The sequence below is a fragment of the Sebastes umbrosus genome, chromosome 7 (assembly GCF_015220745.1).
Source record: "Sebastes umbrosus isolate fSebUmb1 chromosome 7, fSebUmb1.pri, whole genome shotgun sequence".
Classification (NCBI taxonomy): Eukaryota; Metazoa; Chordata; class Actinopteri; order Perciformes; family Sebastidae; genus Sebastes; species Sebastes umbrosus.
This window is the reverse complement of record NC_051275.1, coordinates 19,676,497-19,820,675: the sequence shown is the minus strand read 5'-3', so window position 1 is coordinate 19,820,675 and position 144,179 is coordinate 19,676,497. Positions and strand designations below refer to the sequence as shown.

At 40.4% G+C, this 144,179-nt stretch overlaps 5 protein-coding genes and 1 long non-coding RNA gene across 7 annotated transcripts in view; 3 read left to right on the top strand and 3 right to left on the bottom strand.

Moving 5' to 3' along the window:
- Window positions 1–23,218, top strand: part of LOC119491380 — a 349,936-nt gene extending 326,718 nt beyond the window's left edge. Inside the window, exon 3 of the long non-coding RNA XR_005207598.1 lies at window positions 22,930–23,218. This is a non-coding gene — a long non-coding RNA (uncharacterized LOC119491380). The remainder of the gene's footprint in view (window positions 1–22,929) is intronic.
- Window positions 23,219–46,867: 23,649 nt separating this feature from the next.
- On the top strand, window positions 46,868–52,705 carry aipl1 (aryl hydrocarbon receptor interacting protein-like 1). Its single transcript, XM_037774597.1, has 6 exons — window positions 46,868–47,095; window positions 48,606–48,785; window positions 50,650–50,838; window positions 50,948–51,124; window positions 51,204–51,345; window positions 52,187–52,705. Exons 1-6 carry the CDS (start codon window positions 46,991–46,993, stop codon window positions 52,384–52,386), a joined length of 993 nt encoding a protein of 330 aa, XP_037630525.1. The 5' UTR covers window positions 46,868–46,990; the 3' UTR covers window positions 52,387–52,705.
- A 4,176-nt stretch (window positions 52,706–56,881) lies between these two features.
- Window positions 56,882–78,306, top strand: trarg1a (trafficking regulator of GLUT4 (SLC2A4) 1a). The gene is made up of 3 exons (XM_037774217.1): window positions 56,882–57,819; window positions 75,472–75,598; window positions 76,175–78,306. The coding sequence occupies exons 1-3, from the start codon at window positions 57,409–57,411 to the stop codon at window positions 76,189–76,191; spliced, it is 555 nt and encodes a 184-aa protein (XP_037630145.1). The 5' UTR covers window positions 56,882–57,408; the 3' UTR covers window positions 76,192–78,306.
- Window positions 78,307–81,467: 3,161 nt separating this feature from the next.
- gosr1 (golgi SNAP receptor complex member 1) lies at window positions 81,468–109,406 on the bottom strand. The gene is made up of 9 exons (XM_037776027.1): window positions 109,258–109,406; window positions 107,718–107,826; window positions 105,834–105,921; window positions 104,635–104,742; window positions 104,302–104,393; window positions 98,841–98,915; window positions 87,853–87,882; window positions 83,506–83,588; window positions 81,468–82,206 (listed from the first exon to the last, which is right to left on the bottom strand). Exons 1-9 carry the CDS (start codon window positions 109,289–109,291, stop codon window positions 82,082–82,084), a joined length of 744 nt encoding a protein of 247 aa, XP_037631955.1. The 5' UTR covers window positions 109,292–109,406; the 3' UTR covers window positions 81,468–82,081.
- Window positions 109,407–111,362: 1,956 nt separating this feature from the next.
- cpda (carboxypeptidase D, a) lies at window positions 111,363–135,538 on the bottom strand. 2 transcript variants are annotated; one of them, XM_037775086.1, is made up of 21 exons: window positions 134,759–135,538; window positions 132,886–133,133; window positions 126,549–126,691; window positions 126,159–126,328; window positions 124,836–125,290; window positions 123,870–124,061; window positions 123,097–123,264; window positions 122,124–122,233; window positions 121,821–121,923; window positions 120,786–120,928; window positions 120,534–120,703; window positions 120,124–120,426; window positions 119,776–119,971; window positions 118,985–119,120; window positions 118,652–118,798; window positions 117,745–117,843; window positions 117,595–117,659; window positions 116,921–117,052; window positions 116,440–116,625; window positions 114,519–114,621; window positions 111,363–113,921 (listed from the first exon to the last, which is right to left on the bottom strand). In XM_037775086.1, the coding sequence occupies exons 1-21, from the start codon at window positions 135,376–135,378 to the stop codon at window positions 113,695–113,697; spliced, it is 4,116 nt and encodes a 1,371-aa protein (XP_037631014.1). In that variant the 5' UTR covers window positions 135,379–135,538; the 3' UTR covers window positions 111,363–113,694. The 2 variants fall into 2 exon arrangements, with proteins under 2 accessions (XP_037631014.1, XP_037631015.1); XM_037775087.1 differs by having other exon boundaries at window positions 134,755–134,896.
- A 2,721-nt stretch (window positions 135,539–138,259) lies between these two features.
- cryba1a (crystallin, beta A1a) lies at window positions 138,260–141,820 on the bottom strand. Its single transcript, XM_037774214.1, has 6 exons — window positions 141,730–141,820; window positions 141,245–141,311; window positions 140,962–141,080; window positions 140,677–140,818; window positions 140,285–140,427; window positions 138,260–138,822 (listed from the first exon to the last, which is right to left on the bottom strand). The coding sequence occupies exons 2-6, from the start codon at window positions 141,281–141,283 to the stop codon at window positions 138,675–138,677; spliced, it is 591 nt and encodes a 196-aa protein (XP_037630142.1). The 5' UTR covers window positions 141,284–141,311; window positions 141,730–141,820; the 3' UTR covers window positions 138,260–138,674.
- Window positions 141,821–144,179: the final 2,359 nt, after the last annotated feature.

Sequence of the window (144,179 nt, the reverse complement as noted above, 5' to 3'; positions counted from 1 at the left end):
CAGACACACCAACCCGACATCAAAGAACTAGCGGTGATGAAGGCTGCCTGTTGAGTCGCCTCATGTCGCCTTTGTCTTGGCCGACAAGTTGCACTTGAACACCCCAAAGACTGCAGTCGACAGCCAGTTAGCAAGTATGTCCTTGGTGTGTCAGGGCTTTAAAAAGCTTTTTCCCCATAGACCACGATTGTAAAAGAGACATCTGTGAAACTGTTGACAGGACAGCTCAAATTGCAAACAAGGTTGATTATGACTCTTTCCATTATGAATTTTTGATCCATGAAGGTTTTATATTTGTAAAACTTTCCTCTAGCCGAGAAAAGGGATTTAAACATCTTTGACGTCATCACAATGTAAAGTCTATGGGCCGAGCTGGAGCTCGCGGGCGGGGGCATCAGGAGAAACACTACTGTTCATATCAGTGGGCCACATACCCCAGAAGTAAACCCTTAAGCTAGAAAACTTTTTCGGCATATGTACCCAAGCCCCCAGGAAGAGCGCCGTGCTTTGAAGCATATTTTACATAGTGGCTAAACAGCGGTACTACAACTTCCGTGTCCGTCACATGATGCTTTTAGACTTACATCGGAAAAGAGACGTTTGTAAGTCAACTGATATTTTTTTTGAGGTAAATTAACTTCCCAGTACGAACTCTTGAATAGCCCTCATTTAAACCATTAGGTCCTAAAAGTTGTAAAATGCACAAATAGTTGAATCCAGAGTTATTTTCCTTCCTTCGTTCATGTGAATGAGACCCAGGCCGAGGGCTGGGAGGCAGAGTCTCTGGACGCTATGGGTCCAATGGATGCAGAAGATCGCCGGATGATCCGGGTAATTTTATACTCGGAAGCAGGGTCTGAACTAAACGTTTTTCACTTACTGCCACTTACTGTTTTTTTGTCTGCCACTCAGAAATTTTATCTGCCACTTTTGAAATCTATGCGCTAAATGAAGGAATAACATTTTAGATCTGATGTCATTCAATGTTCGATATATTTTACATAAAAACATTATATACTGTACATGGTAAATTACAGTGTGAAAATTACACCGTGGAGGGAGGGTACTGTACAAAGTACTGAACTGTACTTTGTTGTTGTCATCTATAGTGGTTATTTGCATAAAAACACACAATTCAAATGATTATGATTATTTAAATATTTGCTTTGATTAAAAAAAAGTCATGGCATGCTGCTTAGAGTTAGCGTTCGGAAGTTAAACAGGTCATAATTCTCTCTCTAATATCTATTTTATATTGCTGTGAAAACATCTCCTACAAAAAAAAGATTACAGGGAACACATCATGAAAATGTTGTAATTTACAGTAGCCCACTATTCCTTTTTCCTGAGCAGACTTTGAACGCCTCATAATAATAACTCAATGGCACCTCCGTTAATATTAGTAACTCCGCTATTTATCCATTCAGGACTGTGCTGCCCACCTGCTTCTAACAGGTAACGTTACTAACTCTCCTCCTGTTGATTTAAACACAGGTTTGTTGTTCACAGTGTCGCATTATCTGGCAAAAATAGGGTGCGCCCCTCAGGTTTAGCAGCGCCACATTGTTGAGCGTTTTTTTTTCTCTCCGCCGCATCTCCGGTCCAAAACAAACTGAAACATGATACAGCGTGCGTACGCGTCACTGTGCATGCGTATCTGTCGGAAAGCATCAACAAGAGGAATCGATAGTCACAGAGACATGAGATGCCAAGAAAGCAGACAACTACGGTTCTCTACTCCCATCAATAGCGTTTTCCCTGACTGCTAAAGTGGCAGGTGTCCTGATGATGTCAATTTCTGATTAGGCTAATTTCAGACCCTGCTCGGAAGTCTAGCTTTTTTTGCTTCTTGCGCCACTGAGCAACTTTCAGAGGAATGAACGGGGCCCCGCCTTGAATGCTGTATCCAGTTCTCTTTATACACCCAAGGGGGGAACATACAGCTAGTCTGGTTCTGTCCAAAGGAAAAAAAAAACTGATTCCAGTCTTTAAGCTAAGCTTTGCGTCTTCTGGCTCCAACTTCATATTGAGCAGACAGATTGCAGTGGCATTGCTATTTTCATCTAACCCTCAGCAAGAAAGAGAACAAGCATATATCTGTTCTTTTACATGGAGCTGTGAACTATGTCTTTAAGAGGCCCTTTCTCCTCTTGCAGTGGTAGCTGGGATGCCGGAGATGGCTGCAGTTGCTGAATTACTGCTAGCTACAGTATATATATTATATATAGCCCCGTCTTGTCACAGAGGTGTGCTGACTGTTGCAGGCCTGACCAGAACAATACTCAGGAGTATACTTCTCCTGTGGCCTAATGGAAGTTTCCACTGCTGCTCACAGAGCTGCGTTCTTCTTCACAATACTGCTCAGTGTTAACAGTATAGAGAGGAAGAAGGAACAGCGAACATAATGTGGGTCATTCGATCTATGACAGAGCTGAAAGGAACAACTCATTATCAACTGCAAATCTGTGTTTCCGTGTGAGGATGACTCGGCTAGTCATACTGGAGGAAACAAATTATAGGAAGGGGAGGATTCTTATTGTAAGACATGAGTGATATCCTCAAGAGAGCGACCTAAAATACAAATCAGGTCAAAACTAAATTAACTAAATTCATGACATAGAATCCATTCATAGTAATCATTCCTGCATAACTGAAGTTAGCTGAAGACTCATACAATTCCCAGGTGGATCATTTTAAAACAAACATATTCTAATGACCAACACTTAGTTTAAGCGTCTTTGAGATTACTATAAAGCGTTATATAAATCCAATATATTATTATTATTATTAGTTTGACATTGTCCCTGGAGTAAAAAAAAAGATCTGGACTCTGGACTCTGTTCAGCATTTACAGACAACCCTGCAGAACAACCTGGGCCACATACTTTAGTGATCTGCACAAGAGGGAGGGAGTGAACACTTGGCCTGATTTTGAAAGTGCATTTTTCAGCTTCCTTCGGAGGGCTGCGAGCCGGCACGCTGGCCCTTTAAATCGCTGCAAAGTGTCATCTCACACGCACCCAACTTTGCTGAGTCATTGGGTTCAGACTGCTTTTGTAACCTCCACCCAGCAGGGCTTCTCATTGGCTTCGGTCTCCACACAGCACTCCACGTGGTTGGCTGCCAGCACTACTAATCAGTTTCTCTACGCCAAAGGCCTTTCTTAAAGTGACAGAGGTGCTCCCCGTACTCCCCTGTGACTGATGTCTAACTGACAGCCTGAGAGGACCAGACCCAAGGAGCCCATAGATGTTTAATTGTGGGGATGTTGGAAAGAGAAGAGCAGTGTGGGAGACAACTGTGACGAGGAAAAACGGGATGGGTGGTGGAGCGGTGGACACTTCGAGTGGTAAAATCAGAGACTGAGGGAGAGTCAGCACTCTGGAGTAAAGACAACAATAGGTGTATGTGAGACATCTAACAGGCTATGAAGGAGGTCATTGGATATCAGCAATTCAATGCTGTTTAACTGAAAACTGATATAGTAAAATAACACACTGCTAAAAGGTGTACTGGATAGTGCAACTCTGTGGATAATAATTAACAGAAAAGTATTGACACTTCAAGAACTAAATAGTGCCATAACCACATGAACACGGAGTATGTTATTTTAACATTGTCATTAAGGTGATCAGAATCCGATGACTCATTTTCAGTACATTTAAGTAGCTGTGAAAAGATACATTATGTGCTGCACAAACATTGACACATCTAGATGCAGATTTTTAAGCACACCAGCTTAATGAGGCAGGCTATGAGGATGGCAATGTGACTGAAATATCTCAACAACCATTGGGTGGATTCCTATGAAATTTGGTACACACACATCCATGGTCCCCAGAGGATGAAGCCTATGACTTTGACAATTCCTTGACTTTTAATTTAGCATCATCATCAGGTCAGAATTTTAGTTTTCGTGTTTTAAGGGGTCATATCATGATTGCTTACCAACCACTAAACTATTAAATAAGATAACCCAGTCAGTTTATGTTTGCTATCTAGATCAGAAAACTTGTGATTCAACAAGCCATTCAGATTTGGCTCCCCTTCCTATGTCACATGCAGGCACATTAGAATATGTCGCCCACAGCTTGAGAACTACCTGTGCGTTCCAATACCCATACTACCATACTATTTAGTATGCCAGAAAAAGATTTAGTATGTCCCAATACATGTCAAATGCAGTATGTATGCAGTAGGTTGCAGGCTTTTCTGGATTTTCTGACCCACAATCCTCTGTGCAGCAGATATATGAGCAAGAGGGTCAAAGTTCAGGGGCAATGTTACAACAAACTAGTATGTCCCAATTGCATGCATACTGCATGCAACAGTACGTACTTTGTAAGGGCAGCTGCAGTATGTACTAAAAGTAAAAAGTAAAAGTATGCGATTTGCAACATAGCCTTCATTTGCAAAGGTGTGCCATATTTTTCTCGCAAGCCAATCAGAGCAGACTGGGCTTTTTCTGGAGGAGCGATTAAAGAGACAGGTGCTAAAACGGAGCATTTTCAGGCAGACAGTACGGGAGAAAAATAAAGTGTTTTTTGAAAATTAAAACATGTAAACATGTTCTAGTAGAAACCCAAAATACAAGCATGAACCTGAAAATGAGCAATGTCCCCTTTAAGAACAAATAATCGCACAACTGATGACATCCCATCAGCCTCAGCTGGACTCAGCTGTATTTAGTCCTAATTAGAAAATGTTAGAATGCTAAAGCATTAGCTGAACTGAGATGGTGAATATATTAAACATTATACATGCAAACATCTGTATCTTAACATTGTCATTGTGCACATATTAGCATGCTGATGTTAGCACTTAGCTCTCCTTGGTGTTTTATGGCGGTTGGCAAACAACGTTTTATATGAGACATTTTAAAAAACACATATACTGTACATATACAGTATATATATATATTTATTTATTTATTTATTTATCTATCTGTTTATTTATCCATTTGTTTATTTATTTATTTATTTTTTTTAAATATTAATTTAAAAAATATATATTTATTTATTTTTTAAATTAATTAAATTAAAAAATATCTAAAGTTATATTCTCTCCATCACATTCATTCCCCTGAGTTATTGAAACAAAAACATATAACACTTTTCCCTAGAACCTCCACTACCTTTGTAAGAGATTATAGCGCAACTTTATTCTTTCAATACCAGTTCCCTTTTCTCATTATTTTGGAGAGTAAAGCATAACATTTTCTAAAGTTTCTTCCTGATTACAAAATCCACACCTTCCTGTATTATGTTTTCCTATTTTAAATATTGTAACGTAACCTAGATATTATTGTTTCCTCTCTCCGGGTTCTCCTCGTGCTTCTCGTCATATCTACTTTTCTTTGAATTCTGTATAACCACCTTCGTGTTCTCTCTTCTTCCCACTGCTTTTGCCACCTTTCTTTCCGCTTATGCTCACAGTAATCGTGGTTTTCATTTCCGTTTTCCAAAAGGGCACTGTGATGTCAATGTGATTACATTTTGTGGCTTCCTGTGCCCATTTGTCAGCTATTCAATTTCCTTTGATTCCTATATGTGCTGGTATCCAAGCAATGTGAGATCTACAACAGGGTCAGGAAGTATTTATGGATGTATTATTAGCATTTAGCATAACACACCGCTGTGACTAAGTACAGCCTCACAGAGCCACTAGCGTGGCTGTCTTGTTTCAATACAGAGGCCTATTGTAACATTGCTCACATGTTCAATAATTAAAATAAATACTTAAATAAATCAGCCAAATAGACCATATTTACCTGCTGCGTCTCTATTTACATCACTCGGAAAAAAGGATACTATCTAAAATGATGGAGCTGCAGTTTCTTGGACCATAATACCCTGATCCTGAATGGCCAGGTTGGTTTTGGTAATATCCTCTGCAGACTGTAAGTGTTGAACCCTCTGACTTATGGCTTCAGGCTCTCAATTTCATCTGCGAGAGTCGGTCTCGCTCACTCGAAGCAGAAAGTCCCCCACCTGTTGTACTGTGTGTGACTATATGCAATGTGTTCTCTCTGTTCAGCTTTGGAGAGCCATTACCTGGCTTGAATAGTTTCCAGATTGCTTCTTGCCTGGCAGAGGTGCCAATTGCTACTTGGAATCTGTTTAAGAGAGGGATTTATGCTCTCGGCGAGCAAAGTAAGAGACAGAAAAGAGGAGCATGCATTGAAGGGAGACATGGATGGAAAACGTGTGGCTCTAACCAACAGGTTGCACTTAAATCACCGCACTGTTCTCGAGTCTGTGCTGTGTGGTTACGACAGACACAGGAAGTGGCAGCATTATGTTTCCACTGATAAACTCAAACACGTCACACCGGAGGCAAAGCGTCAAGGCTCGCTTACTCTGTGATTTGTCTTTTCTAAAGAAAGAATGATGCTCTCTTCATTGTTGTTGATAACGCTGAATCACTCAGGTTATATTTGTAAAATATCAGTGGAGGTATGCTTCCTCAACGTGAGCAATAATAGTCATTTGATTTAGCTTACATGCATCAGAGGATCTAAAGAAGCCTCTCAAACCGGTTATCGCCACACTAAGCAAGACCAGCCACAAAATGTTTTGCAGATGTGACTCAAAGGATGCTGATTACAAATTCAGATTACTAAGCAAAGCAATCTAGTCTTCAATTAAGTTTTGACTCATGCTGCAGTTCAAATTATATATCAGCAAAAGTACATTTTGTGCACCGTCCTTCCGATTCTGCCACGGGCATTCTGTGAAAGGTGAGACACCACGGTTGAAGAGGAGAAAAATAAAACGTCTCGTCTAATTACAATAAGGTTTTAGATACTTGGAGCATAGCTTAGCTCAGTTCAAATACAACTTACCCAATGTGCAGGGTTTAATACTTTAATGAGGATTTCAATCTTTATATTACCACTTCTACTTCTACTATTACTAGCCAAACAAAATGTTTCACTAGAATAAAATACTACAAATGTCATTATTGTGTAGAGCTAAGCTAACCTCACAAATATTAATTAATTCAAATTATTAATTCATATTAAATACTGCATTTAAGGACATAAGAAAAGCACCAATGAATGAAGATGTCGTCTGACTCAGTGAAAGATGTAAAATACCCCAAAACTATTCCATCAATTTCAACATATTCACACCTCTAAAAAGGGCTCAGCCCTGATAAATGCATATCAACACTCATGACACAACCCTGTATGGTTGGCCTTAAAATAAACGTAATATAAAGTTAAATACATATGGAAACCACGTGACATCAGTACGGAATACATGTGACAACACCGGTCTGGAACACTGGTCTCCTGGTTGAAAGTTCTGTGTTTGTTGGACCCATCCACCTCCCCTCCTGCCCACCATAAGCAGTCTTTCTCACTTTTTATTCTATGTCACTAGCTCGGAGCGTAGCATATTCATGCAGATGCGTTTACACTGCAGTCAGTACAGACTACATGGCATGAAATGACATGCCTACAGTACAGAATGGCGTTCTTATTGAACACTTTTGCCTTGCATCACCCCTGAGATATGAACTGAATGGTGTACCCTGCCCTGATGGGTTTAAGTTATCAGATACAAAGAGAAAAGGGCGGTGGGGGACAGTCACATCCACCTCACGGTGTGGTTAAAATCATTCAAGAACACCGAGAGGAGGAAGGATTGGTTTCTTGAACGATGTGTGCCCGCGGCGCATTCCTGCCCAGCTTTGTGAATGCATCAACATAAATTGAGGCGAGGAATAAAAGCTGTGTCACTGTGCTGAGGCGGCATTGTGTTACTGCCTGTTTAAAACGTTACAACAAAAAGGGTTGACAGGTTGTTGCCTTTGATCTGCGTAACTTTCCTGCTCTGTGCCTCAGCCAAAAGATTGGCTGACATGGCGCCGTATAAACTGCATTGTTTCGATTCTGACGTGAAGTCATGCATTTACAGTTTGTACCTGGACATGTGCATCGCTCACACAACTAAACACACACACAATATCTGTGTTCATACTATATATGCACAGGTAACCATCTAATGATCCTCGCGCTCAAAATCCATGCGACAATGTGCGTGTGCAACATGCACAAACACATCCACTACATTAAAAAGTCATGAGAAAATTCACTCAAGATTTGGTTCTTCTCATGCATGCACTGCAGTGGCTTGAGAAGACTTCAGGTATCTTCAATTATGCAGCACCAGGCACTGCTTGTCCATATCAAAGACTCCATACTCTCTGCTGTTCATGTCTGCATGTCACATTCAGTCCCCAAACTCTGTTGCCACCGTATCCGGACAGTCACATGGCTAATCTTCTCAACAAAGATCTCATCATGTAAATCACATCATTTTCATTTCACCTTGAATCCTCTGGAGAGAGTTACTTCCACAGCCGGCACTCAAATGTTTCTTTTTTTTTCTCTGATTCAAAAGGGAAAATGTAGGACGCTCCATTCTCTGTTCCAAATGTGGAATTGTAGTGACTTCAACGAGCAAGCCTCCAATTGAGGTTTCCATTCGCGAGAAGTGCAATCACTTATTTGGTAGTGGAACCCGATTCTTACTCCACACCCAACCACAGGAATGCTGCGTTTGCCTTTAAAAAAAAAAAAAGATGAAAAACAGTTAAAAATGCTAAGAATTTTTTGTTGTTTGGGCTCCTCATGAAGACTTGTTAAGGGACCATGGATGGGAAATGTATATAATGTGTATATAAAGAGGTGGATGGAGGGTCGGGGGAGTGTTTGTCATGAGTTTGACACCACATTGCTGTGTCTCTCTTTGGTAGGCAATCATTAAAGATAAATATGCATCTGTACCTCAGCTTTAAATTGAATTTATTTTTGTGGAAAAGCACCATTTCAGTGCCTCTTTTACTCGAGCGGTTAGGGGCATTGTATTAGCACCGCAATAAATGTCAAGAGTAAAGACCAATAAGTCCAACTAGTAGTCGTGTTGCCTTTTCGTAATGAATAAAGTACCATACTGTATAATGACACCGGAAATCTAATGCCATTTTGTCCTCACATAATGGTAAGCGTTTGCATGCATTTGCTTCCAACTGGAAGCAAATGCATGCAAACGTATAAAGTAGCATAACTGCAAAGAGAATTTATAATGTGCCCCTAAAACCTCTGTAACTTATAGTAATAATATAACGGTCTATTCATAGAGCTCTTTTCAAACAGGAAGTGCTTTCCAGAGTTGTAACAATAAAAGACAATGACAGGACATAACAGCTACACTGTAAGCAGCTGTTATAATGCAGCATTACAAACAGCTGAATGAGGAAGAAGTTTGGTTTTAAGATGAGATTTAAAAACTGAGACGTTGTTAGCCAACTTGATGCTAAATGGGGAAGCTGTTTCATAGGTGAGGAGCCAGTTTAGCAAAGACTCGATCACCCTTAGTTTTTAATAGAGATCGACCGAAAGTGGAATTTTAAAGGTCGATAAAATAACGATAGTTTGGAGCAGGATAGCCGATTAATTGGCTGATATGTGCTTTACTTCTGCATCAGCCTTGTCGGCTACTTTTACGTTTTTAATAAATCAGTTTTTTGTCTCTCTGAATTTAATAATTTATAAAAGAATATCCTGAAGTGTGATCTGGCGGATTACATCATTGGAAAATGTTCTATTTATTTGCAATGGGCGATGCTCTGTTCTGTGGCTTGCAGTGGCAAGGTCAGGTCTGGCCAGGTTTACTTCTGTTGCACGTCTCATACATTGTTAAATGCCACTCTTGAAAACCATTTATGGTCGTGCATGTTCTACCTCTAGTTTTTAACCTGGGAACAGTTAAAAGACCCAAACAAGAAGACCTGAGGGGCCTCTTAAGCTGGGGATACACTGTATGATTTTGGAAATGTTGTTGTGTAACTCCTACTCCTACTGTACGAGTAGATTGTTGGCAATATAAAGCCAAAGCTCACAATTTGACAGTTTGAAAGCTCCAAGGTAGGTAAAGTTTGTTTGCTAGCAGAGGTCTGTACGAGTCACAATGCTAACAAGACAGAAACGTGCTTCCTTGATCATCTTTGCCATTCGGGCCAGAAACGGGCTAATATCTTGCAGTGTATGCCCAGTTTCAGGACAATTACGGGATAAGGGTTAAGTCTGGTTACATATTGCAGCATCAGACCATTTCCAGTTAAAAAAAATAGACAAACCAGGCCTTTGCCAGAATAAAATAGACTTGTGGGAGTTTTTTTGTTTTCTGAATTGCATGTCTAAAGATATGGACACATGTTGTACATATGGTAGATCCACATGAACAGTAGCACTAAATGAATGCAGAGCTGTGGATTGTTTTATGGCTGTTTTAGGTTGTTTTATAATTTTATTCTCAGGTATTGTCTTATTTATTGTAGTATTTATCAACGGTACTATTTATAGATTTTCAGGGCTGAGAGAGAGCCAGGGTAAAATGCATTTCATTGCATTTCACTGTACTTTTAAATGCATATGACAAATAAACTTGAAACTTGAAATTTGTGATTTTGGGCAATAGGAATAAAACTTACTAGGCTTTACTAGAATACAATTAACAACATTTGACATTGACAGCTTAAAAAAACGGTTATTACAAGTTGACATTATGAAGTGTTGACTAATAACCTCATTACATTATTATAGTTACTTCAACTATTCATAATTATTCCAATATATTCAATTTCATGTGTAGCCTCTGCTAGTGTAGAAAAAGTTCCCAACACTTCACACATACTTCCCAACACCTAATAGGTCAGAGGATGAAACGCCTCCCATGGGCGGCTGCACTCCCATTGGTCACTATTTCTAACGCCCGCCTTATTTCTCACAGAGCATCTCGCCTCATTGGTCGACGCACCTGGTCGTCACCGTGCGTACACGGTGGGCGTCAGCCGGTGTGCTTTTCCGGTGCGCTCCTGATTGGCCGGTCGTGTGCGCTGACGTCACGGCCCTGCCAGCTGATCGGAGTGAGAAGCCGGTTTTGAAGAGAGGAGTTGGACCGGAGAGAGAGAGACCGGTGGAGGGAGAACCCGAGGAGCAGCGAGCAGCACCGGCACAACCGGATACTCACACTACTGGACCGATTTCACATTATCTTTTTCCTTTTCTTTTAGAGATTTAACGTTAAACAGCGGAGACAGCAGACAGTGTTATCAGGGTGAAGTTATTCGCTTCTCGTCGAAAACCTCTGGAACTGTCAGAAAAAAAAAAATTGATTGAGAGTTAAGGTGTGGCTGAGGTTTTTTTTTCTGTGAGGCACTGAAATATGGCACAAAAACCAGACTGTTTCTACTCGAGTAGTCTTCTATATATCTACCAATGGCTTTATAGATACAGTCATTTTCATCTAGGAGAAGATATTACATAACAATGCCATCTTGATGATGTGCGCACCTATTTGGTTTATTATAGGGACTATTACGCAGTAGAGAAGTGAGTGTTTTTTTGCTGCTTGGCTTTTGGGTTTCATAAGTAAAAAAAAAAAGGACGTGGCAACTTTACAGTAGCCAGAATGAATGCCACAGGCGAACTGGGCGTGTGTGTGTGGGGGGGTTGAAACAGTCCGAGCAGAGAAGAGCCTAATAATCCTCCAAATCTCATCCAGACTCGCCACAAAATTGCGCATATTTGACACCAGTGACGTGCGCCACGGTGGAACCGAGTGGATCTACCTGAAACCAAAGTAAGTGCGACTGTCAAATACAACTTTTTTTTTTTTTTTTTAGCAGAGGTGACATTTAAAAAGGCCACAGGAGGAAAGCGTGCTATATAGTGTTATATCACAGGCTGATCGAGGCCTATATATATATATATAATCTTTATTCTCTGTGATACAGATCTGACTATAATGGGGTGTGTCTTTTTTTATCATGGCAAAACCTTCTGGGCGTTGAATGCATCTAAATGGAGCAGAAGGAGTTGTCTCTATATCACAGTATAGTCTTCCTGACTTGTCAAAGAATATATGGAGGAGTCCCTTCCTCCTACTCTTTGCAATGCATTTATACATCATAATTGAGTGCACACAGGCAGACTGACCCCTGTATAGTCTAATTAAGATAAGCTTTAAGTCGAGAGGAAAAAGCAGATAGAGTGAATTCCTTCAAGGCCCCACCCTTTGTAGCTGCAACATGGATGTGGAGAGTTTGCCCCCACCTCCTCCTCCTCCTCCTCCTCCTCTCTGTCTCTCCCTCCGCGTCATTCATTTCCCCTTTCAAGCTTCTCTCTTATGCTGTTTTCCCCCTCCCTTCAGTGTCTCCAGGTGTCTTCAGTAGATCTTCTTGTCTTTTAACTTTAGATCATCAGGATCTACTTCCAGGGATCTACAGAGAGGTGTTAATTGGTGGAGGTAAGGCGTGGTTGTGTAACCTGTGGAATGCTTACAGCTAAAAAAGGTAGGCCTATTTGTCTACTTTGCCAATTCTTGTGACATATTGTAGTTTTTTTTGTAAGCTTTTTGCCTGTTTGCTTGCTTTTTTTTGGTTATTATTGTGCTCATCAACCTGTTGCAAGTTTAACCAGTCTATGTGTACTCCGTCCCCCATTTTTTCTATGACTTCTAGTGACAGGGATTATGTAATCTTATAGGCAGGCAGTGTTCAGGGCCCTCGAACGTTTGCTTATGCAATCTCAGTTTAAAAGGAAGACAGTGGGTTAAAATACAACAACTTATCTAAGCTGCAGGTTCCAAAGCTCAAATTCTTGGGTGGAAAACTGCGTCGAGTCCGGTTATGATTCATAAGGAGGGCCGTCTTCGCATTCTGTGTAGCAACCGGTGGCTTTCTCCGCCTGCATCCCGTTTACGTCAGCCGAATGACTGGTCAGACCTTGTCGTCTCTGATCTTTGGCATCAAAGCTCCTGATGGATAACTTGACCTTGTGCGAATCCCATTTCTGTTAGCCAATGACTTGCCTTTTTTCCCCCCAGATTGTAGTTCTGAGGATCCCATTGCTGTTTATTTTCCAGCCCAGCACTGAGGAGTTTATTGTAAACTATCCTTTCCTCCTCCAATTCTACATGATGAGTCAAAGAAAAATGCACTTTTCATGCCACAGATGCACTGGAAATGCTCGCTAGTTCCACAGGGTTCACTCTGGCTTCCCCCCACTGCCTCCTCCCTTTCCTCAAGAGTGCCCGGCCCGCTGTAATTACCCCCTCTTTAGGTATGAATAGTGAATTATACATGATGCTGCAGGCCGGTAAGAGTCTGGGCCACTGGACACATCTGGATTATCAGGATGCCACCGATTGAACTGTTTTTTAAGAGCACTAACCTCGGTGGTAGTAATGTCGGATGTCCCACCCACACGCTCAATATGCAGGAAGTGCTGCGTTTGGACTGGTTTCACATATAGGAGGTGTGATAATGTATTTACAAGGCCTCACTGACTTTGGTTCCAATGATACGTTATGGGTGTATGCAAAAAAGGATTTGAAATTGCTGTTATTGTTGAGTGAGTTGCAGGAAATATGCACCAGGTTAGAAGTTCAAATCAATGTCAAGTAAAAAAGGAAGTGAATCTGCAGCCTCTGTAGCTGCATTCTTGCAACTTAAGGGTAATTATTGTTGGTTTGTGAAGAATTTAATGACTTTATAAAGTTAGTTGCTGCTCAGATATTATTCACCACTACAGACATCCTGCTGCTACGTACATACTGTACAGTATAGCTCTTTCCCACCCTCCCTCTCTCCTTCTTGTTGGAGTGTTTGCTTTGTCTGGGCTCTGATTGTTTAGCCACATTGAATTGACCTATGTATGTATGTATGTGTAAGGTATGTGTGTGTGTGTTAGTGGTAAGCTGGCACAGTCATTATCTCTGTATTGCTGGATGTGATTAATACAGCCGTCCAGCGGTGACGTCCATTGCGCCACTCCCCAGACAGACACACACAGAAAGGGCATGTAAGAGGGAGGAAAGACTGGTATCTGGTGTGTGTGTGTGTGTGTGTGTGTGTGTGCCCTATAATCTAGAGTCAAATGTCAATTCATCCTGAAAGTTTGAGTGCATGTAGATGCTTTGTGTGTGAGTATTTGCCATATTTTATGCAAACATGTGTGTGCATGTGTGGGTCGGCAAATTGGGAAAGGGTTTAGTCTGACAAACAGGCCTTTTACTTAACTCTCGAAAATACCCACAGAAAGATCTGGAACCGATTTACCAACCGCCAGAGTTGCCGACATTGATCAGAACCATACCATGTACAAAAATGTGTCATTTGATGAGTCACTCCTCCTCTGCTAACTTGAGCTTGTGAACGACCAATCCATCAAGTGACTCGGTGTAAGTGAGCAGGACTGAACATTGATTGATATCGATGGCCAATCAGAGAGGGGAGGATCTGCGGTGGAAATGCGGTAGCTGCAGTGAGGTTGCACATTATTATGGCCACACCCAGACAGCCTTGGAGAGCTAACTTTGACTAGCTTGGGCACATTTTTTTTTACACGCTTTAGGATGAATATAAATTGTCGACTATCTAAATGTCGCTTCTAATACAGTTGTAAGAGGTTAACGAGTACAGAAATTGTAAGCGGGTTAAAAGGGCGTGTGTCTGCGTCTGGTTAAGACAGACAAAGCTCCTTGGCAGATGTTGGCGTGCCATACGTAGGTGTGTATGGCAATCGTCTGATGGAGAGACAGATGTACTCTCTGTCTGTGCCTTGCGTGTGCACACATGCACAGGATGTGTGGGCGTGTGCAGCATGGGCGAAGTCTGAGATATAGTTGGTGATGCGGCGCTAACGGTATTCCAACTGTGTCCGCCAGACTATATTGCGACTGCCTCATATGGAGAGAGATTGCCACCACTCCTCAGCAAGGCTGTGTGTGGTTTACTAGACCAGCCCCGTACTCATATGTAAAACACGTGTGCCTGCCCACTGGAAAAAGTTCTTAACACACATACATAGAGCCAGAAGGTAGTAGCCTGAGGGAACAGATATATGGAGAAAGAAACTACAGCCTGTATGTGAGGAAAGAGAGCTAAATGAAATATCTTTGTAGACTCAGGTTGGACGTTTTAGTTCTGAGTTTTAGCTTTAACCTCAAGCAGGCACAGGCTGAGCTTAACTAAAGCTGTGCTAAGATTATTTTAGGCCCAGCTTTGGGCTGGTCTCTGCAGGGCCAGCGGTGAGGAGCGGTGGGCCTCTCGGCAGACCGGCTGGAATGTGGACCATATGTAGCAGGCATCCCAGGAATGTAACTCGGCCTTGCTGAACTGACCAACCTAAAGACACAGAGAGAGAGCTGAGCGGGATAAGGAGGAGAGAAAGGAACGAAATGAAGGGAGAGCAAGGATGATATTTAAGGATGAAAGAGGGGGAAAGGGAGATGGCGGAAAATGAAAGCTTGGAGAAGAGAGCTTAACGAAGCACATGAGAGATGAGTGCAGGAAAGATGGGAGGGTGGAGAAGTGATAGAAAAGGGGCAATGGACGGGCTAAAAGGAGAGAAAGTAGTAAAGACAGGTAGATATGCACATACCCTAAAAACTCATCAGGATACTGCAGACAGAAAGATTTGTGGTGAGTATAAGATGGCGTCTTCAGTGTGGCCTACGCTGGTGTTATCAGTAACTAACTACACTCGTGTAGCACCGTTTCTACTGTTTTCATACTTGCCATGATGTCTTTCCGTATACAGTATACTGATGAAAATTCATATGCAACAATTCACAGATTTTTTTTTGTTTAAGTTATTTAATTGAGCAAAAAAGTCAAATATTTTCTCAAATGACGAGATTTTCTGCTTTTCTCTGTTTTTATATAATTTTGAATTTAATGTCTTGAGTTTCGGACTATTAGTCGGACAAAACGAGACAATTAAAGAACTTGTGGTAGGTATTTCTTACTTTTTTCAGCATTTCATAGACTAAAAGATTTATAGAATTGAAAAATAATTGAAAGATTAATAAAAAAAAACAGCTGATGCAATCGTTAGTTTGTGACTACCTTATTTTTTATCTCAATAATTGAGGTGTGTGATGCCTCATCTACTCTGACTAAGAAACACAGGAAGATGAAAAAAAAATGGACAGTTTTGTTTAATTCTTTGACTTAACCTTTAATTTTAACCTCTTTGCATGCATCATTACTCTTTTTGACTTTACATGTAGAATTAGAGAACTAGGGAACTTAAAATGCAAGACAAATTTGTTTGCTAAAGCCTTAAAATGTTAGGATAGCTTAAAATAAAGACCATTTGCACTCAAGCTGCTTGATTTTACTGGAGTCAACGCATCAGTAATTACAGTCATGTGGTTACTCAATAATTAAAGCTGTTGGATACTAACGTCATGTCGTATCTAATGTATGTAATAGGGGATATGTAATAGGGCGTGGCCTCTGTGGATGAAATGTGGCCACAGTGTTCTTCCAGCTCACTAACTCGGGGTGAATGTCTCTGTCTCGTCTCTGTTAGCTTAGCACACTGTGCTCTCAGGCCATCTGGGTACAGCTGGGGCCAGAACGGCAGGAAACACACTCACTCACAGATACACACACTTGTACAAACATTTCTTTTTAGTCCAACATACCCCGGCTATGTCCCCTACACACACACACACACACCCTGCTCAGTAGAATGTGATGAGCCTGTGGTTGAAGGGCAGTTGACCTCCACCTGCCACGGTTTTTTCATTGACCAACCATCATCGGCTTATCATTTCATCTTGTGTCAGTCTTAATCCTCGTCAAGCTAATTGGAAATTTAGCTCATAAAAACCAGGAACCAATAAACCAAATTACGATCTCTACGTTGTGTGGGGACCTACCCACGTTTGCATGGTAACCCTTGGTAACCCTTTATGGGTGCTGATCTGCAGCTGGAGACGACAGGCTAGAGACAGTTGGGTTTGGACTGCGTGAAGTAAATGTTTGTCTCCACATAAACGTGAAAGGCGAAGGTCAAAGGGTAAATCAACTTAGTACGGTTGGCTGAGTAAATTAAAAGGTAAACTGTCCGGTGCAGAGCCATTAATCACGAAGACAGATTTGTATCTATAGATGTAGAAATTACTTTAAATTGTAGACTGTATATAAGAAGTGGACGTAGTCGCCGTGACGTCACCCACTGGTTTGTGGACTGCCGTTTTGAAGCCTCGAGTTTGGCATTTTGGCCGTCGTTATCTTGTTTTTTTTTTTGCAACCATAAGTGCCACGAGAGGGCGGAGCTAAGCACAGCGACCTGTCAATCACAAGGTAGCCACGCCCTAAGCATACCCTATCTGCTATTGCCAGTTTAAACCTTTAGGGGAAATAAACAAAGAGCAGAGATGCTATTTAACAAGGCATATACCGTATATTTAAATAGTGTGACTACTGTGACTATTGTTTCAGCCATCGTCTACTATCTAAATTGGTAATAAAACGCGTCAGGACTGAGGTGGCATTGCATTTGGCTAAAAATAGTTCTGGGTGGAAATCCTGGAAACCACGTGTAAAGACCGATAGGGAAGTGTAAGACCTAACTTTGCATTTAACGCTTGACCGTTTATAGTTCAGTGTGGCATTACTTCCTTCTGCTTATTGTTCTTATTCTGCTTATTCAGCTATTTGAATGTTTGTGATGCCAAGTGTAGTCGTGAAAAAATTTCCCCTGTTGCTAACGGCGTACAGCTAAAAGTTTCCAGGCGGGACTTGCGCCTGTGAAATGTGGTTCTGTATTACGTGCATCAATTGACATACCGTGTATTCTGCGTGCACCGAACCATGATCCCTGTAACATGACGGTTTGCATAAATACTCAAACCGTTACAGCTCTAACTGGAACACCAGTATGTTTCATGTTTTCATAAGATCAAAAGTGGGTAGGAAACAGCATTATTTCTGTCTCTAAATCTGACAATTCAACTTGACACTTTGGCAACTAGTCAACCAGTGGTTTGCGTTTTCAAATATAACCTCGCGTGAATAGAATGACATTGGTCAGTAAGGAGATGGCGTGATTCAGCCCTCCGTGTCTTTTCCTCCCTCTCTGGAGGGAGGATGGGTGGGGTGAAGGGATGACACTGAGGAGATTCTCGGGATTCGTACCACGCATGGGCAGCTGCCACTTCTTATTCATTTGCCCTACAGGCATTTCCTGTCTCTCAGCACCCTAACTAAACTGCTAGTTAGAGGGGGAGGGTGACAAAGGATATACATACAGAAAGAGAGAGAGGGAGGATGAATTGCCGGGACTACGGGGGCATTGAGCCAGAGCAAGGGATGGACACAAACAGATACATAGAGAGAAACAATGTACTCTTTGACACACTTCTTCCCAGTGGTAGGAAGGGAGATGACAGCCAGAGGAAGCACACAAATCTTTTCTTTATGTTGGGCCTCTTTACTCAGCGTTCACACCTCTACTTCCATCCCTCTGTTTCTGTATCTCACGGTCTCAGGAGCTTTCTCTCCCCCCTCCTGTCCACTTATATTTTCCAAAAGGATGATTTGATCCATGCGTGTGTGTGTTTAGAAAATTTGACACTTAGTGTCCTTCACAGGGAGCTTACATCACACACACACGCAGTTTTAGAGTCATGCTGCGTCATTGTCTCATCCGTGCGTGGTGGGAACACCAGGACCAGGTTGTCTGATTCTCACTTCATGACATCACTGAGGCAGATGCCACCCGCTTTCCTCTCTTCCTACTCACAATACTGTTCCCATGCATTCCTGGCTCCAGATGCTCAGTGTAAAATCCTGTTAGACGCTCTGCAAGACTTTACTGGAAGTCCCTCTTCCTCTTTCCCACCTGCTGACTTCCTGCTCGCTGACATCACCTCTTCCTCAAGCAAATACCGTCTTGCAGTTGAAGTGAATCGGTCCGTTAACAAGCTGTGCTCGCCGGATCAAAGGGGGGCTGCGAAATTTCACACTTGCGTGGATAATGACTGTGGCATAATTGCTGTCAGGTTGCCGTATTTGAATGTGTATTTTTAGAGCAAAAATGCCTTGTTGAGATACAATAGTGTGTGTGGCTGAGTCACTTGTGTGTGCCATGTTCCATGGGCCCCACCCTTACTGCTGTCTTCTGTCTGGATCCCTCTCCTTCACCCTCAACCCCCCAGCCTCTATCCCAAAATTAGAATAAAAGCTCTTATTATATCACTGTATGTTTCCTACCGGGTGAACAGCTGTACTAAACAAAACCTCCTATGAGGAACACATTACGGCTTCTACCAGTGGAAGTTGCTCTGCCACTTCCAACTGTTAACTGGTTTCAATTTGAATCATTAATTCACATCCAGATAAACAGCAGCCGTGGGCACAAATACAAGTTATACAATATAGATGCACAGGCCTCATGCACATGCATGTGCAGTAACAAACGCACACTCCCTTTTTTCCTATCAGCAGTGTCGAGTGGCATTTCATAATTCACATGGCACGACTGTGTGTGTGTGTGCTTTCGTGCTTCTATATAACAGGGCGTGGACACCCTCCTTCCCCCCCCACCCCCCACTCCCCATGCATGCATACATTTGCTCGCTCACTTACAGTTCCTCATGCATATGCATTATCCCTCACACGCACACACACACTCACTCACAATGATCAGTTCCAGTTACTTCCAGCTTGCCTCCCCTATCTCGGTCATTTTGAGAAGCAAGCAGTGTGAATGATGAACCCGCTCTGACAGAGTGCTAGTGTTAGCATGCCTCTCCACCAGAATTACACATCAGCAATGCTTGCTCGTGTGTTTGTGTGTATGTGTACGTCTCTTGAAATTCACGCCCTTTCTTCTACCCTAATCCCATTCCAGGCTGTAGGAGGAAAGCACCGGCAAATATATTGATCCGCTCTTGACTTGAAAGCAATTTGTCGTGGCCTTGGGTAAAGGGTTATGGGGGTTGGGTGTGCACATGTGATCTATTGCAGACCAGCTGAGATTGGAACGGCCCACTGCGCTTTCAGTGTAAACATGAGGAAGTGCACATACCGACGTGCACGGCGGGGATTTACGAAAATATCGATACACTTGAGTATCGCGATATTATGCGTTGTGATGCTGTATCAATTCCCAGAAACACTGTCGATTTTGAATTAATAGTTTACATGCAAAGATTTGTGGCAGACAGTGGTTCACTTGTTAAACCCCCAACCGGTAGCAGTGTTGTAATTAGGGATGCACCGATACCGGATCACATATCAGTCCAATACTGACTCAAATAGCTGGATTGGATATCGGTGACAATGGGCCCAATCCATTCAATTCAATTCTATGTTTATATACTATATACATTATATGCTGTAATTTCACTTCCCTTTTAAGTTTTGACCATTTTGTTGCTGCATTGAAAAGGTTTGCTCGTCTTTATACTATGACAGTTTTCCTAAAATTAGATTTTAAAATCGCAATATATGGCCTGTCTTAGTATCTCAATGTATTGAATCGTGACCCCTGTATCATGATACGTATCGCCAGATTCTTGCCAAAACACAGCCCTAATTTCAAAAGTATAGAATTTGAATAGTCATCTCTGTTCCAGATACAGTAGTTTGGACTAGTTGTTCACAGGAAAGAAGCATAATTTAAACATTTAATGTAGCCCTTAATAGAGTTTGTAAAACCCCAGAGGAGGATTTATAAAAAAATGGATCATTGATTATGTCTAAAAGGGTGAATGCAAATGACACAGCTGATTTAATATGTGCTGCACGGTTTCTCGTGTGATCAGAAGTGAAGAATAAATCAGATTATTTAACTGTAAATGAGCTAGTGGTCAGAACCGAGATGACCATTTTCCTTAGATATTCATTTAGAGGGTCCGCATCACTGATATTATAAATCATAGGCTCATTCTAAAGTGCCAGTGAACACATGTTTTGGATTATTTTTGTAGTCTACATTGACATTTATAGTGTTTGCTCGGCAATAAATGGTAACTTTTTCTTCCCAAGCAACACGTAAAGTGATTTAGAACAGTATTACTATGATCCCAACTCCTATGAACATTATGGGTGGGAGAACCGAAAGCCAGAGGACTGAATCCCCACAAACGTAACAAATACATTTTATGTATTATTATTTTCTCTATCATAATGGAGATCAGTTTGATATGGGACAAACTTGGATATGTGCGATTGTTATGCTGGTACTGAACTAATTACTCTGGGGTGTGCCGCTTGGTTGCTGTAATAAAGCCAACATTAGCTGTTCTGCCAAGCTTGTGGCTTTCAAGGGAAAATATTTTAAATTACTGCAATACCAAAAAGATGAGAGCAGGGTGGATATTGTCGATACCTTTTATGAGGACAGATAAGATGCTCGCCAGAATCTGTTGCAAAGCTGCTCTCATCCTCAAAGCACAGCAAGCACTTATGTAAGATTATCCTGCCCGTATAGAAAACAACTATGGTATGCTCCACTGTGGTGTTAGCCCTACATTCACATACAGCATGTCTGCTTTAATCTGTGTGTGGTGGTTTCTAGTATCCACATGTTAGCCTTTTGCAGTCTCAAGTTACAGGAGAAACATTTAGCTTACTTTACCACCATGACCCTGGATTTGTACAAATGTCATAATACGGACTGGACGCATTTTTTTGCAATCGATTTTGGATAAGAAATGGCATTCCTAGAATGATTCATGGGGCTTCCCATTCTTTCGTGTTTGCCAAGTCATTCCCTGCACGGCCCTCTGGGATATGTTGTTATTGGCAGACATTCGTAGATTTGATCCATTCTCCATCCTCTGTGTGTGTTTATTTTAAATCATACTTAGACATCAGTCAAATTTACTGAGAAGGATCATTACAGCTCAAACTGACAGCCGCCCTCCAAACAAGTTAGGTTGCACTGGAAACAAATGAGGGCGTTTCCCTTCCCCCAAGAGGGAGCGCTCTCTGTTTGTGAAGTCAAATCACTTTCTGTATGAGGGTATGTTGATACTTGGCTGTTTTGTAAAGTCTCACAGTGACTTTGCATTTTAGAACAGTTTGCTGTTATTTCAGTCAAAACCTCGCTACTGTTTTAACGTTTACCCTCATCCTAACCCCAACCACCTCATCACCACTAAACACACCTTTTGGCTTAGTTTTTATCCAATTGTGAGTGTGTGTTTCAGAGCTTTGTCTTTGCTTTAGATATTTAGTCCATCTGTCTCCTAAACAGTCACTATGCTGCCTCAGAGAAATCCTAAAACACCTGAAATACAAACATATATGGGATGTTTCTCTGTGCATATTTAACTAAGAACAATGACTCAATTTGGGGACAGTAGGTCTTGTTCTCCTCGACTTAACTTATCGCTTGCATGCTGCCAACTGGTCTTGAATCACTCATACACACGTACGCTGTGTACTCCTTGTATGTTTGCCTATTTGTGCGTACACACTCTGAGGAGCCATTTTCAGCCTGTTGCTTAGGCTGGCTGTAATTGTCCTGGGAATCATCAGCTCCGTGTAATAAATCACTCCTCTGGTACACAGTGTTCTCCACTGTGGGATGGTCTCTGTGTGCTTGTAGTGTGCATGCTTAACATATCGTGAGCAGAGAAAGAACATAGTTAAGGAATAATAGGGGTTGGAAATTACATAGAGGGAAAACAAAACTGCAGCTCTCTCTGTCACAACAGGCGCAAGAGGCTCAACTTCATTTTTTATGCTGTGTGAAAAACTAACAAATGCATGCAGTTGGTGTATAATGAGGATGTAAATGAATTCCATATACAGTAGTCCTTTTTATTTTTGCACCTTTTTGCTGCTCATTCCTGTGTTTCTTTCAATTTCCCCTTCAGCCTTGCATGTCAAGACAGTAAAGCAAACAGGTTTTTCTGACTGTCATTTTAAACACAGAAGCGTTTGATGTTCCAGACGAAGCTACGGAGGGGGCATGTGAAAATGATTGCCGATTGTATCAGGCTAACTTTTAGAGGTGTAAAAAATCGCTATATTGTGTTTTGTGATACTGTGTTGATTCTCGATTTTTAATCAAATTGTTCACATACAAACATTTGTGGCCGAGAGTGGCTCAGATTGCACCAAAAGTAGTGCTAAGATGTTGAGTGTTAAAGGGACTGTGATAAGTTTACTTTTTTTTTTAACTCAGATTTTATTAATTTGGCGATGTGTTCTTTATACTATGACACTTTTACTAAAATTAGATTTAAAAGAATCAAAATATATCGTCTTGTTTACAGTATCACAATATATTGAATCGTAACCCCTGTATCATGATACCTATCGTATCGCCAGGTTCTTGCCAATACCGTAGACTGTATATAAGAAGTGGACGTAGTCACTGTGACATCACCATAATTTACTAAATGAACATCATGCTGTATTGAAAAAGACTTGAAACTAGCGATTGAGAGCATAAACTCATGTTTACAATGTTTACTGAGGTAATAAATCAAGTGAGAAGTAGGCTCATTTTTCTCATAGACTTCTATACAATCTGACTTGTTTTTGTAACCAGAGGAGTCGCCCCCTGCTGGCTATTAGAAAGAATGCAAGTTTAAGGCACTTCAGCATTGACTTCACAGCCCTACTAACTATGTAATACAATTACGATATCATATACAAAGTAGAGATAAGTTGATAGCCTGGTCATGACAAAAGTTTTTGGGTTTTTTTCCATGCTACTGCATGAAGGAATAGGAAAATGTGTTCTGTGTGCATGTGTTTCTCAGTTGAAATTAGTGCCCTGTAGAGTGTCACATTTCTAGCTAAGGCTACAACTTCACTCAGTGTACATCAGATATTTCTGCTACCTTGGGTTAGCAAGCAATTCAGCTGTAAATATTGATTGCTTCTTTCATTGCACATCATGTTTTGGAGCTGAACAGACAAGTTGCCAGATTGTGATATTTGACCAGAGGGAGTCTCATCCTTTGTCACATTGGGGTTATTATGTGGTCACCAGTTTGTTTTATTGTAGCGGTGCTGATCTCTGACCTTGTTAGTGTTTGCTGTTTTCTTTTCATCATCCTTTTCTGTCTCATTCTGTCTTATTCCTTCCATCTCTCTGTAAAACTGTAATCTTCTTTAGTTTAAATACAGTCTGTCGAGTACCAGGAGAAACTTATCTCCTCACTGCTAACAAAGGCCGACGGATATCAGGTGCCTCTTTACAAATTTACTCAATGAGTACAAAAGGAGAAACCTTTGCCCTGGATCTCATCTCCAATATTACACACCCACAATGGATCCCTCTGGATTCAGTACAAGATCAAGGCCCGCAGCCCATTCAGAATTGTTATGGAAGAGGACCATTTGGTCACATAGAGAGTGTGTGTGTTTGTGTCTCTGCAGTCCAGAGCTTTCCACTGTTGCTCAGAGCAGCGTGGGGTTCGCTGAGTTTCCAGGGGTTGTTGGGTTCGCGGTGCTGCTGAGAGCTAGTTTGCCCAAAGTCCCGTCCTTGAACTGTGTAAGAATATGCTGCTAGGGAAAGGCTTTTCAGACTGAGTGACTGCAATAGTTGAAGTCAGGCCAGCTGAATGGAAGCCAGGCGAGACAAATCCCGGACTACTCGCAAGTATTACACAGTAGCCAACGGAAAGGGGATGTTAAAGTGGAACATCACATAAAGGGTATTCTTGTCACTTTTAATTTCTAACACTCGATTAGGCCATGGTTACACTTTCAAAACTATTTCATAGTAAAGAAGATGATGGGCCAAATTGGCCCTGCGTAGTTCCTCTTAAGGGCTTCAGCCTTCTACCAAAATTCCATAAACTGACATTCATCTGGATGGAAATTTGTGGGGTTTTTCTCAAGGTGAAATAACCAAATACTTGACATGTTGGTGAAGCAGTCACACACCCAAGGGAGTGGAAGTGTCTGAACTGCAAGGAAAAATTCCTTCATTGAGCCTGCTGTAAACCCAACTGCCCCGCAGGACAAGAGAGCTGTTTTCTATCAGGAGTTCCAGGCTGTAACCAGAGGCCAAGCTATCTAGCTAGCAAACGACTTCTGTATTCAATTATAGCAAAAGCAGAGGGAATGCTAAAACAGTAGGCTGGCATGTCTAGCTCCAGTACACACACACACGCAGCTTGTTTGTTTAAGCGTGCGCGCACATTTAAACACGCCGTAAACCGCAGTATTCACAAACAAGGACAAAAGAATGTTATAAAGTTTTCCTCTCTGGTATCTTTCTCCTCTCTGCCTCCTCACCTCTCTCCCACAACAAGCTCCCTTTAAAGACGAAGGAGTATGTGTGTGTGTTTGTGTGCCAAGCGGTAACCGCCACGGCCAAGAGCTGGAGCCAATGTGGAAGCGCCTTAAGATGGAGAAACAAGTAATGGTTGCTAGATGCTGGCTCCAAAAAAATCTCCCGACTGCATAGAATTCAATTGAAAAGGTCCCAAATTTCTCCGGAAATACAAAAGTCATTTATTTCTTTGTTATGCCCTCAACAACTTATGGTGTTTCATTAAGGAGATGTTAGGCCTTTAACAGGAGTATGTTTAGGGGTGTGTTTGATTAATTGAAAAGTGTTTAGCCTTCGTTATAATCACAGATAGCAGCAAGCAGTCAAAGCTTCAAAATGTCACTTTGGTTGACTTCACTGATGTTATGCCCATATTTTTCTCCAGGTTACGGTGTGTATCTGTGCATGTTGGCTGACCTACAGCAGTTCTTCACTGGCAAGCTTTATGTCCTCATGTACCAGCTAAAGCTGCCAGCTGAAGAACTGTTGTGGTCGGCCCTTTCCTGCATCGAAGACCCACCCAGCACCGGGAGTGACATGAGGATAATGACCCAATCAAATCCAGCCTCTTAACAGTCATGTGAACTCATAACCGTGAAAACCCTGTTACTTATGCGGCACGTTCATGTGTTGAGATTCATACCATGACACCTGCCGTATCATGTAACAAAAAGCATTGCATCATGGGACAGTAGGCTGTCATTTTGGGTTCGTTTTCATGATAGCTGTGCAGTTTAGTGTTTGTTTTTAATGATATGTTATTATAATGTTGTTGTACAGTGTTGGCACAATTGTAAGTTTCACCTGGCTTGCATCATTCCCTAAAAAACACATTTTAGTCGAGCATCAGCACATTTAAGTCTTTCTTTTCTCATTTCAGGATCGGAATATGACTCCTCGTTAAAGGGAAAAACAAACATCTGAAAAGGATTTTTAGCTATTCAGATTTTTTTCCCAGTGAAATGTCTCCTGGAGATAATCCTTTCAGTGTCGAAACACAAACCTCACAAAGTTTAGAAGATGTCCACTAATGCCAGGAGCTCAATAGATCAGTAATCACAGTCGAAGTTAATAAAGTTGAAGGCTTGAAAACATTAACAAAGTGGTTCCACTTCATGTCTGTATTGATATTGTTGATACTAATACGTTTTTTAGAAAAATCCTAATTGCTAGTGGTGACTCTGTGTTTGTGTGCTTAATGAATAATGAGGAATAACCCAACCTAATAACACTTTAATAACAATTAAACAGCTGAAGTCCTACTACTTACTCCTCTGTGTCACAAAAGACATATAACATTTCTCCTCTGTAGTGTCACGCAGCAGAGCACACATACAAACAGACAGACAGACATCTTGACCGTGACCCTCGGCAGTCGTAAACCAAACTTCAAGAGAGAGGGCGATGCCTAGAGCAGGATATGAGAGCGAACGTGTCCCTTTAAAAGCTGCCAGCCAGAGTCGAAACAGAGGGAAGGAATGTTCTGAGGCCTTAACAAAACCAGATGCCCCGGCTTACTCTCCCTTGCACACATGCTCTCCGCTGCCTTCCCTCACTCCTCCAGCTCTTACTTAACGCCGCAGATGGAAGCAAGAAGTGGGCAGACTCCCTCCCTCAGCCTCAGCCTGAAGTACATCGTCTTCTTTAACGTGGTCTGGCTCCTAGCTCACTGTCTGTGTCCCAATCTCCTTATCTTCTTGTCTGCTCCTTTTTACCTCTCTGTCTGGCAGACCTTTTCCTCAACCCCCACCCCCTCCCTCACTCCACACGGGAAACACCAACATGGGATTATTCCACTCTCTCTCCTGTACATCCTCTTCAAGGAGCACTGCCAGTACCTGCATTAATGCGCCATACTAGTGCCTATAAGGGTCACGCCGTGACGTTGTGTAGGTTAGTTTCAGGCCAGTGACTCACCGGCCTGATCCGCTCCCTGGAATCTGCCTGTGAGTGCATTAAGAGATTGCACCTGCAGTAAGAAGAATCCACCTGACTCTTCACGATGGCACCATTTTGCTTTCCGGTATATATTTTAATTCACGTGTGAGTGTTAGGGATGTGACGGTGAGGACATTTTCCCACCGATAATAAACTCGTGACAACACCGGTGTTACCGATTACACCGGACATTTTAAAAGAAAAGATGACGGTCAAGATATCTAGCGCGCTAACTTTGATCTATACCGTCGGGTGGCTGTGTGTCTGGCCTCTCCAGTCCAGCATACTTTTGTGGGATTGCAGGTTTCCACCCTGCACTGCTCCGCTGCGCACACCGGCTTTGACCGCTCCGTCCTCCACACGGCGATGGGTTCATTAACATTATGGTTCCCTTATAGCATTGGGTTTGAATCTGAAATATTGCCAAATATGCGCTTCTGCTTTTCGCTTTGCATCGTCTTGCCTGTCAACTCTCTCTCGTCCCGTGTGTGTGAAATATGACACCTGCTACTCTGAGCTGAGACTCCGTATAGAGCAGATGCATTCACTGTCAGTTTTGTAGTGTCCGTTGTTCGTCTTTGTGTTGATAATATGATGCTAATACGCTAAAATGAACTAAATGGGTTTTATTTCTGTAAAAAAAAAGCAAAACAACGGTGGGAGTGGTGGGTACGTAATGTAATCAGTGTATGCCCGACCACCATGTAATACCGGTAACACTGACTACCGCGACAAGCCTAGTGTTTGTGTGTGTGCATCCACCCCTCTCTTCCTCCTTATTTCCCACCCAGATGTGCTACACCTGTGCCACTAGACCCGGGTGGCCTGTACCTGTGCCTGCACCAGCTGCTGTGCCAGCTGTGCAGGGTGAGCAAGCAGAACAGCATCACAGAAAGAGACGAACAGACTGCTGCTGCGAATGGGGAGACGGAGGAGCATCATCAAAGGCGGGCCGAGTCAACCTTCGCACCATCAATCATAACATATTTATTATTGGCTCAGTTATTTTTCGACATAGTACTTATCATTAAGTCGAAAGCATTGTAAATTGGGATTAAGGCGAAGAAATGTCTTATAATTACGAAAATTGTGTGTTTTGTCTTTATCCATTTTCAGCTTTTGTGGCTTCTCACTTTTAATTAATAAAACAACTAATTGTGATCCATTAACACAACATTAGTGTCCTCAAGCTCTCTTCTTAAACTCTACATTAAAGTAAGAGAAGACATGATAAAAGAAATGTTAAGAATATTATCACAAAGTTTGGTTAAATTTATTTTGAATACTGTTCTCCTCTTGCGTTGGATAGGAGGTTCATATGTCGGGAGCTGGACTACAGCACATTAGTGTCACAGTCTCCGGGCTTATGGACTTAGCAAACACACTTCCTGTTGGAGACATACATTATGCAGCCAGAGGGAACATAAACAATAATCTTCTTAAGGTGTGAGCTTCTCTGTGAGAAGTACTAGCCAGCCTTTACTCGAGCAATTTACTGCAACTGCAAATGAAATAATGACAGGTACATTACCATAATGTGCTATTGATCATAATGATCCAAAATGATCATGATGCTTTTGTTGAAGTTTCATTTCTGTCTGAACCTGCACAGATACCGTACTAGCACACAGTGTTCTCAATTCATTTTTATAGCAGGTTATATACAGTGCAAGCACAGCACAGGTGAAACTAATAAAATAATAACAAGCCCTCCATGGAATGCAGCCATAATTAATGTTATTGATTCAGCTCTGTCGCAAGAAAAGACGTATGAATTGGTCCCTTCAAATGGGGTCGTGTTTACCGTGTTCATGAGAAGAGTCCATATGAACGCCCCCCTCTTGTGGTATTCACCACCTTGTAAGTGGAAAGTGTCTGAAAGCTCCGTACGTCATGTAGTCTGTACTGATTGCAGTGTAAATGCATCCGCGTAAATATGCTGCGCTCAGAGCTAGTGACAGAGAATAAAAAGTGAGAAAGACCGCTTATGGTGGGTGGGAGGGGAGGAATATGGGTCCAACAAACACAGGACTTTCAACCAGGAGACCAGTGTTTTGTTTTGCAAGTTACGTGAGTGATGTTTGTCACGTTTTGTAGTTTTCCGCACTGATGTTACGTATTTTACTTAGTTGATGTACTTATTTTGAGTCCAACCATTACATTTTTCCTAAACCTTCATACACACGTGTAATATTCACGCCTCGGTAAGGCAAAACATGACACCGACACGCTATCCTCTGGTGGACAAGAAGGTCTGTTACACGCTTTGGCGTGATACCGTGTTGCAATTACACCTGTGCTTTTCATGACATGTTAAAATGTCTGCTGCGCAAAAGGTCGGCTGTCTTTAAACTGAAGATTGCTGTTGGATAGTAAATCATTTTTACTACTAGCAAACTTTTCACTAACACGGTCATTTAGTCAACATCAGGCAGACATCTGTCAGCTCAGCAGGCTATAATCTGTTTTAGCTGTTGAGGTTCTGCTTGAGCTCAGTGAGAGATACGACAGCCTGGAAGAGGCTGAGGAAAAAAATAGATCCGTACATTTTTCACATCTGTAAAGACAAAAGTAAATCATTTTAAAAATAAGGAGCCAAATTAAAGACCACCAATCTTTTTTTCCAATAGATTGTGGTTCATTTTAAATGTTTATGACAGCATTATACAGTAGCATAAGCAGCTTCATATAGTATATTCATCTTCATATTTCAGTCTTACCGAATGTAGTTTGGTCTTTACTTCTGAAAACTAAAATTTGAATAAGCAGTACCATCAAATGCCAAAAGTCTGAGCTTTGCATGGACGCACCAGACTGACCGAGACAGTTTTTCCTCCAGGGATAGGGTTGCCGGTGCCCTTTGGAATATGTAATACCAGTCACATCTCTGCACAGCATGTATAGTCATCAGACCATTGACTTTGACCCCTTGCTGTTAGTAGATTAACTTCATCTGTTCAAGTTCATCTGACCCTCACAGAGAAGGTCACAGAGACATCCTGCAGTCATTTCCCGACGATAAATCTAACTCTGCTCTCTGTCTGCTGTAGAGATATTCTCCCTCAGGACATCTATATAAGATCAGATCTATGTTCCTTATCACTTCTCGTCTCGTAGTGCTGCTTTCAATTTAATGGCTAATGGAAGTGATAGAAAGTCAGTAAACAAAGCGCTAATGGACAAGATGCACATATCCTAGATGTTTAGATAAGTCACAAGGGTGTGTGTGTGTGTGTGCAGGAATGAATAGATAGCATATGAGTAGACATTAATGATCTCTGGTGTAGTGTCTGCTGTACAGCCAGTGTTCACGTCATAAGTCAAAGCAGGAAGAAGCTCCAAGGCCAGGTCTGAAGAGGTTTACAACCTCTCCTAAATTCTTCCCTGTGGGTGAAATCATGTGAAAGCTGCTTAGGCAGATTATCCCTGCCTCGACGGCAGCTGGCACTGGGATCTTTGGGAGTGCACCTGACTCGATACTGCTGGTGACGCAACAAACAGCCTTCTTCACTGCGTGCTCCCACAATCCTCCATGACCTTTAGCCCCCAGAGGGAAAAGTGACTCTTGAGGCACAAAGCAAGCAGGAACTAAATCAGGAGATCACACACACAGACACACATCACACTCATCAACTCATAAGTGATCTGATTACAAAAGAAATGAAGCATGATAATCAGTTAATTTGATTGTTCAGGAATGTGTTTTAAACTATTTAGATTTAGGGCCAGGCGATAATTGAATATGATACTTTATTGTCTTTTAATGGAATCATATATCGAGATATCGTGATACACAATTACATCATCTAAATTGATCATATCAAGCACATACTAACTCTAATTTCTCGGAAAATCTGGTGTGAAATATTTTGAGGGAATATCATTTGAAGATTGCAGTTTTGATTTTACATCACACTCTACATAACCACTCAGTTCAATGCGAGGCAGTGTATATATCGAAATGTTTTTTTTTCTTTATAATTTCACTTGAAACTATTTTGTTAACTTTTCACTAAAGTTCTTAATTAAATGAGAAAAATACTAAGTACTTTTTATTTGTCAAGTATTTCATTCACACTGGAGTATACAAATATGCTTTATCATGTGGTTATTTCATATAGACTATATATTTATTGAATTAGCAGAAAACATGCTATATCGTGATATACTGTATATCATTATCAAGATATAAAATGGTTTCCTGGACTACTTTCCATCATTGTCCCTCGTGTTTAGTCCAATAATGTTTATGAAGATGGAGACAGGCAGTCAATGTCTGATAATAAGATATATTAGAAAATAAGAACAATGACCTTGAAAAATAAATCATATGAACACACTATCTATAAAAGTAGGGTTGTACCAAATGTCATTTTTTTACATTCAAAGTTTCTATTGAGGTTTTCGAATCAAGCTTCGAATGTCTGCCGTCACATTTTATGATCACCCTAAAAACAAATGGATTTTTTTTGTTATTGTGGTTATATAAATGTAATTTATGGTGCTGTTAGATTGCTTCTAGACCCCCCGTTAATACAGGTGCGTCCTTCCTTTGTGTGCGGCAGGCTGGATAATATTTTGTTTGATAAAAACACGTTGTGAATTTTGGAACTGATTACATCTATCTTTTTTCAATAAACTTTGAGTTGACTTTACAACGTTCTGGATTTATTGGAAATATATGGATCACATGAGTCGGACACAATCCTACACAGTCACCAATACAATCTAATTCTACAAATAGTATAATACTAATAATATTAGTGTAGCCTTATTTGAAACAGAAAAAAACGGGTTTAAACACAATGAATTGAAAAAAAAAAGAAGCTGTGCAGCATTTAAATATTGATTTACAATTCAATTGTCAACATTATGAATGAAGCTTTGAACTATTCAGCACAGCCCTACATAAAATCTTTTTAAAAAGTATCAACAACACCCAAAGAAGAAATTATATCATAAAAGACAACAGTTGTGACAAGACTTTAAAATGAAAATTAATCAATTCTATAAAGGGAATACGATCTTGTAGTCACTGTCCAGCTTCCAGGTATAAGAATATTATCTACGATAAGCCAACAGTACCGTATTTTGTCCATAATGTAGTCTGTTATAAGATATGAAAAGTCTCGATTCATCTGTGGCAGCTGCTTTAGGCCATTTAAAATCTGTCCATGTGTGCTCAAAATGTGTCAGGCGCTGGCAATTTACACGTGAATTAGGTCCAGGCATAAGTAGAAGAACGGTCTCCTTCCAAGTATATTTTAATGAGGTCCCAGGTGCACTTTCACCTCATGAAAACACAATGCTCCAATAAAATCCATATCCCATCACAGTCAGCCACTGAGACAAGTTTTATTAAAAAATGAATGCTTCACATGGGAGCCTCTGCCAGGTAGAACCAGAGACGAAAATATCAGTGGCACAACAATAGTTTGCTAAAGTGAAAGAAATACTTTTCAACGGATGCCGAGGTAGACTATGGTGCTTGGAGCTTTTAGAATACTCGTCATTCTTGAAAAACTACAATTTCAAGGGCCATTACACAACCCGCAAAGCTAAATATACCAAACGCGCTGTCTAGACGACAGCTGTGGTCTTTGATATGAAAACTAGACTAAAGAATATTTGTAAAAACAGAGAAATGCAAAGATGAATCACTGTCTCATTCCTGGCAGGCACGATAAGTACGCAATAGAAGGAGATATATAACTTGCTTACATTTATGGAGTCCAGCTTCATGTTGATAATTTTTTTTCTTTCACTGCATTCATTTTTATTTTTGTTTAAGACCTTTCAAACTGTCCTTACGCCACACCCTGTTTTTAGCACAAACTTAGTCTGATATCATTTTGTCAATTTAAGTATAAAGCTGTCAAGAAGCCAAAATACAAGAAAAGTGACACATTTGCCTATAAAATTTACAAATCCATAGAGGTAATCACTCAAACTATTATTATGGAATAATGGAAAACAAAATTATATGAGATGTTATGTGAAAGTGACACATGAGCACTTGTCTCCGCTTGTCTCCATGTGATATATGACAGAATCCAGAGGAGAAAAAAGTGCAGATACTTTTGAAATAACCACATTGATTTAATATGAGTATTCACTTGATGAATGATATAGCAAAATGTGTAAAATGTACAAAAATGTCAGCGACTCGCTCATGAGAATTGAAGAGTAATTGTAGAAATGTGAGCAGCTGAAATGTGGTGAGGTCTGGTTTTTCTCATGCTGTCTTTCTTCGGGGTTGTACAGCCTAATTTTTATATGTCGGGAATCTATCAGCGCGGTCTTCTATTTTGTCTCATTCAGCTGATTTATGGGGGGCTACCCCGCTTTGATAAATGTACAATGAATAAAGCAATATATTGAAACGGTCAATAACTGTCTGAGCTTTTTGTCATATTTAACCGTGTAATGGACATGACCATCCATCATATGAGGACCTGGAGCACATTACTGGCACCCATCACTGCAAAGATTGCTCAGCCTTCATATAAACTTAAGGCAAAGTTAGATTTTTTCATGACTGATTTGAATGTGGAAACACAGGTGAAAATCCAATCAGAGACGAGTTGAGCAGAGGTTGGATTGGCACCAAATATTTGATACTTAACCCAATATAAGAGTACTCTAATGCTATATCAAATATCACAATGTTATTAATTATGCCACAAAAAAAGGTTTAAAATCTGATTTGAAACCAATGTTCAGTCAGGGATTGAGAGATTACACAAAGTAGTCTACACCCACGTACTACGCTGCTTAAGCCAGAACGCATCCCGTCTCAAAGGGGCCCTATCCGTGATGTGTTCTACACGTTGCAGCCGATACTTGGCCGGCACCGAGCTCCTAAAATAGACGCCAGTTCTAGATAGGTGGGCCGTGAGGCGAAGAGAAAGTGGGAAAGGCGGTGAGAGTGGGACGCAGGATAGTGTAACAAAAGGAAAGAGGACCGGTATTGTGTGTCTACAATCTGCTGCCTGCACTCCTATGTGTGTATGTGTGTGTGTGTGTGTGTGTGTGTGTGTGTGTGCGTGCGTGCGTGTGTGCGTGTGTGTGTGTGTGTGTGTGTGTGTGTGTGGTGACGTCAGTAAAAGGTGATCTTGTCCGTCTGGTGCTCTTCAGTGAAGGCCCGTTATGTAATTCTTTGGAAAGTCTGACCAGTTAGTGGCCAGACAATCTTGTTAAATATCTGTGACGGACACACACACACAGACTGAAACATGTAGATACAGTATCACACAAGTTTACAACATAGCGTTATGAGTTCCCCTTGAGATTCCAGGTAATAAAGCACAGAGGCCCATACATGTCTATGTACCAGAGTGGGCTGCAGAGAGTGGAGGGAGGCTTACCCAGCAGAGTTATAAATAACTGGACGGCCTGCACCTTAAGACGGTTTTGTCTGGGTGGAGGGCGCTCAGAGTTCAATGTAACCTGACAACTTAATCCCTTGTAAGAGAGAGAGGCAAGAGGGAGACTGGTGAGCGCAGTGCCGTCTAGGATTTCCAAGCTACTGTTGCTTATTAGCACTTAGAGGGGAACAGCAAACATTAGCTCTTTTTTGGATACAGTTCAGCTTGTAATACACGCGTGCATACATTGTTCTGCTGCTATACTTTTACACTCACCACAACCCTTCACACATTCAGCACAACAGAAGTCAATGTGGACTAAACTGTGGATCACTTCTCATAGCTTTGACACGAAATGATCTACTCAACCACTAAAACTGTCACAAAGACAACTGGATCGCTTTCTGTTTCCGTTTTTTCCGGCAAAAAAGTTAATAGACATACTGTATTTTCCAAAATGTCAAATTAATCCTTTGATAAATAAAAGTTATCAGTGCTAAATAACTGCATAAAAGATTGCTGGAATAATATAAATATTCAAAAAAGAATCCAAAATGTTTTTCCTCAAGTGTGTGTATTTGTTTGACATGACTGAACAAGCTCCAGGCCAGTGTTGCTGTGTGGCAAAAGCAGACTCGGGCTTCTATCTTGGATCTGAGTATCATAGACATCATAGATCGATGGTGTTGCAACTTCTTATAAAACCTACTGTCAGACAGTTTAACATTAAGACATCATTCATAAAGCTGAAAACGCATATTTCTGACTTACAAATCTACGGGATAGTAAAGATATTAAAATCTTGTATGTCTTCCTTCTTACTGTCAGTGGTGAATGTAGGCCGCCTCCACGCTTCCTCTAATTTTACTGAAGTGAAAATGTGGAAGCTGAACCCATCCTTTGGTGTCATCCTTTGGATGCATGCCCATTGCCAGAGGCAGCGTTCGGGTGTTTTAAGTGGGAAGGTTCAGCAACCGAGAACAGCTGTAACCAGTATTTTATTTTCTATCATTTTCTTACAAGAAACTTGAAAGAAAGATGGAGAGATGGAAAGAAGGAAGCAAAGATGGAAAAAAGTAAGGAAAGATGGAAAGAAGAAGGGGGAAAAAGGCTTCCTTCCTTCTTACTTTTCTTTTCTTACTTTCATTCCTTACTTCATTCCTTCATTCCTTCCATCTTCCCTTCCTTTCCTAAGCAAGGAAAGAAGGAAAATCAAGGCTACGTTCCAAATTGCATACTTTTTCTTTTTACTTTTACTTTTAGTACGTACTGCAGCTGCTCTTACAAAGTACATATACTGTTGCATGCTGCATGCATACAATTGGGACATACTTCTTCATCATAACATTGCGCCTTGATCTTTGACCCTCTTGCTCATATATCCACTGCGCAGAGGGATTGTGGGTCAGAAGAGCCAGAAAAGCATGCAGGCTTGCATACTGCAAAATGCGAACGAATGTAGTCGGACATCCTGGTATTTTTGGCATAATGCATTTGACATACTAGCCTATGTACTTGGACATACTAAATATATTTCTGGCATACTAAATAGTATGGGTATTGGAATGCACGGCACATGAAGTGCATGTAAGTGTATAGATCAGACCGGTACATGTGGGTAATTCGTAAAACGTCAAGGCCGCGCCACTTTCTGGGGAACAGAAAACCGAAGATCGGATAGAAGTCGATGCAATTTGACGTGTGTTTGGGTTGTAATTTTGACAAGTTTGACAATGACCCAACACAGTGGCCGGATATTGCTTATCCAGACATGTATACATATTTGATTGAATCATGTTAGGCTAAGTGTTGTCTGTAAAATAGCCAGCCTGTTAATAGCCAACTGTTTGATCTATGGGCTGAGATTCAGATGGAGACGACAGTCTGATGCGACTATAACGTTAATGTATGACAGTATTACTGCAGCAGCCTCCGACTCAGCCATGCTAGTCACTGTAACCAGCATCATTTAGCCATTTACCACACTGACAGTGAATATTCGCGCATCTTATGTGCCTAAAATCTCAGTATGAAAGCCTCGGTTAATCCGCTACACAACAGCTTTTCGGCATTTTCCTGTTCACCGCGATTCTTTCCCCCAAAAGGGGCACGGCCTTGGCGCTCGATGACACACTGCCGGTCTGGTCTATGTGTGTCTGCTCACCACATGCTGCACCCGTGCGAGTGCAGGCCGACCTTTGATTCTAGCTGCATGCAACAACCTCACTAGCGTGGAAAAAATTTTGTGTGTGCATCTGGGAGTGTCCCTCTCTGTGTGCATCTCACGCATACTTGAGGAAATTGTCAATAGTTGGTCTTGAAGACCAGGACCAGTTTAGCCCCGTCCTACCGTCTGAGAGCACATGGTCCACATTAAAGCCATCTCACACAAGGACACGCTCACCATCAGGTTCTCCAGTCAATCGTCTGGCTATTTCAGTGGTCGTCCTTAGGTTAGGGCATGACGCTGCATTTGAAATAGGGCTTCTGAGTGGATAATCTCTCCCGGGAGTGTTAGCAGAGACTTCCAAGTTCACTGGGTTTGTGTTCAGTCATGCAGACTGTAACAGTGGGCTGTGATACTGTAAGGCTGGGATCAATGCATTATTCACATAACTCGGTTTAGCTCCAGAGCTCCAAAGCAACCTAGTCTCCTTTTAAAAAGGTATATAGTGCACCTCAGGGGGGTAAGTTAAAATAAAACTAAACTGTGCAGGAGTCAATCTACAGGTTGCACATTTCAGAAAGTACAAGATAATGATTTCTCCACACGTCTCTGTAAGTACAACAACGGCTTAGAGATTAAAATTAGCCCCAAAAGACCACTTTTAAATATTGTTTTTTTCTACTATGATTTACTTGGTTTTAGGGAGTAGTTCAGTAGTAGCTCAGAGTTGAGCCAAGTTGCTGGTGTGCTACAGGGAGGGAAACTGGGTTTAACGGATATAAAAATGTATATAATTTGATATTTATCCATTAAAGAAAACATTATACAACTTCCCGAGGGTTATAAGTAAGTAAAAATATTTTAATGCGCCTCCAACTGGGCCTTTTATAAATTTAACATCACACTTTTCTATTGCAGAGTTCCAGCATCTCTTTGTAGCTTTATCCATCTGCTTCTTAACAGACAACTTCTCTTAAGGACTGTAGGCCAGGTTAAGTGAGACAGGATGGCCGCTGAACAGCACGCCTTTAATCTGTCGGTTGGACCAGGTCAAGGGATTACACCAGCCTGTTGGGGGAAATACTCAGGTCGATCCTGTCACTCTCTGTTGGCTGCACTTCAATCAAATTCAATATCCGACTTCCCCCTCTCATATCCCCACTGGCCCGGCAGAGAAGGTCAATACGGCGCCGTCACATAGCCTGATCACAGCGCAGAACACAATGAGTAATGACGGTAGCACAGGCAGGATTTTGTAAAAGGGTGACTTTGTGGCATTTAGTACTGGAAAAACCAGGAAAGAACAGACAATATTGTAAGAGACAATGAAATCAAAGCAATTACATTAACGTCATCACACTTCTGCAGGAGGTTGAATAACAACTGCAACACACGTCATCTAAGTATTTTTAACTTCTTCATTTCAAATATGACGTACCTGTGACACGCCTGCTATTATTGGGTAGATTACATAAGGGTAAATTCATGAGAAATCATTGATGCTATATAGAATTAAAGTACAATACATGAGGTTGGGAGAGAGGTGGTACAAACAAAAGAAAAATGTTTTACTCTTTTTTTTTAACAAAACTAATGTATGGTGGGGGTTATATTAGTCATTAGTTGATCAAAAATGGGCATCAAAAGCAATGTTTTGTGCCTTATGTGAAAAAATAGAAAACTGATGTCATTCATCTGATATGTAGCTGGTTTATTTAGAAAAACAGTTAAAGAAATCAGGGTTTTGTTGACGTACTACTGCAACAACGCCATACGGTTACAATTCAGACTTTCCGGTGAATTATACTCAAATTCACTTCACACATGGGCATGTTTCTTAATGTTTTGACCTGTAGATTATCTTGTTGGGTTTTTTTTGCACTGGCACAAATTATCTCATGAAAATGCCCTACGTTTGTCTGTATACAGGCTTCTTTTCCTTTTGTTTGTTGCAGGTGGCAGAGACAGAGATCTTGTTGAAAGTAAATAGTAGAATTAGGTTTGCACAGATCTGTGCAGGGCTGTTAGGTCAATTGGCTCCATTAGCTCACAGCATGGGCACAGGAGGATTTGCCTTGTCTTTGTCAGTGTCTCATCAAAACTATACTGCAATTACCACCGACACCACCTGACACCACCTGGTGCCTTACGGGCACCAGGATATGAGACGTTCCAGCGACAGATATGCATCCTCTAAATTAAAATCTTGAATCATAAATCAACAGGTTACGGCGGCTCAACGATGCTTAAATAGGATTGTTTTAAGTATCATGGTGGAGTCTGAGAGTGTTTATCTAATAGGGCCCATTGACGAGCACTGCTGCAGATTACTATTGTAGTACTTTTGCTGCACTTCTACATAGATACTACTGATTTTACACCTTCATCCATTCATGAACACTGCAAATATTTTTATAATTTACTAATTTACTACTATGTTTATGGAGAAAACAAGATAAAGTGCCCTCTAGGGTGTACTTCCAGGGGAGAAAATATGATAAAGTTTATTCTACAAGTGCCCCTCCAGTGGAGAAAACATGATAAAGTGCCCTCTAGGGTGCCCCTCCAGTGGAGAAAACATGATAAAGTGCCCTCTAGGGTGCCCCTCCGGTGGAGAAAACATGATAAAGTGCCCTCTAGGCTGCCCTTGCAGTGGAGAAAACGAGATGCAGTGCACTAATGGGTGCCCTTAAATGGAGAAAAAGTAATAAAGTGCCCTCTAGGGTGGCCTTAAAGTGGAGAAAACATGATGCAGTGCCATATAGGCTGCCCTACATGCTAGAAAACTTTCTGCGCGCTGGTGTGCAACCACATGCACCTGGTGACCTTTTAAATTTTTTTCGCCCCTACCCCTCAGACAGCCCGAGTCCTCCACTGCCCAGTTCTATCACAGAAAATTCCCTTATAACCAACTGGTAACCCTGGGTAACCCAGCTCCTGTGATTGTGTGAGCTGTGAAGGTGACTGTTTCAATGACCATGTTGTGTGTGTGTATACTCACTTGAGTTATTCTATCTATACCCTTCTTGTTTGCACGTCACAGACCTAGTGCCACAGAGAACACCTTAGCATTAGTGTGTGCATGAGAATCAGGGAGCCGGTATGTACTGTATGAGTGTGTTTATGTGTCATGTGCATTTTGCCCTTTGTCCTGGCTGCTATGTGTTCTGGTATGTAGCTAAAGGTCGGGGCCAGGCGGAGAGCAGGGCGGCAGGGGCCCGGTCAGGGGGAGCTGTGGCTGGGAAGAACTGCAGAGCCAAAGGCCAGCAGCTCTGACGAGAGCGGGGATTAGGACGGAGCCGTGGATATCACAGCGAAACAATACAGATCCTTGTGCACAGGGCTAAAAAGATTACAGGCTATAGAATGCAAGAGGAAATAATCAGTTAGTGAGCTATGTATATTTCATTCCCCTCTACGGAGGCTGCATTTAGTAAAACGTGTGTGTAATTTAAGAGCGCCGACTGACGCACACCTCCTCGGAATCTGAGCTAATGTGTCATTCCAGGATCTCCTCGCCTGTCGTTACCTACTGCATGACTTCACAGGACTCTAGAGCAGGCTGTTCCTGAGAATGCTGCAAGTCAGGATAGCTACAGCACGCACACACACACACACATATAATGAGCTATCCAGTAGTCCCCCTATTGGCCAGAGGAGGTACTGCAGGGTCAAAAGTCCTCTGCCTCATTGGTTTTAGCAAACTTTGACTCTGACCTCTGACCTTTTCTGCTTAGGCGTCTGCTTTACACACGTCAGGGCTGTGTTTTGCTGCATGAATAGACTGGATTTACACAAGGAAGAGATAGTTAAGTATCACTACATGGCCTAGATTGTGTCCTTTTCCTGTTGGTTAAATACGGAAACACTAATAGTGTTAAAGGGTTAAATAGCTATTTTGTTAGGTCTGTTCCTGTGTTAATCTAGCCATAGAAGAAAATCATCATTGTCTTGTTGACTTGCAGCAGAACTTTGTAAGACATATTTGGGAGGCTGCCATTTGTTATCCAATATCTTTTCAGATCTGTGACCTTGTTCTGTAAGGCTTACAAGGAAATTTAAACATGGAAATATGTGCCAGTGGAACATCACAAGGGTTAGAAACAATATCATGAGCACCTGCATGATGTGGTGATGAATACTATGGATATATTGAAGGATCAGAAGACTCTCATAACTTTGCAGATACATTGTTTTGGGAGCTTAGGCGAGCGGGTGATTGTTCAAATTCCACAGACATCTGTAATCTATGAATGAAAGTTGTGTGCACAGCTTTCCTCCATTTTGGTCCCTTTGATAAATAAGGCACACACACAGTTTAAAAAATGTTGAATAGAAGATCCAAATATGAAATCCTGTGAGCCTGGGGGATTTGACTGGTTTGATTGAACTGCGGCCATCTCGTTTATCCTTTTCAAATCGTTGGAGGAAATATGAGGGATGGACTGGATATCTTCAACATTTCACTTTCTAATCCGAGTAGAAGAGTAAATAAAACATAACTTTTATTGCTCTCATTATTCAGAAGCCTCGACATTTACTCATATGACTGCAGAAGCAATGTTTCATCAAAAAGCTGGAATTTGGAATCGGAAGAAAAAGAAGAAGATGCAAAATTGCATAATAAATATCATTGACTTTTTTGGATCATTTGATAGTACACATCTGTGCACCACATACTTGCGTTGCAATGGTGCAATTTTTCAAATGTTTACCTGAGAGGTAAAAAAAAACGTTACAGAATTACGAATGGTATTCAGTGTTGTAGGCAATGACATACATCAGAAAAGGCAACCCGATATCACGCTAAAGAGTGTAATAGACCCGCCTGTCAAACAGAGGATAGTGTGTCAGTGTCACGTTTTGCCCCATCGAAGCGTAAATATTGCACACGTGTATGAAGCTGCAGTACCAGCAGAGGACAACAAAACCACTCACCTAGGTTTAGGCAACAAAACCACCTAGTTAGGACTAGGAAACACGTCATGGTTGGCCTTAAAATAAGTACGTAAACTAAGTAAAATACAGGGTTACCGCCAGTGTATTGCAAGCCTGGTGGCCCGACAGGCTTAAATTGACTTCCCGCCAGGCCTAAGCATCGGAGAATTATGTTTTTTTAAGATATTTTTTAAACTAAAATGTGTTATACAAGTAGCAAACTCCTTTGCGGAATAGCTCAGTGCGTAGGTTGTGTGGTTAACGTTAGTGAGTGTAAGTGTGCCGTACAGACACAGAGTGAGACAGAGTACTAACAACTAACAACTGTTCTGGCGGAAACCCTGCAATACGTACGGAAACAACGTAACATAGGTACGGAAAACACGTCACAAACGTCACACATAATGTAACTTGCAAAACACCGAACACCAGCCTCCTGGTCGAAAGTCCAGTTTGTTGGACCCATCCACCTCCCCACCTGCCCGCCATAAGCGGTCTTCCTTACATTTTATTCTATGTCACTAGCTCTGAGCGTGGCATATTTACGCAGATGCATTTACATTGCAGTCAGTACAGACTACATGGCATGAAAATAACAAGCCTAAAGCAAGAATGAGGTTCTTATTGCACACTTTTGCCCTGCGCATTATCGTGTCATTCACATGCCTTTTCGTGCGACTGGGCTGGACTGTATGCATCCAGGAATGGCGGTTGAGTGTTCCTGAAAGTCAATTTGTTCATCAGAAACCTAAACAACCGGCAAAAAACAGTAACAGAGTAGCACGGGGAAGTACCAACAACTAATAATTCAGATCTGTTCATGAGGACAATAGCAGCTGGTGTGAAACCATTCCTACGCCTGTTTGTTCCTCCCTGGTGGGAGAAGCTGAGACTTACTGAGGAGAGAATTAAGATGAGAATAGTTTTCAAGATTTGTATCAGTGATATTAGCATCTCACTACACATTTTACATAATTATGTCGACATATTGTTGTTCTAGGCTAAAACCCAGCTTCATATAACAAACTCAGTTTATGCTACACAATCTTTGACTCTAAACAACTACTTGAGGGTCATTGTAGATATAAAATAAAGTGTGTTCTGCAACTTCTCCCTCTACATTTACTACGGATTTTCTCCAGATTGTTTAGGGAGACATTTGACATTTCCAGAGTAGCCTCTGTGGTTTTCCAGATTAAAAACTGTGAGGAAAAGACCAGCACGGCGTGTAGTGTGTGTGTGTGTGTGTGTCGATTCAGGAAGGGTTTATATCAATATGTAACCGAAGGAGAAAATTTGGAATCATCTATTATACAGAGTCAGTCTCCTTAAAATTACATCTGTCTCTAAGTATTTCATCCATGGCCTTGCTGTTCCAAAATGACGTAAGCGAAAATTGTGGAACAGCCTTGCCAGGCGATCCCAAACCAGCGAGTGATCCAAAAAGTTCAAACTGATTCAATAACAGAAGAATAAAAGATTTTCAAGCAGCGAGACGAGTCATCATTAGTGCAGGGAGTGTTGGAAAGCATCTATATAGTTGGAAGTTTCGAATGTTTTCCTTCCAAAGTCAGAACAGATGAAATCTCTGGCGAAATGTCTCCACTGATGATGTTAGGAATTCTGTTATATGCATTACTGATGTGCTTCGTGATACATATTTCCAGCTGAGGGTACAGCCGCCGGGCAGCACAGTGTGAGTGCATGCCAGAGAGCACTCCCGTCTCAGTCTTTGTGCTCCTGGTGGGTGTGTGTGTGCAGGAACAGGGCGTGGCTGAGAGTGTGATAAAATATTTGTGCACTTTTCTTTAGCCCAGAAGGTAGGTGTGCAGAGTCCGTCAGTAGATTAACCATACCAGTTGAGCGTCTCCATGGAGGAGGGCAGGGAGGCTGTGATTCACTGTGTAACAACACACATACACAAACACAGAGGAGATGGATACGCAGTGACACGGTGCCTTGGTCTTAATCTGTGTATGTGTGTGTCAGCGGTGTTGGAAGTATTCAGATCCTTTACTTAAAGGGATAGTCCGGGTGTTTTGAAGTGGGGTTTGTAAGAGATACTTAGTCATAGTCAGTGTATTACCTACTACAGTAGATGACGGTCGGCACTTATTGATAATTGAACATGTATGCAGCATTTTGATGGTGTAGCTGGTCAAGCTGGTGCTAATTCTAACTATGTTACACACTGTAAATGTAAATGTAAATGTTGGCGTGGTTAAACTTACTGTGTATACAATTTCAATCTGCAAAATGCCTCGTAACTACATCTGCCAAATAAATGTACTGGCGTATGTCTGCCAACGTTGCATAGTAACCCCCACACTGCTCTTATTGCATGTTCCTCTTCCTTTACAGATCTGCTATGTCAGCGCTACATGTCAATCTGACGGGGAGAGAAAGAAGGATTTTCTCTCTCTCGCTTTCTCTCTCTGCACGCCTCATTCCCACAGCAGAAGCACAAAAGGTTTACACATTCATAAACATTATGCTATGTGCGTATATGTTGTGCGTCATGGAAGGAGCCCTTCCCCCGTGGGTTATGTATATGAATGAATGGCTTCCACACAGGGCATGGCTCCTCCCCAGGAAATCCACGACTGTACTTTCCAGAAATAGAGTATGACTTGCTTAAAGTGGAACTAATGCATCAGCGACGGGTTTCCAGCAGGGCTAAATGTGATGGAGACTGGGGTGTAACTCCTGCTGGTACTGTAGGACTGCTTGTAGCTGAACCCGTTCTCAAAATATGTGTGTGCATGCGGTTCAGCAAACTGGCACATTCGATTCCCTACGCTACACTGTACATGCAGCAAATCCAGATATGCATGCACGTATACACACAGAAAACAAATGCAGCCAGACACGCATAGGCAGAGCAGAAAGATGTAGGCGGTGTGACGCGAGCATTATGAGTCAGTCTGACACAAAACCTGAGTTACAACACAAACCACTGTCATGGTATTACCTCTCCAACAGGTCGGACGTATTGCTGCTCTCCCTCCACTCACTGGTAGCAGAACTGACCAGAGGTGAGGACATAAATTTAAATCACCGAACGAAAATACCTGATTCAGTACAACCCTTTTCTCTCAGGTTTATAATTACAGACAGGGGTCCAACAATGATTAATCACACTTTTCATTCTATTTCTTTTAAACTCACAGACATGATAATTATGTAAAAGGCTGTAACTATAGCAACACAAACCTGTCATCCAAGAGAAGCACCCCACCATATGCCCAGTGTTTCCACAGAGGAGGATGGAGGAGCAAAATCCAGAAAGGATAAATATACCATTATTAATATTGTAATGATATTGAAGCCACAATCACAGCCGAGTCACAATTTGTAAGTGTTTGTGACTGCTATAGATGAATTATCAGCCGATTAGACTGTTGTCAGGTATTAAATAGGCGTTATCTGTCGTTATAAGCACCATAGATGTGAGTCAATAGGGGCCTACTACACCCACTGGTAGGTTTTATCATCTATTCACATGGTAGATCACAGAATGAGGGTATAAGAAAAACACGAAAGCGACCTCTAGTGACCGTAGTAATTACTACAGGCGCAGAACTAAACCTAAAAAAGTTGTAGTTTGGTTGCCTAAACCTAAAGAAGCCTTTTTGTTTGTGTTCAAAACGTAACGTTTCATTGTGTTTTACAGTGTGTTAGGACGTGTTGCTTTTAAGTTTCACTTTCACTTTTACATCGTAGTAGGCATAGTAGGCCCCTACTGACCCATATTTATGGTGCTTATAGCGACCGATAACATCTATTTAAAGTAGCAGTAGGTTGAATTGGAGCAAATATGATAAAAAAAATATATTATTTAAAAATGGTCACTATATCCTGACAGTAGTGCATGAGACCGGTAATCTGAAAACAATCATGTGCCTCTGTGTCCTCTGGTGCTTCTAATGGCATCTGCAAGATTTCACAGACCGGAAGAAATAAACCAATCAGAGCTGAGCTGGAGCGATGCCGTCTCTGAGCAGCTGTCAATCATTCGTGAACTCCGATCAAACAGTCAAACTAGGCAACGCTGATCAAATATGAATCAATATTCTGTTACTGTAATGCCTATTTCTCACGTAAAATGTTTTCCAAATCATCTGGTAGTGTACTGTTTAGCTGTAAAATGAGAAAGTTTGTGACCTTAAAGCCTGAAAACAGAGCCATGAGGTGCAGAAGTCTAGTTATCTCTCAGAACACTTGAATTACAATATGCTGAAAGGATATGGGTGGAATTATGAAGTGAAATGAAGTTTAATTGTGCAGCCCAGTATCACATGTAAATGTCTTTTAGGGGCTTCACACGTCCACATTAGCAACACTTCCTGATCAGGCCCGATATGATCATGAAGAGGACCAACTCCTGCTGCACCACCGACCTCTTCCACAAGAGGGAGTACAATCTGCTCATTGCCTGTACTGGGAGAGCTGCCAGGTACATACCAAACTGTTGCCCAATCCTGTTTGTCACATCAATGGAAAAAAAGGCAAACTTGATAGTATATCGCAGCATTTTCCAAAGATATTGAGGTCTTATTTGAACAGGAGATAAGAGTGCAACCTTGCCTGATAATACATGGTGAAATACCTCCATGTTGCTCCACTCCACAGAGGAAACACAAAGCTGTAAAGTTATACAATTTTGAGCGCTGCCAAGGTGCAGTTATGGGGTTTTCTATTTGCGCAATTAGTACGGAATAAGGCATTAACACTGGGGTAATGTTTTAGAATAATTGCGCCCTCAAACTGCTTGCAGACTTTGTTAGCACACACTACAGGAGTCTTAGATTACTCACTCACACACACATACTCACACACACACACATGCTGCCCAGATGGGAGACAGATGTTTAACAGACAAGGTCAAGGAGTCCATACAGTAATTGTCTGCTCCACCATTTCTCAGTATTCACAGCATTGTTCAGATCACCGCATCCACATAAATCCAGGAAATTTCCTCTGGAATGGAAACCATGTCCTACTCTCACAGACCTATTTGAGTTTTCTTTTCTCTCTGACACACACACACACACACACACACTTTTATTCTGGTCTTGTGGTACATTCAACAGGGTTGGACCCACACAGACATCGACATGTACACCTAAGAAAACAAAAAAACTCATTAAATCATTCCAAAAACTTGATCCACTTCTGACTCTCTGTTTCTCCTCCTCCTTTCTGGATGTTTCTGACGGTACTCAGGGAAAGTGCTGATGATGACCGATACACAAAACGTCAGAGAGATGATGAAACGTAAGGAGAGGAGGAGAAGTTTCTAATCTCATTATCCCTGCCTAAACTAATCCGCCAGGAACAACACCTCCAAGTCATCCATACCACTTACACATGTTGCACCTCGCATATCATTGTGACTTACTCCTAAGATATATACATATGCACTGGTAATATAAGGTGATCCATATCAATAAACAAAAAAAAATGTCAGATATGCAGGACACGATGTTGCTTGGCTTGGAGGGAATCAAGAAAACCATCCTTCACGGAGGGACTGGAGACATCCCAAAATTCATCACTGGGACAAAGGTACTGTAGGCCCTTTTCTGATAAATAAATGTCTTTAATTTCACTTGTTAGACTGTTTACCAACTAAGCTCTCGTCTATTATAGACCAAGTTGTGTTAGTACACAGCTGTTTCGCTATACAGCCCATTTACTGTACAGTAAGTTAACATAACTGAACCATATTTTAAGGAAAATAGCCGTAATGCATGGTCCTTCTTTTGGACAAATGATTGAAAATATGTCTCACAAAGCTAGTTTTAAATGTTCTAAATCTAATTACATAGAGGAAGTTAACACATGCACTTAATGATCATACGTGCACAGGATCATATGGGCATGCAGAGACAAAAGAAGCAACAGTTTTTCTAGATTGTGGTTGCAAAGCATCCTCAAAATGAGTGTCCAAATTGAGGCTCTTTTTTACAAACCTATCATTTAGACTTCCTTTTAATCATGGCAGATGTTGTTTTCTTCTAATAAATGATCTAATAAAGGATCAATTCAGCTGTGTTTGTTGTGTCTCCTTGGGGATCCCTCTTAATATGCACAGGACTTCAGGGAGCAATAAGTAACAGACTGATGCACGGCTTCATTACTTGAGATTTATGGGTTTTATTTTCCTGACTTGTGCCAATTTTAAGCCATTTGCAACTGCTCAGGATGGGTGAGGGGAGGCACATTTATGTAGTCGCAATTCCCCCTGGCGGCCAGTAGAGGCTGATAGAGGACATAAATCACTCAATGCCCCTTAAATGAGAACAACATTTTTAGAGCTTGATCAATACACTTTGAACCATCTGCCACAGGTTGGACACAATTAGTCTCACCTAAAGAACGCTTTTATAAGATGTGAGTGTGGCAAGAAGGATAACCTCCACTTCTTTGAAATGTTAACTTTTTGAAATAATGAAACCATTCTTGAATTAGAAAAATCTGCTGCTTCATATTTCTTGGATGTTATACGAGTGTGTAGCCTTGCTATTTCCCTGTTTATACCAGCTGTGTGACCCTCATGACCTACAGTATGTGGCTTATTGACTCTGTTATAGTTTCCTTCTTTGCTTTAGTTTCCCTAATAGTTTTCACAACTGACAAGTCACTAAAAGACATTTGACATCATCCTAGGTTCATAAAATCATTTTTGACTTGCACTGGTTGTATATATGAGGGCACTGTTATCATGAAATATGGGAGAAGCTCATGAAAGAGCAGTTTTTTATGGTTTCACTTTCCTTGGACATTATACAACCATGCAACCTTGGCATGTCTGTCCTTCCTCCCATCTTTCTGCCCTGTTGAATAAGTGAGATGAAGCTCGTGACATAACATTTTTGTAGATTCTCAGTTGTGTTTAATGCCCGACGATATCTTTAATTCTATGGTATTTGTGACCATCTGCATTTCAGGCACTATTTGGACTTTCTGATAATCACTTTAGCTGCCTTGCGTTAGCTGAAAGAGTCTTTACCCATATTAAAGCCAACATAAGTCTTTGCTATTTTCCTTCTCTATGTTTTTTTTTTTACTCCAGGTGACGTTCCACTTCCGCACCCAGTTGTGCGACGACGAACGCACAGTGATAGATGACAGCAAAGTGGTGGGGACGCCCATGGAGGTAGTGGTCGGCAACATGTTTAAACTGGACATCTGGGAGACCCTGTTGTCTTCCTTGAGGATCGGAGAGGTGGCTGAATTCTGGTGTGACACCATTGTGAGTGCTAAAACAACGTTAAGTGACACCTGCTTCCTGTTTTCATTTGTTGGCATGTTAAATATATCAGGCTGTTCTCATACACCGTTCGTAGCTATACCTACAAAAACTATTGCACTCCCATTCGTATGTATATCCCACAAAATGAGTTTGTATGTAATCCACGTACTCGTGAACCAGGAAGTAGAAAGAGCGACAAATGCCGCATAGTGAAGAGGTTGGGGTGGATGGTTGGGTCTAAAAACACCAGACTTTCGCTGAGGAGACCGCTGTTCGTACCCCGTGTGAAACCAGAAGTCAAACCTAATTTGTCATGTAACTTCTGTACTAAAATTACGCCACTTCCGGAGTTATTTTATCCCAAACCACAATCTTTTCCTAAACTTAACTAAGTAGTTTTGTTGCCTAAACCTAACTAAGTTGTTTCCTGTGGAGACAGAAGTTTATTTTGAGAAGACTGTATATATGTAACGACTGGAAATTAACATGCGTTGCTGGACGCTAGTAGGGAAATGCACAAAAAATGTGGAATAACTTTTCTTAAGATATCATACGAACAATTGTATGAGGATACGTTGCTTATATATATAGTATTAGTATATAGTAGTATTATAGTATATGGTACAATAAGCACAGTGCATCGTCTGTTAGTACAAATCCCTTCTGAGAAGTTTGACTGTTCACTTTATACAGAATGACGTCACACTGCAAATGTGGAAGTTATAGACACTGCTTTCAATAACAAGCAACAAAACAACACAATAGGACAAGTGTTATGTGCTCCACTTATAAATGTAAAGCCTAAAAGCACAAGCATACAGTATATTGCACACTCTTTGATAACTCTCCCGTTTCACTCTCTCTCTTGAAATAGAAAATGAACATAGGAGTATCCAGATAATAAATCTATCACTGTTTGACAGATTAAAGAGAAGGGGTGATCAAAACTTTTTCAAAACTGGATCAACAGGCTACATGAAGTTGGAACACCTACATAATAATAATAATAATAATAATATGTGGTTTATCACAAACATGTACAGTATGTATTAAGAACACTGCCTCAGGGACATCTGATTAACTTTCTGTTTAGTTTCACCTTGAATTCCCTGCATATTTTCTGTGAGAGTAATGTTTTGTCATAATGAAAGTGGTTTCTGTGTGACCTCTTCTTGTTATGAAATGTCCAATACACATACCTAATGGATAAATATAATGCCCTTATACCAGACACAGGTGTTACAAAGAAAACATACTTCCTCTGAATATGTGTCAATTTAGGTGTAACTGATTAAATGTATAATTTGTTCTTTCTGGTCGATGTTTCTGTGTGTTTCTGTGTGTGTGTGTGTGTGTGAGTGATTTCCGCACGCTGTCAGAGACAGATGGGTTGAGGCGTTCTGTCATTAATCTGCAGCAGCCTCACTTTTCCCTAATCGGCTCTGATTCCTGCTGAATCAGCACTACTGACTCGCCTCCACTCTGATTAGATTTGATGGGGCTTAGAGCATTTATTCACTCCTCTCTGAACAACATGGCTGCACCAACACACTCCACTGGATGTGCCGTGCAGTATCGCTCCCGTCCAGTGGAGGGCAAACTTGCCATGTCAGACTGAGGAGATAGACTGGAGATAATGTCAAACAACTCTATTTAATTACAATCAATCTTTAATCAGTTTAATGTAAAATCAAATCTGATTTCCTGTGCAGGGTAAATGCAGTATGAGGAGTATGATCCATATCACCAAGTTACTCTTCAAACAAGTACATAAGAGAATTTGAAAGCAGCTCAAATATCAAAAGTCACCTTTAGTCTAATTCTGTTTTAAATTTTGAGTCTTACGATCCTCTCTTCTCTCCAGCACACTGGCGTTTATCCACTTGTGTCCAAGAGTATGAGGCGCATTGCCGAGGGCAAAGACCCAGTCGACTGGCACCTCCACACATGTGGTATGGCCAACATGTTTGCCTACCACAGCCTCGGCTATGACGACTTGGATGAGCTGTTGAAGGAACCAAAACCCCTCTACTTTGTCCTGGAGCTGATCAAGGTGAGAAAGAACAGAGACAGCCACACAGATTTGTGTGGATCTGTGTCAAAAGGAAGCTTCCCTCGTGAGGAAACTTGAAAAAAACTCCATACGCATGTCTGATTGACAGGTGCAACAGCCCAGTGAGTACAACAGGGAAACGTGGGCTTTGAATGATGAGGAGAGGCTGAAGGTGGTCCCTGTGCTGCACGGCCAGGGGAACAAGCTCTACAAACAAGGACAATTCGAAGAGGCCACACAGAAGTACAAGGAGGCCATCATCTGCGTCAAGAATGTTCAGACGAAGGTGATAACGTCAAATGAGTGGTCCGAAGTTGTAAAACATTATGTGTATAGACATGGATCTAAACTACTTTCCTCTACAGGAGAAAGCATGGGAAGTCCCGTGGCTGAAGCTGGAGAAGATGGCCAATACCTTAACGCTCAACTACTGCCAGTGTCTACTGCGCATGGAAGAATACTACGAGGTCATCGAGCACACCAGCGATATCGTCAACCAGCACCCAGGTTTGGCACCAACAGAGACTAATGTGATGTGTATGACTCAGGCGGCAACCTCCGGGTCTGAGAAGTGAAGCCTTAAAGCCTTAAACCTGCATTCATTCTAATAGCCAGCAGGGGGCGACTCCTCTGGTTGCAAAAAAGAAGTCTGATTGTATAGAAGTGTATGAGAAAATGACCCTACGTCTCACTTGATTTATTACCTCAGTAAACATTGTAAACATGAGTTTATGGTCTCAATCGCTAGTTTCAAATCTTCTTCAATACAGCATGATGTTCATTTAGTAAATTATGGTCCCATTTAGAGTCAAATAGACCATAAAGCAGGGGATGCTTTAGTGCGCGGCTACCTTGTGATTGACAGGTCGCTACCACGGCGTTGTCCGGTCTGGGAGTTGTCCGTGTTTTTGTCTTACAACTTTAACCCTTTCACAGTGTGTTTTCAGTTCATGAAAGTTAATTATAACATTTTTGGTTTCCTAAAAATGTCTTATTCAGTGTTCGGTTGTACTCCACCCTCTCGTGTCACTTCTGGTTGTAAAAAAACAAGATGGCAATGGGCAAAAACCAAAATGGTAATGGCCAAAATGCCAAAGTTGAGGCTTCAAAAACGTAGTCCACACACAAATTAGTGAAGTCACGGTGACTATGTCCACTATGTGTTCCTCGATGCACATGTGAATCAAACTAAGTTGTAAAAGACTGTTAGAATTATTCATTTATTGCAAATACTTCACTTCAGTTGAAAACATTTAGCACACACAAGAGCTACAGATATCCCTCACATGAATGGCTGCTGTCAAACGTAACGTTAACGTATACTTAAATGTATGTATTTGTCCTCCAGGTAACTTTAAGGCCTTCTTCCTGCGAGGGAAGGCCCATGCCGAAGTGTGGAACGAGGCGGAGGCTCGGCAGGACTTCAGCAGGGTGCTAGACCTGGACCCCGGCATGAAGAAGGCCGTCAAGAGGGAGCTGGCTGTCCTCAACATGCGCATGGAGGAGAAGAACGAGGAGGACAAGAACAAGTACAAAGGCATGTTTTGACCAGACTGCAGCAGAGGTTGGAGAATCAGAGAGGTGATGGGTTAAAGAAGAGTGGAGTTGGTGAATCAGAAAATCTCCATGCTTCACACTCCCCTGCTTTGACTTTCACAAGGACTGTGAGACACTCCCAGGAGTGTTAAAGAAAGTGTCCAATAAAATTATCCTGCTTTATTAAATCAAGAAATTATAAACCCCTCCCTTTCTGCTTGTCTTTTTCCTCCGAACTACGAGTGAAACAACCTATTAAATTAAGTTATGCTATGTTTAGCAAGGTCTAAAGATGTACCTAAATACGAAGATTATGGATTCAAAATATGTGCAATGCAACTGTTTAAAACGAGCTGGGCAGGAATGTGCAAACATATATTCTGGGGGATGTGCAAAGGTTCATAATATTAAGAATAAAAATAATAAGCAATGTACAGAGATAATAGTCCAAACAGATGTGTGTTAATGTAACACGTATAGACAGATGTGAAGAGGTTAATGTAACGAGTGTGTTAAGTGCTTTGAGTGAATAATTATTACGGAGTTTGTTTAAAAGGAGTAGTATGCTTATTTTCTTTCTTGACAAAAGTTAGATGAGAAGATTGATACCATTCTCCTCGTTTCCAGTCTTTATGCTAAGCTAGTTAGTTACAGATTTAACGTACAGACATGAGTGGTCTTCTTATATAACTCTTGGAAAGAAAGCGAAAAAGCGTACTTCCCAAAATGCCGAACTATTCCTTTGCTGCTGTTCTGATTTGTAATATTGTTTTGTAATATTTCCTCATGCATAGAAAGAAATCATCCGTTCTGATTGGTTGCCACTAGTAAAAGTTGGATTTCTGTATTTAAATATTTCCCCACCCCAGATGTTATGTGAGTCCACAGTACCACCATTATTGTAGTCTTTTCAAGTTGTATGTCACACCTCGATATGGAAGAACTGAATTAGTGGCTATGTTAGGTGTTATCTACTAGTCACTCGTCATATATTTTAAAATAAAAACCAAGTTCCCTCTCAGTGTCTTGTAAGCACATTGGCTTTCCACAAGGTGGGGCTCTGACCACAATTATTCCTCTGTTTCAAACTGAACCCTGCTGGAGAAATAATCCTGAGCCTATAAGCAGCAATCTCATTTTCATGAAGAGTCTAGAGGCTCGTAAAAATATATGATCTGGGTTGTATCTATCGCTTGTCTCCTTCCCCTCTTTTCCTTTGTACATCTTAAAGAGAGAGAGAGAGAGAGAGAGAGAGGAAGGAGACAGAGAGAGTTTAATGCAAAGGGAGAGTTATGACTAACACATCTAGGAAATGCACTAAAAAACACATTTGAATGCACTTAGGTTTGAAATATTAGATCAATAGTATGACATCACACTGAGAGCCCAGTTTCATTCAGGGAATCCCCACTCATCACTATCTGCACTGTACCCCCCACCCCACCACCACACCCACACACCCATCACTACCACAGGTCACGATGCAGTGTAGCAGTCACTCAGGCAAATGAGCCTGACGCTAATGCACCAGTCTAACGATGAGGAAAATCAATAGGAGCAGATCAAAGAAGAAAAAAACACGGATTACACATTCACGCTAGAGCATCCAGCCCTTTACAAGCACCTCTACTAATGCAGTTCCTGCTGCTGAGTCTGGCCAGATGTGAGGCAACTAAACAAGGAGACTAAAACTGTGGTTTGATACAGCACTCATTAGAGACCATATGCAATTTATCTCTTCTCATATCCGGTAAAACATTTTCTTAATCTTCACACTTGAATACCATCAGTGCCATTTAGAAAATGGACTTAGAGAGAATAGATTTATGATGCCGGGCTGTGCCACTGGAAACCCGGCCCTGGGCTAAAACACAGGGGGCCTACAGTAAATTCTGCATAGCAGCACAATCTGCTGCTGGCTTTCCTCCATAAACCACTGGTGCTGATGTTGAGAAGAGGGGAAGAAAGGGAGGAGGAGGAGGAGGAGGCGGCTCCTTGCCAGACTGCCCTGCTACAGCATGAGATGCGTCAAAATGCCAATTTCATACAGGAAGTACGGTGATCATGTATTCAAAATAAAAAAAAACTGTTACAAATAATAAAAGGGTTTTATTTAATGTTCCTTATTTTGGTCTTTAACCTTTATTTTTTACTGTTAAACTGATTATTTTTGTTTTAATGTATACTTTAGGCTATACTTTATATATTGCGTATGTTTTAAAACTGAGTCATTTCTCTTTCATTCTTATACATTTTGCTTTTGTTTAGAAAAACCTTTCCCATTTACATAGCGTAAATTGATAGTTTATTTGGCACGTGGGCAGAAGGAGCTGGATTTTGAAGCAGCACCCCTACGAGCAGAAGCAATGCAAGCTATTACAGGCTACAGATGAAGTATTCAACAATACTTCTTAACACAGAATATTTTGTCATTTTACATAATTTGCACCAAAGTGTGTTTTCCCAAAAAAAGACCCAGGAATTCTGTATTGTTGTAAAAAGAAACCTTGTTTTCCAGCTGGGAGGGTAGGCTACAGAAACAAAAGTATGTGATGATGATGTTATATGATAGACCCATTCAGTTAATTAACATATTTAGGCTCCATAATAAAGTACATGAACATGTCAATGTAACACCAATAGGATACATGTCACACCACATAGCCCCATATGTCCAAACCAACAATATAGTCACCTTCTAACGACTACACTCTGCAGCCTGCACACAACTGATCATCTATTAGCCTACACAACCAGAAACGAGGGCAAAACTCAGACATTTAATCAAACCTGACAATAAATTAAAAAAAACACCAGGGTGCAATAAACATTATTAAGCTATATAAAGTAAATGAAATACCACTTCCTATACAGTCAACAGCAGAATAAAACATCTACACAGCAACAACACAGAGATGTATAAGCAACATAACTCCCCAGCTGCTGCAGCAACACATATTAAAGAAAAGATGCAAATGCACAGTTTTTCCAGCAAGTTTCTCATTAAAGTCACCTGTCTGACGTCATTCTGTGAGCTTTATGCACTGCCAGGTAGCTGACTGTCCTCCTCAATCTGCTCCAGGTTCAAACCCTTAGCTCCTTCTTTCTTAAAGCATAATATCACCAGTCCATTCAGTCTCTCTGCCCCACTGAACTCCTCAAAGTTGTCCTTAAATGTGATACCATGTTAGTCAGAAGCATAGGCTGTACATACAGTTAGATGACGCGTCTCCACTTCCTCCCTCTGTGCAAAAGTTAAGCAAAGCTATCCCGGATACAGGAGCTGCCATCTTCTTCTTTTTTTTCCACGTTAATTGGAGCCAGACTCCGCCCAGCCAATCAGGAGCCGAGCAAGGCCACCTGGCTGCAACGTCAGCACCACGGTAGCTGTTTACCTGGACCAGGGGTCAGCAACCTGCGGCTCTTTAGCTCCTCTCCAGTGGCTCCCTGTGGATTTATAAAAATGTAAAACGAATATCTGTTCTTTGTTTACATTTTCGTATTTATTAATCATTGTTTTAGGTCTATGGTACAACGGAGCATTAGGGCCACATTGAGGGAAAAAAATAAATCTGAGATTTTGAGAATAAAGTCATAGTATTATGAGAATAAAGTCATAATATTATAAAGTAGTAATTTTACTTTACTTTTTATTCTTGTAATATTACGACTTTTTTCTCGTAAAGTTATGACTTTATTCTCGTAATATTACAACTTTTTTATGCTAGTTAAATTATGACCTTATTCTCGTAATATTACGACTTTTTTCTCGTAAAGTTATGACTTTATTCTCGTAATATTACGACTTTTTTTCTCGTAAAGTTATGACTTTATTCTCGTAATATAACGACTTCTTTTCTCGTTAAGTTATGATTTTATTCTCGTAATATTACGACTTTTTTTCTCTTAAAGTTATGACTTTATTCTCGTAATATTACTACTTTTTTTCTCTTAAAGTTATGACTTTATTCTCGTAATATAACGACTTCTTTTCTCGTTAAGTTATGATTTTATTCTCGTAATATTACGACTTCTTTTCTCGTAAAGTTATGACTTTATTCTCATATTACGGCTTTTTTTCTCGTAAAGTTATGACTTTATTCTCGTAATATAACGACTTCTTTTCTCGTTAAGTTATGATTTTATTCTCGTAATATTACTACTTTTTTTCTCTTAAAGTTATGACTTTATTCTCGTAATATTACTATTTTTTTCTCGTAAAGTCATGACTTTATTCTCGTAATATTACGACTTCTTTTCTCGTTAAGTTATGACTTTATTCTCGTAATATTACGACTTTTTTTCTCTTAAAGTTATGACTTTTTTCTCGTAAAGTTATGACTTTATTCTCATACTATTGCATTTTTTCAGTGTTCACAAACTGTTAAATATAACAGGCTAGTTAATTATTACTTATTACTGTATATTCAAAAAGAGGCTGGGGCTTTTATTTTGTGTTTTATCACCGGAAGTGTTCTGTCTTAATATATCCGACTTGACACTGGTCCCAAGTTGAGTATAGAGTCTCTGTGCTGCTGCTGAGACGTGTAGACACAGTGGAGGAGAAGAGGAGGAGGAATTGGCTGACTTTTGGGGTCTGCTTTGAGAGAGAGACGCTTCACCTTCATCCTCCTGAGTACAGAAAAAGGAAAAGAGAGAAAGAGACGCGTTTAGGCTACTTTTCAATGAGCAGACAGACTTAAAAGGAAAAAGTGTTGGGACTATACTGTTCCTCCTTGGATGTATCAGAGATGATGAGGGGAGTTTCTTTCTGATCTTTCGGAAATGAACCACAACTGGATGTGAAGGAAGGTGATTCAAGAGGAAGAATGACATCTGCAGGCTGCTTTCATCTCCTCTCTGATTTTATTAGTTTATTCTAAGGAGGCTACCTGTTAATTCCCATCCTACCTATACCACACTTTTAAAAAAGCTTGCATTGTGTTTTTATGGGATGTCTGGTTTGTAATTAATTAAAATAAAACAATTTTAATATTCTGATTACTAATTTTATACAATTTGAGACTTTTGAACATGGCCATCAACACAGACACAGACTTCCTGAAGTCCAATCTAAGTGAAGGAGGAGAAAGAGGAGCTCAGCCTTCAGACCCTCATGAGACGGAGAAACTCCTGGTCACCACCGAGCCAGGAGGCAACGGGATGAAGATGTCCACCTCCTTCACGGTCAACATAGACAGCGGAGATAAGAGCCAGGAGGCGGATCAGAACGGCCACAGCACCGCGGTGAGGTCTGGCTCCGCCGGGCAGCTCGGAGCAGCCGCTCCTCTCTCTCCATCCAAGGTCAGCCTGAGTCGCTCCTCCACCGGCAACGCTGGAGTCCAGGAGACCCCCAAACCCAAGGATTACCTCATCCTCGTCATCCTGTCCTGCTTCTGCCCAGTGTGGCCAGTCAGCATTGTTGCACTGGTGTACTCCATCATGGTGAGTGTGCAGCCTATCAATTTACTCACCTGTCAAACTATACAATAGTGCAGAAAAAGAGATGGATGAGTGATTCAAGATGTCAATATGATGGAGAGAGCACATGATGGTGATCTATGAACAGCATTATCTCAGTTGATGGAGGGAAAATTTATGATCAACTCTTTCATTTTCAAACTTCATACACTTAGTGATATGTGATATCTATTTATAGTATAGATGAATCTATGTATAGTATTTATGTGATATCTTTTTTTGAGCAGAAATTGTCAAAATGTGAAATATGTCTGATATCAACATAATCTGGTTCAGAAAAGTCAAGTTTGTATAACTGACATGAGGCAAGATGCCTCCCAAAAAACAGCTACTTCTGCTGTAATCTGTTATGGTTTATTATCTACATTTAATGTTTACTTACGATACAATACCATACGATACAACTTTATTGTCTGGTAAGTGCAGCCTATCAATCTATTCACCTGTCAAACTATACAATAGTGCAGAAAAAAGAGATGGATGAGTTGTGATGTTGTGTCAATGTGATGGAGAGACCACATGATGATGATGATCTCTTAACAGCATTATCTCAGCTGATGGAGGGAAAATTTATTATCAACTCTTTCATTTCAAACTTTATACACTTAGTAATATTTATGTGATATCTTTTTATGAGCAGGAATTGTCAGAATGTGAAATATTATGTTTGATATCAACATATTCTGGATCATTCATTCAACATTCATTCACATCTTCCACAACCATTTAGCCTCAAGGCCCGTCATCAGGGAAAAGGAACAAAAGAAAAAAACATACATGACCAACACTGGACTATCGTTAAGATGCTTAAGTAATGTATTCTTAGATGGTATTTGAATGAGGATTTGTTAGAGGATTCTGTTATGGTTTATTATCTACATTTAACGTTTACTTACCGCTATTTGTCTACATAGCTTATCATTTTGATTTTTTGAAGAAAGTGATTGATATTTTGGAGAAAGAGGAGCACTATCAGTCTGTGAGAGGATGGTTATCAAGCTGCTTGGTTGAATTTGCATCCCGAATGCAGCCCAGTCGCACAGCCGTTTGTGAAATAGTCACGAAATTTAATGTATTGGTTCGTGCACATAGACACAAATTTCTCAACTTTTTTTTTCTTGATGATCAACACAAAATCAATTTGTATGTAATGTAATCCATGTAATGGTGAACCAGGAATTATAAAGAGCAGTGAACGCTGCGTAGAGAGGAGGTCGGGGTGGATGAGTAAGTCAAAAAACACTAGACTTTCGCCCAGGAGATCGGTGTTTGTACCCCGTGTGAAACCAGAAGTCAATGTTGATTTATTTGTCACATAGCTTGCATACTTAAGTTAAAGCACTTCCGGTGTTATTTTAACCCAAATACACGATCTATTCCAAAACCTAACTAAGTAGTTCTGTTGCCTAAACCTAACCAAGTAATTTGTTTACTGCTTAACCAAGTCGATCTTTTCCTAAACCTGACTAAGTAGTTTTATTTTGAAAAGACTGGAGCGTGCGTCATGTGTTGCTGGACATTTGTAGGAAAACGCACAAAAATATGTTGTTGAAAGTCGTATAGCGCATTACAAAAAAAAGAGTCAATTTGTGTCTATGTACATGAATCAAGTAGATTAAATTTCGTGACTATTTCATGAACTGCTTTGAGACTTTGTTGAGATATTAGTACATCAATAAATATAGCAATACTCTTTTTTGGATTGGTCAATATACATCTTAAAATTACCAGGAGTGTAACAATACATCGATCTGAATCAATATATCGATTCAATGATCAACGATCCAATATCATCGATGCAAAACATTGATACATGTCATACACATCATGGCACATCTGTGTCACCATTTCCGTCCGAGCGCACCTCATTCCTCGAGAGACCAGTGATAAAATTGTCAAATAATACTTAAGTTGCTTTTTGTGAGTTAATATAAATGTAACTGATTGTGTTAAATAGGTATATGATATCGTCTCATATCGATCGCAGCCCCTGAATTGAATCAAAATCCTATCGTGGCAGACTTTGTAATGACAGCAAATATTGTATCGTTGTCCAAAGAGTCTATATGATATTGTATTGTGATGAAATTTACACCGCAAAAAATTACTGAATTTGTCTGTCAAAAATGGTATTTACAGTAATATAAAACAGATGAAAGCAGCAAATCCACACATTTGAGAAGCCAGAACTCTGTTGTTATTGATAAATCACAACAAATAATTAATCAATTATCAAAAATAGTCACAGATGAATTTTCTATTTTTTTAAGTTGGACTTTTTACTGTCTATCCTGGTGTTCATTTCACCAGTGGCTGCAACTGTCCAGCATTAAGTGTAAAAATCTAATTTCATCCTTGGATGGTAACATTTATTTAAACATTAAGAGGAAATGAAAAAGGTTATGAAAGCAATTCCACCCAAACAAGAGAGTCCTCCACAGAACAGTTGTTGCGCAGTCTGAATATCCTCAAATTCCTCCAGATGTTGCATATTTCATTGAAAGAAAATTGTTGCGTTCAAGTGCAGTGCAGTTGGCTCTGTGGTCCCTGATAAACTCTGAATATCAGGGTTCAACATGTAGAGCTCAGTACATCATCAGCGTGCAGCGCTGAGGCTTCAGCTGCTGGTCGTTCTGGTTTAGAGGCGCTGACACTTGATTAATCCTGAAAGTTTCAGGATGCAGGAAATGCTGATACAAGATGCAAGTCACTGAAGCCACACACGCTTGATATGCTGCTACCGTCTAGCACTCTCCAATCAAACACTCTTTCCAACCCAACTATGGATTATGTGGCCTTCGTATTGCAGCACATGTAATTGAGTCAACAAGACCTGTATTGAGGTGCTCTACTATTAAACTGAAAGCTGACACTCTTCTTGTTGTCACCCTCTGCAGTGGTGAGAGGTCTGCAGTAAAAAATGGTGGATGTGTTATTGAAGGCTGTGAGAGCTTGTAGCTCATTTCAATCAGCCGGTGCAACATTTAGAGAGCGTCCCAGATATAGCAGCGAGATACCGCTGGCTGGGCTTGTGCTTGATTTTGACGTATAAGAAATGCAAACACGGTGTGAAGGTCAAGTGTGACGTGACAAGCAGAGAAATGGGTTGTGGTAATTTAGAAAAATTACAGATACGGCGCAACATTGATGAAGTACCTCATTGATGGCGACCCTCGCTTCAATTTGGCACCGTATACTATCAATAAAAACTCATCATTAATGCGGCAAGCAAAGCTAAAAAGACTTTAATAAAAAGTGGCGTTCCAGCCTGTAAACCTCGTCTCCAAATTACTTGTGCAAGTTGATAGAATAAAACATCCTGCTACAGGAAGCTCCTACAAAAGCGGTATAAAAGGCACGTGATAACCAGCATGATTTAATTATCCCGGACAATTAACACTGTGTTTTTACTATGTCAGTTTGTCCCTCCTCCACCCTTCTGATCTTGACACTCCTCCGTCAAGGTTTTAAATGTCAATATCTGACATCTGAAATAAAAAAGGTCAAGGTTTGATGGGATAACAACTGCAAATGGCTCAATATTTATTTCAATGAAGTAATTACAGACATAATTTAAGTCCCGGAGATCAATACAATATTTGTCGTTATGTACTACACCGTGCTCTACTGTGTGTGTGTTACGTTGCTGCACACACAGACATTCACATAATGTGACACAGCATTTTCTCCAAGATTTCTCCAGCACTAGCAGGTCAGTAATCCGGCACCTTTCTATTTGTAATGACCTAATCTTCAGTAAAAAAGCTGACTGACACGGACTTGTGACAAAATCCAGACGTCTGTGTGCTCGTCTACTGCTGAAGTATTGAAAATGTACATCAGGGTCAAATCCCCTGCTGAATCACACAAGAGCCCTCTTTCTTTTGTTACTGATGACATATACAATTATATATGTGTGTGTGTGTACTCCAACTAGAGACTCCCTCAATGTGATTGTGTTTCATTTGAAACTGAATCTCTGCAAAGTTTCTGTGAAATGAAGCAGTAGAGTATTATATCACCAATATGGGAAGCTATTAGAAAAGATTGTTTTTGTATTTAAGACATTGAGCAATGCATGACCCTCCTTCTGTTTGGATTTTATTCGAAAAGCTGCAAATCACAGTCTATAAGCAAGACTTTATTTTCAGAATTCTACATATTTATACTTGATTTACTGTAGGAAATGAATTGAGTTTCACTTTTGACCAGGAAACACACGACACAACTTCAAACTTGGTTTATCTGTCTGTTTGAGGTCTGTCATTGCAGCTAATTAAGTGTGAGTGGCTCAAAAAGGCAATGTTTCATCTGTAGGGAGTTTCTCAAATCTTCAATGTTGTCATCTTGATATATCTATAGTACTTAATGTAATTTAAGAGTATCAAAAGCCAAAGAAAACTTACAAACAAAGCTGGTAGAGCTATCATCTGTGCTTTATATTTACCTCCACTCCTTAAACAATTCTCTCATTAAAAAAATCACTTTTCTCACTTGACAAAAAAGTGGATCATCAAAATCTGCAAAACAAAACCAAGCAAAGTGTCTTGTTATGTGCGACCTCTGTCTGTGTTATAGTATGTAACATACAAAACTCTGCAGTGGTTGAAAGTAACTGAGTACATTTTCTCACGTACTGTTTTATAAGTACAATTTTAAGGTATTTTACTAGAGTATTTTAATCTCATGCCACTTTGTACTTCTACTCTACTACATTTCAGAGGGAAATACTGTACTTTTTAATTTCACTATTTGACAGCATTAGCTACTGGTTATAAGTGAAGGTGTCACTTTGGATTCTGGGTAATTGTGACGGCATTTCTTGCTATTTTCTGAATTTTACAAACCAAACAACCAACCGATTAATGGAGAAAAATAATCAGCAGATTAATCATTAGTTGCAGTAATACAAAAGAGTTAAAAATGAGCTCCACCTCAACCAACTACAACAGTAAAATCCTGTTTTTACGTACATTGATGCATGAGTAATAATAATCTATTCATATAATAATAGTATAACAATCACAGGGATTTTTACTTTTAACACTTAAAGTACATTTTCCTGATTATACTTACATGCTTTTACTTAAGTAACATTTTAAATGGAGGACTTTTACTTTTAACAGGTTGGTATTAGTACTTTAACTTAAGTATAAGATCTAAATACTTCCTCCCGCTCCAAACCTCCAGGAAACAACAGCAGAGAAGTCAGTCTACTGTAACTGAGCAGTACAGATAAATAAGGCTTTTGACACACTTTTGCATTAAGTATCTGGCAGTATTTTACCAGGAGTCTTTTAGTGCCATCATCAGTAGTAACTCTTGTTGTGTCAGGATTTTTAACTCCTGCTGGCTGATGGCAGCTTAGTTGCTGTTGGCACAGCCATTTGTGTTTTTCAGCGCACTTTACTTCTGACACTGTACAGCAGCCAGCACTCAGATCTGCAGAGAAACAAGGCAAAGGCAATGCAGTAAACCCATTAGTTCTGTAATATCACTCCTGTGGGCTCTACACACCAAAGGGAATATCAGGAAGTATCCACGAGACAGCCTGTACTTCCCAGAGCCATCATCATCATGAACCCACTGACATTCACAAGTCAGCCACTCGCTAATGGCACGGAGAAAGTGTGTGTGTGTGTGTGAGAGAGAAAGAGAGAGAGAGAGAGTGTTTGACAGAGGGCAAAAGAAAGAAAAGTGAAGGAGGGAGAAACTGGAGCCGGCCACTAACTCAATAGAAGGCGAGAGAAGTCTATTTAGTTCCTCTGCAGAGGGCAGATTGCAGCAGTTAGCCGAGCTCTGTGGCAGCGCTCGACATCCTCTCTCTTTCCTGAGGGTATGGAAAGGGGATACGGGCCTCTTCGCGAAGAAGACCAAAACACTATTCGCTACAAGGGCAGATGGGTGCGAGAGAGACAGCAAATGGCTATAAAGTAGTTCCTATCACTGGATTAGGAAGGAATTGAATCAGATACCGCAGTGATGTCAGATAAGTGCAAGTGAGTCAGAGCAGGAAAACAGAGGTTTACATCGCTCGCTGTGAACAAATGAATCAAAAGTGATGTGGTTGATACCGCACGATACAGCCCTAGAGTGCTGGCTCGCAACTAAGTGCTAATATTCACCTCGCCCATGTGAAATGGATACTTCTGGAAAGTTGAGGAGAAAAAACGAAACAGCTCAACTGATGTTAAAATGGTATTGATGTGGGGAAGTCAGAGGAAACAGCCCAGACTCTATACTCTACTAACTACTTTGAGCTCTGAAAAAGAGACCATTCGACTGTTATCAGGAAATTAATTAGGTGTTATCGGTCGTCATAAGCACCATAGATGTGGGTCATTAGGTGCCTATTACGCCTACTACATTGTAAAAGTGAAAGCGAAAATTAATAGTAACATGTTCTAACACATAAAACTGATAGAAATGTTACATTTTGAACACAAACAAAAAGGCATCTGTAGGTTTAGGCAACAAACCAACATACTTTTTTTTGGTTGAGGAAACAAAAACACAAGCCCAAAAAAAAAGAAGTTTCAAAAGTGAAAGTGAAACTTAACGCTTATGAACACAAAGAGACGTTGTTGGTTTCACACGGGATGCGAACACGGCCTCCTGGGTGAAAACCCTGTTTTGTACAGTGTGTTTTCTACATCGCCTGACTTCTGCTTCTGCTCCTGTCATAATTACTACGGTCACTAGAGGTCACTGTCATGTTCGTTTATACTTTCTTTCAGTGATCTACCGTGGAAATACATGATACAACCTACTATTGGGTGTAGGAGGCCCCTATTGACCCACATCTATGGTGCTAATAGTGACTGATAACACCTATTTAATGGCCTGACAACAGTCTAATCGGCTGACCTGCTCAGCAACAAACAGCAAACAGACAAAGTTAGGTGAACATAGTGGAGCATTTAGCTGCTAAAGACCCAAATATTTCCCTCAGGAGTTGGTAAAAACCCAAACAGAGCTAAAAGGAGCTTGAATATTGGACTTATATCCATCAAATGGACACAAACAGGGCTCCAAATAAATGCTAATGTTGCTCCGTGTGTGCAGCGGGTATGTAAATAAGCAATTGTTTGCCAACACGTTTGCCATAGCAACTTTATATGGTGATAATGTGTCAGTGTTGTGTTTCAGCCTGTCCAGCTGTCCCCAAGTGGCCAGAAGAAATCAATGAATGCAGCTTTTAAGGCAGGGTTGGTAAAGAGACAATTTTTGTTATATTAGTTGAAATTCTCATAATATCCCGTCAGCAATCAATAAATCAAATGCTCTGACAAAAAAAAGAAAAAAATCCAGTATTTGTGGCTGTCGCAGGACTGCAATAAACCCGTCCAATCATTTCATTCGGCCTGAATGATTGAATGGCCTGCCTGCCTGCCTGCACACACTCTGCCTGTGCACTCATTGCTCATCACGTTCCTTCTCGTCACGACTTGGCCACCTTCTTACGACACAATACAACTTTATTTCTTGCTAGATTTAGGGACTCCTGGAGCTCGTGCTGCTAGCTACTTTCATTGGAAAAGAGTTTTTGGTTGGATCATTTTTAAAAATGTAGTGTACTCTTACTAGTTTATCAAGATCGCCCACCCTGCCTTTCACCTTTTGTCTTAGTTGCCTATCAAACTGCCATTTGACCCTTTTATGGTGGTGTAGACATAACCTCCACGCCATTTTTGTATGTCCACATTACGTCGTGCATATTTCAACAAACTTTCATGAGGCATCGCTGTAGGAAAGGCACAGCAAGCAAAAAATTTAATTTTAACAGGGATAACCGATGTACAAGCAAACGAGACAGTATCCGTGTTTTAATCCTGCAAACGACCAAAATGGACTATAATTAAAGCACAATCTGTTAAAGCCTCATTTAGCCTTGTAAAAAAAGGAGTCAGCATCTTTCTGTCCTGGCAGCAGATGGTGCATTGCTAACAACAGGACTGCCAAAAAGTTACATCCATCATCATCCACCACCACTTCCAGCAGCGGGAGCACCTAAAAGCCAACTTCCAGCTGGCTGCCGCCACGCATCCCTGACGGATGCTCTGGTGGGGAAGGCTTGCGGCTGGCAAACACGGAAGATGTGCAGTCAATTATGGGGATTGGAGAGGCAGGGGTAATAGGTTTTTACTGCCCAGACCAGCCTATCCCGGTAATGGGAAGGCCCAAACTGCAGCAGCGTTATTGCACGCTCGGCAGATTTGCCTGTGAAATATGGACTCGCAATGCTGCACTGGATGGATGACGGTGAATGTGTGTGTGTGCGTGTGTGTGTGAGTGTGTGTGTGTGTGTGTAGGTAAATGACTTCTTATTAGCTATCTAATACTGCAGATATAGTGGGAGAGCACTTTATTCCGTTGTTGCCAATTATATGAAGCCTATCAGAGTCCTGCAGAGACTGCTCATTTTATAAGAGAAAATAGATTTATGTATTATTTGAAAGGTTAAATCTGTGCAGGTCATGATATTGTAATTGCATAGTGGATAAAATAGGATATAATGAAAGCAAACAGTGCAATGCTGAGGCATTAGTAATGTCAGATATCTTTATATCTTACAAGTAGGGACTTAACATTGAATGAAAATGTAATAGTACCCCAACAATATTGATTTACTGCTGGTCCATGCAACCCGATCTCATGGCAAGGTGTATAAATAGCACAACATTACAACAACATTCTACGTGTCATGAGGACGCATTTTGGCCTTTTCGCGTGTCATTTGTATGCCACGCAACAAAACTACAGTAATGTCCGCATTTAGGTTTAGGCAACTAAACTACTCACTTAGGTTTAGGAAAAATGTCATGGTTGGGCTTAAAATAAGTACAGAAACTAAGTAAAATAGATACGGAAACAACGTAACATAAGTACGGATACATGTCACAAATGTCACTAAAAAACACGTCTCTAACTTACAAAACAAAACACTGGTCCCCTGGTTGTTATGTGTTTGTTGGACCCATCCACCTCAATAAGCGGTCTTTCTCACCAGCTCTGAGCGTAGCATATTTACGTGGATGCATTTACATTGCAGTCAGTATAGGCGGCATGGCGTACAAATGACACGCCAAAAGCAAGAACGGCGCCTTTATTGCACGCTTTTGCCTTGTGCATTATCGCGTCATTCACATGCCTTTTTGTGTGACCGGGCCTGTTCATGTTTTCTTTTTATTATCATTGTTATGAAAGTAATTCATTACAGGCTAAAGTCATTTTTTATACCCAAAGTTGATGGCAAAAATAAGTCACTAAAAGTCACATATAGCGCTTATGGTTACAACTTCACCTCATTGTAGTATTTTTATATTCTGGTATAGTTCAATATGCCTGAGCTGAAATTTAAGGGATAATGTACAGCAAGCCGGTCATTGTTGTGAAATAAACCACGATAGGGCCACCCCGACGCAAAGCGGAGTCTTGCGTCACCCTGAAGGGGTTTATTTCACAACAATGATCCGCTAGCTGTACATTATCCTGCTTATTACACGGCTACTTACTTAAGAAATCAATAATTTGACAAAAAAAAACGGTCTGACAGAGTCCGACATCAGAACTGCGCCCATAGCATCGGTCTGGTATCAAGAAATAACAGACCGTAGAACGCCGTGATTGACCAATCAGAATCGAGTATTCAACAAAGCCGTGTAATAATTATGGATGTTAACTCCACCACTTTGGTCCAGACTGAAATAACTGTTGACTCGGTTAACATTAAATTTGGTTTGCATATTCGTGATCCTCTGACTCTTCGCTCTCTAGCGCCATCATCAGGTCAAAATGGTCCAATACTTTAGTTTATGACTAAATACCTTCAGAGCTAATGACATCCCCATGAGCTTCAGCTGTACTGAACACATTCATGTAATGTTGTAACTGGACTCTTGTTACACATCATTTTAAATCCTTTGATAGATCCGGATAAACCATCTCCTGACTGGTAATGAGTTCTTCCTTTTCCTGTATCAACCTGATACCTATTTAGTGACAGATGTGTTCGCCCCCAGCCAGCACTTTGTAGATGTACTGTATAATGATAATCTCATTTCATTTTGACAAAACACATCACTAATAGCAGCATGTTGTGTGCTGCGCTACTTGAATTTAATTGTGCAACTTGACTCTGGATTATCTAAATAAACAGTGTTTCCGTTGTGCTAAATGGAATCAGGCATGCACCATTATGGCCTCGTTGTTTTGTGGTACTAACACTTAGCTTAGTTAGTTTCTTTGAACTGTGTTTCCGGTTCACAAGCTAACCGAGATATAAATACAATAAACATTTATGAGCTTCAGCAGCAGCTAGAAAGCATTTTATAGCTCGGTGCCATCACAGGTCTGACAGATTTGATCATCTGACCGCATTGAGTGGTTTGCAATTTTAATGGAGATTCGAGTGTAACAAGACGGACTAAAAGCTCTGCTTAGTAGCGGCCCCTAGAGGCCGCGGCGCTCCTTACACCCAACCGGACCAAAGTGGTTTAAACCAACAGCCTTGTCCTCTCTCTTTTAAAAATGGCTACAATTACTAAATCATAAATTACCCTCAACCTTGACTTTTGAAAAACTTTTTTAAAAGTTTCTAATTTAAAAAGTAAAATATGTACCGAAATGGGGAATACACTTTAAAGAGAGCCACATACGAGTGAACGAAAATGAACGTTTTATAGGAAATAAGGGGCATAAATGCAAATAAACTATTTTAATTTGATAAAAATTGCAGACATAACTACACACCTGCTCCTGGTTGTACGCTGTCCCTCTCCGGCAGGCTGCTGCTGGCTCTTCATTATTCATGACGAGAGAGAAAGGGAGCACTTACTGACTTACTAGCCTCCACCTTCGTCTGCTGAACACATGAACTACAGAGAGAGAGAGAGTAGCATATGTGTGTGTGTGTGTGTGTGTGTGTGTGTGTGTGCGTGTATGTGGGAGTGTACACTGGTAGCACAATGCACACTGGACAAGACACTTTGAGGGTAGAATTTCCCATTCAGAAAACAAATATGACCGGCTTACTCTCACTGTACATCAATATAGACATTCACCAGCCGAGCGAAAGGTACCTCCCACTGACCACACAAACACACACACACACACACAAACACACACACACACACTCACTAAATCTCTTGCAGCCCCCGACACTAACATCAAACAATGCAGGGTGTGTAAAACAAGGTTGCATTGCTGACATATAAGCCTAGCATTATTTTTTTTCTTGTCCTTTTTATGTTGGATGGAAAATATGATCATCTTTTTAAACCTACCTTCATTAATGTTTTCTCTCTAAGCTACATAGACGGTGTTTTATGAAAGGGGCTTCCATTGATTTAAGGTGCTGAGGTTGCTTTTCTCTGTGATGTGAGTCCGGATCAATACGGGCTCCACTGGGAGGGTGTTTGCACCATAGCTTCACATCGCAGTCCTGGAAGTGAGAAGCCGAAGTGCGTTCCTCTGTGTGTGTGTGAGTGTGAGAGAAAAGATCTCTTATTTTACTGTGAGGAGCCCCAGATTGACACAAGCATTGATTTAGCTTTTGTGGCTTAAGTCATGTTGAAAATAGCCAATTTGAAAGTTTTGGGATTTTAATCAGGTTTTATACCCCTCCAATTATTCTTTTTGTCAACTAAATGTCTTTCAAATGCATTATTATGCTTTGGACGTAATGTGAATTAAAGCCTATATTGAATAAATTATATTACCTAAATTGAATAAACTGAACTAACAAAAGCAAACCATCTTACATCTGGAATTCAAGGAAAATCTCACCCTTAAACAAGCAGTTAAGATCATATTTTGGGTATGCTTCTTAAATAAATAAAATGATTAATATTCCCATAAGAAATGTTTCAAATATCAGGCTCCATTCTGTATGTTTTACAATCTGTAAACAGGCTGTTTACACACAGTTTTAAATGATATACCGTATATACTGTTTTCACAAACAGAAAAAAACAGATTGCAATATCAGAGTACTTATTTAAAAGTAGTTCCCTGACCAGCAACACCTGATTCAGTGGAACACCCCGGAGTTGCACTGCCACCACCCACCGGCACCAAGTGCACTGTGGGATCTGACTACACCCGAGACAGCCTGGAGACAGAGAGGCTCATGGGAGTGAGAGGATGAAGTAACTAGGAGGAGATCAGGGAGGATGGAGGGAGGGAGGGCTCTCTATTTCTCTCTGCAGTGTAATCTTATCTTATTCTGAGGCAACCCCTACTCTGCACCCTCAGTACTGACTAAAGACCCACAATATATTGTGATTTAAAATACATTATTATGGTAAAAAGAATAAAGTAAATAAAATTTAAAAAGAATAAAGAATGAAAAAATAAAAATTTGTGTTTTTATCATGATGAACTAGTAAATTTCGGGCATTTTTTTCCCCAATGAACTAAGGTTTCACCTTGTCTTCCCTCCATGAAACATCCTTTCTAATTACATATCTCTCTGTTTCGTCTTTGGTACGATTTTTCCCGCAATGGTTTTAAAGGTGCAGCGTGTAGGATCTGAAACTGAAACTTCTCCCGTGTTTTATGCATATAGGACAACTGCGATGGCGGACGCGAAAATGTGAATGGACCTCTCTAGAGCTGTCGTAAGAGTAGTGTAGGTTATTTGGAGAATAGCAGAGCCAGTGTGTGTGTGTGTACGTGGGAAGTGAGCGGTGAAGCAAGAGAGAGAGAGCGGCGGCGAATGTGAGTGAGTAACAAGTGAGCTAGTGGATCAGAAGATAGAGTTAGTTTAGCTTTGAGAATATTAAGTGAATGTATAGTGAAAGTTACAGTTTGTGCAGAAATAAATGCTGCAGCTCCTCAAGACCAACAGAGGTTTCCTGTGTTTTGTTTTACCGGTGGCTGAGAGGAGTGACGCTCTTGACCGAGTAACGTTATCGACTTTAATAGGCCATATTTTGTTCTTAAAATGGATAGGGATAGTAATTATTCCTTTTAATACCGCATTATCTTTATGGGGAAAAGCACCCTACAGAAATATAGTGGTGTAATTTAATATAGATGAGAGGAGTGAGAGGTCCATTTCCTGCTGTACTGCACACACACAGCCTCCGGTTTAAAAAGAGACATTCAGCACCACGGACAGCTCCTACAGCTTTCAGCAGGCTTTAAACGTGAAAGATGGTGCCATCACAAATTGCACGAGAGGTTTGAATTTAAAACTCAAGCTTTCTTACGTGTGATCTCTCCCCCTTCTGTCTTTACTTTTTTTACAACACAGAGAATGAGTGACACTTGTCTAATACTGTTTTCCCCCGGAGTCTGACCTCCAAACAGTCTCAGTATGGACCCAAAAAGTAGTTAAAACCACCCCACAGGGATGCTGACACAAGCAAGCTGGTATTATGTACATGGGCTAAGTAGTGAGTGGACAGACCACTGCATCACTTGATTTCACTGTTTGGTTCTTGGAAGCATTCCTGGACAGTTGTAACCTACTGGCATGGTGCATCATCTCATTAGAAGATGACAGACGCTGGTCAGTTGTCCTGTAGCATTCAAATGTTCGTCATAAAAGGTGCTCAGTGAGCGCCGTGCAAACGTAATCAACACCATCACACCACCATGAGACTGCAGTGTTTTCACTCGGCGTGATGGATGCAGAGTGAGACAGCAGGAAGTGGAATTCATCATTTTCCAACTCTCCAGTGTGCGATGTTGTTCCTTTCCTCAGTACAACCTGTAATTGTTGTTCAGCGCTGATAGAAACATAACTCTGTTTGGCCATTAGCTGTCATACCACATTTGTGTTAAGGTGGAACAGGTTATGCATTCTTATTATCATATTAATATGGGTTTTTTTTCAGCACTAATGCTGCGCTGATGCTCTGCACGCTTCCTTCCTGTTGGCCTATTTTAATCTCTAACCTGACACCTAGTCTCATGATGAATCACGTTTTCTTCCTGTCTATTGTATCGTATATCATTCGAAAAACAGTTTGTGTCTTCAAATCCAAAAGGGATCGTACTTCTCTTGACCTCAGTCCATCTAAATGTTTCTCATTGTCAACAAATCACATTAAATGACCAAAACCAACTATACATCAGTCCGTCTTTCATACTTTCAGACTTTCCTGTCTTGTCTGTGGCACTCATTTTTTAAAAACAGGTCACTAACATAAACAGTATATAAGAAGTGAACGTAGTCACCGTGACGTCACCCATTGGTTTGTGGACTGCTGTTTTGAAGCCTTGAGTTCGGCATTTTGGCCTTCATCATCTTGTTTTTTTGCAACCAAAAGTGACGAGAGGGTGGATTTAAGTACAATGGAACGCTGAATAAGACATTTATAGGCAACCAAAAATGTTACAATTAACTTTCATGAACTGAAAACACACTGTGAAAGTCCCAGACCAGACAACGCCGTGGTAGCGACCTGTCAATCACCAGTTAGCCACGCCCTAAAGCATACCCTGCTTTATGGTCTGTTTGAATTATGGGACCATAATTTACTAAATGAACATCATGCTGTATTGAAGAAGACTTGAAACTAGCGATTGAGACCATAAACTCATGTTTACAATGTTTACTGAGGTAATAAATCAAGTGAGAAGTAGGCTCATTTTCTCATAGACTTCTATACAATCAGACTTCTTTTTGCAACCAAAGGAGTCGCCCCCTACTGGCTATTAGAAAGAATGCAAGTTTAAGGCACTTCCTCATTGGCTTCACTTTTCAGACCCGGAGGTTGCCCACTGGTCATTAATCACTGTATATTTTTATTTTCTAGAAAGGCTCAATAAATTTCCTAAAACAGCTGGGTACTGTAGTTTTTAACAAATGTTACTCAAACAGGAGTAAATAGTTGAGGATTATTTTCAACCACAGATGAATACACATTTGGTAAACTAGTATTTATGGATGGGTATGACTCAAAACGAACTACAGCTCCCATGTTCATCGTAATAAAGGAACAGTGCAGACAACAGTGGAGGTCAGAGGAATTATCTATATATCAGGTTTGGCTAAACAGCTAATACCTGTTAGTGGGATTAATTCATTGTTGGTTTTGGTCTCTTCATGGGATTTGTCTACAAAGTCGTGTTGAAAAGTACACTCTTTCAGTAGTAAAGGTAGAAATATCTTCAGTAACATATATATAAAAGGAAAGCAATGCACAGGGGATTGAGGATTCCCATCCATCATCCCTCACACACACACACACTCATAAATCATCCTGTCTCGATATTTGCAGCACACATAAAGCAATATACATACAACATCAAGTTGATCTACAGCCCCGTCACACCGCGGCGCTCTCCTACTCTAATCCAATTGGCTCTGCAAGTCACATCCTTCCATCAATCCCAATCTGCCAATCTGAAAAAAGACAATTTCGCCGTTCACAGCCGGGAATAAATTATTGCTGCCGTTTTACTTTAAGGGGCTCTACGGCCCCCAGTAGACGACATTACTTTACTGTATGTGTGTCGTTTCCCCTTTAAAATAACTCGGCTGTGGATTAATGGAAAACTACCTGATAAATATTTTAAAGTGTAACTCTCAGAGCTGCTCGTACTGTGTTGGGAACTTTCTCTGTGTTATGTATGTATGAGGGACTCCAAACTGTACATCCTGTTACTTTTATGTTGAACTAGGGTTACTAGTGATTCAGATTTCTTCTGAATGCTTCTCTCACATTTTCACTGTCTGTCACAGAAATATAAAAGTTCTCTTTGTTGCTGGATGCTTTTATCAATAAATTGAGGTGTACTTATTGAGAGTCACTGTGGATAAGTGAAACGTGAATGTCAGAACTGTCCACAGACTCAACAGGAAAACATAGATATGGTGAGGCAGCAAGAGGAGTATGGTATGTTTTGTCTTTTTGCTACTTTGTTTTTATTTTACATTATACTTGTACATGAAACGGATCTTTCAATGACATCTGTAATGGGTTACGTCTCATAGGCAAGTATATGTAGTCCATTTTTTCTAGTATTTTACATATTGATCATATCATAGTTAGGAACGGTGTGTATCATTTAGGAGTATCTATTAGCAGAAATGGAATATAATATTAAAAAGTATGTTTTCTTTAGTGTATAATCTCTTGAAAATAAGAATCGTTGCGTTTTTGTTATCTTAAAATGAGCCGTTTATATCTACATAGGGAGCGGGTCCTCTTCACGAAGTCCGCCATATTGCACCGCCATGTTTCTACAGTAGCCCAGAACGGACAAACCAAACACTGTGAACTTTTCCTGTTTGGACCGGAGTCGATAACGTCACTCGCAACCGTTGCCGCCGCTCTCTCTTTCTTGCTTCACCACTCACTTCCTGCATTCACACACACACTCTAAGCACTCTACTCTTACAACAACTGGCTCTAAAGAGGACCATTCGTGTTTTCTCGCGTTGGCCACCGTGGTAATCCTACATCCTACGCCAGATCCTATACACTGTTCCTTCACGGTGGATTTCAATTTCTCAATTTAATTTGTTGACAATTGCCGTCCTTTGTTGGATGGTTTGGCTGCAGCTGTTTCACTGTGATGGCTTTCTAGCAAATAAGAGTATTTTAAGCAGATATTCATCCTGAGCCATGAGTTCATCTGGGAATTTGCCGATGTATAATGTGACAAAAGAGCAATACATTTCTATTACAAAATTTTGTATTTCTTTAACGACCTCTTGCCAATTTTAATTTTAAAAAACAGTTGTTTTTGGAGTCAGAAAATATCATATGATCTTCTAACAGGACTCTTTCCAGGACCTTGAGTTAGTAGTCTTAGTCTGGCTTTCCCATACATCATAATAAAAAAATAATAATAAATCATGCACTATTCAATGCCCCTGGCATCTCAACTCCCCGATAACAACCAACTACATGTTGGACAGAGGCCTATTAGTTTTTCCCAATGGAGGAGAAAAAGTGTTCACACCTGAGGGGATATTTACAATGACACCAGTCTCTGCTCAGTCCAGGCTGTTACTTATGACCTCCCAGGTACGTCTTTCTTCTGTTATTTACAACGTAGGACGGCCCTTAGGGCTTATGGAGTCCCGCGGGATCAGCCATTAAAACAACACCCATTTCACAAACTACTCATCACTGATAGAGGAACCTGCAGAGGCTTTGTCTCTGTTTTTTATACTTGAGACCTCTTATAAAGACCTTCCCTTAGATCGACTTTGGCGAAAAGATGTCCCAGAATTGAGATTCTGATTGGGATTCGGTCTTGGTTAATGTTCTGTTGGCCTGTCATAAACATGATCACTAACAAATCCACCTGAACTATGCTCATAGAATTGACCTTGCTCCCAGAAGGCTACACTTGATGGGTCTCCTTTGCACTTTGATTAAAACAAATATAATAATAATTGTCTTCAGATATCTACAGTGCCAGTGGAATATATACATTAAATAAAGTAACTTATTTGTGATTTATCATCTCTTTAATTAGAATATAACAACCTTTCTAATCTTAAAATTTGAGCAAAAAAATAGGGAGTAATATGGCCACTCCTCTCTCTGCAGTATGGTTTGGTTTACAATTATTATAACATCTTATATATCTATGCTTTGCTTAACATTACCATTCAAATGTTCCTCTTGTGCTTCTGTGTGTCTCCAGTCCAGAAACAGCCTCCAGGTGGGGGACATCGACGGGGCCAGGAGGCTGGGTCGACTGGCTCGTCTGCTCAGCATCGTCTCCATCTTCCTCGGCATTGTCATCATCGTAGTCTACGTCTCCGTTTCAGGTACAGAAAGGACGAGGAGGACGGATTTCAAAACACAATGATAGCTAGTTTTAATGTTTGTGATTATGACTCACATTTACATACAGTACTTGGCAAAGACTCAATGACGCAGTGCAAAACATTCATTTTATGATTGCAGTATAGCTTGTGAATATGCAAAGGGATATCACTTGAAAATGATGTGTGGTGTGCGTGTGTGTGTGTGTGTACGTGTCCACTTACACACACACACACACAGGGCTTCAACAACAAGTGTTCAACAACAAAGACTGCATTACGATTACAGGGTGATATATGACACTACCACACAAGCATGAGATGTGTGTTTTTCTGTCTTAACTCAGCACATTTCCAAGCCTTGTGTGTGTGTGTGTGTGTGTGTGTGTGTGTGTGGATTGATTTAGCACTGCAGCTATCGTAGTGGGCTGACTGTGCAGCAAGGGCGGCTAAGATACTGCTCAAAGCCTTCGACACTTGAGCTGCACCAGTCAAAGTAATGAATTTGATGAAGCTGTATTTGTGTCTGACCTGACTTTCTCTGACGATGCCACGCTTCTCCTCTTCTTTCCGTTGCAGTTACCAGTAGGCACTGAGGACCTGAGGGGAAGAAACGCACCGTGAAAGCCAAACCACGGATGCAACAAGCCCATTCCAAAACAAAAAAAAAAAGAAATACAATTCCTATCTTTATGCCATATTGTAATTACATCATGACAGACCTCAGAAAGCAAAAAAAAAAAGGCAACTCATGAGAGTAGGTACTGCAGCAGGTAAACACATAAATACATGAGATGCATGCATTAGAATCCAGTAACATTTGCTTGACAAAAATAACCAAAAACCTGATGTAAAATTAGGTTAAAACAGACGAAAAAGAAAATGCAGATTTGTATGTGGGACTCATGAATGTTTCTTTTTGGAATAATGGACTTCTTAAAACGAAGAGGACGTGTGAGGAGAGAGTGAACGATAGACGTTTTCTATGTCGTTGAAAAACACATCCTGAGTTTGGGCTTCAAACTTCGGACCGCTGCATATAATCCACATATATTCCTTACTGAACCTCTTGCATTCAAAAGCATATACAGCTACAAATATATTTGAAATATGGATATATGAATATATATATAGATGTACATTTTATAAAAATGTTTGTATGCCAAGTGGTGCTGGGTTTGTTAAGACTGTCACGATGGCTGCTTCGTCAGCATTTGGATTATCAGTGGAAAATTCAAAGGTTTGTGAAAAAGGGGGCAGGGAACACATTTTTAATTTTTGTTATTTATTATAATTTTTTTGATCTAAGAAAAAAAAAAATTGAGACCAACTGCATGCCTGAATGTAGATAACCAAAATTCTGCCTTCGTTTTGACTGTTATTAGTTGTCTCTTTTCTTATGAAGGAGTCGGAGAGGCGAACAGGTTTGCACAAGGAAGAGTGATTTGTGTACATTATTTGAGTCCAGCCACCGCACTGATCTCCAACACCCCTCCTTTATGTCTCCAACATGAACCTTGCCTTGCTCTGGCAGAGACTGAAATGCATGCCAAACCTCCCAAATTCCTTCTTTTCCTTTCACACCCTCCAATTCTTTACCACAAAACTTGATTTAGTGGCTGTTGTCCTTCATCTTGTACCCTTAAACTCCATTTTACATATTATCTTTCTACACCAGTAGCTCCCCATTTTCCATTCTTACATTGTTATACATTGACTGTTAAATGCCATTGTTTCACTGAATGTTTTTTCTGCTCCTTGTATTGGTATGAAATGTATTTATATGGGAAAATATATATGCAATATGTACGCATGCTATGGGCCAAACAGGCTTACACACATTTATTTATTTTTTTTGTAAAGGAACAGGCCTATGAGTTTGACTGAGTAACAACAAATAGCATTTAAAGAACCTTTTCAATGAAACCCAAGCACGACAGATTGTCTGTATTCGTCACTTTATCAGAGAGAAGTCACTGTATTACAGTAAGTTCCCCTGTGGCTACACACAACTGTTGTATTGACACATTACAGGCTTATGCTACAAGCACAGGTAACATCACTGTAAGACCATGTAGCGTTATTTAAATCTATGTTTTTCTTTCCACATTAATACTTCATTTTTTTTATCTTGTGCAATTTAAATCAGGAATCATTTGGACAAAGTGATAAAACGTTTGTTTGTTTAAGGGCTCATACAACACCAGCTAATTTTGACTGATGAGGGATGAAATGCATCCAGCTGAAGAGATTCTACCAAGTACTAAACTGAACGTCATCAATGTGAAGCTGAACAACCACAGTCTTTAAATTATTAATACTATAATGCACAATGTCTAGTGTGACATGGGCTTTTTTCAAATCCATTCCAGTTCATAGCTGTACATAAAAATCACAATCTTTATCCAAACATCTGAAAGCAGCAAAATCCAAAGATTCCCCATGTTTACTACCAAGCTAAATTTCAGTAGATCACACCGAGTGTAATTCACTGCTCTAGTGTTACTCTCTAACATACAAAGTTTTCATCGCTGAAACTGGTGTTCAAGAGCCAACTGTCTAGCCTATAAGCTCTGCTCTGTCCGTAAAACAGTTTCATTTCATTCGGATATATTACTGTGTTTCTTTTCCAGTATACTGTATGTGCCAGTTTTCATCTCTGTGGTGTACACTTTGCATGTTTGGAATAAATGTTACCATGCATGGTCCAAGTTTTTGCCTTTTGATAATACTGTTTATGAGGAGTTGTGTGTTGACAGCCAGAAATGAGTTCAGAAGACTTAAGGTACAGTGTGTAGGATTTGGTGGCATCTAGTGGCGTGGTTGATGATTGCAACCAACCGAGTACCCCCTCCACTCACTCCGTTTGCATCGCTCAGAGGCCATCCCTACCATAATAACACTACTTTAGGAGCAACAGAAGTCAGACAGCTGCTGGCGGTACCACGGTTTTGCACTCTGCGGCTCACGCTACCACAGTTTCACAAGCGTGTCAGAGAACTACAGTGGCCTACTTTAGCATTTTAGCATGCTAACATTTACTAATTAGCAATAAACACAAAGTGCAGCTGAGTCTAATGGGAAGAGTAGAGTGCAAAACCGTGGTACGGCCAGCCATCGTCTGAATTTCGTTGCTCCTGAAGTACTGTTATTAAGGTTTAGGATGGCCTCTGGGACATTTTCTCATAAATTTGCCACTTTAATATCAGAGTATTTTTCTTGTAAATTTACCACTTAAATCTCGTATAACCTTTAAATCATGTAAGCACAATTTCTTTCACTTACCTCACATACGTGCAGTTGGATGGACACAATAACCGCCTCACCTGTACAGTGTAATAGAACACAGTTGTACATCTGTGAATGCAGTATTTATGTGCAATGTTCACTTTTTAATGAGACTGAATCACAGGTTCAGCTCTGCAGTGCTGTTGTATTGGATTGCACTAGGCCTATAATATACAGCTCTTGCTTTTATTATACCTGAACCCTCCATACAGCAGGTCCTGATACACAGTTATGCCCCGGGGCACCCAAACACCGTTAATCATGGCTGCCACAGCGGTGGGTTATTGATGGCTCTGGGGGGAAAAAGAGGAAAATGAAGAATTCATTCCAGATTTTGCACTTTTAAAGCCGGCTCCCCACACCTACACACTCTGATGCAATCCTTACAACACCACAATCCTGAAACTAACAAAAAAAAAAACATGCATCCTTTCTTTCATCATTGAAGGTAAGGGCCGAAACTATGCCTATCTTGAATTTCACACTCAAAAAAGGCTTTTAACCCAACAATAAACATCTGCAGAGAAAAGGGATTTTGTGTCATCAGATGAGTGTAGCATCCCTGATGTTTTGTTTTGCTTAATATAGCCGTCTGGTTTCCACAGACAGACAGAAGACCAGACTTGTATCTTACAGTTCAGCAGACTTTGTGCTCGTCAGAAGTTACTGTACTGAGAGGATCTGGCACTTAGTTCTGCTTGGGTGGCGTTCAGTTTGAGTGGATGAAAAATTCAAGAGCTCAACGCATCAAGGGCGTGTACACGTCTGGACCAAATTTAGACTTCAGCACAGGGTTTCCCTCCTAAAAGGAAGTGAGATATTCATGGGAGGATGGCAACTCTCGTCTGCCTACTCATTCTTTGCGAGGAAGGCATCAAACAGAAGGAATGAGGACAGAGAAAACTAATTTATCCTCTTCAGTCCATTGAAGTGAGCCTAATGCTGTGAGACAAAAACACATTGATGTTTCTCACACATTCCTACACCCCCACCAACAACGTCAGACTTTAATCTATCATCCCCTTCTCTGATGAACGCTTTAGCTCCTGCCTTCAAACGCACATGTCACTTTGTGTTTCAGGTGGCGTGAAATCAAATAGAGGTTCATGGGCTCTGCCAGGCACACTATACGAGCAGAATGGTTAACTCCTTTAACAGCCCATCATCAAAGCAGTACGTTTCCATCTATAGAAACGTAGACGTATAGTGCACTAAAGACAACAGAACTGGCTGGTTTGGTGTTGAAGACATTGTCACTCTCTAAAGAGTGACAATGTCTTCATGCACATGAATCTGTCTTGGCTGCCATTATGTGACCTCATCAACTCTCAAGTCAGTAGACGTAATGAAGCCTCTTGGATCAGTAACCAAACCAAAAGGAATGCAAACTGAAAACAAAAGAGTGCAGCTGCCTTTTACCTTATGGTTTTATATACTTTTATTACACAGCCTTGAGGAATACTCAATCCTGATTGGTCAGTCACGGCATTCTACAGTCTGTTATTTCTTTATAGCAGACTGCTGCTATGTATAACAGACTGTTGCTATGGATGCAGTTCTGATCTCGGATAATTTTTGTGCCAAATTATTGATTTCATAAGTAAGTAGACGTGTAATAAGCGGGATAATGTAGAGCGAGCCGTTCATTGCTGCAAAATCCACTTTGTGTCGGGGTCCTTCATCGCCCTGTCTGGGTTTATTTTCCAACAATAACTGGCTCGCTATACATTATCCCTTACATATTTCAGTTGATTAATCAATTAATCATTTGCTCTATAAAATCAAAAGTGAAAAATGTCCATCATGATTGTTTTCTCTAACCAGCAGTCCAAAACCCAAAGATATTCACTTAACTGTATTTTAAAACAAAGACAGAAAATGTTTACATTTTAGAGGCTGTTTGAAATTTTTGTTTGAAAAATTACTTTAAAGGTGCTAAATTCAAAATTGGGAGCATTTCTATTGCCTCCACACGGCTCTCAACATGGCGACGGCTGAGCCGGTGACTCGCAGCTAACAGTGAAAACAACGGCAACAGTGCTGACAGAGCTAACAGTGTTTACCTGGGGGGGGGGACCGGAGGATCTGCACTACGCTTCTGTGATGTCGCAATCGGTCGGGACGGCGTTATCAGTTGTAACCGACAAGGCGCTCACATGCACTAAAAGGCCTGGTTATGTAAACAAAGCACAGAGAAGCTCAGATTACAACACACACAGAGGGAGAGTGGCTTCATTCTCTGCTCAGGTAGAGATTACTCCTCTATATCTTTACATAAAAAAATAGTTATTTTCTGCTATATTAATATAGCAGAAAATTAATAATTAATAACAATTAATCAACTATCAAAATATTTGCAGATTCATTTTTCTGTTCATTTTTCACATGGATTTATTCAGCTCTAGATGTAAATTCAGTGAGCTCTGAGTGGTGGTCCAGGAGGAAGCACTGACCATGAACCACAACGTCCATGGTTCAAGTCCAGCCAGGGACCTCGTGTCATTCACCATCTCTCTCTCTCTCTCTAAAGATAAAATACTAAAAAAATATATATTATTTTTGAAATATGGAAATGTAGCAAAAATAATATTGTACGTATTTTTAATGATTATTTTTTATAATCTTTCATGAGCCTTGCTGTAGCATCCTTATAGCTAAAGTTGAAAATGAGAAGGCCTAACACACTTTTCAGTAGAGTTCACATCATATATTTTGAAAAATAAAATGTTTGAAATGTTTAGCATCTATTAGTGTCACACACTGTTTTACACATAATGAAATGAATAATTTATTAATTCACATTTTACAGCCCACAGTGAACTAACCATCTCACTTCATCAATTAAAAAGGACCCTTCAACTAAAAATCCTTCCACCTGTGGAAAACAATTATCTTCAGTCTCTTCACACTTTCCTCAGTTTCTCTCATAGTCAGATATCAATATAATTAAAATCTAGTCTTATTTGTACTTTTGGTCTCCATTCACTTGTTGGCAGCCCTCCATCTGTCCCACTGCTAAATACAAGTTCAGTAGTTCATGTTGGCCAAATCTGTTCACGTCCCAGATCTGGACCAACTGAATGTCCTTCTGCTCAGGAGCCTCCAGGGTCCTCCAATCACTGAGTTCAGTCTCCCGGGGGTTACAAAGAGCAAATCAATACTGCTCCTTTAAAAGGTTTTCACCACCAGGTCTGGCCTTCAGTGAAAAGCATAGAGCAGGAGGAGGATGGTGCAGACGCCGATCACTGCGCCGAGGATGAGAGAGTCCCTTCTCTTCCGCAGGTTGATTCGCTGGATGAGATTGTTGATGGTTGGGAAACGATCTGGGAGAATCAGTAGTTAAAGAAGACATCTTACATTGGACAGCAGGCATGGATCAAACACTGTTGATGCCATGCAGAAACCTACACAAGTGTGAAATATTGAAGATCTCAGGACCACTCAAACAGAAGGATTACGACTGGGATTTAAAAGGCAATTACTAAAGCAAACCCCTTTCCCACTGGACAAAAAAAACACTAACACCCACTAACATCTAGCTTTTGTCTTTAGAGGGAAAGGTTACAATCGGCATTTATTCCCGAGACAAATGACTGCAGTAGTCACAGGTATTTATCGGTTCCAGCTCCGATCAGCAGTGATGGAATTTTCGCCCCTTTTCCGGTGCGATGCTATGTGACGCACGTTGAGGTGATCATATAATGAATAAAATCAACAGGGATTTGGACAATTATTATAATTCATTAACGTACAAAACATAAAACTAATATGCTCTCCTTAAAGCCACCAGACTCCAGTCAGACAAAAGTAATGTTACCTCACTGATCATCGAAAAACAAACTTCATTCAAACTCAACAGAAACAAAATAAAACTCATCAAGACCGTCTTTGTTAGTCTTTCCACTGTTCCGACAATCACCAACTCTGGTTTGAGACTTTGAAAGAGAGACTGAATACTGTTGTACATTTTCTACTTCAATAAAATAACAAACAAAAAAACAAAAAATAATAATAATAATAATAATAAAAACTAAACGCTGCTTCCGGTGCCGGCCAGTGCGTCCGTGGCGTCGAACGTGACACACCAGCCAAAAAAAAACAGAAAGGCCAGTGCAACGACAGACCATACTCACAGTGGGAAAGAAGTCTACTGCCTATTTTTAGTAGGTTTTCCTGGGTTTAAAAAACCTGCATATACATGCAAATTCTGGTGGGAAAAGGGTACAATAGTCAAGACAGCAACTGCTGTTAATTATTAATAATTTGAATCTGGGTTGGTTTGGAGACTTGATTAATGTTGACATTGTAAAGAAGCTGACATAAACTAACAATGTGGATAAATAACTGCCCTTCTCAACCTGCTGTAGCTCTTTACTCAGACCTTCTTCCATTATTTGGCCTCTTTAAAAATGAAAGGATAATTTGGGTGAATGGCCCAGCCATAAGTTGGTACATCCCTATAAATCCTGATAACAAAGTCCGTCACAGAAAAGCAATATATGAGCATTGATTTCTGAAGGACCAGTAGTGATTTCATACCAGGAACCCTTCAGCTTCCACACACACACACACACACACACACACACACACACAACCATGCACATATGCATCATAAAGGATACTGGCCAGCGTGTTGACCCTGCTCTGTATGGATTTCAGGAAGCCCCGTTGGGAGGTCATGTTCTCCTTGGTCGCCATGGCAATACTACAGAGACGAGAGAGAGAAATGAGTTGAGAAGCGACAATATGCTACAATATATGGTTGCAGTCATTAGTACTGTAAGTGAGTCCACATATGATTAGAAATTCAATTCCACCAGGGGATGTTTTTTTTGGAGCAATGAGCATCCGGTTGAGAAGATGAGAGGTGGTGCAGTTTAGAGCTATAGTGTGCCAAGGAGGACAACAGAACTACTTGAAATTAGGGCTGACCCAAATGCTTGGAAGCTTCAACAATTGCCATCTAATAAAAATCCATGCACGCTTAGCAGTATAGGATATGAAACTACATGGGACTGTGAAACATAGTTTGCAAATTTTGATATCCTCCTGAGCAATAATAATATTTAAAGACTATCCGACTGTATGTAGGTCCATGCTACAAGGAAGGGAGTCATTCTGTGGTGAAACATGAGTCGTCCTATCAGGTTCTCCTTCAGCTTTACAGTATGTGTGTGTGAGACGCCTTCGCTTGGAGAAGTAAGGTATAGAATTGCTGTGATATTGTAGCTCTCTTGCTCTCCAAACTTGGGCCTCAGCAACTTTCAGTGCAGGAAAAGTGCAGCTGGGCAGTTGGCAGGAAAGTTTCAGGCTCTGTGTTTGCCCTCTGTGTCATCTGTTACACACAATAATCAATGGCTGCTCTGCTACTGAGCCCACGTTTGAGCCCTTCACTGTGGGAGAATTTGACTAAAAGGAATCAGCACCCCATAACCACCAACCAAAGAAAAATACAGACTTCAGTATAGTGTTAATATGCTCAAGAAAACAGGTGCATTATGTAACTCTTGAAGAGCAGGGTGACAACCAGTGAGCAGAGCACTGGCCACCGGGGACAAACTGCTCCTATCCCGGAGTGACAAAGCCCCAAAGGAGGCAGGTCAAAACAAAGTAAATGAAATCACTGTGTTGTTTACTCTCGGCTGGCAGCGCTGATGAGCAGCAGAGGGAGGAAGGGGGGGGTCATGGCATCTCCTGACAGTCCGCAGTCTTGGCCTGGAGCAGTGTTTTGGGGATCGTGTTCTCCTCAGTCAGGAAGAAGCACTCTGCTGACTCCAGCAGCCTCGACAAACCTTTATCTCAATGTTAACCAGCTCATGAGAATCAGAGCTGGAGGATAAAGATTCCCTTCACACACACACACACTGTATGTGACCAGTCAGTGATACGGAGGAGTGGTCTCAAGTTGCCGATTAACCTGTCAAGTTAAAGTCAATTTTATTCATATAACCCCAAATCATAAAATCAATAATCTGCCTCAGGGGGCTTTACAATCTGTGCAACATACGACACCCCTCTGTCTTAAGAACAAAGACCCATTCAGATAAGAAAAACTCCACAGAAAATAACCTCTAACACGGGGAAAACACTTTTCTTAAAAGTTACTCTGTATAAAAGCACACCTCAGCATTTGTTTTCAAGGTTGTTTTTTGTTATGATATGCACCACAGGGAAATGGAAATTAGGGTCCGAGTTGTCAAAGAGGTCACCACCGGTGTTGGAAATTAACCTTTTTGTCCAGCTGCCACTGTGGCATTGGATTCAAAAATCTACCAGCCACTCAATAGATTACCGTTGTTTTTTTGGCTGGTAAGTAGCCTAAAGCAAATCCATCAGCCACTTGCATATTTTACCAGCATTTGGCTGGTGGCTGGGGCTAATTTCCAACCCTGGTTACCACAGGAATAGACACTCCACAGATATTAAAGGCAACTTGAACAAACAGGACAGGAAGCAAGTCCAAAGAAAACCTTTTAACTGGTATACCATTCAAAATGCAGATACAGTAGATAGATGTATGGATTATCATTTAGCTATGATTTTAGATGAGACCTAATCTGTAGTCTAATGTAAATCATAATTTACAACAGTATCAACAAATTTGGCGTGTTTAATTCTGCACTTCAGATTGTAGACATATACACAACATCCAGCCTCAACAACTTTAATGCTCTATATTTTATTCCCTTGAGTTTATTACATTCATTTTAGAGTGCAATAAGATCAGCTGTGCAGCAATATCAACAATTACTGCATTCATCTTTGGGGGATTTAGCCCTATCCGCACAGGATTAGTATTACCTGGGGACCTCTAGTGTTTTGTAATAATTGCAGAGGTCGTCTGTGATCCTAATCCTGTGCAAATCTGCCGTGTCCGTAACTTGTCAAGTAAAAATTCCACCATAAATTACCTATAGTATTTCACCAAACACAAAGGTCATGTGATAACATTAGTCCCGTGCGAATCGACATCTCTGGGGGGTTTTTCCAAGTTTTTTAGTTTTTTTAAGTTCCTTTTTTCTACGGAGGCTGTGTTGGCAATTATAAATGAAAGTTTTGACAGCATTTTATGTACAAATTCAGGAGGCTCATCTCGCTACACAGCATGGAGACCCATTCACACCAGCACTGGCACAGGAGGTCTTTGTGAATAATATATAAACCTACATAGGCCTATATTGTATAATATAATAACATTCATTATATTAAATATAAATATTATACAGTTTCACATTTTTTATATATCTATATGTTACACAGAGCCTTGACATCATAGCCGAGGATAATGTCAGTAAATTCGAAAAAAATACGGACTTTATTTATCCCGTGCGCCGCACGAAACACAGACATGGTCCCCTGGTAATACTAGTTTCGTGTGAATAGGATTTTAGGATGAAGACATGCAATGACATGGTTTTAAAAAAATATGTGGGCTCAGCTAGGGCTGTAGAAAATAACGCTAGGGTTGGGGAAAATGAGCAATTACAGGAAGGAAACAAACAAGAGAAATATCAAACATCATCCATCATTTCAAAGACGAAATCCACCAATCAGACCGCTGTCTAAGCCAATCTCTGGGTAAGCATAGTTTATGAGATGCAAGGACTGGAAAAGGAAAAGGCAATGGGTGGGAGACGGCTAAGGGGGGAAGAGCAGAGAAAACAGTCAGGAAGGAGGGAGGGTAAATCCTAAGAAACACATTTGTCATTTGTGCAGATCTGCAGGGAGGGAAAGGAGCCGGGACTAGTGAGAGATGGATGGTAACGATAAATCGGTGAAGTGGGAGGACTTATTCTGGGCACGTGACAGACCCATTCATTCCATGCACATACAGTATTACGTGACCAGCAGTTGCTGCACTTCCAGGCTTTGATGTGCATGAAACTCCCCCAGTTGAAACGTCAGTACGAACAATGAGCAACGGCATTGAAACATTAATTGATTAAAAAAAATAAAAATAAAAAAATCGAGGTGCAAAAAAATTTACATAAAAACTCTGGGGAAGAAGTCATCTCTTAAGAAGCACTACACTAGGGATGTCACGATACCAGAAGGTTAGTAGTCGATACCAATACCAGTGAAAATCCACGATTCTCAATACCAATTTAATACCACGGTAAAAAAACTAAAGTAAAACAATAAATCCCACGTACTTCAACATCCACTCCTTTGTTACCATTTGCATACTGTTTTTTGTTAGGAAGTTAAACAGGTCATAACTCTCTCTCTATTATCTATTTTATATTGCTGTGAAAACATCTCCTTCAAACAACTGGATTTATTAAGTTTCTCACCAAAAAACTACATTTTGCAAGATAACATGTGAACACATCATGATAATGTTAGAATTTACCTTCGCCCAATGCTCATTTTTACTGAATAGATCCTGAACGCATCATAATACATAATAATAATACATATCATATATAACATATCAATAATAATACATATCATAATCATAATACAATGGCACCTCCCGTTCACGTTAGCTGTTAGCTCCGTGCAGAACTGTGTTGCTTACCGGTTGCTAACAGCTAACGTTAACTAGCTCTCGTCCTGCCGATTTCAACACGGATTTGTTGTTCAATAAGTAGCTTTATCAGAGAAAAATAGGGTTCTTCTCCTGTGTGCGTTGATAGTGACGTTACTGTGTCCCAAACACACATTTTCTATCGTTTTCTATATACATTTTCTATTCTATGTTTTTGTTAAATGTATGAATTTCCTCTCTCAGGGTTAACATTCCTGCCATATAGTGGCTACTGAAGAATGAGGCACAACAAACAAGGGTCATTTTTCTACAAGTTCAACAGAACCTGTAAGGCTGGACGTGTCCAGGTCATGTTAAGGTCCATGTTTGCACACATGCTGAGGGGTTTTAAGACAATGGAGAAGGAGGGTGGGAGCTGTCACATTCTGTATGTAAATATATGTCTTCTCATATGTGGAGGAGAGAAAGCAGGTCTTACCTTATTGTGTCATCCATCAGTCGGTCCGAACTATAAACAAAGAGCAGGAGGGGGGAGCGGAGAGAAAAAGATAAAGACACTAATTAGTTATTGACATGAGGCAGTGTACCAAAACATGGAATGGTTATAAACAAATGAAGTGGGGGAAGTTATCAGTATCAGTTTGAGATTGGCAGCGATCAATGCTGAATTCTGTTCACGTTACTTGTTGACAACAAGCTGGACAATGAAAATGATTTAATCTAACATTGTTTGGGACTGGATTTCCTTTTCTTCTCTCTGTATTAATCTTATCAACTCCCACATAGTGACTGACCGACCGGTCTGGCAGAACACAGCGTAACCTAATTACAATCTTCCCACCAACGTCTCTGTGTACTACTTGTTTCTTTGTTGTTTTGTGCTAAATGACACAAACAGAAAGTCTTTTTTTGTTCAAATGTTGTGTGGACAATTTAAAAAGCAGCACCAGATGTTGAAAATGCTTTTTTGGACGCAGCCTTTTGGTTACAGCCTCCTTTTAGCTTTGATCAGAATGACTCATGCAAGTCAATGAGGAATGCATGTATGCCGTTTGTCACACAAAAACACTCAACACAGATATATTTACTCCCCCAACCTGTAGTAAATTCAGGAATAAGTACAATTGAAATTTAAATGCCAAGTAAAACTGCTAAAAAAACAACTGTGAGCCATTGCTAATTTCTGTTTAATCTTTGCACAAAATAGCTTGACTGTTTAGTAATTTATTTAGTTCATCTTCTCATGGAGGATTCCCACAACGACAGGCAGTCTGGACTAAGTAGACCCACAGAGGATTACACCTTAGAGATCCTGAAGCTTCTGCACAGCTACATCAGAGAGGGAGTGTCAGAGGCTTTTGTCCTACAGAGAATATCGGAAAGCGCACGCACACACAGCTCTTATGTTGTAACACCAGTTTCGTGTCTCAGGTTTCTCATAAACAACGATGCTCTTAGCGGTTTATTCCCTAATTGGAATCAATTTGGATAATGTTTCAGAGAAATAAAGCAAACCAAACAAACAAACAAAACTGAAGGGATTGAATGTCATAGTTCAACATCCATTCAGCATCCATTCAACAACTCCACATCCTCATTGTCCAGCTCCATATGTGGTTTCTGTTAAGCTCTTAGCGTCCTTATGTATCCAACCCATAGACTGTATGAAGTGGACGTAGTCACCGTGACGTCACCCATTGATTTGTGGTTTTGAAGCATGGCATTTTGGCAGTCACCATCTTGGTTTTTTGCAACCAGAAGTGACACGAACACTGAATAAGACATTTTTAGGAGACCAAACTGTTTCAATTAACTTTCATGAACTGAAAACACACTGTGAAAGGGTTAAAGTTATAAGACGAAAACACGGACAACTACCAGACCAGACAACGCCGTGGTAGCGACCTGTCAATCACAAGGTAGCCACGCCCTAAAGCATACCCTGCTTTATTGTCTATTTGACTCTAAATGGGACCATAATTTACTAAATGAACATCATGCTGTATTGAAGAAGACTTGAAACTAGCGATTGAGACCATAAACTCATGTTTACAATGTTTACTGAGGTAATTAATCAAGTGAGAAGTAGGGTCATTTTCATAGACTTCTATACAATTTGAGTTATTTATGCAACCAGAGGAGTCGCCCCCTGCTGGCTATTAGAAAGAATGCAAGTTTAAGGCACTTCCACATTGGCTTCACTTTTCAGACCCGGAGGTTGCCCATTGATCCAACCAATGTTACAGGAAAAGTGGGAAGGTCTCTCAAAGATTCCTACCTTGCCTTAATCCACACCAAACACTTACCAACAATCCACAACCATCTCCAATCTTTACCTTAATCTTCTCTTTATACCTTAACTTCACCATCTCAAGGCTTATTATGTTTAATCTCGTGCCTCAACCCAATTTATTGGTCATTAATGTGGTCTGATGCTCAATCGCAGTGCTTGTGCTCATAAACACGATCCATAATTTCACGTCAGTTTCTGATGATGTTTACCATTCTCTCACTCCATATGGGAATTATTTGACCAGCATGCACATTACCAGGACCCTGAAACTGAAGCAGCAAAATGGAATTCAGTCATCATTAATTTTATCATTTACGACTGTGCTTTTCCTACTGTGACATATCAAAATGTCTTCAGTGAAAAAGATCTTCTATCTTAAATGTTGAATGTTACAGTCAGTTGATCCCAAACCTGTACATCTCTTCTAAGTGTAGCAACGTTTATATATTCTGAACTCCTTCTTTTTACCTTGGCCTTGAGAGACGTACCGCTTTTTAATCACATCATTTAATATGAAAGTTGAATTCATTTTATTGCATGGCAAACTTCCAGAGAAAGATGGATGAGTTTGTAGGTCTCCTTACATTCAATGAAGGGTGGGGGGGGGTTCTCTGCCCTGCAGCTGTTTTCCTTTTACGTGAGGGGAAAACATGCCATGTGGCTCTGCATGTGCACATGCATTGTTGGCAAGTATGTGTGCTGAGCTAACAGTTTTTTTTCCCATCTAACAGATGCTGGGCAGCCCTCAAAGGAGTTTCAAAGATCCAGTTCATCAAAAATTATGAATTCAAGGAAGACCTAATAATCTCAAAAGAAAAGCAAGTTCGTTATCACAGAAGGAGCACTTCAAAGCTCATTCAGGAAGACCAAAAATGATAGCATCATAACTACAAAACCAATACCATCAAGGGGTTCGAACTAAATTTGATTGTGGGCCACACAAGGGACCTGGACAAGGGCACTTATGTCAAGTATTGACCAACTGATCTTGCATAGGATAGTATATTTCCTGGGTTATATATTAGTGTAATCATTTTGAGACTGGCCCTGCTAATGCCCTGTAATGTTAGGGTCCTTTTCTGTGCTGCTGAGCCAAACTGGACTTGGATCACAACCAGTAAATGTTTAATTCTTGGGTTTAATTGCTGTAATCCCAAGTGTGTCACCAATGAGACTGGACACTGCAAGGGTCACCACACGGCATGGGCTGGACCGCCTTCTGTTCTTTGATCACAGCTCCGCACACGAGCTCTAAACTGCTATTTGGCAGTAGTTTGTAATATATCTTGGAAACATTTGCCCAAATCAAATAATTTGGTGAGGTTGGCACATAATTCAGAATGAAGGCTGGCAGGCACGTTTGGCACAAATGGATTGTGGGAGGAGGTGGGTGCAGCAAAGAATACTGAAAGTACGGGTAGTTTTGATACAAAGCACAGTGGAGTCTGTAAAAAAAATAAAAAAACAGGCCAGCAACAACTTCTATTCTTCAGTCTTAAAACAACTGACTGCCATTATGCTTATTTGATTATTAGATACATGAGATCTAGCAGTACCCTAACGAAGGCTGTATGTCTAAATAGAAAAAAATGACAACTTAAGTGGAATGTGGTTAGGCGAAGGCCAGACAGCCACATGACACCGGGTTTAACTGATGGAAGAAAAAACATCATGGAGGACAAACGACTGACAGATCAAACTAAACCTTTAACTGTCTGTCTGCCAATAGTGTTCACCTCGTAAATCATGAGCTGAAAAGCAAAAGAGAGGGCGGCTGTGAGCTGAGGTGAGCCTTGATTTATGGAGCTTTTATATGCAGAGATGAGATGAGGCAAAAGATTTATGCTTTGTTCCCTCCATCATCAAGCTGTAGCTGTAGTGGGGAGGTTGATTGTGCCATCACGTTCGTGTATATGTGGCCTTCTGTGGTTTCAGCGTTGAGTGGGCTCCTTCCGTTTTCCCTGGTCAGTGACGTTTTGCTGCAGTCATTATATCGCTCATTAGCTCCGAGCTAATTGCCTTTCCCAGTATGATGCATCAACCCAGCCTCACCCACATGCTTCCTTGCCCTCTCTTGCCACTTACACACACACAAACACAGAAACATACAGACTGCTTACTGCTCCCTTGAATGCGTCCATTTTTCATTTGCATTCAGAACTATAACAACCAGCGGTAAAAAAAAAAAGATGCCTGCATTGGCAGTGTTATGCCTAAACGAGATAATAATAGGTAATCAAAATGATAGCAGTTTTCTGTTGACTCATCAACTATTTGACTATTCAAGTGGTATTCTGAAAGGAAATGCTTTGCAGCAGCCTTCTTCTGAGAGTAATGCTCTGTCAGGTTGGCTTTTAGAGCAACGTGAGGCAACTAATACAATCCGCCAGGTAAACTGAAACATTAATTACTTTGCCTCGGAAACAATCTAGCAAATCTTGGCAACAGTTGCCGAAAGCAAACTGCATCAGCAAAGAGGAAAAGTGGTCACAAATCAAAGCTCAGAGCTACACACTCAGCACACCGTACACATTGTGAGAATCACTGAGATGATCTTTACAGTAAAGTCATTCACCAACTGTGGCCAATTAATTTAGTACTCTGGTAAACACTGGGAATCTTTAACAACTAGGGAACTGGGATTATTTTCTTCTGATTTGGACACTTTGAAATGGTTATATCACCTGGCCTGTCGCAATAACTACTTTTGTTGTACGATATATATAGTCCCAGATATAATTGAAATAAACAATATTATTGTCATTTTAAGACCATTGTATGGCACTGATAAAATTATAATATAAGTGCAATGAACTTTTAATTCTTAAGAATATTCAGACATAGGAATGTGAACAAAAATATTAAAATATCCTAAATAAATAAAACAAATAAAATAAAAACACATAACAAAAACAATAAATAAAATGGACTCTCAGGCTCTGTTAACAAAATATGCAATACCTGTGCAATGCCCAAGTCTTATAATGGTAGTGGTGAAAACCGTTGTTTATTCTGGCATCATGTTGGTGACATTCTTATGCAAACAAACACGCATGAAACGGGCAATATCGAGGTCAGCAAAAATGCCAGATGTCATGTCCATATTCGATAACATTATTATCGTTACAGATCATTTTTGCGTGCCAGCTCTGATTCCAGCTTTTTTTCTAGCAGCTTATCTTGATAACCAGCTAGAAGCAAAGCACAGAAATGAACTGATCCACAAAGCTCCAGATAGTATCATATATTTGTTGGGTAAACCTCTGAACTGATTTGGATCTGGAGCTAGAGAGAGCAGGGCGGAACTTTACCCTGAATCTTCAGAGCTTTCTTCCACTGATGACATTAGCATATCAGGGAACTGGCGGCAGCTCAGATCAAACCTCTTAAGACGGGCAACAGGCCAGGCTGACTAAAAGCAAAGGTCTCAAACTTGGGGACCAGAAGAGACAGAGAAAGACAGAACAAGAGAGAGAATGAGAACAAGAAAGAGAGCAGGTGGCCACTGTGGTAGTTAAACAGTTTGTTTAAAATGCTGGGGAAAACTGTTGGATGGTGGGGCACCACCGGCAACCACAAACATACCTTTACTTTTTGAGGGTAACTTTGATATTTTTCAGCCTGGACCCTATTTTCCCATCTTTTTTTGTCTAAGTGACTAATGGGGACAACAATCTCTGAAATTGGTCCAGCCTTGAGGGAGTACACTGCAGACAGCAGCCGCTAAATGGGCTAAAATCTAATTGCTTGGGGCAATTCCTCACCGTCAATGTACGTCCACTAAAAGTGCTTGTTTTTGCCACTAACAAGCTCAGATTGATGTTTTAAGTGTCTGACAACATTACGGAAATGACCCGACAGAGAATTAAAAATGTTTTCTAACCTTTCGTTTTCTGTTTGTTGTTGTGTCATGTGACTTGTTGCCAGAAGACAACGGTGGAAACGAAAGTGAGAGTGAAGGGAGGGAGTGCCGGAGTTTGTAGCGTTGGACTATAGAAAACGTAGCTTAGTGTTACCTAAAAGATTTTGATGAATATTTAGATGATTTCGACAATGTGGACGCGACGCAAGATTTCAGAACAAGTCTTCTCCTTGAGCAAGACTTGGTTAGACACAACAACAACAAACAGACCGGTCAAGCGAAAGTCAAGAAGAACATTTTATTTCTCTGTAGGGTCCTTTCAATAATGTTGTTAGAGACTTATAATAACAACCTGAGCCTGTCAGTGGCAAAAACAAGCACTTTTAGTGAACATAACGTTACACTGACGGTGAGGAGTTGCCCCGAGCAATTACATTACAGCTTGTTTAGCCGGTGAAGTGACAGTCTGCAGCGTTCTCCCTCAATACTGGACCAATTTCAAAAATATTTGTCCCTATTAGTCACTTAGACATAAAAACATGGGAAAATAGGGTTGAAAAATACAGAAGTTACCCTTTAATTGTGTCTTTTTCCATCGCTTCACAATGCACCACGCACAATATAGTTTCATAACACTGTTTTCATAACACTGTTTTAACAATATATGACTTCATGTTACAAATAAGACCTTGCAGAAAGTGAGGCAGATTGGAGAGGTGGTGGTTGGTTGGTTATATTGGCCATCAGGGTTCAGGAAGTAATAGTCCAAATTATTTTCCCCATAAATATCTTCTGTTACTGGCTCTTTGAGCATTTCAATCATTTGGATGGGCGATAAACTGTCCTGGTTTAATCATAGCGACTGAGAAAGTTCCGGTTTATTGGGGGAAAAAAACATCAAAAAGGTGCAAGACCGTATACATCACAACTTTAGGAGATGAGTCAACTAAGACGCCTGGGAACTGTAGTTATAAAAATTCAGCTCCACCAAATTTCTGTTGTTTATTCTGGTCTTTGTAGCGCTCACTGGAAATAAATATTGTATCAGCCAACTATGGTGTTCTTCGTGGTAATTAAGAAGTATTCAAAAGATGCTAGACTGTAAATACCTGCAGTATTTAGTGCCCTGATTTGATATACCTTACTTTTGGAAAACATTCACACAGAGGAGAAACATGTATGAAGATGGCTATGAGATAAAAACATAAATTCTCCAAGAGATTTACTTGAAACCATTATTTCCAATGATGTGTTCAATTTGTACACACCTAATGGTTTTAGGACTTTTAGATGCTGCACAGTTGCATAGAAAGTCATTGGAAAGTAGACCTGCAAACAAGTAGCAGGGTCCAAAAACCCTCAAAGCAAACGCCCTCCATCAAATTCAACCAAATGTGTCAATGTGAGGAGTAAATTTGCCTTGCTTCCCACAATTTTTGACACCATTGCTGGTTAAAAAAAAAATCCCCTGACAGGAAATCCCTCAGAGTGACCACTATACCATTAGAGCATTTCCTCCATGAAATGGGCCTGCCCCTCCCTCCTTCTAGTTTATTCATGAACACTGACCTTTATGGCAGAGAGAAATGGAAAATCAGATATACAAGGATGGATAACAAGACAGAGATAAGGCGAACTCACGGACAACAGGAATATCAACAGCACTTATAGTAGGTCTAATAACTAAAGAGCATCAAGTTGAAGTTAGCCAACACTATTACAAACGTGCTCAAATATTAAAAGTGCTTTCTAGCAAAATCAATGTTCTGTCTTTTGAATTGGTAGCACCGGGGCACACCACAGATTCTACCAGCCGATATACCACAGGCTGCCGTTATCACCAGTATTATCACATTGTAGTTTATGTGGTTGCCATGGTTACACAGCGAGCTGCAGCGACAAGTTGAAAAAGTTGAACCATTGTAAAACTCGTAAACTGAATGGAGCGCCAAATAGGGCTGTGCAATTAATCGAATTTCAATTACGATTTTAGCTTTCAACGATTATGAAACAAGATAATCGACATAAAACGATTATTGGCATCGTAGCTTCAGAGAGAGAGACGTCACTTACGGTTTGGTCGTGTGGTCTTTATAATTACATATTTTCACAGTGTTATACTTCTAAAGTTTTAAAACAAACTGAGACTTTCTTGACCTGCACAATTATCTTTTAAATTGACAAACATCATATGTGTGATTCATGGCGCAATTCAAATGGGATCAAAAAAATATTTGTCTCTCGTCGTTGACTACCATTCATATTTTTTCTGAAATAAGGTCCCATGGGGGTCCACTGGAAGGGGCGTGACTTAGGCTCTCTATACAAAGTTGCTACCAGCAAAAGCTAAAGAGGACGTTATCTGAAAAATTAATCCGGGCATGTCTGTCTTATTAGATTCAGGCTGGCAAGCACTCCTCCCACCGAATTTGTACATTAACTGGAAGGGACTTGTTTTCTTTGGGAAGTGATTAGTCTTAGCTGATCAGTTTGGCAATGCTGATACCATCACTTGCCAATATATTATAGACTCAAACACACACACACACACACTATACACTACCTCCTATGCCATTTGTGCAAATTTATATTGCTCACACATTACATCATCTACCCTGAAACCATTAAAGAGACAGAACATTTGAATCCTCATGTTGCCTCAGGTAAAAAGCCAAGGGCGCATCACACTTTGATCACAAGCTGAGCTGCAAAATGTCTACACAGACACTTCACAGTGTGAATATTAAATTAGTAGATACAAACAGATGACCTAAGTTCATTATTGATAAAACTGTCTTTTATGAAAAGAGAGCATCACAGACGAGTATCTATGCTCTGCCTTCAGCGAGACTTCAGACCACTTCTCTGGCCACTAACACATTTTATTCCTTTTCTCTTATGGCCCTCTTTCCTGTTTTATGGCTCTAATAGGATCAATCAAGCGTAACTTGATCCTCATCTCCATTTTCCTCCTTCCCCTCCAATCTTTGTCAATGGTCTGGGGAAGCCCTATAATATGGGTTGTGGTTTTAATAAGATAATTTCATTATTGATATCCTGATCAATTGTGCTGGATTGGCATGAGGGCTTGACTGCTGGGAATGCCGGTAGGAGGTTTAACACAATGCGTCACCGGCCAATCCTGTTCTCATTTCATTTCGCTAAGATTATTTCATCATCAGTATTCAGTTTGGCTATGTGGAGCCCAGTAAGAATAAATGAGGGAGGAGAAGAGGGTCTTATCTTCCTTTCCTCTCTCAAGCCAGAATACAAGGTACACAGCAGATACAAGTATGACTGATTATTCAGGGCCACTCCCTCAGTGACAGGACAGGAACAATGGCTCTCTCTCTGCTTCACTACATGAATCCATTAAGCCATTCACTTCTTTCCTAGTAGTGTCATAGTCAGTATCACAATGCAACTTGTCACAATGTTGGAGAGTCTATGTGGCTCTTGAAAACCCCTGTGAAGCTACACTGACATAATGCTACTGCAATTAAACTTCATTAATAAATTCACTTATGGAGTCTAGAAGCGGTCGCATCCTGCAGCTACATCCCTCTCTTGGAAACCATCTTTCCTCTGAGTCCTAAATTCAAGGTATCGGTCAGTACCGAGAACCGAAGACCACCAGTTGCATCGCCTCACGTCGCCTTAGTCTTGGCCAAAAAGTTGCACTTGAACACACCGCAAAGACTACAGCCGGCAGCCAATTACATTCAACATGATGATTCTGCCGTAAAAACTCAGACACGGGCAGACTAGAGCCGACGGTGCGGGACACACCGAAAAAACTAAGCCGACGGACGCTCACCGACCGCCGACCATCGGCTTGGTGTGTCAGGGCATTACGGCAACATCAGGCTCGACTTAAACATCGCTTTCCTAACTTTGTAAAACAAAATGTAACAAATAAATAAATAGATACAAATTTAGTGAATTGTTATTATTAAAATAATAAAATCGTACACCAAAAACTTGGCATATCAATCTTCAAAATTAACAGGAATTACAATTCAGGTGTAAACTGTTTTAAAGCAGCAACAAATTGATCAAAACTCAAACAGGAATTATAATTCCAGTATATAATGTATATAGCATATAAACATAGACTTGAATTTAATAGATCGACCACATCAACGACATCCAATCCTGCTATTTGAATCAGTATCGGCCCGATATCCCATCCGGTATCGGTGCATCCCTATTATCTTATTACTTCATTGTATTTGAAAGGTGTTCATGTTGTTGAGTTCACCCCCTGTATATGAGTCACTCTATAAAACCCCCTTTTCATTTCATAAATTGAAAAATAAACATTAGCCACAGAGAGAATAAATCAGACTGATTTGTGTTTGCTATTTTCAAATTATCAGATGGGATCCTCAAGCCTGGGTGATGTTAAACACTCTGTTTTATTTGTGTTTTTAAGTGTGTGTGTGTGTTTGTGTTTGTGTGTCCTGCTGACATCCAATTTTACTTTCCACACAGGGAGGGTGCCTCTCACACTCACAGGTACACACACACATACACATTTCACAAACTTTGCTACCTCATGCAGTTCTGCAGTGCTGGAGAGTCAGCCAAATGATAGTAGGGCGCTAATGAGGTAGCTGGCAGATCATTGTTTGACCAACTGTGTCAGTATGCCTAACTTTTTACATTAAGATGCTAAGTTATGTAATAGAGTAGACAATGTGTTAGATTAGGATACTCAGCAGTAAATCCCCCTACAAGTAAATCTAAACCTGCATATATTTTCTTAAACAGGACATTAAGTAAAGCACAAATGTTTTTTGTCTCCTCCAGCCAGGAAAGCACTCAAATCTGGTCTACCTTTTTCTCTATCCTGAATTATACAACAAACTCTAGATTAATGAATCATCATGACAAAGTGGCCTCCCATCTGCTGGAGAGTAAAAGCATGATGAGATAAAGTGCCAAGGGGTGCCAGAGCTTAACAAAGCGAGCATCAGTAGCAGCAATGATTTTCAGCTTTATTCCAAATGGCTGTGCTGCAACATCAAGATGAGTTATCCCAACTTTGATTTCTGGGAAGCTGAGGCTACTGCTTCGCCAAGAAAGCTTAGACAGAGATTCCTTTTCTTTTTGTGTTTTCATTGTCTGGTAATCCATAAATAAAATCAATCAATCAATGGCTGTAAAGCTCTGGGAAAAATTACAGCGGAAGCGATATTAAACTGCTGGGATTGATAAACCAAAACTAACTGAGTGAAATAAAAAAATTGATTCTTGATTATTACTTCAAATTCTTCAAATACGGCAAAGAAAGTTGATGGGAACTTACTTTCTCAGATGCTCGTGCTCCTTTAGAAACAGCTCTGTTCTTCTGTTGTTGACCCCGGAGCCACTCTTGTATGTTCTGAAAAGAGAATGCAGATAACAACACTGTCATTTTGAATAAAGTCGCAAATTAAAAAAAATTATGTAATAATATTTGCTATTTGTGTAATGTGACATTCGAAAACAGTGACAGAATGGCATTTTTCTGCATTTAGGCAAAGTCAAAAACATCAAAAAGATCCAGACCTCACTATCTTAGGTTAGTATCCTGACAGACCGAGCTGACAGTGAGTGAGTTAACTGACCATCGGCTGTAGCTTTTACAGTATGTCTGTCACAGACGCTCAGAGAAAGAGCTATCTGAATGGAAACCCATTAAGCTTTCACCACCACAACCTTTTCTTTTCCACATCCATCATGGTTTGCTAGCTTATTTTGCAAAGTGGGGCAACTATCTGTCAGTCTTTGTATACACAAGCTCTTTGAAGTCGCCCGTCCCACTGAACATTAGGGACCTATTGGCATGGTAAAAGGCGTTGTTCATCTTAATAGTGTAGTGGAGCTTTGCTGGTTTACACAAACTGCAAGTGGCCTACAGCTCTTTATCTAACCAGCTCACGGCGGCTACTCATTCTTTTACTATTCATTGCTATATATTTAACCCGACCCACTGACAAAAAGAACTGGTGTAACTGTTGCGTAGACCAATTTTTATCAAATAGCAGTCGGCGCCAATACCACTGCATTTATTGCTTTACAGTAAAAGCCCTCTTGTGGTTCACCAGTGGAAAGCTTTTAAGGTGAAGCGAGCAGGAGCAGCAGGAAATATTCAGTTTGCATTAGCAGTAACTTAACACAGCAAATACAGCACCAGTATGGTTGTATTAGAGCAGATCAGAGAACAGACTGATAATGGTTGGTTGAAAGCAAGGATGGGGAGTGGAACCAATCACCGTACATTATTACACAGGAGCTTCTAGCATGTGGAAAGCTGAACAAAACTAATTTTCTTTTACTCTCTGGTCACTTGAACACATCACACCCAGTCTATTTTACTTGATGCAGATCTAGCTATCAGCTTCCCTGAAAAGCTGACTCCCAGTGCTCCCACCCTGCTTGCTGTGATCGGTCTAATTCATCCCCAGTGCGCCATCCAAAGCCGCTGAATGGAAATACTACATTCAGTGCACACACAGCAGCACGCTCCACGGTGGCTGCCTTGAGCCCAAGCTGGCGGCCCCACCAGCAGAGCTGTTCTGCCTCTGTGGGGCTAGAAATTGCCTGTACCGACAGCCAGCTCCATCACTCCAGCAAGGCTTTTTAAAAGGGCACCGATGTAAATCACAGACGAGCTGTCATTGTTGTTGCTGACATTTAGAATCAAAGCAGGAGAAGAGGGAACGTCAAGTCTGAGCTCAGCTTTGCTGTTATGAATGGTGCAGCTGTGTGTGTGTGTCTACAAGAGTCTACAAACACACAGAAAGATACACAGTTTTGTCAATGTCATATTGCTCATTCATGTCCTTGAGACAGTGAGCACTATTTCTTTTAATTAGTATGCATTTTGTGTGTGCAGTGTAAACACCCCCGATGCACATAAAAATCTACAGTTATAAGCATCCTGGCCAGGTTTCTTCCATGCCCAAGATCTCTACTGCCCTCTACCTGACAAAAGGCTCAGCTGCAGCAGAAACGACCATCACTGTATCAATGGCATGAAAGGCCACACATTTCAGAGCAAACTGACCTAACATTTTGCTCTCCAAACACAACTTAAACCACGATATTTTACATTTTGAGTTCTGTGACTATTAGCATTTACACACAACATTGTGCTGCTGTTATGATGCAAGTTCTACACTAGGCTGATCTAGCCAAGAACAAAACAATCTCGGCTCTTGTCTCACTTTTGTTTGATCAAATCAAAGTTTTATTTTTTTCTCACTGCAATTTTTTACTGTTGTGAACACTACTGAGTAAACTTTAATAAAACTGCGATCACTGATTTTCTCTGTACGCACCTCAGAAAAGACATCCCGTTCTAATTCCAAGGGCGTCAAATACTGATACTTTGTTACGGCCGTCGGCGTTTGATATCACCGCACAAGGCACCCTTTAGCGCCTGTATCAGACGCACCAGGCTTTCCGTTAACTACAATGTAAACCCATTCACGGCAACAGTAAATGCAGAGAAAGTGCGCCGGGATTGTGGTGACGTAGTTTAAAGAGCGAAAAGACCCGAATGCTTCGAAGCTTCGGCTGTTGCCATGGTATTCAACCTACAAATCAGTATTCGAATGCTTCATTCGTATAATTCCCAATTTAGCCTATGAAATAAGGAATAATCACACAATAATTATTATTAGTTATTTTCAGACAGATATCGCTGTTTGAAATGTATAGAGGTGCATGTGTGTACAGAAGTGTGGCAGCAGCACTGTCCCGAAGCTTTGAATACCTTCGAATATTTCTCACCGAGGCTTCAAAGCCCAAAAAATGGTATTCAGGACAGCCCTGGAAAAGACACACCCAGGGCAGACAGGAGGGCAGGTGGATGGGTCCAATAAACACAAGGGCTTTCATCCAGGAGACCGCTGTTCCTGTCCCATGTGCAAAGTTTCATTTTCACGTTACAATCAGCCGTCTGTTTGTTTCATTTTCACTTCAAAAACATAATAGTTTTAAGCCCAACCATGTATGTCTTTCCTAAAATAAAGTGATACCAATGGGCGTGATAAAGAGGCTGAGAACATATTGGAAAAGATCAGATGAAAAGTGTGTTGGTGATACCAAGTTAGTTACAGTTGTGTTATTCCTCACAAGCTGCATTACAGTCAAGGCAGTTCAACAGATCATGTCTTAAGTCCTACCTTATCACTTTCCCATGCCCCACCAGTAAAGGCCAATCGGGAGGTTATGGGCAAATTGCTCTTCAGGAGAAATTGTCTCATGTAAAGCGTGACTCAACATCTCATTGCACAGCGCCACAACAGCAGCAGTTGTAATTCCCCCACCTGTAAGCTCAGGCAGTTCCCTCATTAGCAGCCCCTGGGCACATTAGTCATCGTTAGCCTGAGCAATGGGTCAACAAGACTGGCTCATTTCTATGCATTAGACTCATCAGCAGTAAGCCTATTAGCGGGGTCAGTGGCACTCCTTAGTAATGTGATTTAATGAGAAGATTGACTGTGGCATGTAGTGCTGACCTCATGGGATGGCACTAACGGAGTAGATATACAGTAAATAAATGTGACTGCTAATGTGCATCGTGACTTCAAATTATCGTTAGACGATAATGGCTTGGTGCTGCATCGATACAAGTAGTTTTAAAATAGGTTAACTTTAGAGCTCCAATGATTAAATGATAAGTTGTTAACTATTAAATTAATCACCAACTATTTTGATAATTGATTACTCAGTTTGAGTATTTTTTTAAGAAAATAAAGTCATAATTCTCTGATTCAAGCTTCTTAAATGTGAATATTTTCTGGTTTCTTTACTCCTCTATGACAGTAAACTGAATATCTTTGAGTTGTGGACAAAACAAGACATTAGAGGACGTCATCTTGGGCTTTGGGAAACATTTTTCACCATTTTCTTACATTTTATGGACCAAACAACTAATCGAGAAAATAATCGACAGATAATGCACTACAACATCACAACAAACAATATACTACCACTATTACTTTGTTATACTTTGTTCATGTATAAAGAAAGAAAGCTGTTTAGGGAAAAAGTGGTGTGTTCCTCCTCAACTAAGTCAACATCCTCATCATTACATAACCTTGATATTAATGGGAGGACATTTCTTACTATAATAACCATACGAACAATAGCAGCAGTCTCTGGTATTAAATAGCAAGCCAAGCACTTCTGCATTATCTAAAGAAAACATGAAGGCAATCTGTACAGCTGTTGATAGTCTGATATATATCCCCCAAGTATACAAGTAACACCGGGTTCACACTGGACGCAGAAGTGCGGCGCTATGTCAATCGTCGCACGAGCAGAAGCCTGGCTGTTCACACCAGAAGTGCATTTCTCGACGGCGGTAAACAAGCGATTCTGCTCCTCTGCTGTCTGTCTGCTGTTGTGTCTGGGTGTGTGTGTGTAGTGTGTAGTGTGTCATCTCCTCTCTCTCGCTCTCTCTGTTTAAACACAACGGATAACAATGTGGAATAAGTACCTAATTTAAAACCTACGATCACAAACAGCAGTGATACTCGTCTATTTCTAATAAATATAGTGAATGGATTTTGAAATGTGATTGGGGGGAGGGACTGGGAGGGATTGAGACTCCGGGAGAACAGCAGGGAGAGAAGGGAGGAAAGTTGAAAAGTGTGCGTGGGATGCATATTTTATCATTCATCAGAATCAGAACATTTATATAATATATCATTTACATTGTTTATAGTAGATTTCTTGCCAGCTTTTTTCGCGGCACGCAGAGAAATTAGACCAGACATCAAAACTATCGCTGAAGTTTGCAAGCCGGAGCTCCGCGCGTCCTGTGTGAACTGCCCAATTGATTTACATAGGTGCCGAAAGGACGCAGGCAGCGCTTCTCCAAAAATAGCAGCATTTTGCGGCGCTTCCGCTTCCAGGGTGACCCTGGCGTAAGTCTATGATTACACTGATACAACATTTTACTAGTAAAAACCAATGAGAATTGAAGAAATCAAATGATTTAGTAATATAGGGCTGACAACCTATTACGAACTAGACACGGCTTTAAATGGGTTAATGTGTGAGAGCTTAATGAGGAAGAGTTATGATATAAAGTGACTGTGAGAAGCCTATGGGTGGAACGTGTATGACTGTATGAGGCATCCGGAGACTATCTGCATACTACAGTAGATGGATGGAAAGGGATCAATAGGAATCCTGCAGTGCTCACCGCATGCTCACTGCTGCGTCTCACGGATCAATAAGCCATTACAAAAAAAAAACGACAAGAGTCATGGTCTGGGGGAGCCTCCGTCTCATTTCAATACACTCACTCACAACCGAGCCAATCTGAGTAGAGGACACACTTTCTCAATACAAGGCCAAAGAGGCCGTGAATCTTCCACAGGTTTTAATGACCACCATTTTTCAAGAGCGGGCCAAGTGGAAGTCAAGGTTCAACCGTCCCTCTAAGGTATAAGGTCTACAACATAAAAACACTGTGAATAATGCTCGGCAGTTTTTATTCATTCACAGCCTCTAAGATCAAACACAAGAGATGCATCACGTGATGATATGATTTGTTTTGTATGCAATACCACGAACAGTTTCACGTGGTGTGTCAGCTCTGACCTTCACCAGTCAATACATTTAATGAGTTATCAATGTCTTTGTGTATTGAAATCGCATTTACAGTGTGAATAATAAAGAGTCAATATACCCATAGATTTGGACACAGGCTGGTATATTAGCTGCGTGGTCAAATTAATCATAAGGTGGTGTGACTGGGTACTCACTCAATGTCTTTCCTGACAGACCCCAGCAGGTCTTCCCTTTCCCGGATGGCCAAGAAGTTGCCTTTGGTTTTATGGAATTCATGTGTGTAATCCTGCGGAGGAAACAAATTTAAGTGAAAATGAAGACGGGGTTGAGGAAGAACAAACAGTGAACATCAAGAGGCCAAAATGGAAACACTGAGGCATGTGCGCATCATAAAACTGTTGTGTTCTGTAGTGAATTTAGTAAAGATCAGAAAACAAAACATGTAAAGTAGAATAGATACAGACTATAGAAAACAGATGAGCAAAAAGAATAAAGGAAAACTAATTGGGAAGAATGAGAGGTCAAACCTGTAGGATGTCTCTGTGTCTCTGGAGCGTGTGCATGAGTGCAGCGTTGAGAGAAGCTGAACCCGGGGTGTTGGTGTACTCCGCCATCTTGTCATTCACTGCAGTCAGCTGACAAGAGAGATGGAAAATGAATGGATAGACAGATGGATGGAAAAGACACCAGGGAAACCAGGAGATCAGCCGATGATGTTAAAGACTCACATAGAATCCCAATACAATATGGCACATATGCAAAACACGATAACACACATGTCAATTCAAGGATGTACACTTTAAACAAAGGGATGTCTTTCATGCCAAATAGCCAAATGATGCAACACATTATAGGGATAACTGCATTGTATGATTAGAACTGCACAATTTTACTATCATAATGTAGCCATTTTTTTTATTTACATCTCTTGTAATTGTGTCATTAACTTTAAAAATGACACTGTACTGTTAAAGGAAGAGTGTGTAGGATCTGGCGGTATCTAGCGGTGAGGTTGAGATTGCAACCAACTGAAGCCTCTCCCATGTGCCAAGCGTGTAACTAGAACTATGGAAAACTACGGTGGTCGAAGCAAAAACGCAAATGGCCCTCTCTAGAGCCAGTTGTTGTAAAAGTAGTGTAGGTCATTTGGAGCAAAGCCAGTGCGTAGAGTGTGTGTGTGTACGGGGGAAGTGAGTAGTGAAGCAAGAGAAAGTGGTGGCGACAGGAGCGAGGAACGTTATCGACTCCAGCCCAAGCCGTTCTGCGCTACTGTAGAAACATGGCAGTACAACATGGCGGAATCCGTGAAGAGGACCCGCTCTCTATGTAGATATAAACGGCTCATTCTAAGGTAACGAAAACACAACAATTCTTAGTTTCAGGTGATTATACAATAAAGAAAACATAGTTATGAATATCATATTCCATTTCTGCTAATAGATCCCCATAAATGTTACACACTGGTCCTTTAAATTCTACTCTTCTGTTATGATCTCCCGTTTGTTTGCGGAGTCTGCCTTTGGACTGCCACATGAGGAATACAGATTTTGAGTTGAATGATTCAAATTCATTAAAGCACTCTAGGGTCCAATGAAAACCATGTGAAGAAGTGGAGCCTGCAGTCTGCTCTTTCCTTGATGAAAAGACAAGACCCTTGGCATAGACCCAGCGCTGTTCTCATTTTGCTGGCCTTTCACAGGCCACTGGTCCATGAGAATTGACTTACTTTGGCCAGCAGCTGCTCAATCTCCACTGACATGGTGTCGAACATCCTGTCTTGGGTAGAGTTGTTTAGCAGCGGGGTGGTGTCTGACCTTGAGGAGGAAAAACAAAGAAAGGAGAACAATTAGAAAGATGACTTCATGTTGTTTGTTTGTGATCGTTTTTGAAAATGTTGCAGTTCACAAATTTCTCATGTCTAAATATTACAAAATATACTGATATTGATTTGAGCCTACTTGTAATAACTGTTACACACTGGTCCTTTAACTTTAGCACCAAAACTTGATATTAACGGAATAATGCTAGTGTGAAGAATCTTGTGCACTTGGGTTCAAACTGTTTAGCAAATGAAATGAATCTGCATCCAAATGAAAATAAATGTTGAATTAGAAATAACTCACAATGAACTTTAATTAGTACTGTTCATGTAAAATGTTTTAATTTTTATTTTATTGTTTTATTAACACGATCCACAAAGACACCAAAGCAAGCATGACCTAAGTCTAAGACATTCCTCTGGGAAACATACAAGTGTGATGGTTTAGTGCATGTCCTATGGATGCATCAGTAGAATTGTACATGATTGTTACGTGGTGCATCAAATCAGCACCACTTGGCAACAAAGAATATTACATTTATTATAGAATATACAGCTCGTAAGCAGTGGCTTAATTACCAGAAGGTGTATTGTAATGTTAGAATAATAAAAGCTCCATAGGGAAGTTCTCCTTTTCTTGCCTCCCTCCTAACATACTGTAGCTGGTAAACAACACCCTTGGAGTCGGTATGAATTCAATGTATTGTTCATAGACACTTCCTTCCTGCAGCCACACATTCCTGTGCTGGCAAGCCTCAACCCACATAACAGCCCTCTGACCACTACGACTTCTGCCCCTTTTGCACCTTCATGACCCTCGAGATTGTTAAATAAATGTTAATAATAATTTAATAATAATTTTCATTGCATGAGTGTGACCAGAAGACAGTTTTTGACTAGTAGACGTTTTTTTTTAATTTTCACTAAATCAAGGAAGACAAGCCCTACCATAGATTATCCCCCTCATATCGGCTAAGTGTTAGGAATGCATCCCTTCATAACACAAATGAGAGGGACTTAAATTACTTGAGATGCAACTAATAATAACTTTCATTATCAATTCATTTGACGAGAATTTTCTTGATTAATCATTTGGTTTTTTAAATGTCAATATATTTTTGAAAATGCCCATTTATTATTTCCCAGAACCGAAGGTGCTGTCTTAAAATTCCTTGCAATAACAATTATTTTCATTGTCGATTCATCTGTCGATTATTTTTTTGATTAATAGATTAGTTGTTTGGTCTATAAAATGTCAGAAAATGGTGAAAAACGTCGATCAGTGTTTCCCAAAGCCCGAGATGACTTCCTCAAATGTCTTGTGTTGTCCACAAAACAAAACATAAAAGTGTTTCTTTTCTTATGAAGTGCATGCTTGTTCTATGCCACTTGAGTCACCCAACACACGTGACTGCATCACATGACCACATTATGTATATATCTAAGATAACGCTGTTGCAGTGTCAACTTGAGTCTGATGAAGAGCAGTGTTGCTCGAAGCAACTATGCAATAAACAAATGAACATTGGAGCCATGCGGAGCTCTAAAATTACTATTTTAACCATCACATACTAAACCTATCAATCCCAATCAGGTCAACTGTGTTTTTTACCTAGTAGTCAAAAGCAGTTTGACTTGCTGAGTGGACTTAGTAGTTAGTTAACTGTGTAGTCTCCAGTTAAGCTACCTTTGCCTAACTACTTCTTAACACCCGATGGCTTGTATGACTGAGAATCTATACACACTGTTGCTTTAGGTGGTTGTCAACTCTACAGGTGAGACAGATCTTACGTCTCTCGACGTCCATCCCTGGAGCCGGTGTAGCTGGTGCACAGTTTACTGAAAGAGACCAACTTCAGGTCGAGCTCATTCTCCAGCTGCCTGGCCTGCTTTCGCAGATCTGTAACAGAGGCGCACACAGAAAACATTTTAACATTTACAGAGAGGGCAGATGTCCTTATGTGTTCAGTTAAGAACTGGTACCTTACCGCTGGCAATTGAGGTAGGCAGATATAAATGTACTCCTGAAGAGCAGCGTTTATGTGTTTTTTGTGATCTTGGTGTTGTTGAGGATGAATTACATGTTATGCTCCACTGCCCTGTGTACAGTGACAGTTGAAGAATCATCTGTTTGAAAAAATTTAAACTGAGGAACCCGGATCTGTTTTGGTTGTCTGAAGGTAATATGTTGAGTTGGCTCTTTAATGAGGAGATTTTTGCCTTAAAATTAAGAAAAAGAAAACTGTATCCATCATAATAAGTCCATTTTGTTAGGGAAATTGGATGTTCTGTAATTTTCTCATTTTCATTCTTTCTTTCTTTGAGCTTGTGAAACTGTATGTTATGACTGGTCATTTCCTGAAAGCTCTGTGTATTCCTGTAATTGTTTTAGCAGTTGAAGTTTGTTCCTGAGATGAACCATATTGTATACCTGAGGTATTATGCCACTTTAGTTCAAGCACGCAAAAGCATTATGTTACCTTTATATAACTGAAACATAGACAGTAGTATTTGTTACAGTAGTCAAACCTCAAGATTTTCATAAAACCTGAATGCCTACAACACAGGATTGTTAGTGTATGAGGCTTAGTGAGGAAAACTAGCTGAACACAGGGGCTTGGCTGAATCTCCACTTGTATAATGATTCTGGCAGAAGAGTAAGGATAAATCTGTCTCCAGAGATGAGAGAGGGAAAAACATTTTACTAAAAAAAATAGGCCTTTTTTAACATGTTGACATTTCACAGTATGAAAAGCACAGGTGTAAATAATGTAATTATAGATGGCTGAATTTCATTTAGCTGCTTTGATTTCAATGTTTCTGGTATTGTGCATGCTGATTTACTGCTGTCACTCTCACTGGGACACTTGAATACAACCAGAGCCATCGTTAGTGTTATTAGCAACACGTGTACTTTTTGACATGTCAAAATGTCAGCTGTGTGAAAACCCCCCTATGACAACATCATTACAGCAACGACTGTTACCATTGACCTGAACCTGAACGAGCTAACTCACATAAACCAAGAGACACATAAAGAAACTACTAATTGGGTGCAACAGCTGGCACATCAGTCTCTCACTGTGTGTAGCTGATAAACTGTTTAAAAGCGGCGACACAGATGTAATACAGAATAACGTTACTGTACATGGCGATGTGTTAGCTATCTTAGCTACAGAGACACGTAGCTAATACTGTGTTTAAACTATAGATATGAGACAAATAAACCGACAGTGACACTGGTAGATTAATTGTTGACATTATGAGTGTTTGTACTAGATGTTGTTTTACTTTATGTTGTCTTAAATCGAGTCTAATTGTGCTCTCTTACCTTCCCAGTAGCTGCTGCCTCCTATCCCTGCCATCTTTGTTGTCCTGCGACGTCACCGACTTCCGGGTTCGCGTCACGTCGTGTCGTCACAAGAAGACTTACAAAACAACACACCACCCAGTACAGACAGCACCATGTAAACAGTGACACCTAGAGGCTGTTTGTGGCACCCACAATGAGTTTCAACAGTTACAGTTGTGTTTTATATTTAGTTTAAAGAAGAATCTGATTTAATTCTTGAACATGCACAATATATATGCACAATATATAACAAAATGCCTGGGTCAGTCCTTCATGCTGGTAGTCATCAGGCTCCACAACCAAGGCTGACCCCCATATGAGAACTATGAGGACTTTAAGAGCTTTAAACATGCACTATCTGCAACCATCTAGCACTCTAACCACTGGCGCACTTTACACTTACTTTACACTATACATCCTATATACCACTTTATAGACTGCACATATGTACATATTACATTTATTTATTGTACATACTACATTTATTTATTGACGGGCTGTACACACTATGTTCAACCATTCTCTCTGTATCTTTTATATCTGTATTATTGTTTTTATAATTTTTGTATACCTTTACCTCTCCCGTGTTTCACTCTGTTTGCTGATGTTTGCTGATGTTGCTGCTTTGACACCTGAATTTCCCTCCGGGGATTAATAAAGTTTCATCTTATTTTATCTTATCTTCATTTTATCTTATCTTATATTGTATATAAATACTGTCAAATTGTGCTATTTTTAATGTTACTTTTGTGTCAAAAATCGAGATGTGATCACTAATTATACGATGCTGTGTAATAATTATATAATTATCTGACGAAGACTTTGTGCAATAATCTGGCAAAACTTTAATCTGGCAAAACAGTCATCTCATCAATATACATATTTTATTTTTATATTTGATATTGTATTATCTTTTATATTTTTTATATTTATATTGCACTCTTTTGCATCTCTTTTTTTATTGTATTATCTTTTCATTAGCACCTATGGGATTGTCACAATCTAATTTCGTTGTACTACACAATGACAATAAAGGGCTTGAAATTTGAATCTTGAACCACTATGAGAAATGTTAAAGTAGTTACCAAGTTTTATTATGGTAATATTGCATCATATAACCAGCAGTGACTATAACAGAGCAGTTTGTCAAAAGACTACAGCTTAAATAATCATTCTTTTATATTTCTTATACTAATATTTTGGTGTATGTATGACTTGGAGGACGGTCTGCAGGACAGATAATAATGCACACAGTGTACTTTCATAGACTAAGCTACTGGAGTTACCCTGCACTATACTCACTTTTAACAGTCTCTTCTGCACTATATTCACTTTTTTAATAATCATGTATCACAGCTGTTGCCCTGCACTATATTCAGTTTTAACAGTTTTTCTTCATCTCCTTGTATTTTTATATCTGGTATATTTTTTTGTACTTTGCACTACTAACTTTTTTACTGCCTTTTTACTAACATGTTTTGCACTATGGAACTGTGATGCTGGAAACTTGAATTTCCCTCGGGATCAATACAGTTACTATCTATCTATCTATCTATCTATCTTAGCACACACACACAATTGCCCAAATGGTCCAATAAACATCAACATTTTATTCATGAATGTTGACAAATAAGATGTTAAAATTTTTCAAGCTGAAATAAGTAACCATGGTTACACATTAACTGTTGTTTAACCTGTGCGGTTTTGATTCTATGCATCACATCTTCCCAGTGTGGCCTCTTTCTTTTCAGCTGCTAAAATACATACATTATCAAGATCTCATTATGTCACTCTGACTGTGGTCGTCCCCCTACATTGGGAAAAGAAATGTCTTTCATATCACTTCTCAACCTTCATAGGACAAAACACTATGCTTTCACCAACATGTGTACATACTCACACGTTGGCCATCAAGAGTAATTTGGTGTTCAGTGTCTTGCAAAAGGACACTTTGACATGTAGAAAGAAGGAGCCAGGGATTGAACCACAAACCCTGCAATGAAATGACGTCTTTGACCCGCTCACAGCGTCCCCCAATCTCCCCGATTACTAAAAATGGTACAATGCAACACAAAAGCAAGAGAGACGTTGTGAGGTGTTTTATTGAATTGTGTTCCATGAGTTTTTGTGCATGTTAGCAGGTCACGACCACACAGTTTTTATTAAATGTTTTTTTTTGTGTGTAGATTCATGGTTAACATTTGCATTTATTTTCCCATTCACAATTGGCAAACATTATTTACAGTTGATTCCAGTTCATATAAAATCTCTGTACCAATCCTGCATGACCCCGACACGGGCTCAACTTTCAGAATTCATACACGCGCATTCACAGACTTTGTATAAGAAAGAAAAATGAAATACAAAACTGTCTCTCTGCACAGATATCAGGTTTAACTTAACTGACGACAGCTGCATTTGTTAAAAGGAGAAGGAAAGAATCTCTTCTCAACATACCTGGAAATCAAGGCAATTTTTTTAGTGAACAAGGATGTATTCCTTCAAAATATGTGATGAAAAACATGCATGGCATTCCCAATTTAAGAGCCACCTGATTTCAATGATCCAGTGCATCAATTTTAATTCAGTTAAGAATGATTACACAGATTTCTAATGTAAAGAAAACCACAAGTTTGGTTTGGCAGTTCACCTAATTTGCTAGAAGATGCTTAAAGTTAAATTCTTACTTGCATATCTGTACACAAACCTGCTCCCTAGATTTGTCCACATACCCCATGCAATTGTAACTGAGCAAATAAATGAGTAAATGAGCTTCTTTAACATATAAGAAAAAATGACAAATTACGGCATAATCATTTCTTTGACGTCACTAAGGCAATCTGTTGGTAGCCTCTTTTTCAGTGTTCCTGACAATTGGCTGAAGGAGTATCTTTACAATATATATTATATTTACACAATAGTAGTTATGTACTGAGCAGCTTTAAACTTTTGTTTGACAGCTTTCTTGCAGATTTCAACCACATCTCACTGTTTAATGGATTATATATATATATATATATATATGTCCGTTGTTTTACAAGAAAGTTGGAAAATATTCATTTCTTTGCACTGGACCTTTAAATCATGTAGCATGGGTGGCTCTGACGTTGATTCGCAGACAGTGATACTTAATGGACGGACAAACCTAGTATGACTTTTACACTCCAAAGTATTATTTAGTGGGGGAATAAACACAAACACAATCAAATGAAAACATAAATGATATTCCTTATTATGAGGCATGGTGAGAATGCGCATGCTTGATCAAAAACAGGGCACAGACAGTTTGAAATTAACCTACAATTAAAAAAAAAAAAAAGGGAAAAAACAACAAATACATTCTTTTTTTTTTTGATTGTATATTTAGAAAGTCACTGTTTTTTCTTGGCCAATGATATGGGACAATCCTTGCTTCCATTCAGTGCAAGTGAACCTCCATGCATACGTTAGAGCACCCTGCATTTACTGGGAAGGGTCTCCTTCAAGCATTTCATTGGTAACATATTCTCCCTGATGCTTTAAAGCTCTTGAGAAGCTCGCTCCCATGATGATGATGATGATGATTCTGGCCACAACATTGACTCAACTGGAAAAATACAAAACTACTGAGCCCAGGCCGGTCAGCCTGGAGTCACCTGTGCAGAAACAGTGCAACACTGGAATCCAGTAGTCCTTTAAACCAGCTCTCTTTTCCTACCACCTGAGTATAGGATGGATCAAATATCTACTCACTATGTTGCTGCATTCTGTCGCATACTACAGCCCGACCGGACTGTAAACTTTACAGAAGCCAAGGCACAGTGTTGGATTCAGTCTCCCAAAAGGCTCGGACATTTTCAGTGTGGCAATGCTTTCTTGGATAAAAGAAACATATCATTTATTAGCTCGAAGCGGTACTGAAAAGAATGCATGATATCAGTGGGGAGATTGTGTGAAATCAAGCACTTCAATCCAGAGTTCATTACACGTATGCTAAACAAGAGTTTATCTGGACTCATCGGCTGGATGCCCTCAGCCAGGCAGCGGTCGAAAAAAGCACTCTTGCATGGCTCGGAAATGAAAGAGCAGTGGAGCAAAACTTGCTATAAAGGACGGATGAGGGCCACAGTGGACCGAACCTTTATGTCTCTCCCTCTTTATCACCTTCTCTTTGTCTTTTCCTCCTGATCTAGTCAGGTAGAGATGGAGCAAGCCCTTCAGTTCAGACACCAGCAGGATGCTCTTAAAGTAATACTTTAGTAGCACTAATAACTGAGTCCTTGGAGCTTGTTGGTATAACAGAACAAAAATGTCTTTATCACTCTTCGTCATTAAGAGAGACAGATCTGGAGTTCAACCTGTTCGTTGTTGGTTTAATTTAAGGGGGAGATCAAAATAAAAAATATTGAGCCAACAGCCAAACAGGTGCAACGGTTCTCAGATTTTGTTGGCGTACAGTGTCTCCTCGTCACTTTCGCTCTCATCCTGAAACTCGTGGGCGAGCAGCGACTTCTTAGAGCCCATGGAGGTGAGCCGGATCTCGTCGTCGTACTCGTCTCGGTGCTGTCGCAAGCGGTGGAAGCCATCTTTTTGACGATTGGACTTGGCTGCGCACACGCACCAGATGATGCACGCCGTCACTACCAACGCCGTCATGGAGGCTGCTGCAAGGAGGAAGAGAAATACACAACTCAGTATGTCTGTTTACATGAATACACAGTTTCTAGCTGGGAGAACATTAAAAGGCTTTAAAAAACATAATTCTATCAGACACTTAACAATTTAATAATCAGATTTCTTTTTTGTTTTGATGATTAAGCACATTAAACATAAGATTGTACTCCATGAGAAGACGCTGACTAGTGTTGACAAAGAATACTTCTTAGTGAAAAGTCTTGGTCCAAACTGCTGGTAAAAACACTGAAAAGGAGAGTTATTGTGTACTTCTTCACCGGTATATCAGAAATAGAATAAGTTATTGAGTGTCATCTGTGTCAAAGATCACAAAACTAACATACTAGATGAGGAGAGGAGAATTGTTTAATTTTGAGACTTATCACTAGCAAGAGTTGCATCATAAGAACTAAAAAGCATGGGAACTGTTTGAGGTTTTTAGCAACATTGAATCAAAACATGAAACTGCAGGTTAGAATACCATTTTAGCACATTGCAGTGGCCAAAATACAAAAATATATAGGCTTTATTGTTATGTAGACAGGTCACATAATGGTTACAAAATGCCTTTTCATAGTCATGCTTACCTGCACTGGCCACCACAAACTCTCTGGGCAGGCCAAAGATACTGTTGTCCATGTCGAACTCAATGATGATGGAGCTAGCAGCTTCATAGGAGGACACCACCACCTGCAACACAGCAAAACTCCTTCAATGAGCCTCTGAGCCTTCCAGACACATGGTCACATTTCACTGACTATTCACAAACTATTTTTTCTGTTCTTAGTTTCCGTGCGGTAGCCTCTGAAAATAAACTGCTTTACTAACTTTTCACAACACTCAAAATGCAACAACGTAAAGTAAATATCAACATTGTCTCATCTGTTCTGGCTGTTTCTCCAAATGGAGGTAAAAGGCATTTAGCTGTCTGCTGAAGCTCCCTACAGAAGTGGGGCTGTTGATTACTTAATTAGCGAGCCTCATCTGCAGGTGTGACTGCTTAGTATAATCTGGTACAGGTTGTCTCGTATGTCTAAAATAGGATTTGAGTGCTGGCTCATAAAAATCTTAAATTACACAGCTATCTTATGAGAGGTAAATTCACCTTTTGTAACTTGCTTGACTTTTCTTCATAGCAAGAAGTGTCAAGTGTTTCTTATTTATTCAGTGCAGTTAAAAAAAATGGGGGAAACTTGACCCAGAGCTCAAGAAACAAGGATTTCAAACCACTTGGTTTCAGACCTGATTCGGTAATGTGTCCTGAACACACACCCAAAGAGTCAAAGAGTAAGTGCACCTCTTGATCCTAATTTCTTTCCTTTTTTTCATCATCTTTATGATTTGCTGGTAGTTTTCTGACAGAAGAGGAACCTACTGAGGCACCTGAATCTAATGTCACTTTCATTTCCAGAGAACTGAAATGCGTCCCTATGGCCTAAGGCGGAGTATTCGGTGTCCTAAGAAATATGGGGAGACTATTAAAGAGAGGAAATACATGTTGGCCCCAAGGTATGATTTGGACCTTGTGAGTGAGCAGCAGAGTGAAGCAGACCCCCACAAACCCCTGGATGACAGGTATATAAGGAACGCCGCCATTCTTCCAGATCTCAAACAGCCCCACAGCGACGGAGCCCTCGCTACTGAAGAGAGGACCGTGTCAACTAGACAGCCAGGACCTCTGATGATCCACGGCTTCACGGTACCAGAGTACCAGCAGACGTATCACTCAGTGGTGGATCCCCTGCTCTTTAGGCCTTGCGGGAAGCTTGCAGCCTACAGTCTGGAGCTGGGCCGTAACATTAAGGAACATCTGTTTAAAGAGCTGGCGTACCCCACGCTTCAAATTTCAGAGCAGCCGAACAGAAAGGTGGAGGTGATGGAGAGATTTTGTGTGCTCCGCCCTACACCTTTCATAGATATAGACTTTAATGGGGAACCACAGTAATATTCTCCCACAGACTTTCTATGATATGAGTGTCGTATTATTTTATTTATGTCTCCTGATACTTTATTTAGACAATTTTTGTTGTCAAATGTATGTCAAATGTTTGACATTTGCAATAAAGCTCCTCTTTATGAACAGTTTTAAAAAAACAAGAAATTATGCAAGACCTGTGAATGCTGCATTTTCAATTGGGGTTTGTATCAGCCTAAACTGAGTCCAAAGTGCTCAGTATTTCAAATTATGTTTGAACTGTTTGTGCGTGTGTGTATGATCACCACTGTGATCAACTGGAAAAAGCTGAGGCACAGCTGATTTCTGACTTTCTAACACTATCATAAAAAACAATACTCAAAACCAAACATTGTAAGGCTCTTCTTGTACTCAGTGCTTTATCCATTTGAACTCCCTTCTGTATGCGTTTCAAGTGATCATAACAGAAAACATAAATTATACACTATAACTTAGATTTACTTGTTGTCAAGTGTTATCCCATCATGGCCATCCTCCTGAAGGCTGGTACATTCCTAGTTCACATAATAAATGGTATGTACAGAACTGTGTACCTCTTGACGTTGTTGTTGGTAGCCATCAGCAACGGCTTCAATGTTGTGGTTGCCAGGAGCCAGCAGTGCATGAAAGTAGCCGCCCTCTGCAGTGAAGACCCTCACTCCTCCATTCAGTACAATGATCGCCCCGACAATAGGCTTTCCACTCTTGTCCCTCACCATGCCACGCACCCCTTTATGGACCTGGACGGGGTAGAAATGGAGGGCAAATTAAGGCTGTATGATGATGGGGGAAATGATTAGCTTAAATAATTTCAGGGCTATATATATATATATATTATAATTATGTCTTTAAAAGTTGATTAAAGCTACAGCACTCATTAATTTCACACTGCTGCATTACTTTCTGAAAATATCTAATTTCAAATCGGTTACAAAGGTGTACAAATCATACAATTGATAAAAAATCTATATGTAGCGATGTTAAACAAATCCATTAAACTCATCAGTGTTGTGCTGATAAAATCTTGCATCATACCTCCACCAACATGCTGAGGAGAGCCTTCTTGTTCTCCGCCCAGAGTGTGGCCAGCTGCTCAGCAGGAGGGAACAAACAGCAGCCACTATACACTGTGATCTCTGGACAGTGGCCAAAGTCCATGCTGAAGTCCTGGGAGGATGTACAAGATGACACATGATGAGAAAGTACTGGGACAGAAGCCCACTTCCTGCTTTGCTTTAACTTCTCATTTGATTTGACCAATATCTCTAACTAATATTTTAATATTATATATAATATTCAGGATCTCAAAACTGTTTAACAAGCTGTCGATACATAAACATTTTGCAAAAACAGCCCAACTGCTTTGAAAAAGGAAGTGTGCTTTTTCCTTTCAGATCATCATATCTTGATAAAATACTATGTAGTGGCAGCATGGACGCCTACTCAGGCTGGGTATCGTGTAAAAAATGATGATACCGGTACCAATATCAGTACATTTAATGTGATGCTGATACCAATAGCGTACTTCATTTGATTTTTTTTTTTCCTGCGGTGATTGGCTGCAAGCAAAACCAAACTAATAGTCATTTTTTTTCTAGATCTGGGTACAGAAGAAGATCGAATGCAGGTATCTTTTGACTGGAGAAGTAAAGGTTTATTTCGAGTACCGATACCCAGCTCCTATCACAGACTCTGGGGTGGAGACTTACCTTCATGCTCCCCATGTGACTTTGTCTCTCTGCTGCCCTCATAACTCCATCTGGGATGTTGCCCACTGTGTTACAGAAAAGTTCCATTAAGTTATTAACGACTGATTCAATACGACACCAGGAATCATTCATAGTACTTAAATTACATACTCGGCCCATTATTTGAACATCCAGTGTCCCCGAGATGCATCTTAGGGTGGTTGTTGGCATAAACACTCGCCAAGTACTTCAATGTGCCCTCATTTTCAACTGGAAAAAATAAAACAAAAGAGTACATAAAACCACACAGCCAAACGTAGTTCTATTAAGTAATATTTAACAGCAATCAGTGTTGTTATGGTGCATCCTTTGTCCTACTCGGGGTTATTAAAGTAAACTACAAACGACTAAACTAAAACGAAAAGAAGCAGTGATATATTGCGATAAATATCTTTAGTAAACTGAAACCAAATAAAAACTATATTCTTTAAGAAAAACTAAAACTAAACTGAAATGATACTGCCTGGGTGAAAAACTAATAAAAATAAAATAAAAATGAACAAAGTCATTTCAGTTTTAGTTTTTAGCTATAATATACTACCGAAAAATGAGACAGAATTAATCAACTCTCGTGACGTTGAACCACAGAAACTGAACAGACTTGTACTTCCAGGAGATGGCGTTACGCCGCAATTGCGTCACTAAAGTAGTGTGAAGATTAAACATTAAACAGTATGGCCATTCCTACACAGTTCTCTAACCATGTATTTTGTATGTATGTAGCTACATACCTCTGAGACATTATAGCTGGCCTTAGCAGAAACAAAATGTATAAAAACTAAACCATTCTGATAAACAAACTTAACTAAAACTAGCAAGCCCACTTTGAAAACTAGCTCAAACTAAACTGAAATGAAATCGAAAAGTCAAAACTAAGATCAAATAAAAACAAATTTAAAATTCTAAACTATTATAACCTTGGTCCTACTCTTTGCAAATTGCTGCTGTATAATGAAAATTTATAACTACATATGAAAAGCTTTGTCGAGTCAATCTGTGAGGCTGTGAGGAAAAGTACCAGACTGGACAGGCTTGTCGTAAGGGTAGGTAGCAACCAGGGAGCCTCCGTCGAGGGCTACAGACAGAGTGTAGGTCTTGTCTAGAATCAAGTCCATCATGGCTCTGGTCTCTGGTTGGGCCTCCACCACACGCTGTGACGCATTACCTTTAAAGAAAGGAGGAAAACAGATGATGGACAGGAAATGTTAGAGCATGCGTTTTATGGCAAGTGTATGTAAATTGCACATTTTATTTTCTTTGCCAAATTGAAGTGTGAATAAGTTGATTAAATCTTTTTCTTTTGTCTCTGTCTGTCAATTCAGTTGCACACACACAAATCTATACAACCGACCAAAGAAATCTGTGTCCAGATCTTTGCCATGAGTATTGGTCGAGCCCTGGGTGGAGGTGCACTGCTTCTCAACAGCCTGTTCTCGTCCGTCTGGGTTTATAGAAGGCACGATGACAATTCGGGTCTCATTGATCAGCTAGGGAAGGGAAACAGAACGAACAATTACAGACACGGTCGAATAATAGTAAACTGTATTTACTCAACCAAGTCCCAGATATGAAAAAGAGTGCAGATTTCTCAGAGAGTGAACAAAGAGTTGTTGTGTATTCCTGTGAGAAAAAATGTACTACTTTTAAAAGGTACAGTGTGTAGGATTTAGTGGCATCTAGTGGTGTGGTTGCAGATTGCAACCAACTGAGTACCCCCCCGCTCACTCCTACCTTTCCAAGACTGCAGCATTTTTAAATAAGGTAATGTGAGGACAGAGATTTTTGTATGTAATGTGTTGTTTGAATGTATATAATGTATATAATTGTTTGTGATTTCTGTGTCGGACCCCAGGAAGACAAGCTGACTAGCTGACGACATAAAGGGGATCCTAATAAACTAAACTAAACTGCCAGAACATGAGCCACTAAGTGTAAAATCGTGGTAACGCCGTTCGCCTAACTTACTTTAGGAGAAACAGAACTCAGACGGTGGCTCACGTTATTGCAGTTTCACAAGTGTGTCGGAGAACTACGGTGGCCTTCAGGTCACATAAAAACAGAAAAGGCTCTTACTACAGCCAGTACAGTTGATACGGTCCAGACTAACAATACACTATATTGCTGAGACACCCCACTACTCACCCTGGTGATGTCTGGGTTCTTGCCGTAATTGATACACAGGAAGGCAGCGAACTCCAGCAGCAGCTCTGTGCCCACTGGGGCGTTGCCATGGATCCCCGCTGCGAAGCGGATCTTGGGCTTAGACGGTTCAGCTTCCTCTGGGTTGTTGGAGATTTCCAGAGCCCAAATGGTTCGAAACTCTACACTTTGGCCCAAACTGGACACAGAAGAGAAGAAACCAGAATATACAGTACGTCAGTATTATAAGAAATGTAACTAAAGTTATGAAACACAGAGCACATCTGGACAGCATTGACGTTTGGCATACAAAGAGATTGAGAAGTATGATACGTAGGCTGGTTCAACTACCTGTGTAAAGATGTAATTTTGGGAAAGTTGAGAGTGAGGCCTCTCACGAAGCCGGAGAGCTCTTTGTAGCGTCTGTAGCGGAAGCTGCTCTCTGTGTTCGTGCTCTTGACTAGCTGCTCCAGACCCTGGCCTAAAGACAGCTTCTTGATTAAGCTGTGGAACGCCTTCTCAGATGGGTTCTGTGTGGGCTGGGGGCCCGTGGGAGACTGGCCACTAGGGTCTGAGTTTACACGTGTCAGTCTGAAGTCCACCACCTCTGCTCGATCCTTTGAGACTGTGGCGTAGGTCCTCAAAGGTTTATAACTGGACAACAGAGAAAGTTAACAGCACTGGTAACAAGGGCACAAAACAGCACAGAAATGGATACAAAGTTCACGGTAAATTCTCCATTTATGAAATCCAAATCTTACCCATGGGCAGAGGCGGTGATAGAGTAAGTCCCAGGGACCAGCAGCCTCCAGTAGTCCCCACTACGAGCTGTGGTGACGTTGTGGTCTATCTCCTGCACACTAATGGTGGCATTGGGAATTCCTGTGCCATCCCTGATGTCAGAGACTGTGCCTTTTACTCCAGTGTGAACCTACAGAGACACATAACCACATAAACATGAGTAAAGTGAGGAGAGAGCTCGGGGGGGAATGTTAAGATTTGAGTTTTATTACCTGGTGTATGAACTGCAGCAAGGCTCGTCGGTTTTGTTCCCAGTAATTTGGCAGGTCCTTGGCCATGGGGTACTTTGTACAGCCCAGCTCGATGGTCACCTCAAAACAGTTGGTGTTCAAGTAGTTCCAGTCCTGCATGCCACCTGGAAAATAACAACACTCCTTTAAACTTCATCTCAAACTGTGGCAGATTCCACTATTGAAGATAGTAACACTGAAGCCTACAGCTACTGTAGCCTAATTCAGACTTTTTCTTTTGACTGAATACACCTAATACTAAATAAAACATAAATATAAATCCTAGGGCTGCATTATGGCAAAAATGATAATAATGATTAGTTGATCAATATTGAGATCACAATTATTTATCTTGATTATTTTTTTATTTTAGGTCCAAAATATGTTTATTGCAATTTCACATTTAAATAAACAGAGCACTGCTGTCACTTTCATGTTGTGCTACATTCCTGCTAATTAACAAATCTTTCCATCAAAAACAGACAAAATAAGGTTCTTCTTAACCTCAATTCAGCGTATTTTTGTTTTGCCCATAAACTCTCTGCTGTCTATTACTAATTCTGTGCATTTCGTTAATATACAGTATATTACTCTTCTACTCTGTGGACTGCAGCCGCAACATTTTTTTCTCACATGTTGTTGCTGCAGGGTGCGTGTGCAACGGCACGACAGCTCCCCAAAAGTGAAGCTAAAACATCTGGATCGCCCCCTGGTGGCTGGCTGTTAGTTTAGGAAACGCTTTTTTTACGTCAATGTCGCAGTCGATCATGTTCATTTAGTTGTGGAAAGTCAAAATTGTGACTATTTGAGTAATTGTGCAGCCCTAATCAATCCTCTGTGTATTTTGAGGCTACAAAAGAGAAGTTTGAATTGGCCAAAGCTGATTTTCTACATATAAACAACTTTTCCAGATTACATCAGTTAACTAAAAATCTCAAATATAAAAGGGTGACTTGACTGTGGGAAAAAAAAATTAATGTGGCGAGTAACAAAGGAGGATGAGAGATCTATGCTTACCGGTAAGAATGTACCAGTTTGCACCATTGGTGATGCCATCCTGAAAATATTCATCCCGGTACAGGTCCACACAAGGGTGTCCATTGTGCATCAAAGGATTCTCCTGCACGCACATCACACACAAGTGAGAACACAACAATGAGCGCTGTTGTGGTCAAACCTCGTCTCTCCACAGAGTTCACAAAAAGCCAGTGGCTTTTATCTATCCTATCGCCACATTTTGTTTTCAATTACAGCATGAAACCACAAGCAGACATTATCCCAGCCTGAAACAGATCCAACATCAACAGCGTGTCCAGTTACCTGTGAGTAGGCTCGAGATACCAGCTGAAAGACTTTGTCATCAGGTGACTGGCTGTACAGAGAAATCCCTTCTTTGTCACTGTCATAGGGGTAGTTGACTACCAAGGAGCCTAAATTACACAACACAAATAAAAGACAATCCTTTAAAAAAAACAATCTACCTTTGTGGTTAAAATAAACGTCCCTATGCATAACTGGTTGACCTTTCATAATCCAACCTAATATCTAGATTTAAACTGTGGCTCAATAGCTAAAATTATAAATCATAGCAGTACAGTAATCCTCTAGAGCAGTGTTTCCCAAAATTTTTATGTGGGGGGCCCACTTTTTCCTTGTCATTGTTGCATAAGTCATGCGGGATCTCTTGTTGGGTCTCTGAATTATAGAGTACGGTCTAGACTTGCTTTATATGAAAAGCATCTTGAGATAACTTCTGTTATGATTTGATGCTATATAAAAATACATTTAACTGAATTGATAAGGTAAACCAGCCATTACGAATAGATATACATTTGATAAATCACAACTTCGTTTCATGCACGTGTTATTGAAAACATGTGCACATGTTAAATACTTTATGAATGAGACCAAATAAATGCATTTAGGCAGAATTAACAGGATCTTGTTTTTTCCTCTCAACAGTTAAACAAACACAAATAAAAGACTATGGAAGAAATTCTACAAATTCATTTTGCGACCTTAATAAAATCTCCTGCGACCCACCTGCGGATCCTGACCCAGTCTTTGGAAATCACTGCTCTAGAGTTACTGAAGTAACTTTAAAATCAAATTATGTCTTTTGCTACCCTCTCTAAGAGATTATAAAAATTACACAAACAAAACAAGCAAAACATGTACATAATATTTTAAACCATAAATATGATTAACAGACCAGAGAGATCCGAATCATATGGTGGAATTAACACCGAAAGACTACAATCTTTGGCGCTAAAAGCTCAAAATGAGAGCGTACCTCCGTGGAGGTTGGCTGACAGGACGAAGGGGATGCTCTTCAGCCAGTTCATCACAGCTATAGTCTCCGGCTGTCTGGGCTCTGTGATATTAACATACTGGTCCGGGAAGTTGCGGTTCAGGTCAAAATTGTTGCTGTTGTTGCGCCCTCTGTAGCCCTTTTCATCACCTGTGAGGAAACAAGTACTAGTAATGAGTAACCCACATTTACAGTATCTGTAACCACAGCATGATCCTGCTGATGAGATGTACACAAACTCAGCTCCACTTCCCCCTATACTTCCTGTTACACATCAGCAGCAGCCATATGGCACTGATAGAGGAAGTGCTTCGTGAATGTTCCTCATGCTTTAAAAATGTTCACAGAAGCAGGATGGTGCAACAAAAGCTGTTTCAACCAGCAGACGAGGTGAAGTCTGCAGTATGTCAAGTAATGTCATTTTTATGCTAAATGCAGTACCTGTGAGGGTGTCTGGACAATATTTGTCATTGTTTTGTGTTGTTAATTGATTTCCAGTAATATATACATATATACTGTATATATATACATGCATTTGCATAAAGCAAGCATATTTGCCCACTCCCATGTTGATAAGAGTATTAAATACTTGCCAAATCTCCCTTTAAGGTACATTTTGAACAGATAAAAAAATAACACCTGTGTGACCTATACTAAAATGTATTTGCCATAATGTTACAAGTCTAAGTTTCATACTGTGAGTTACTTTATTGTTGCCTGTGTAAGAACTTCTTAAGTAAGTGTGTGTGTCTTACCTTCAGTGGCTACCTCAAAGCCGTCAGGGTTCATAGAAGGCAAGATGTGAATGCGGGTGTTGTTGACCAACTGAGTGACCTCGGGGTCAGTACCATAGTTATGGCACAGGTACTCAATGAGGTTGAGCATTAACTCTCGGCCCACCACTTCATTACCGTGCATGTTGGCTATATACTTGAACTCGGGCTCACCTGACAAGGAAATGGAGAAAAAAAACAAGAAAAAAGGAGGTCAGAGTGAAAATTCCTAATAAGAGATAGCATTAACATAACGTCAAGGGTGCTCGGACACACATCACATGTCTTCATGACACGTCAAATAAAAGGTGGTTTCCCCAACTCCTTTAATCAACCATCTAATGGCTAGTTCAAACTACATGACTTCAGCCCTGATTTTCTGCTCCCCGACAGTTTTTGGAGCTCCCAGACAAAAGCCCCAGATCAGAGACAAATCGGCGTTGGCTCACCACTCGCACATCGGCGCTCGAGCATCATGCGTGAACTGTTCAAAGACGTGAGCTGAGAGGCTTGCCGACGCTCGCTGATGCCTCACAGACACATACCAGATATCTAGCATGCTAAATATCTGGACCTGTCGGCGACTCTGGCCACGAGCTACAGCCAATGAGAGCGCAAGAGTAGTAAAAAAGAGTGAGGAAACAGGCTATTTTGTAAACATGTGCCAACAACAACATCAGCAATGTCTCTCGCGCATGGTATCACGTCATTTACCGTGTATTTCTTGCATGTTTTTGTGACAAAATGTAGTTTTGAGACTTCATCGGGGAATCCTCCCGGTGAAAGATCTTGTAGTGTGTGACCCCCTGTCGCTCGTCAGTCATGTAGTGTGTAAATCACAACGACTTAAAGACTCACGATTACGAGACAGAAAGTTGTGTAGTGTGAACGGTACAGACATCTGACGACTTTAAAAGTCTTGTAGTGTGAAGTTGGCTTAAGACCTACCATGCTCATGTTCCTTGGGGTTGTCTGAGATGACCATCACAAAGAGCTCACGGCCTTCCACGGAGCTGCCGATCGTGTACAGATGGGTAATAGAGGGGAACTCGCTGCTGTACTTGCGTAAAAACAGCTCCATGTCTGCGTATTGGTGGTGACGAAACTCCTTAGGCTGGATGGGCTGATTTTCAGGTGGAGGTAAAGGAGGGCTGTTGTTGTTTCCCTCAGAAGGAACCAGCTGGGTGTGGGTGGAGTCAGAGGAGTTGGTGGTGGTGGTGGTGGTGGTGGTAGTGGTGGTCGTGGTGGTGGTGGTGAGGTTTGGATCACTGGTGGATGGTATGGAGGGTTTAGTCACAGTGGTGCTGCCTGCAGACTCAATGACCACAGGTGCCAAGGTAAAGTTAAGCTCTGTGGCTTTGCCCTCCACCACCTGGACACTGGGGACTGTCATTGGTGTGTACCTGTGCACAGAAAAAAAAACACATGCTTGATTACTTCAACTCCTCCTTAAAAATCACCAGGAAGTACCAAAATTAGATGACAGATAAAAATCATCAGTGCAGTGTTCTTTTAACCCGTCTACCAGGAAGTCATTCACCAATAACCCTGCAAAACACATCTTTCTTCAATTCAGTAACAAAAGGTTACTCTGTAACTGAGGAGGAAATGCAGCACTTGTGGGGTAAATTTGTCTGCGACATCGACACTGAGCTTCATTGTTTGACAGTCTGGAAGATCCAGATTACAATTTTTCCTTTGTTCATTGTGACAAGCAGTGATGAACTATCACCTGACAAACCTGACGGCTGTTTGGCATTTTTCTAAGTGTTGTCCTTAAATGCATAATGCTGCATTCACATGGAATCAGGCAGACGGTGGACGCAGACAGACAACACCCTCTGGACGCCACGGGAAAAACGAAACACGCATGATGATATGTTGCTATGGTGATGGAATAAAATATACTTAATTAAATTATTTTGTGTCTACTATTGTATGTAATTATTCTAGTAACATGCATGTAGCTATAAAATGCAGCTTTCTCGTCATATTCTATAGCAAACAATTTTCTCCTGTGAGGAGAACATCTGGCTGTAAATTTCCGTTACAGAGGACAGCGAAAAGATTAACTATTTAAACTTTGGATGGCAATGCCGTCTACCGTTACCGTTGCCGGTATTCTCTGCCGGTCTCACCTAATTTTCCCGTCCTGCTCTCGTCCACTAACATGATATCTGGTTTGCCGTCTGCCTGATTCCATGTGAATGCAGCATTAGATTCTGTTTTAAAAAGCCTGCTATGTGAAGGAAGTTCAATGGTATTACTCACCCTGGTGCCACAGCTGTGATGCTGTATGTTCCTGGAAGTAGAAGGCGGTAGTACTCCCCGTAATTGTCAGTGATCAGGTTGTGGCGAATGCTAGCCACCACAATGCTGACATTGGAGAGGGCAGCGCCACTGATGGCCTCTTTCACATAGCCATGAACACCTATATGGACCTGGAAGACAGCGGTATTGTAAATAAATACCAAGAGTATCTGGCTTAACTGGAGAAATGGTACGCCAAAGGTATCAGGCAGGGTTTGATTGTGGCATTATTAGGAATGCAATGATCCAAGTTTTTCAGTCTTGATACTGATATCCTTTTAAATAAACAGACGGTAACATTATAATGAATGCTGATGTATCATTACTCCGGTTCCTAGCTATAAGATCTACCTTTTCTATGTAGGCTATTAGGGATTCCCTGTTCAGATTCCATTCCTTAAGGAGCTCAGAAGAAGGAGGATATTTGCAGCAGCTCAGCTCCATGGTGATTTCCAGACAGTTTCCATACAGGTAGTTGTAGTCCTGCATCCCTCCTAGAAAACAAGCCAGAAATGTAATTAACAAATCAAGCAAGAAACGGCATATCACATTCAGTTCTATATTATATAAAATAGTAGGATGTGTCTAAATCCAGAAAAAAAAAACTGATGTGTACACTATGTAATTGTAAAGTAAATTCTTAAACATGCTCTGTTTTCCTAAATTTAACCCCCGCTGGTGCCAGGCCACTCCATCTGGAAAGGCTTGAGTCCATCTTTCTCTCTTGAATGCCACAGTTTAAAGATAGTGTTTAATGTGGCAACAAGCCATGACCTCTGCAGTAAGGCAAACAGAAAGACGCACAGGAGGGCACGCTGTTCGGCTGGCCGTCCCACTGGAGCGACGGCAGGCCGCCAGAGGCTCCCTGGCTGCAGACTGGAGGGTTGCCATGACTGCCTGCTGGGCGGCTGCAGGAACCCAGTGAAACAGACGCCTTTTGCCACTTTGCAATAGTCAAAGTGAAAGGGCTCTAACGTCAAACACTAATAAATAACTTCAGCAGGGCAACCAGCAGTCTCAATGAGGAAGACATCAACCACACTACGACAGAAAACGTTGGCCTTTAACTATCTGTGATGCACAACAAAGACAACCCCAAGACTTAACAAAACACCACAGCTCTATATGGGTGCCATGCATACTACTTTATTCAGCGCTTTTTACAACCTATTTCTATTGTACTGAATCACTGAACAACCATTGTCAGAGTTTCATAATTCTGCCCATTTTCAAACAATCTGATCTGCTTGCCTGATGATGAGAAGTCATATTACTAACTGGAAAAGATGCAGTAAAGAAGATTACAATGCATCCCTTACAAGCTGAGGAGGAAAGCTGCAGGCGGTTATGTGGTACGCGCCTTGGCTCTGAGAGCAGGCGCGTACCCAAATATACACCACAAACACAAGTTCCTCCGAGTCATCTCCGGTCAAGCAGCAGCTGTTCGGCAGTCTGAAACTTGGCAGGGGGTGACTGGCTGTCAGGTCATTTACTGGAAACTGTAAAGGGCCACTTCAGAAAAGTGAAAGACTCTTAACAGCTTATCTGACACATTTCAGACGTGTTTCTCGGTTGGTCTAACAGAAGAGACTTTTAACAAACACAGGAGAGTTATCCCCATTATGTGCCCCTCAATAATCCATCAATACTAAACTGGTGGGTACAAACATCCACACAAGACAACAGGGACCATGCCCTCTGAGCTTATTTTGAATGTGCTGGTGTGTCGGGGTAATTCATTAGAGGTTTTCCCCCCTGTGGTAGCAGCAGAGACAGCAGGGTGCCATGTCAACCTAACCAAGCCTTTAAAAAAATCTCACCTGCTAATGATGAGCAAATAGATCTACATCCAGCTGTGACAGTGTGTGAAATCCATACCTGGCTGACAAACAGCACAAAACCCTTTTGTCCAGTCACAAGACGTTAGGCGTCGTCCTGCACCAATTACTTTAAGTACTTCGTTCAAACTGAATTAGGTACCATTTACTTAAAGAAAACCCCTCCCGTATGCTAACATAGTACGACAAACACACAGACAGACAGATGGCAGACCCAGCCTTAAGTATCCTGTCTATGTACCGGATCCAGTGACACACCCTGAAACTGGCAGGAAACCACTGGCTAGACAATGGAGCCAAAGTCAGAGCTGCTAGCTGAACTTGCTTTGTAGGTCACAGGGATGTTTATAATGTAAGATGACTTTAAGGATTCGGTGATTCAATGCAATTAACAGTTTTTAGTAGGGATGCCCCCTATTAGTCGATTAGTCATTTTTTATGCTTTTTTTCATGCTGAATGACAAAACTGAAGAAACTTATGAGCACATCTCTGGTAAACACAAGATTTAAGTGGGTTTTTTTATGTCATTCTTTGTGGAGAAACTCGGTTTTACAGATCTGTCGATTAAATCAACCAATCGATTAGTCGACAAAATTGTATGAGTGTTAGTCGTCTAAGAATTAATTTAGACAAGGATAGGGGTGTAAGAAAATATCGATACACAAATGTGCGATACTGTATCGATTCTCTAAAACACTTTATAGATTTTGAATTAACCTCTTAAAAGTCTGGCCACTGTTTGATCTTTCGGAGGTTGTAGCGGGCTCAGCTTTAAAGCGAGTGAAAATACTGGCATCATCTGAAATTAGAAAACCTAAGGAATCCATTGGTATCAACCATGTTATACTAGCTTGTTGGGAAGGAGGCTTAATAGCACTCCAATGTTATGCTAAATTTTGGTGAGGAAAACTGGCGACTTTCACGGGTCTCTTGACCTCAAGATATGTGAATAAAAATAGGTTCTATGGGTACCCACAAGTCTCCGCTTTACAGACATGTCCACTTTATGATAATCACATGCAGTTTTTTGCATGCAGCATAAATAAGTTATTTTTGCCTATTCTAAAAAATATGTATTTTGGTGTGTTCTTCATACTATGACAGTTTTCCTAAAATTAAATTTAAAAGAAAATCGCAATATATCGCCTTGCTTACAGCATCGTAATATATTGAATCATTACTCCTGTATCATGATAAGTATAGTATCGCCAGATTCTTGCCAATACACAGCCCTAGTCAAGGACAGCCTTCATTTTTAGTCAAACATTTAAAATGATAATCTAGGAAATAAAACTATTGAAGTATTACTGTCATATGACTGTCAGTAGTTTAAAGTCAAGCAGCATGAAAGTACAGCCAGCTATCAGAGGTCTCAGATTATCACACCAATAGAGAGTGAGTTGTATTTCCATACAGTAAAATTATATTCTGGAGCTTGTTCTCTTGCATGTGTAAAGGCAGTAACGTGTGTCTTTCAACGCATAACTGGATTACAACAATTTAGCCTTAAACAAATGACCCATAAACATTTTAAACTTTTAAGTTGTGAAAGTTAAAAAGCAAAAGAAAACGTTTATAACCAACAATATACATTTTCAACAACACCAGAGTGCCCTAGTTATGTACTGAGAGTTAAAATACAGCTCAGAAGTAAAGAACGCCCTTCGAGGACACACTGTATGAAGAGATTATGGCTCAAGATAGCATGTTATGCTGAATCACTATTTCAAGTCTAGCCTGCCACACAAAAAATCTCCTGTCCCTGACTCCTGGTCCTGGCTCTTTGCCTGGGCCACTCATTATGTCACACAATGTCCTGACCATTTCCATCATCTGCCATTAGCCCAGTTTTAGCGCTGACATTTCGTCCACTGAGACATGTCAGACAGTTACAAGCACTGTCTATTCAACTGTTTTACACTTGTTGCTGTCTATCTTCATCTTGATATCCAGACATCGTTAAGAGCTTTAATAACTAGCTCCTATTGCAGCCTGAGTTGAGAAACAGCGACAACAAGAGTTAATCTTCAGCTAAATCCGTCATTCAGTAGTATATAGAACAACATTATTGTAAGACCGACACATTTCTGCTTGTGGCCGTCATCAGGATCATAATGACAATGAAAGCTAATATTTACACAGATAAGTAATAGCAAACTTTTACTGTCGTTTAAAAGTGTGTGCTCAAGGCTTTGGTAATGATTTACAGCTCCGGTTCCTGGTGGTAAACGGACAGTGTGATATGCAATGACATCATATCAAGCTTAAAGGCAGAATGAGTAGGATTAAGCAAAAAGAATGCATAGACTCATACAAAAATAATCCCTCTCAATCATCACTTATGACACACTAGAAGTGTGTGACGGTGTCTGTATCTGCAGAGATCGTATATTTTCTTATTTACTTTTCTGGGCGTCAACCTCTATAAAAACGTAGCGACAGCAGGAGCCAGATTGTAAGCAAGCATCCAAGAGGATGCTACGAAAAGGCGGACACAGCGCCCCAAAAATGCAAATATAGCGAGGTGAAACGCCAAGCGGACAAAGCTCGTTCCAAACAGCAACCTAACCCTAATGGTACATGTCCACAGCCTACGTCCTTTTTCCATGCTTCCCATTCATTGTCTATGTATACAGCCGTGCAATCCATTCTGGTAGCGTCGAGAGACGGGGCGTGACGTTGGCCGCTCCTCATTTGCATAAAGTTGAGGTCTAGGATACTTTATGCAAATCAAGTACGTCCCGCGCGACTCGCCGCATCTGGAAACTCACGAGAAACTTTTAAACTAACCGTTGTCAATCCAAACTAAAGACAGATTCAGCAACATGGCTTATTTCTCGCAAAAAATGTTTTCAGAAACACATTTCGGTGAACGATTTTCGTGATGTAAGAGAAGAAAGTCTCTAAATGAGCCGCCATGTTGGTTCTGGTGTTAAAGCTGGGAGCCCACAAGGGAAAGCATTCATCCAATCAGGTGCCTCAAGCCTTGTGTCTCATGGCAGCCCATCAAGCGTCCAATGATGGGAAGCGAGACGATTCCTCTCGATAAAAGAAAAACGCCCCTGTGGACACATACCACCACAGACTCAGAATTACACTCTATACTATATGGTTAAAAACTGGGGACTCATAAACTGACTTCAAATATTGTCCTGATGGATCAATCAAGTTTTAAACTGATTGTAAATTATTGTAATTTGGGAGCAAAAAAATGGTACCTGGACATAGAGTAGCTGCCTGGCTCCACTAAATGAAATCAGGAAATGTACACAGTAAACATCTAAAACACTTGAAAGAGAAGTAACTTCGTACAGTGAGGAATAACATGAGAGCAAACATGGTGCTAGTTTTAGAGAGCTACGGTTTGCATGCATGTTAATCCGTGGGAAATCATCAGTTGGAAGACACGCTATCTTTACCTAAAAGTTACTACAACAAAGCAACATCTCAACAGGAAAAGAACTGCGGTAACCTGAAGCTGCAGACACTTACACCACCACCTGCCAACCCCCCCGGATAAACCAACAAAACAAGAGTAGAAAGTATGCTGATCAAGTTTCTGCCCCAGTGATGCAGATTAGAGGCTTATTCTGAACCCGAATGAACTGTAGACGGTGGGGAAACAACACAACCCGCATTTACTTCAGCTATTAAAAGACACTTAGAACAGGGATACACATACACACACACATATATATAGCCTATATAAGATGAGTCAGATGATTCAACCCAGCAGTCCATAGGCTTCAATATACCCAGACTGAGCAGTCACGGTAAACCTGTCTACTGCTCTAACACTTTCAGTAATTACAGGCTTTGGCAGAAAAACACACTGAGCTTAAGCGCTTACAGTTTTTCAGCATTTTGACACCTGGCGAACCCAAAACCAGACCACACTATTCAGTGCATCAATGACCGAAACATGAGACTGAAGTGATTTTTGGGTCATTACCAATGTTGTGCGTGACGAATCAGTCAATTTGATTCTATGTAGCTCTATTCACAAACCCTTTAAAGTGTCTATACCAAGTTACACAACACAGCTTTATGACATGCACCAGTACTCACAGTGACAATTAACTTTGCTTTGTGTTGCCTTTTGTCTGAGTTTATCAAATGAGGGGGAAAAAAGCTATCAGCCCATTCCTCTCAGCAGCTTTGTAAAGCAAGTTGTTCGAGTTGCTCTCTGCAATGCAACTTAGCTACTACGGCAGATTTTTTTACTTGTGATTTGCAGTGGGAAAAAACCTTGTCACGACAATAGCTTAAGCTACGCTACACCAAGTGTGTTAATTTGTTCCTCAAGCTCGTTAAACAGGTCATAGCCTACTTGCCTGCGGTCCACAACAAAAATAAAACTTGAAGCAAATGAGAGAACAATGACAGGAAATAAACATCCTCTTATACAAAAATAGGTCTTCATTCAAAGAAACAACAACACCAATCCCACTTGGCCATCTCCATGGCAACACACAGCCTATAGTGTCTCACTTCTAGGGGTGCAATGGTGCCTTCAAATGGGGTCGTGTTTACCGCGTTCATGAGAAGAGTCCATATGAACGCCCATATGAATGAAAATGGGTTCTATGGGTACCCACGAGTCTCCCCTTTAAAGACATGCCCACTTTATGATAATCACATGCAGTTTGGGGCAAAACACATGCAGTTCTTTTGCATGCAGTATAAAGGTGTTATTCTAAAATGATTTATTCCTGGTGTGTTCTTTATACTATTACAGTTTTCACCGCAGAAACCAAGAGCTTGTAGTCCCTCACAAGATTCAACTACAATAACTGGTTCTCAGTCTCTAAATTAGGCATTAAAAACAATAAAAAATGGATCATCTTACCAGGCACGTCGTACCACTGCGCCCCATTGGTGATGCCATCTTTAAAGGTTTCTTCCTGGGCATCTGGACAGTTGGGCACACCAGTCTTCATCACAGGGTTGTTCTGGGAATACACCAGGGCCAAGTAGCGAAACAGGCTGTCGTCCGCTGACTGGCTGTAGTGACCCTGCCGCTGGTGGGAGGCTGAGTCATCAAAAGGGTAACTGGCAACCACAGTGCCGCCATGCAGGTTCCCTGAGAGCACGAATCTGGAGAGACAATGGCACATTTTAGATTCAAGTCTGTCTTAAAACAATTTTCACATGCCTAGAGCTGCAATGATTAATCAATTAGTTGTCGCCTATTAAATTATTCTGCAACTATTTTTATAATCGATAAATCGGTTTGAGTAATTTTCTTAAGAAAAAAAAGTCAAAATTCTCTGATTCCAGCTTCGTCAATGTGAATATTTTCTGGTCTCTTTACTCCTCTATGACAGTTAACTGAATATCTTTGAGTTGTGGACAAAACAAGACATCTGAGGACATCATCTTGGGCTTTGGGAAACACTGATCAACATTTTTCACCATTTTCTGACGTTTTACAAATAACTAAATCGATTAATAAAGCAACAGCCCTACACATGCCCATATGTGACTTTTCCTCATAACTTCAAAAGTTACAGGGAAAGAATTCTGCTGTGTGAAGCTGCTTGGGGGTAAATTCACATTTTGCATAGCAGCCCTGGAGCTGGCAGGGACACTTTTAAGTGAATTAATATGTGTACTTGCAGGCTTAAAGTGTAGTCTTCCAAGTGAACCTCAGTCTAATACACCGATTAGGGATGATTATTTGAGAATTGCAGAATAAGATAAGATAAGAGATACTTTTATTGTCCCCGTGGGGGAATTTTTCCTGGACTCTGTCCAACTGTAGTTACAAACACTAAATTAAAACAACAATAATAAACAATTCCACACAAGACAGGGAAACAGTTCCACAGAAACAGATGTTTCAACACATACACAGTCCACGTACATAATGGCACATACTATCACACACACACCATGGCAGGTATTGCACCCAAGTAGTGCACTGCACCGTCTACCGCCTTGCCCATATTCCACAGATAATAGCCCAATATCACACAGATGCAACATATTGCACTGTCCTTATTTAGCATATTGCACTGTCCCTATTTAACATAATGCACTGTCTAACCATATTGCACTGTCCTTATGATAGCTTTATGTTACGAGTTGTTGAGAAGTTTAATAGACATCGGCAAGAATGAATGTTTGTAACGGTTCAATCTGCACCGTGGGACTCTATATCTCATGCCGGAAGGTAAAAGTTGGTACTCCTGGTGTAAGATGTGAGTTGGGTCTGACACATTTTCTGTGCCTGTCTGATGACAGACTGCTCATAAAGCATCTGGAGGGTAGGGTGGTTTTTGACCTCCATAATCTTCATGGCAGTCTGCACCAGGCGAGAAATCTGTGACCTCAACTGCACAGTCAGGTTACCGTACCAGACCGTGATGCCATTATCTTATGATACTTTCCAAAAGTAACATGATCTTCTGCTCCACTCCATAGAACCTGAGTCTGCGTAAAAAAAAGTTACGTTGAATACTAGATCTACTTATCAATTATCGTTTCAGTCTTACAAACCATGCCAACATGGTGTCACAGACTTTATTATGAGTCACACAACACCTGCTACCCTGAGGCCCTATAGGAGACAAAGAGCAGAGTTGCTGACAGGAATGTTTCTCTCCAAATCCTCCACTGTGAGACACATATTGACCAAAAGGTGTTTGAGATCAATAAGGAGATCAAGACCTCAAAGAACTGGACACTGAGGATTATGTGTACAAGACAAGGTGACTCACTTTTTCTCCTGTATCCATCTCATCACAGCCATGACCTCGGGGATGTTATCTGGATTGGCAGCGGTGCCATCATACTGGTCAGGAAAGCTCCTGTTGAGGTCCATATTCTTGGCGTTATTCCTCCCCCCCCCGTTGCTGCCTCCACAGTCTCCCTCTATGGACCTCTCAAATCCATCAGGGTTCATACTGGGCATGATGTGGACATCCGTAGTGTCCACCAGCTCAGTAACACGCGGTTCCTCTCCGTATTTACTCAGCAGGTGCTCCACCAGGTAGACCAACACCTGCCTGGACACGGTCTCGTCTCCGTGCATGTTGCCCACGTATTTAAACCTGGGTTTCCCCGGAGCGTCTCTGAGGGGGTCCTTGGTGATCCGCATCACCCAGAGCTCCCTGCCCTCCACAGACTGACCTATACTCGACAGGTTCGCTATGTGAGGGTATCTCTGAGCTAGGGACTGTAAACGCCCCGTTAAAGCCACATAATTGTAGTATTTACTGTGAGTTTCTGCCGTTTCCTCCTCCGTCGCGTTGACGCTGGCGTCGCCATGGGAGACAACAAGGAGAAAGGAGAGAAGTGACACCCGGAGTTTAGAGAGATGCTGCGAAATGTGAACCATGTTGACGTTGTCTTCTACTTCTACACCATTCAGACTTTGAAGTTAAAGAGTAAAACACACGGAGCCCGGAGAGTTTGTCTCCCCAGCGACGGACAGACAGACAGACGGTGTGTTTGTGCTGTCAGACGTCTGTTTCCTGCCCGTTTCTCCTTCTACTTCCGCTCAGCTCACAGGGGGGGCGGAGCTCTGCGGTGACGTCACGTTTTAAGGTGGACTGGAGGAGTTACAGACTTTATTCTTTGTTGTTTGTTTTTTATGAGTTTTTGAGAGACACATTTTATTTCACATTTTTAATAAGAAGATTAGCTGCAGGATACACACAACAACACATAATAGATGTACTATAGAAATATTATATTTGGTTGCTACGATTACAGTGACAAAGACAGTAATGCATTTTTTCTTATTAATTTTATTTTATTTCTCGTGAAGTTCCACATTCACAAGTGTAAATTTACCAAAAAAAAGCCTTATTTCTTTGTATTTATGAAAGAAATGGAATTATATCTGTCAACAATTTCTTCCTAACAAAACAAAAAAGCAATGAAAACAATGAATGTATGCAATATTTTTTAAGTTTTTAAGTGAAATTATTGGCATACTCTCGCGTGTTTTTTTTTATTATTATCTATTTATTTATTTATTTTTATTGTGCTTTTTTTAAATTTTATTTTGGTTTTGTTTCATTTCTGCTGTCCTTTTATGTTTGGCACAGCTCTTTGTTTAGGTTTTCGCTATGCTTCTTCTGTAAGTAAATGTTTTTAATGTTTTCTCCTGTTACTATGTATACTGTTATTTTGAAATAAAAAAAAAAAACACATAATAGATGTTACTCACACTCTGCCTTTTAATTACTCCTTTACTTCATGGTTTGTTTGTTTGTTTGTTTTTTTTGTTTTGTTTTTACATTTATCCTTTGATGTTGCAATGTATTGTTATTAATTGTTTTTTATTTGTTTGTTTGTTTTATTGACACAACAAACATTAATTACTTCTTAATTGTTTTCTTCCATTTACATGCATGTTCTTTTGAAATATCTATATATTGCAATTTGCTTGATGAATTGTATATATACATATATATGTTTTTGTTTTTATTGTTCTTTTTTTATTTTTATTTATTATTGAATTGACGCTTTGGCAATATTGTTCACCTGACAGTCATGCCAATAAAGTAAATTGAATTGAATTGAATTGAATTATGGTTTTATCTTATAAATGACCAATAATAATAATAATAGTGGTGGAAGAATCTGGCCTGCCTGTTTCCATCTACTTCCGCTCATCTCACAGGGGGCGGAGCTCTGCGGTGACGTCATATTTTAAGGTGGACCGGAGGAGTTCGACTTTATTCTTTTATTTGTTTTTCTGAGTTTTTTGAGAGACATTTTATTTAACATTTTTAATAACAAGATTATGGTTTTATCTTATAAATGATCAATAAGAAGTAGAGTATTCAGATCTTTTACTTAAAGGTCCCATATTGTAAGAAGTGAGATTTTCATGTCTTTTATATTATAAAGCAAGTTTAAGTGCTACATAAATTCTGTTAAAGTATCAAAAGGCTCAATCCATGAAGAAATACACACAGCCCATATTCAGAAACGCTGTCTTTGAAACAAGCTGTCAGGATTTCTGTCCATTTGTGATGTCACAAGTCTACAATGTTTAGACCATTACTCAGTTTTAAAAATAAACATTCTAAATGTGTCCCAGTTTATTTCCGGTTGCAGTGAATGTGAATGACATCAGCTGACAGGAAGTAAACATGGACCCAAACTGTTGCCTAGCAAAACAATTCTGTTGCAATTCTGTTGAAATGCACTAAAACGGAGCATTTCGAATAGATGGTAAATACAGGTATATTCAGGCAGACAGTATGAGGACGATAACGTTTTTTTTTTTACATTTAAGTGTGTAAACATGTTCTAATAGAATCATAAAATACAAATATGAACCTGAAAATGAGCACGATATGGGACTTTTAAGTAAAAGTACAAATACCACAGTCTAAATATACTCCATTACAAGTGAATTCAGAATGTTACTTGAGTAAAAGTACAGAAGTATTATTATCAACAAAATGTACTGATAAAGTATCAAAAGTAAAAGTACTCATTATGCAAAACATTTCCTTTTAAAGTGTTATAGAATATTATATTATTCTGTTTTTATCACTAACATACATTTTAATGTTGTAGTTCTTCAATTGGGAGTAGATCATATTTCAATTTAGATATACTACTGGGTAAATTAGTAAATAAATGTATGCATAATGGTCTAGACCATGTTGAACCCTTTTTCACTCAAGCTGATACTGACACTTGGCCATAGTCACCAACTAATGTCACATTATTTGTATTACTGACTGCCGCTCTTTCCCTTAAGAAAACATTAGGGCTCTAAGTGAAAACGAATTTCGCTGTGTGGTTTTCTTATCAATGCTGTCATGCTATTAACTGTTATCAGCAACCTTTATGCAGTGGCTCTTATTGTGTGTATGGGTGGAGCAATCACAATACATCTAACTTGTTTGCATTTTGAAAATCATGCTTTTAAGTTGTTGATTTAAGTAGTTCCTCAGTTACAATATCAGAAGATAATATTTTCACAAAAAAAAAAACGACTTCCAATAATTAACCAGTAGCACTGACTTCATGTTGGCGATGTTAATGTGTGCATTATTTTTATATCTCAAACTGCAGATTTTATGTAAAACATCCTAAAATGAAAGGCAATATAAGATCTATCCTAGTTTACACTGCTCAGCTTTGGCGCAAGCTTCATGTGGACTGAATGGAGAAGCCATATATGTAAATGTACTGCAATATACAACTTTCCAAAAGTAAAGAATGAAAATAAATCACAACTGAGCACCATGGAGGTTAGCAGCAGACTCTTGTATTTCTGTTTATTTTATGTTGCCCATTCGTTCTTTATTGATCACTGGTAGCACCATCTTTACCCACAAATATGAGGAGCAATGACTCTGAGTGACATCTCCACCCTGCCGCCATGAGGCCTTTAACTTCCTCCTCTTCTCTCCTCAGTGGGGCGTCAGTCAGGGGCTTCTCTTCAGTGACTGTTTCTTTCTTTTCATCATTTCTCTTTATTTTCATTTGGCAACAGAACAAAACAAAAGTGCGGTAAACATCTTGATTGTGAAGCACCAGCAAAGTGTCAGCCTAAGGCCTGACAGAGCTGGCTAAAGCTTGGAATGACTGGGTGAAGGGGGGAGGAAGAGGAAGAGGTGGAGGAGGTAAAGAGTGAGAGGTTGGGAGGGGAGGCTGCAGGTCTCATTGCTGGATTCGACGCAGCGACTGCACCTGGAAGGACTGAGCATGGGAGCCCCACTCTCTGTAATGTTTGTACTCGCCGCCATGACGATCACACTCCATGATGTACTGGTAACCACGGTAACCGGGGAACTGGTAGCACACCCAGCTGGAGGAGGAGGAGAGAGGGACGGGTAGAGGAGGAAATGAAAGCAGTGATTAATGATTGAAATTAACCACACTTCAAAACTATAAATGCTATTAGGCATCTTTAAAACATCATCGTCATTGTGATCATGACGATCACTCCATTCAAATATGAAGGGTAGAGAGACAATATCAGGTGAGGGTAGACATTTTAAATGGATGCAATTGACAAGACGTGTGACTACCTTTGGTGGAGTTGATTACAGTCAGAAAATGGGAAACATACTCTTGGCAAAATCAGATTTCAGTTATATTAATCGGGTGGACTGAAATGGGAGCTATTGTCAAACATATTTTTTCTTCATGGTCACACTGTAATAAGTACATAAAAAAACTGATAAGTAACCTAAAAAGCTGTAACTTATATACATTATGAGCAATACAACATACAATATAAACCCTGAAAAACTACTACTAGGTACTATACAGCCATACTATACATAATATAGAGTATAAAGCATTCAGAAATATGGGCCCCCCTTGAAAACTAAATGATACATCTCAAGAGGTTTATCCTGATAAAATAAATCTGATACCTAACTAACCTTGTTGAGACATTAATAATCACAAATAATATGGCCCATGTACCGATAATGTTTTGTTTTTTTCTTCTTTATGCTTTTTTCTAATGCTTTTCTTCTTCTTTCTCTCCTATTTGGCCCATGGGGAAGTATGTTGTTATTATTAAGTGGAATAAGAGGAACTATTATGACGACCCACTCTACAACCCCCTCCTCCCAGTACTGTCTCACAATCAGCTTTCATCTTCTTATTAATTTGTTGCTATTTATTTTACTATCATACTATGCATTTCCTTTTTTTATGATTATTATTATTTAAATATATTTCAGTGTATTTTTCACTCACCTACTCAACATTATTATTATTATTATTATTATTATTATTATGATTAATAATAATATTTTATCTGTTTGTTTTATTTTACTTCATTTATTTATTTATTTTTATTTATTTATTCCTTTTATTTATTCATCTTCTCCTTTTTCTCTTTTTTCTTTCCCCTCACATGTCATGGCATGTTCTCTGGCTTACTCAAAAACAATTTGTATATTGGAGAACAGAGTACATGTTTGGCATAAGTGAGTCAATAAATAAAAAGGGGAAAAAAATAATACTAATAATAATCACAAATAATGTGACAAAATGAAGTGGCAATAAATAATGAAATACATAATTTGCACCTGAGGGATGGGATCAGGTGGTGGTTTTCTGTGTCCGCAGATTGTTAGTGTAACAGCAAAACAAAGTGTTGAGGCAATGCTACATATTCATGAATATTTAAACAATAACACTGTCCTTTGATTAGTTTATTTTCTACTGATAGGCTATTACTTATATACTAATCTGCTATATTGTGCCTGCAGAAGCCTGTAAAGAGCGATCCATCTGCGGTTGAGACTTACGAGCCGCTCTGAACTTGCATGGATCCAATCTCGTTGTTGCCCCAGCCCATGGCCTGCAGAGAGGGGTAGTCGTCGTTTATCTCCCACTGGCGTCCCATGAAGTTCTCCTTCTCGAACAACACCATCTTGGACTCCTTGTGGTTCTGTGTGCACACATGATGTAAGAAAAGACAGTTCAAATTCTTATAGTGCATGAGATCACACTGCACTATAGTTTATTTTTAGCTGCAACCAGCAGCTGCCATGAGTCACTCTGCAGGCTTGTCACACAAGAAACCAAGTGGGTCAATTTGATGAGTCAAATTTAGTGCTTTTTTTATCTCTTTTCTGGAGACACATGAGAAGTCAGATAGAGTGAAAACAGAAGCCGTTGGAGTGGGACAGGAACTCACAGCAGAGCAGATGGGGCGGAAGGACATCATCCTCTCAATGTGGTAGGCGTTGCTGCCGCTCCACGACTCCCAGTGAGGATACTCTCCTCTCTCCAGCACAAACTGCTGTCCACAGAAGCTGGAGTGCTCATATCCTGCCCAGCTGTCCCCAGCAAGCAGACGAACACATATACACACAACATGAAGGGCCATTAGTACAATTGTAAAACCAAATATAAATGCAATGACAGGTTGATGTGTTTACTGTAGGTAATTTCCTCCTGTGTGAATTATTGTTTGACTCACGCTCCACACTCCACCTTCAGGGAGCGGATGTTGTCGACGCCACACTCCATGATGTTCTGGCAGGCCGAGGTAAACTCCAAACGCTTCCCTTGGAAGTTTTCCTGGTCGTAAACTGTGATCTGGAGAGGAGGACACAAATGCATACATGTAGTATGCACATGCCACGCGCACACACTGATGTGTGTACGGACACACACACACGTCATTGACATCGTCAGGCCAGGCATGAAATTAAAAGGAATCTGCTTTTTGTTAATCATCTGTGGCAAGACGTCACACTCACCTTCCATGGTCCCAGTGGGTTGGGATTATTCAGAGCCATGCTACTGTGTGTTTCAATGCTGATTTACCTTTAGTGTAGAGAGCAGAGAGAGTCATATTTATGAGGAAAACATTACACAGTTCAAACACAACCTGCTCCACAACTACAATGTGTGTTTTTGAGCTAATGATTATTATCGATTGTAGTGTATGTATATTCTTTGTGTTTGCATGTTTCATACAGTAGAAAGTATCTTTACCTAAAGAACATTTTGCATATCATCTGTTTAGGTATGAAATCTTTCTTGAAGCTGACTACGTGCTCACAATTGATGATGCAACTGATGTAGGCAAAGTGCTGTTTGGTCAGTATGTGTATGCATGTGCATGTCTGACCTCAGTCTATACATTCATGTGGCTCAGCAGGAACAACAAAGACACAGAAATGTAAAGCGACAATGGTCTGCACAGGTCTATAGGATGAATGCATTGAGAAGGAGGGCTTACCTGACCGGCCCCAAAGAATAGCAGTGCAGTGCTCACAGCGGGGCTCCACAAAAACGATGTCCTGACCCCCAGAGTAAAACGGACCTATTTATACATGCCGGTGCTGAAAAGCAGCTGGGCCCATGGGTCGGGGCAGGAGTCAGCACATTGCTGCTCCAGTCATTGTTCGGCACTGAGCTGCTGGGCTTTAGGCCGCTGCGGTGGGACTGGATGGAGGGCACCGTGCCCAGTGCAGATAAGCGCAAGTTTCCAAATGGTCCATGAGCAGTGGGCCGGACCAAGTCCTGGCACGGCCTGGTCCAGGAAACAGATCATCACACATGTGGATAGTCTTGCCAGTGACTCTGGTGCAAAAGGAAAAAAACACATTTGGTGTTCAAGTGTAAAGCAAACAGAACATTTTAACTTAGTTGGTATTTTAAATTCTGGGTCCTAAAAGACACTTGAGAGGTTTTTTAATAAACAAGTTATATTTGTACCTACTGAGTTCTTCCCACACTGCGCTGTGCTCCGTCTCCGACCTGCACGCCATGTCCATCTCAACTGACCCCACACCTCTGGTCCTTTCACCTTTTCACTCACTCCTATAGACACACATGCTCAGTCATGCATGCACACAGTCATGGACAGAGACAGGCGCGCACAGAAAGGAGAGGCCTGTTCATGCAGTCAGAAATACATTCAGAGCATACAAAGGAGTTCACACACTTTTACACCATTTAGACAGCGACCTGACCTCGTAGTCAGTATACAACTTTAAATGCTACTTTTATCATTTCATTTCATGATTATTTTTTTTTATACAAAATTGAAATTTGTCTTAACACTTCACACAAGCTTCCCTACTGGTCAGTGTTTTTCAACACAGTTCACCTCTCTGTTTGAGATCTAAACTTTAATAATACATTTCATACATATATTACAGAGCTACATACAGTATACCCTTACAGTAATACTCTGGATTGATGAGGAATGAAATCATTGTCAGAGACACTAAATTAGTTTGAGGTTTGATTTAGCAATCATTTAATAAGTAAAAACGTTCAGTATCTATGTTTTATACCCTTGTAGCTATAGCTTGTCTGATATCCATTTATAATATGAAGGTAATTGTTTTCTAAGCTCAACAAACAGCATGTGCGTGTATGAGAGCTTGATGGCTGCAGAGTCAAACATCTGTAAATTGTCACACCCAGAATGATGATGAGGTGTTGACATTTTCTGCCAGGTTACCTTGTATATGCTGTAAACTCGCATCACCAATATAACCTCTTAAAACCCACCTGCCCGCCGACGGATTAGGGTTTAGTGTTTAGGGTTAAATTATGTTTTATTGATGGTAAAAGGTTTTATAGTCACCAAAACGCAGTATGTGCCAATTGCCTTTGCTCACTTCTGGGACACTGGAAAACATACTGAAGCATTTTGATGACTATAAAACATTTTACCATCATTCAAAACATTGTTGATCATCATTTAACCTTGACCTTAAACCCTAACCTAAAGGTGAAGATACAACTATAACACCAAGATACAGGAAGTTGTGCATGTTGATGGTCATCCGTCCTGTGTACCCTCGTAAACGGTTCTGTGTTATAAACTCAATCTGAGCAGTAAGAGCAGAATATTCTGAATAAAAGTGAAACTGATCTAGTTGTTCTTCCTCCTATGTCTACTCTATAAATGTCTAAAATAGCTTAGATGTCAGATGTGTTCATATTGTCTTTTGTATTTTGTAAAACAAAAGATGACATCTCCCATGGGTTTGTTTTCTATGCTCTAATAATTCCTTTCATAAATTCATACAGTGAATATTTGCCCACAGGCCTTTCACCACTGCCTAACAGCTGCATCAAAGTTATTAAAGTGACATCAGGTGGAAATCACAATGTTCTAATAAGATCTGTCTGCTTGAAATTAGTTTTGCAACAAGATCATATAGTGCCACAGGTGTGAGGTCCATGGGCAAATATGTATACACCCAACATGTAAAATAATTTATTAGGACACATAGAAAGCAGTCAGATAAATGCTTATAGAGCTAAAAAATACATTTACTGTAATATATCTTTGGCCTTTTGGTCACATGATTACCATTTATTTTCACACAAGTTACAAAAAGGTAATATTCTGTCTGCATGTGTCCATATATGACATGAGGTTGTATGAGATGTGTATGTATGGATACAGCCTGTCCAGCACTATAATAGGCAAAAGACTCTCCAACACTCGCCTGTCCAAACAATAGAGAGATGGACGCCACTCCTGCAGTCAGCACATTACACAAACACACACAGGGCTCAAAGGCTTGGAGCGGCTGCACCAAGGATCAAGAGAAAGAGAGAGAATAATATGGGGGTGAAAGACAAAACAGATCACAGAGAAACTGGAGAAAATGGCAGAAGGGAAGGATGAAGAAAATAGAGAAAGAATTAAAAAAGAAAGTGAGG

What these genes read in the sequence shown, in the direction of transcription:
- aipl1 (XM_037774597.1), top strand. Translation starts at nt 46,991, where the DNA reads ATGTCAGATATGCAGGACACGATGTTGCTTGGCTTGGAGGGAATCAAG. An exon ending in AATTCATCACTGGGACAAAG is followed by an intron (nt 47,096 to 48,605) that starts GTACTGTAGGCC and finishes TTTTTACTCCAG; the next exon opens with GTGACGTTCCACTTCCGCAC. An exon ending in AATTCTGGTGTGACACCATT is followed by an intron (nt 48,786 to 50,649) that starts GTGAGTGCTAAA and finishes TCTTCTCTCCAG; the next exon opens with CACACTGGCGTTTATCCACT.
- trarg1a (XM_037774217.1), top strand. Translation starts at nt 57,409, where the DNA reads ATGGCCATCAACACAGACACAGACTTCCTGAAGTCCAATCTAAGTGAA. An exon ending in CACTGGTGTACTCCATCATG is followed by an intron (nt 57,820 to 75,471) that starts GTGAGTGTGCAG and finishes GTGTGTCTCCAG; the next exon opens with TCCAGAAACAGCCTCCAGGT.
- gosr1 (XM_037776027.1), bottom strand. Translation starts at nt 109,291, where the DNA reads ATGGCAGGGATAGGAGGCAGCAGCTACTGGGAAG. An exon ending in GAGCACGAGCATCTGAGAAA is followed by an intron (nt 87,883 to 98,840) that starts GTAAGTTCCCAT and finishes CTTTGTTTATAG; the next exon opens with TTCGGACCGACTGATGGATG. An exon ending in CAGGGTCAACACGCTGGCCA is followed by an intron (nt 82,207 to 83,505) that starts GTATCCTTTATG and finishes TGATTCTCCCAG; the next exon opens with ATCGTTTCCCAACCATCAAC.
- cpda (XM_037775086.1), bottom strand. Translation starts at nt 135,378, where the DNA reads ATGGTTCACATTTCGCAGCATCTCTCTAAACTCCGGGTGTCACTTCTC. An exon ending in TCCTCAGCATGTTGGTGGAG is followed by an intron (nt 116,626 to 116,920) that starts GTATGATGCAAG and finishes TACCCCGTCCAG; the next exon opens with GTCCATAAAGGGGTGCGTGG. An exon ending in ACCAACAACAACGTCAAGAG is followed by an intron (nt 114,622 to 116,439) that starts GTACACAGTTCT and finishes GCTGTGTTGCAG; the next exon opens with GTGGTGGTGTCCTCCTATGA.
- cryba1a (XM_037774214.1), bottom strand. Translation starts at nt 141,283, where the DNA reads ATGGCTCTGAATAATCCCAACCCACTGGGACCATGGAAG. An exon ending in ACCCACTGGGACCATGGAAG is followed by an intron (nt 141,081 to 141,244) that starts GTGAGTGTGACG and finishes CCTCCTCTCCAG; the next exon opens with ATCACAGTTTACGACCAGGA. An exon ending in CTGAAGGTGGAGTGTGGAGC is followed by an intron (nt 140,819 to 140,961) that starts GTGAGTCAAACA and finishes TGCTGGGGACAG; the next exon opens with CTGGGCAGGATATGAGCACT.